General features: G+C 36.1%; 1 protein-coding gene and 1 pseudogene across 8 annotated transcripts; one reads left to right on the top strand and one right to left on the bottom strand.

The window, feature by feature from the left end:
- Nucleotides 1-60: 60 nt before the first annotated feature.
- On the bottom strand, nucleotides 61-1,450 carry LOC107513069 (annotated as a pseudogene).
- Nucleotides 1,451-24,104: 22,654 nt separating this feature from the next.
- SCEL (sciellin) lies at nucleotides 24,105-137,532 on the top strand. 8 transcript variants are annotated; one of them, XM_016149335.2, is made up of 33 exons: nucleotides 24,105-24,264; nucleotides 53,398-53,459; nucleotides 54,127-54,232; nucleotides 56,923-56,982; nucleotides 60,600-60,668; nucleotides 65,082-65,150; nucleotides 65,733-65,771; nucleotides 66,833-66,913; nucleotides 71,315-71,380; nucleotides 83,515-83,595; nucleotides 85,839-85,901; nucleotides 87,616-87,675; nucleotides 92,306-92,350; nucleotides 93,510-93,569; nucleotides 93,869-93,928; nucleotides 94,583-94,642; nucleotides 95,989-96,048; nucleotides 98,249-98,308; nucleotides 102,252-102,311; nucleotides 102,838-102,897; nucleotides 103,813-103,872; nucleotides 106,546-106,596; nucleotides 107,542-107,604; nucleotides 111,146-111,205; nucleotides 111,351-111,410; nucleotides 111,551-111,607; nucleotides 120,283-120,345; nucleotides 125,663-125,755; nucleotides 126,472-126,543; nucleotides 128,492-128,566; nucleotides 131,812-131,920; nucleotides 134,187-134,289; nucleotides 135,703-137,532. In XM_016149335.2, exons 2-33 carry the CDS (start codon nucleotides 53,417-53,419, stop codon nucleotides 135,717-135,719), a joined length of 2,085 nt encoding a protein of 694 aa, XP_016004821.2. In that variant the 5' UTR covers nucleotides 24,105-24,264; nucleotides 53,398-53,416; the 3' UTR covers nucleotides 135,720-137,532. The 8 variants fall into 8 exon arrangements, with proteins under 8 accessions (XP_016004821.2, XP_016004820.2, XP_036084784.1 ...); XM_016149334.2 differs by lacking the exon at nucleotides 24,105-24,264 and adding an exon at nucleotides 37,794-38,383; XM_036228891.1 differs by lacking the exon at nucleotides 24,105-24,264 and adding an exon at nucleotides 38,723-38,971 and having other exon boundaries at nucleotides 111,354-111,410.
- The last annotated feature ends 6,647 nt before the right edge of the window (nucleotides 137,533-144,179 follow it).

Below are 144,179 nucleotides of genomic sequence, written 5' to 3'. Positions count from 1 at the left end.
ATTTATCTTTTTTTTTTTTTTTTTCCATGTTTCTCAATGCCTCCAGGTTTTTATTCAAAATTAGCTATCCAAAGTGATTTGACCTTTATGGAATAAACTAATCTCGGTTTGTGCCGCAGGCTTCTTTTCTTCGGTGCCGGATTTCTTTTCTGCAGGTTTCTTAGCTGCTGGTTTCTTGGTAGCTACAGCCTTTTTCTCCCACCAAAGTCTTCTGCTTTGTAACTCCAACAGACTTCTTTCCTTTCTTTCCTCCCACAGGCTTCTTGCCTGGAACCCCCTTCTCATCTGATTTGGCTTCTAGTGCTGCTGCTCTATCCCCCTGGAGCGTCTAGTTCTTGGCCTGGCAAAAGATGGTGGTCTGGAGCCTGGTCTTTGCATATCTGTTTATTGCAACATGATTTGCTGTTTTTCCAGTGGATTCTTCTTTAGGACTCTGCAATGAGTCTTCTTGTGTGATGCTCGGAGGACTCTTTGGATCTCTGGCCTTTTCGAGATTCTGCTAAGGTCTGTATAGGAAGGTGGCAGTCACTCTTGAGGGACGCAACTCTATGCCAAGTGCCGTACACATCAACTAACTTGGGAGAGCACTTTCAGCCCAAATGCAGAAGCAGCCACATGCCCACCAGGAGCAGGTTTCAAAATGTCATGTTTGCTTACATTAAGCAGTGATTCCCGGGGTGCTCCTGAAAGCTTTGATGTTGCCATTGTCCTCATCATAGATGAGGCAAGGTGTCCTGCACTGGGTACACGGAGAGGTATAAGCCTTATGTTTCTTAAGAAGTAAAACTGCCTCCTTGATCTTCTTGTAGCTTTGAACCTTTTCTTCAGCCACCAAGGGACGTTCGGGAACTTCCTCAATACGATGACCTTTAGACATGACCAGTGCTGGTAAGGCCGAGGCAGCCAGGGCAGAGCAGATGGCCCATCGCTTCTGTGCTGTGTTCACTCTGCTGTGCCAACGGTGCCAGGTTTTAGTTGGTGCAAACATGCGGCTCCCACGGGACACACTGCCAGAAGCACCCTGGCCACAGTGATGAGTCCCACTGCCTCAGACTCAGGATTTGAGCCACAGCTCTGCCTATACTCTATGACTCAGCACTGGTTTGATGACCTGCTAATTCGTGGACAGCACAGGGCTGTCTATTGTTTTTGCGAAAGTTGGCGTGAACGAAGTTCACAATATCTGGTCGGATGGGAGCCTTGAACACAGCTGGCAAAGTGACATTTTTGCCAGATGATTCCCTCTTTTCAGAGTACACTTGTATCAGTGGATGAGCACAGGCCCTGGCGGGGAGAGGAGTCCACGCTCCCCTCAACCCGGTGGCTCCCATGAGAAAAGGGAGGCTTATCAGTCTCTTTTGTCCAGCCAAGCATCAGAATCCACTTTCTATGTTTGGAAAATGTTCACCCTTAGGATGCCTTGCCAGATACTCCCCTTTCTAGGCTCCTTGAAGATAAGACATGAGTCTAGGCTCTGTCATTCAGATCCACCTGCTCTGCAGACTGTGAATAAGTAACTAGTGACACCCAAAAGCAGTGCCACCTACATATTTGGACAACATATGGGGCTGGGGGTCTGGTCACCAAGAGTGCCAGAATGTGCTGTCATATCTGTGCCCAGCAGGAGCATCAAGATGTCTTTACTTGATAAGTCCCTTGGTTTGCTTTTAAGAAATGTCTCTCGCTATAAAATTCCTAAATTTGCCTCTCAAGCCCTCCCAAGAGAATGTGTAAGCTATCCTACATCTTTTAAATAATTTCCATTTCTGGTTTAATTAACCAGAGACAATTTCTTTTATTAGTATCCAAAAGCCCTGATTGCTACTGAAAGCTGTACCAGATGTTACGAGCAATAGACCTTAAGGAGGAAAAAAGGAGAGAAACTGAAATTTATCCTACCTGTCCTGGAAGCAGATAAGGGGAATAGGAAATCAAGCTGGTGTTAAGAAACTGGACCTCAGCAGCTATCAAAATCAGTGGAAAAAAACCAGCCGATCAAATCATTACCTGTTGTCCCCTTGAATGACAGTTCCACTGAAGGCTGGGTTTGTGAGACAAAGTGACTGCTGCAAAGGCCAGTTGAAGGGTATAAGGAATTCAAGGACGGTCTGGTAGAGCAATGGACAATTTACCAGCAGAAAATGACAAAGTCAAAGTCCTTGACTCTTGGCTCAAGGTACCAGCTGAAAACCAGTCACTTTCTAAGATGGTTCTGAAAGAATGTATAACTTCTTTCAGACACAGTGCTGAGATGATTGGAACCTGCACTCAAAGATTTATCCACCAAGTTGATTATATCAGTTTATAACCTTCCTAAGTCTCTTATGTGGAAATTCCAACTTTGACTAACATAGGATGCTAAGTAGAGGCCCCGACATATGAAAAAATAAATCCAGAATGGTGTGGGGGGAGGAGGGATTGCTTCATTTCTCACAGAGAGAATTGGGGGTTAGAATCGAGGGGATGGCGGCTGATGTGGGCATCCTGGACCTCTTATGGTGACAATTGTAAACATAGATTGAGGGAATAATGAAATAGTAATGCTTAACACCAAATGCAAAATATAATAAATAAAAAAAAACAATTTCAAATGACAGAAGGAATCACAAAGTCATCAGTAAGGGCTTAAAAGATCCAGGGGTGATAATTTTTTATCCGATCTCCATTTAGCTTGTTTATATGGCAGACAGAGGAGGCAGATGGGTGTTGGAGGAAAGAGAGTTTTGTGTTTCTATATCAGGATTTAAGCTAAGCATGCTCATTGTGGGTGATCAGTAAATACCACATTATACCTTTGAGTCCTCATCCTAATTAATACTGTGATTGCATTGACTATTTTGATATTAATTTTAAAGTGTTTAGCAGCTCAGCCGGACTCCATGGAGTGGTGCTAGAGAGTCAAGTACTATACAGTATTTGAATATTACCAGCCATAAGGTTGACTGATTGTCATACTGTTTGTTTTATGATGACCTCCCTTTCCACTCAGTTTTATCGTCATTAATTAGTGGGGTACCCTGCTGGATTTTGGTGTCTAAACTCAAATTAAAATCTGTTTGTTCAGGATGGTTTCATGGAAGCTTAATACAGCAAGAGAAGAGTGATTTATGCAGAGGTTTACATTTCAGCACATTTGTTTTCAGAATCAACCCAGTTTGATTATATAGAATGTGTTAGCTTTTGTCCTCGAGCTGGGTAACTTCAAACTTGATCCCAAGAATTAAAATACAAAGAGAAGATTTCTTCCTATTTAATGCAGCTGTTAATGACGTTAAGAAAAATGATGTCAGTTTATTCTTCTGCAAAATATGACTTGGTTATCCTCAATTATCTACAGTGATTTGCTTTTATTTTATTTTTCTTCTGTTATAAAATAAACATACTTATTACAAAGAACCTGGAAAATCTAATGAGTGGAAAATAAATGTATTAATTTTCCATTAATGCATGACAAATTACCATAGGCTTAGTTACTTAAAAACCATTTGTTTATTATCCGATAGTTTCAATGGGTCAGGAGTGTGGGCACAGCTTAGCTGGGTCCTCTGCTCAGAAGCTGCCCTCACGATGTTGGTTGGGTCTCTGGTCTCATCTGAGGCTCCGGTCTGATTCCAACCTCAAGTGGTTGTTGGCAGAATTCATTTCCTGCAGTCAAAGAACTCATGGTAGCTTGCTTCTTCACAGGAAGGGAGGCTCTCCTTTCAGGCAAGGTCTAGGCCTTCTTTCAAAAGGCTAACTTGATTAAGCCAGACCGACCCAGGATCATCTCCCTTTTGATTAACTCAAAGTCATCTGTTAAGAATTTTGATTAACATTGTAAAATACCTTCACTTTTGCTACATAATGTAACTTAATTACAGGTATGGTGTGTCATCATATTCACAGGTCTGGTTAACACACGGGTCATTGTAGAAGTCTTCCAACCACAGGAAAAACGCTCCAATCATCTCTAATAATAATAACCTTGAAATTTTAATGTAATTCTTTCTTATGTTTTTTTTTCCTCCTGTGTAGAGGGTTCTTAACATAGTTGGTATTAAATTTTGAGTAATATTTTTTTCTTTTTATTATTGAAAATTTTAAACATACATGAAGGTAGAGAGAAGACTAACCTCGCATGAACTCCATCATCCAGCTTTGACAATAATCACTGTTCTGCAATGTATAGCATTTAAAGTTTACTCCTTTATTATTATCATTATATCAGAGCAATTTCTCCAACTTATTGAAAGTCTTCAAAACATCATACATTCATCTTTTCATGGAATTAGCATATTTACTGAGCATTTGAGTATATTAGAGTACAACAGTGAATGAGAGATAAGGCCCTGCCTTCAAAGAGCTTATTGTCAAAAAATGTCTTGTCAGTAAAAAGGCAATTTTGCCTCACGATATCGCTTATATGTGGGATATAAATCTAAAAGCAACAAATGATCAGGACAAATAAGCAGAGACTCATGGACATGGACAATAGACTAGAGTGGTTACTAGAGAGTAGGGGAGAAGGGGGAAGGGGGAGGAGGCAGGTACATGGGATAAAAAGGGTCAAATATGTGGTGACAGAAAGAAATCTAACTATGGGAGGCGAACACACACACACACCCACACACACACATATATATATGCATATATATACATATATATATATATATATATACACACACACACACTGTTAAAATGTGCACCTAAAACTTGCTGGATTTCATTAACCAATGTCACCATTAAATAAATAAATAAATAGATAGATCATTTAAAAAGGCGATTTCAGTGCAATGTTATGTGTGTTACTTGGGGTATGAACTGAGAGTGCTATGGAAGGAATAAATACCAAACCCAGTTTGGGGAGTCGTGGGAGGTTTCCCTCAGGAGGTGTTAGCTAAACTGAGATCTTGCTAGCCTTTCAGCTCACTCCCTCTAGTGTCAACTCTGGCACCTACAATTGATTATTATTCCAGTTCTTTTATGACAGTTTACACGCCTCTTTCCTTATATCTTCTTTCACTAGGTTTGGCTTCCATGGCCCATCATTATGTATTCATTATAGAACTGAGAAAAAAATTAGATAAAAATAATAGAATATAGAACAAAAATGATAAGGAAAATGTGGTACAATTAATAGAAATTGTTTTGACATTAAGAAGTAAGTTGTAGAAGTCATATTACATCAAAATTATATTCTTTCATTAAGAAGAAAAGATAAATCTCAAACAGAGGCCACGAATTAACTCTTACAATATTTAATAATCTAATTAATGAAGAACAAACTAGATGAACACATGGAGATGATATTTAAATTTCTTACTGACATAGAGTTGATAGTGCTGACTGCAATGAAGATATAAGGTGACTGAAGATTCATGTTACCCTGAACCTTACAGCTTTTATGCAAAAAAAAAAAAAAAAACCTTAACTGAGGTTTTCATGAACTTTAGGGAAACTAGGTTTTCCTAAAAATTGACATGACACTACCAACGATGAGATGTAAAAAGTAAAGTTTCCTAAACTATCAGAAAATTAAAAAAAAAAAATTTTTATTACCTACACTAGAAAAAAAGACTATTATTGTCTTTTTATATTCTCTCAAGGCAGGGATATTACAAATTTATTGTCATATATAAAAGGTGATCAGAATATGCAGCAAAAATGTAAAAAAATTATATAGGTTATAGATATATTAAAGAGGAGTCAGGCAATTGATTACTAAAAGTGTTGTGTTATTTTTCTGGATTTTTGTGATGTTTGCAGTATTCATCGGATGTTTGGGATTTTAAAATTATAGTTTTGTTTTGTTTTTCTGCAAGTATAGTCACTTCTGTATCTATATTGTGCTTTTGTATTTTTTTCTTAAAAAGGGCTCCTGGGTTCTAGTCTGCATTCTCTCCACATGGCAGCTATAAAGGAATCTGAAAAAATGACTTTCAACTTTTCTCGCTTTGGCAGTTTAGCGGGTTAGGAAGTTATTTTAGCCAAGAAGGAAGTAGGAGTGGCTGTTAAGTATCAATCCACCACACCCACTAAAATCTGGGCTGTCGAATTGCTTCTAAAAGAATGATATGGGAAAGTTCTAGTTTCATAGAACTGTACCCTGTAGTTGGAAATAGTTCCTTCAAAACCTCTGCAGAAGGAAAGTTTTTGTATAAATTGTAGTAGAATCAAACTCCTTTGGCATTGTTTTATTAATCACGAGGTTGATCACTCTCTTATCTCTAGGATTTTGTTCATTTTCTTACTTTTCAGAAAATACCATCCCAAATGTTTGATAACAAGTATTGTTTTACTTTTTGAAGTAACTAGTCATCTCTTTGCCGTGAGTCTACTAGGTTCTTAATATATTCTTCCTAGGGAATTTATATATGTATTTTTTATTGAGGTAAAATACATATAACATAAACTTACCATTTTAACCCTTTTTTAGGGTATAGTTCTGTGATATTAAGTATATTCACATTGTTGTGCATATGTTTTAAAGATATTAACTCTTTATCGAATTTGTTGCAAATATTTTCTCAAATTTGTCATTTAATTTTTCAATATAGTGATTTTCTATGAATATTTGCAGCACTTTTTTTTTAATGATTTCATTTTTAAATTCAAATCTTTTAACTACTGTGAATATTTTACCTGTGGTTTGTTCAAGGTTCTATTTGTTTATATATAAGTATAAAATAATATATATAAATATAAAATATATAAAAATATTTTTAAGCAAAGATGATTTTTATAGCTTTATAACATATTGAAATATCATATACCATTAATCTTTGTTTTCAAAATTTTCTTTGATCTGCTTAGTCATCCTGATATAATATCAAAACTTCTAAGAGTTATCTGTTGGTCCCCTTATGTGATATAAAAATTGTACATGCTAACACTCCCTTATAATTTTATAAATCTTCATTTATCCATACAACTATTTAGACTGTTTTCTTTTGCATTTAGAAATGATAAGCAAATAGTAAGAGGGTATATATGTTCTGACAAAAAGTAAAAGAGATATTTTATCTTGCAGTTTTTCAGCACAGGTCTTTGGGAGGCCCAAAGATGACTGGATAAACTGTCCACGTAAGGCCCTCACCAGGGATTTCATGGAAATCCGAGAAAAGGAGCTGAGGTACAGCTGAGAACTGAATGCCTTTTCTTGTTCTCTCTCTCTCTCTCTCCCTCTCTCTCTCTCTGTCTTTCTCATGCCTGTTTCTCTTTGCATGTGTACTGTCATTTATTATTTTCTCTATGTCTGTACACTAAGCTGCCTTTATGTGAAATCAAATTTGACAGCAAAGTTACATGGCCTGGGTTTTAATCTTGTTCCCTCACTTTCTCGCTGTGTGACAAAACTTTTAAATCCTTTGTGCCTCAGTGTTCTCATCAGTAAAATGGTGGGAGGAGGGGAGTTCTTAATAACAGTAATTACTTTGCAGGGTAAATACATTAAGAAAATGAAACACATAGTAAATACCATATAAATGGTGGCTCTTATTATTTATACATCTGATTTCCATTTCCTCATAATTTCAGTTGCCTGTGGGCTGTCATGGTTATCCCAATACTTTCTACAAGCTAGCTCTGACTCTGCTGCTAACTCGGTCCCATATTCTCAAGATAGGAATCTCTCTGGCTCAGTTCATCTTTTTAAGCTGAGCCATTGGTATCAGTTCCTGGCAGGCCAGTGAATTGGCTGCCTTTTATGCAAGTGCCATGCTCTGGTCCAATCACATGTACGGGGGTTTGAGGGGAATCTCACGTACGCAGTGTGGCTGCTGTCTCTCACCATGTATGGTCGGTTGGTTTCCCGGTTTCCAACAGAAGAGAAGATGGGCCACAGACACCATAAACCATATATTGGCCTTAGACATATGAAAAAATGCTCAAAGTCACTAATCATCAAAGAAATGCCACAATGAGATATCATCTCACACCTGTCGGAATGGCTACCATCGATAAATCAAAGAACAGCAAGTGTTAGTGAGGATGTGGAGAAAAGGGAACCCTCCCTCACATACTGTTGGTGGGATCGCAAATTGGTACAGCCATTATGGAACATAGTCTGAAGTTTCCTCAGAAAATTAAAAATGGATCTTACCTTTTGACCCAGCAGTTGCACCTCTGGGTATTTATCCAAGGAAAACCAAAACAATAGTTCATAAAGATCTATGTACTTCTATATTCACGGCAGCAGTATTTACAATAGCCAAGATAGGAAGCAGCCTAAATGCCCATCAACAGGTAACTGGATAAAGAAATTATGGTTCTTAAATACAATAGAATATTACTCAGCCAAAAAAAATGAAATTTTATCATTTGCAACAACATGGATGGACCTAGAGGTTATTATGCTGAGCAAAATAAGTCAGAGAAAGATAAATACCATATGATTTTGCTAATATGTGGAATCTAAGGAGCAAAAAAAATAAACTATTCAAAAAAAGACCCACAAATATAAAGGACTATCTGGTGACAGCCAGAGGGAAGGGGAATTGGGGGACTTGGAGAAAAGAGTAAAGCATTACAGAGGTACAAATTAGTAGTTGATAGATGATCACGGGGATGGGGAGCACAGCATTGGGAATGCAGTCAGCAGTAGTTAATGACTAGGCGTACAATCAGAGAGAAGATGGAGTAATCAGGGGGATCATTTCATAAACTATATAAATGTCTAACCAATGTATTGTGTACTTGAAACTAGTAAAAAACAAAACAAAACAAAATAAAAAACATATATATTGGCCAAAGATTTATGTTGATGGAAATATTGATTGGATTTTTAGTGAGTTTTATAAATTGAATCATGATTTTCACTGACTTTATAACTTCAAAGATATAATTCATGGACTTTTTACTATTACCTACATAGACCCTTTAAATCTGGTAAAGACATGATATCACAGTGTTATGAAAAACAACACAAATTTTGGATGTAGGGGTCTGGATGAATTCTGATTCCCACCCTCAACCATGGGTTGGTTAAGCCTGAACAAAGCATAATATCTCTCTGAGCATCAACTTTCTTCATCATGGACAAAAATCCTTCTTACAGAATGCAAGATATCAGTTATTATTACAGGTATACTACGTTATAAGGAGTAAGTAGCTTCTTTGGATAGTGACTTTACTGAAAAACTCAGCATCAGAACTCAGAAACATGAAGTATGGCGTGATCACAATAGATTTAAAAAATCTTGTTAATATCTGTGTTTGCCAGGATCAAGACTAGCAGCACAGAGGGGAAAAAAAAAAGTCAATGATAGAGTGAAGATCACAGTGAAGTGCAAGTGACACTGAAGAACAGCGACTCGGTCCTAAGCTGGAAATAATAAAATTCCAGCAGTTTCCTTAGATCAAGGGCTTGGGCTTCATAAAAGAAAAAAAGGGACCATTTTGAAATTTTGAATATTTTGGGCTCAGGTATAGTAGGGCTCATTCTTACTAATCTAATTTTTAAAATTATAAAATTAACTTAATTTCTACTGTTTGGATTGTATATTAATAGCTCAGGCTGAGTTACACATAGGATTCTGATGGAAGACCAGCTGTACTAACTGGTTGAGTGTCTGAAAAATGTGATTCAAAGGGTACAGACAGCTCCCTTTCCAAACCACTCTTCCTAAAAGACTGCTCAGTTCTGTGTTACCGAGTCTGCTTGAGAAGATACATTTTAGCTAGGCTAGGAGTTATGTTTTATGGAAGATGTGCTTCTCTGATAAATAATGCCAGTGACATTTATTTCACAGATATTCCTGAGCGAATGGGGTGTATTTGTAGAATAGACCCACTCGCTCTGAACCAGGCTGCCTGCTTTTGGATTCCAGCCTTATAATTTACCAGCTCTCTGACTTACTCTCATCTTTTAAATGGCGGTAGGGGTAACTTGTGGTCATGTACTTCATAGGGGTGAATGAACTAATACATTTATAAAGACTGTATAAATTATCAACTCTTATTTTGTTAATGAGAAGAAAAATGTGGAGAATGGAATCATTTCTTAGTGAACTGTGTGTGTGTGTGTGTGTGTGTGCATGTGTGTGTGTGTGTGTGTGTGTGTGTGCGTGTGTGTGTGCATGTGTGTGTGTGTGTGTGTGTGTGTGTGTGTGCGTGTGTGTGTGTGTGCATGTGTGTGTGTGTGTGTAGGGGCAGCCAAGAAACATCACAAGAAAATTAGGGCTGAAAACAATGGGAGTACTACAAAATAATATAAAGAGCACACCCAGGAGGGTAGTGGGTCTCTATTATTAGTTTTACGTTTTTTCGTAAATTTGTAGCACCATTATCACTGTAGCTGCCGGAGCAAGATTAGTGGAAGCCTTTGCTCAGTAACTCTTTTATTCGTCTGTGAGAGAGTTCTGGTTCTTTCTGTAGTTCGTAATTTTTTTTCTTTCAATTGCATTAATTGAACAGAACTTTTTTTTACTAAGCAATAGGACTGTAAAAGTTGTTCAATGCCTATTGTATGTCTATGTAAGAAAATTAGGTGACTGAAAATTTCTCAGTGATGAAAGTAAACATGGTTTATTCTGGGATTGTTAAGGTAGCTGTAGCTACAAATTAAATTGGAGCTGATACATGCATAGTGTGAAAGGATTCCTCAAAGAAAGAAACATGCAAACTGTGGGAATTCACTGTTATGTAAATTAAAGTCAGTTACACTTCAGATTACTGGTGGCAGTCAGGATGAGTGGCATTGCTTCCTGCAGCAAGCCAGAAATGCCTTCCCGGATTGAAAAATGGCTTTTAAAAAGAATCTTCAAACTTTCTCTTTACAAATATTCTAAAGAAAATGTCTTCTTTCTTTCAGAAAAGTTCTCAGGACACAGCAGAGCTGTGGATTTAGGCAGATCTCAGGGAACCCTGACTCTCTCTTACCAGCTACGTTACCTTGGGAAAGCTGTATCATCTTAAACCTCAGTTTTTTCCATTCTTAAAATGGGTATAATAGTAGTTATAGGGTTCTTGAGAAGAAAAAGGAAATAATTCATTTAAGTACTTAGTGTGCTATCTACACATTGTATGCCCTTAATAAATTCCGGCTTTAAAAAACAAGGAAGATACTAACGTAACTACAACTTTATTGCTGTCTTTGAAATGACCAAGTAGGGAGTCAGACATCAGATAAAAAAAAAAAAAAAAACATAGCATGATCTTCCATAGTATGGTAAGGTTATGGAAAAATCATGATCCCCCCCACCAACCCCAGTTTTATTAAGATGTAATGGACATACAGCACTGTATAAATTTAAGATGTTAGCATAATGATTTGATTTACATATATAATGAAATACACAATAAATTTAGTTAACAGCCATCATATCATATAGACATACACACAAACAAGGAAAAAATATCTTTTCCCTATAATGAGAACTCATAGGATCAACTTTCTTAACAACTTGTAAGTGTACTGTACTGCAGCGTTAACTGTGGCCACCACATACACTGCATCGCTAGCATTTATTTATCTTATAATTGGAAGTGTCTGCTTCTTGACCACCCCCATCCATAGCCCTCCCCCTACCATCTGCCCCTAGTGACCATAAATCTAATCTCTTGGAAAAATCATGATTCTTAGCATGTTCTACCATTATATTATACTAAATATAATTACCGTGGTGTTTATATTCTAGTTTTAAGAGTGGTGAGAAGTGGATGGAATAGGCCAGGTCCAATAAGGAAACCCAAAGGGAGATGTTCTTGAATATTTACATAATTGTTACTCCACCTAACCCTAGTTCTAATCTCCAAAATCTCTCTTTAAGCCTGTTGTGATTTGATTTCTGGTACAACTGGCTATTTCCATGCCTGTTTCAAGCTGGTATAACCTGAAAAGTCCTTACTTCATTTGACAAGGCAGAGATGCGGTACTTACCTGGTATTTCAAACAGGTATCAGGTAAAGCTTTGCCACCCATAGAGCAGTTTGTATGTCAGTTCATCAGCACTGTCCAGGAGCTTGTTAGAAATTTAGACTCTCAGGCCCCATCCAAACCAGCTGACTCAGAATCTGCTGCATGACAAGATCCCCAGAGAGGGATTGAGCTGAAGAATACTTGACATCATGTATTTCATTTACATTTTAAAAATAGTTATGTCAGGGTGATGGATCTCACTCTCTGTTTCAACTAATTTGTTAAAAATTTTGTGTTCCCTAATTCTGTCTTCTCTCCTATTCATTAGTCACAAGAGACATGAATGGTCTTGCCTTCAGTGAGAAAGTAACATTACTGTTTAAATTATCATACTCCATATTTTGTTCCTTATTTCGGCTTGAACTGGAGTAGTGGGAAAGCCCACAAACTTTGGATTAACAGAGATAAAGTTGCTGCCAGTTACCTCTGTGAAAACTAGCGTAAATTAGTGTTTTCATCTGTAAAATGGGCATACTATTAATGGCTCTTTTCCCATTTAGTCTTGCAATGACTCCCATAGTGTATAGGGTCAGATACAAGGCTCTGTGTGTGATCAGTCCATCCGCTAGGGAACCCTATGCGGCTAGGTCAGACTAGCCTATGAGTCAGAATATTTAGAATTTATGTAAGTTTAACTCTCTATTGATTTCTATTTTTAAGATGAGGCCAGATTTTCCATTGTTCATGCCCTGCTTACATTCATCTGACCAAGACTGAGTGCCGTTCGTGTGCTCAGTACTGTCCAAGTGATAGAGACACAATGCTAAGCAAGACAGAGACAGCCGCTAATCTCATGGAGCTTACATTCTAGTAATAGCTATACAAACTGTAAACGTGTTTGCAACGTTTTATTACAACATTCATTTTGCCTTTCTGTTTCAGAAAAATTTCTATAGGGCTTGGCTTGCTGCATTTCTATAACTTTTATTTGAGCAACCAAAGATGAAAAAAAGGTTGCTATTGTTATTATTATTATTTTAATTCTAACAACCCATTGGATTTATGAGAGATGTTAAGTTTGGAAGCTCAGGAATAAATGAAACGAAATTTTTGCTGTCATTCTATTACTATTTGAAAAGACTTAGAGGCATTAAACACCATTTAATTTATAAATCCCCAGATTTTAAAGACCCAGAAAAGACTAAGGCTTAAATTTATTCTCATTCACCTCTGAAAACAAATAACAAATATACACTAAAACTCAAAATACATGTACTTTGTTTTTATAAAAATAATTTGAATAAGTATAATTGGCATTTATCACTTTGTTTTCTATTTTAACAATACCTGGCTCTTAAAAAACTATAACATGGACACACATTACATGTATACATTACAAAATCAGATATCACTTCACCAAATACTTTGGGTAAATTTACTGGAACCCAGTAGCGTCTTATTGTTTTTTTCTCTCAGTAAGAATAATCCCTAGTTTGAAGTTTGGTTGAATGAAGGCACTTATAAGTTCAAGTTCAAACATTATCATTATATTTTAATATCAAACTAATTCTAAAGTTACTCTGTATATAAAATATGATTTAAAATAATCACTATGATAGACTTAGGAAATGATGTTTCTATCACCCGAAATTTTGTTCCATTTGAAGATGGAAATGGACAGCGGATGGGAGGGTTAAAGCCTGGGAACTCCCTAAAGGGCTTAATGACACTTGATATCATCAACAATGAAAATCCCAGACACGTTTTCTGTATGGGAAGATAGCGATGAAGTGTGTGCACTAAATTGTGATATGTATATATAACTTCCAAAAGCCATTTCCTTCCTATTGGTTCTTGAAAAGGAAGCTGAAGTCAGAAATGAATTGTTGCCTCTTCTTTATAATAACAGTGAAAAATGTGCTCCTACGTGTAATTGGGAAAGTAATTTTCTAAGAAGAATTTAAATAGGTCTTTAATAATAAGCTTGTGTAACCCAAACCCTTCTCAAACCTGACTTACAGCTTTGCTATTTTTTTTTTCTGTCTTCATTGGCGTTAATGGATCTTCTGAGGTTCCAGCTATAGATTCGTTCCTGAGAAGTAGGATTGAAATATTGTGAAATCAAATCCAAACCGGTATATCTTGAAACCAGGCTACGATGAAAGCTGTTTTCTCCCCTACAGTAACAGAAAAATACATTAATAATGTGAAAACAAAACCATTCTTTTAACAGCTTAATACACTAGACTTCATTTTTCTTACGTTGTTTCCCTCTAGTGCCCCAAAGTGAAAAGTGCAAGAGGATTTTATATGGAGATAAGTCCAACTCAAAGGTATTTGCTCATTAAAAAGGAATTAGGAATATTTGCTCTCATGGCGCTGCTGCCCCCAGGTGACACTCCAGGTGGTGCTCTTTTTGTTTGTTTTTGTTTTTGTTTTTGTTTTTCAAAAGCACAGTTTTTATTTATAGAGTTCTGTCCTCTTCAGTGGCAGGAGGAGTGGGAGAGGTTCCTTTTCAATCCAGGGACCTTTGTAATGTCAGTCTGTTGTTACCAAACACAGGCAGTGGTGTCAGGGATTTGGTGAACTCAGCACAATGTTTAGTCTCTCTGCTTGAGCAGCAAGGTGAGCATCAATCTCTGCTTCTGTGAGAATCCTGAATTTAGGATTTTCAACTTTAACTACTCCAACTTCTATTTCTGAAGGTTTGAAATCAATCGATAGAACAGTAGACAGGATGTGTGGGCCACAGCCTGGAAACCCTTCTACCTTCTCAATTTATCTGCTTTACCGAAAATGCCTTTTCCCTGATTTCAAAGGACCACGTCAGATTTCAAGGGACCAAGCACATGATCATGTGTGTTTCCATGTCTTCTGCCTTGTCCTGGTATTTTGTCTGAATTTAATAAAGCTATACATTATAACGATGTGCAGATATTAGGTTCCAGTTGGAACAATTTTTAGCTTACAGGTTAATACAATCAAATTAGCTTATAGGCTTAATGCAATCAAATATTCACTTTATTATGCTAAATAAGACATAATAGTTTTTTAAAGGGGGGGAATTGGACTAATATTTGGATTTCAGGTGTCAGGTACTTAGTTTTTAACTTAGAGACACCATCCTTGTTATGTTTGTGGTCATTTTTGAGCATTTGAGACAACAAGTGTCTGTCATTTCCCTGTTCTTAAAAAAAGAACAATGATTAGGGCTTGCTTCCATAGCAAGAGTTATTACTTTGGGGAAGACTGCTACCTTGTTGATATTCTAAATGAGGAAGGATATACTTTGCAGTCACTCTGGGCTGGTGCTTGAGCACTGTGATTCAGAGCCACTTAAAATTCTTTTTAGCAGGAGGCACGGTATATATGGCCAAACAATATTTTCATAGCGTTTTTAGCATTTGATGATCTCACAGTTCAGGCTGGACAACTCCCCACAATGACAAGTTTATTAATCAGAGAATCCGGGTATGACAATCAGTTAGAAATGTCTTTGTCTTCTTCTCAGAGAAGAAGATACTGCCATAGGCCAGTAGGGAAACACACTGATATACTATGAGCTTGTGATCTTAAACAGCCTAACTTTTGGCACCAGGTACCAGTGCTCCTATGAGAATCTAATGCCTGATGATCTAAGGTGGAGCTGAGGTGGTGATGCTAGTGCTGGGGAGCGGCTGCAAACACAGGTGAAGCTTCACTCGCTCACATGCTGCTCACATCTTGCAGTGTGGCCCAGGTCCTAACAGGCCACAAACCAGTACTAGTCCACGACTGGGTTGGGGACCCCTGGTCTTAAATATATGACCAGACACAACTTCACAGCTTTTGCCTTTTCTCCATCAGATAATAATTAGGAGACACAATGAAACATCATTGCTCGAATTTCAGTCAATCAGTTTCCTAATCTGCTTTTAAATTCCAAAATAGAACTTCTGTGTTCCAAGTGACATCCTGGGTATTTAGAATTAGAACAGACAAGTTTGAGATAGAGTGAACCTGGATAAGAAGCTTTCTTTGACATTATTTTAAAGACACTTGGCAGTAATCTTCAAAGGAGGGTATGTGTTTATCTTTTTTGGCATGGCTTTTGTTTAAATCATTCTGGGGCCCCACCTTTTATTTTGGGTAAGATTTCCTCCAATATCCCTGGCTGCTGTGCTGAGGCTACTCATAGTGCCATACTATCTGGTCAATTTAGAGGAAAAAATGAGTAATTTTTATTTTTAGCATCCATTAGAAAAATATTGCTTTGCAGTTTAGAATGTCGATTGTTTTGTTGAGATGACCATAAAGCAATCTGAACACTCCCAAATTTTGGTGACTTGTTTATATAGAACTCAGTGGAGTGAGTTCAAAAATAAAATAAAATATCAATATATATTTTATTTTACTTAAAAATTATTTCAGTTTTCTTACCTAGTCCCACCAGCTTTGCTTTTTAATGCAAATAACAAGTACTAAAGTGAACAATTTACAATCTTCAATTATAACCTAACTGTAGTCCAAAATTTAGGATGGAAGTATTCAAGAAGAGCTATTTCTTAATGTAAAAATATAGGGGTCAAGTGCATGGGTTTTGGAAGTACACAACCTTGAGGCTGAAAACATGCTCCACCATTTACTACCTGGGAGAACTCTGAGGTTAAAGACTCCCTGAAATTAGGAGTTTTTTTTTCTTTTATGCCATTCTGCCCTCTGTAGCAAGCAAATTGCCCAACACATAGTGAAAGTTCTAATCTATTTAGTGGCAACATAAAGTAGTAAGTTTTTTTTTCTGTGCATGAAAATTTTTTGCAAGTTAGTGGTTTCATATAAAAAGACCGACCCTTTGCTCTTTTCTGATGATTGGCTAGGTTCCGCAGTGTGTTGAATGTTTGAGAAGGATGAAACATCACTCAGAGATCTGACTTCCTTTGCTTCCTGTTTCATATTTTGTTGCTCATTGTTGAGCATGCCAATGAAATTCTTTTAGAATCTACTTCTTTATTGTTTTATGACATGTAATAAATGAAAGAACTCTCAGAATTCAGAGCTCATAAAAGGAAGTCATCAAAACTAAGGAAAATATTGTATTTTGCTGTTAAAACCTTCAGTTGTATACTATCTTCTGTATTCTATGATCTGTAATCATCAAGGAGTTTTGCCAGCACCAAAATTAAACATGGGTCTTATAACCAAAGAAAACTTTGAGAAGTTAGTTCTCAAGATCTTTTCATAATTATAGGATAATCCTGTGGAATATCAAATATATGTATCTAAAATATCTCGAATGGCTGCCTTTCAACTGATTAAATTTAATCAACCTTACATGAGCAATTACCGTGGGACTAGCCCTGAGCAAGCAAAAGCCAATACAAATATTTTATATCCAAAAGCTGTATTCTATAGTTTAGGATAGTGACATGAATACAAACAAAATAGAACATAAGTAATGGAATATGTACAAAATGGCAAATTTCACTATAGAGGTTTATTCAGAGATGATAATTGCCTACCAATATTAACCCTTCTCCTCTTTCTTATAAAATAACTCCAATTTTATACCCGGTGGAAAAATGTCCAGGTAAAAATTCCATTTTTTATCCATCTTTGCAGCTAGACGTGGCCATGGGATTAAGTTTTGGCTAATGAGAAGCAAATGGAAGTTTTGGGGTTGGACTTCTGGGAAGTCTCCTTAGCATGAAGACAAATGCCTGTGGCTTGCTGGCTGGAATATGGATGTGATGGCTGGCACTCCAGGGGCAATACTTGAAGATGGTGTGACCTTGAGGATGAAAGCCATGTATAAAGGATAACAAGGAAGGAAGATAGGAGTCTGGTCACTGATAGCACAGCAGGACCCTGACTGCCTCTCTTAATTTTAGGGTGGAAATGCATTTCTGTCTTGTTTAAGACACTGCTATTTTCACTGTTATTAGAATCTAAATGCAATTTTAGATGATATGGAGAGCATAGCTTTTTATTCTTTTTTTAAAATTTTTTTTTGAGAGAGAGAGAAAGTGTTGGGGAAGGTAACAGAGGTTAAGTAATGCCTCAGTAGATTATTTTGAAGGATGAATAGGAGTTCTCCTGGTAATGGGGAAATGAGGAATTCTGTGGAAGAATATTCGCGGTCATCGTATACTTTATTATATATGTTTGGAAATAATTTTCTTGTTTGGAAATAATTTCACACTTAAAAAATATTTGCATGAACAAGAACACCTTTTTACTCAGATTCATTTATTGTTAACATTTTACTCCATTTGTTTGTATTTGCTGTCTCACTTTTTATGATCTTTATATTATGTTATCAATAATAGTAAACTATATACATCATGACCTTTTACCCCAATACCATTTTACTCCTAAATATTTCTTCAGAATAAGGATATTCTCTTTTATAATCATAGCTCACTCATCAACTTTAGTAAATTTAACCTTGATACAATGGTTTAATTCAAGTGATTGTCCTTGTTGTATTTCCCTAGTAATGTTCTTTATAGCATTTCTGTCTTTAATTTAGGATCCAGTCTCGGGGCAGATATTGCATATAGTTGTCTTGTAACTTTAATCTGGAACATTTGCACAGCCTTCCTTGCCTTTTTGTGCTATTTATGTTTTTGAAGATTATAATCTTCCTCTCTTTTTAATAGAATATTCCTCATTGTTATGATGCTTCCTCATGATTAGAGTGAGGTGATAAATTCTCTATCAAATACTTCATAGGAGACAAGTCCTTCACCAGGTACCCCATCTGGAGGCGCATATGGCCACCTACTCCCCACCAGTGACATTAATATTAATCATCCAGTAAAGGCATTACCTAGCTTCTTCCCTGTATAATTACTTTTTATTCACTTGGAACTAATTAGCAGTTAGCAATAAGGTACCTTAAGTCCATTCCAAGTTTCTGGTTTTCAGCAAAATTTCTCTCTAGATTGACATCCATTGATGATTCTTATATGATCTAGTCTTTACTATGATGCTGCAAAATGATGCTCCAACTCCAACACCCCTTCCACATTAAGCAGTCAGCACTTAGCACTCAGCATTCTGGCTTGAAAGCCTGAGACCTCCTTTCTCTCTCATTTATCTATTTTTTATCAGTTATACTCATTAGCTCATATTTTCCAATGGTTTATAATTAATTATTGTACTTAATATTTTGGTGCTCAAATTATCTCCAATTTGATTTGGCAACTGAAGACCTATTCAATTTAGTTCCTTGTCCTCATTTCAAGTCTCCACACTTTATTTTAGGGCACTTTTTCACTTTCAGACATAACAATATGCTTCTGATTCATCCTGTATTATAGAGAATCTAACTCCTTGTGGGTGCTTAGTGAATACCATGTTATATCTTCGAATCCGCAGTCTAACTGATACTGCAAAACTTTAGGTAGATAAGTTTGGTATTAAGTTTAAACTATTTAGCTAAGAATATCTTCACGAAGTAGAGCCCTGATTCCTTTAGTTGGAATGATATTAGAGACCAAATTTTGGAATTAGGTATATTTATGGTAACTGAGTTGTGTTAGATTCTTGGCTTCCTCAGAACACAAAGCCAGGATGTGTGTACATATCAAGTATGTATGCACATATATGTATATTGATATATACATGCAAACATATAGATGTATGTATATAGATACATGCAAACATATAGATGTATGTATATACATCTATATGTTTGCATGGTACAAACACATGCATACACAGTTACAACATATTTTAGCAATTGAGTCCATATTGGTACATCCAATTCCAATCCATTCCCATGAGGTTCTTTGCCTTTCACCGTGTTTGTTTGTATGTCCCTTCTTCTTTAGCGAGAACTCTGGCTTTCAACAATATAAACATGTTTACTTATTGTACAATCTATAACTATGTCAGTTTTTTGGGAATCACTTCACTTATACCTTTATAATAAGTAAACCTACTAAAAAAGATGTTAGAACCTGTTTGTAAATTTTCTGCCCCCATTTCCACCCATAAATATTGTTTTAATAGGAGAACAAATTTCAAAGTCACCAAAGTGGGACTTCTGTCTATCATTGACCTAAGACTATAAATTTAATGTGTTGAATAGTCTTTACCACAAACTTCAGTGTTTCCTGTATTTGGTACATTCATGTTGTTGTGTGTAAATTCTAAATGACTGGTTTGTGTATGTATATGTGTGTGTGTAATAATTATTGGCAAGGCACTAAGGCTATGCATGAATTTGTCAAAATTTGTAGAATGGTACAACACAGAGTGAACCTTAATGTAAACTATGGACTTTGGTTAATAATAATCTATCAATATTAGCTCATCAATTATAACAAATATACCACACCGATGCAAGAGGTTAATAACAGAGGAAATTAAGAGAGTGGGGTGGGCAAGGTTATATGGAACTCTGTACTTTTTCTAAGTTTTCTATGAATCTAAAAATACTCTAAAAAACAAAGTCTATTAATTAAAAAAATAACAAGTTTCAAATCTAGAAAAACTCAAATCCAGAGAAATGAAGAGCCTATATACTACTGTGAGTTTTTAAAACTCACCCGGCACAGTCATTAATTAATTAATCATCTGAGAAGCTGACCTAAATATTGTCAAAGGTTTTTAGTTGTTTTTGATCATTTGTTGTTGTTGTTGTTGTTGTTGTTGTTATTTTTGTTTTTTAGGAGTTGTAATAAATTTGGAGGATTTTAAAGGTAGAAAACAATTATATTTTATTTGGCTTTTAATGAATGATCTTCGAGCCAATTTTAAAATAAACTCTCATAGATCTGCTAAGGCAAATTCTGGAATTATCTAGTTTCCTTCTGCATTGTATACCCCTCTGACAGCTACAATGCTGAGAGGATTTTCTGGACTGTTCTCAGTGGCCAACCTACTGAATCTAACTTCAGGTTAGCAAACTCCTAAACTGAGCTTTCATGGTGATGCCTGTAAAAACAGCAGCCACGGTCCTGGGCCTGACTCCAGGGAAGACACACAGTGTTATTAGCTTACTGAAGCCTCAGAAAACATGGTTCAGAGAACAAATTTGTGTCACTTGGACATGTGGGTCACATTTTATATTAGGACCCCTATTAGTCAGGACAAAAGATTCTCTTTCTCTGCATCTTCAGGACGGTGCTCTTGATCACCTACATCAAATCAAAGTTCATTCGCTCTAAGATCCTCAGAAAAAGGTTATGTATTACTTGGAGAATGGCTTTTCTTATTCTGAGAGCAGCCATGCAGCCGTGCCCTGCTCCTGTGTGTCCTTGCTGCTTAGCTGCCTCCATATTTGCTGTTAGTGTCTCTTGGCTTTGAATGGTAGAGAGTAGCAGCCGGGGGCGGGCTGGCTTTGGTGGGAAGTGTGGTTTTCAGGTTGGTTCCGATGTCTCTCACAGTCTGTCTCTCACAGTCGTGTGATTCATGTCACTTCCTTAGTAACCATTTTTGGTAACAGCAGCATAACCTTTTCATGCCAACCATTTTATAGATTTCATGAACATAAAGGAATATTATTTGGCTGTTAATAATGACAGATGTGTGGGCCGTTGTTAATATAATAAATGCTAATATGCAATGATCACCAAAGAGGAGCAAAATGAAGGATTGATACACACATTTGTGACAATCAGGCGAAATTTAATTTTATAATCATAAGTTCAGAAGAGAACTTTGCAAGAGAGTTTAGAATCTAATAATATTTATCAGTTTCTTTTTTCTGTAATGATGCCAAAGTAGCTACACAGAAGACATTCTGCAGAAAGTGCTAGTGTGTTTTAGGCTTCTCCTTACTCTCATGTAAACCTGGAAATATGGAGAAATGACTTTTAGAAATTCTTGCTTGGAGACTATATTCATTAGCTAGGCCTGCCATAACTGAGTACACTAATCGAGTGGCTCAATACATACAACTCTGTTATATAACAAGGTTAAATGTTCGCATGGGTTTTCTTCTGTGGTATTTAGCCAATAATTAATTTGCCCATCCCCGTTCATCACTGTATTAATTACTACAGCCTTATAACAAGTTCCTACATCTGGCAAGACAAGTCCTACATCCCAACACTGTCTTCTTATTCAGAAAGTTCTTGGGTATTCGCTCTCATCTGTTTCAGACTCAACTTTCTGACTTCCATGAAGAGCTCTGTTGATGTTTCAATTAGAACTGTAATAAGTCAACTGTAAGATTATTTAGCAGGAAATTACTGTCTTTCTAATATTAAATCTTTCTCTCTAAGAACACAAGATCTGTTTCCACTTTATTTACATATTACTTAATGTCCTGGAAAGGTTCATAATTTTCTCCATATTATAAATTTCTTGCATATCACAATTTAGTAAGCATAGCTAATAACGTCTATTTTCCATTTTAATATATATTTTTCTGAGATGTCTTTTTTTTTGGTTCTTATAGCTACTAAAAGTATTGAAATAAAACAATTTAGAACCAAAGTACATGCTAATTAATTGAAAAGTATTAATTACAAACTAATATTTTTATTGAGAAAAAGTTTTTATGCTATTTATAAAATAGAATAATTAAAATAGTATTTATGTTATTCTTTTTTGTTTCTTTTTTATTTCCATTATGCATAGTATGCTTTGTAAGGACTATGTGGCAGTCAAATTTCTGCTAAGAAAACAGAAAGGCTGGAAGAATGTAGAACAAATCTGCTGGCAGCATTCAGGGAATCAGGACTCGCAGGAATTGCAGGAAATGGCTGACCGTGATTCAGCTCTGTTCACCACCGAAATGAAATAATAATTCACAGGAAGATGCCCCGAAACTTCTAGAAACATCTTACATCTACAATCTGCCAAAGCCCATGACGTGCCCGCCAACGACAGAGGAACAATGTCATGATTTCTCCTTCTCTCCCACCCTCTTAAGCTCGTGTAAGTATCTTACAGGTGGAATATAACGTAGACCCCTGCTGCAGAGATTCTGAGAAATGTGGTCCCTAGTCTTTTAGCCCTTGTAACAGATCTTGGCAGGTGAATAGTGCTGGCTTAATCACAGATAATTCACACAACAGAAAATAAACAAAAGTACAAAAATGAACCCAATATACTATATAGGTGGTATGAGCTTGAAATATTTTTATGCTGGTAGACATAGGCAATCAGAATTTTTCAGGTAGTACTTCTCTAGAGCCCAGTAACAGCAACTCTAGGGAGTCTCTCACTCTCTTATCCCCCAATTGCTCTCTGATTCACCACCCTTCTCCCTGCCATCTCGCTTTTTGATCACAGCCTTCAAAAAAGGTAAATCTAATAGGCCTTTAGGTCACAAGAGACTTTAAGATGCATCAATTTCCTTCTCCTTCACCTTGCACAGTTCTTATGGCATGTAGTTGGTCTTCGACTATGAGTACTTTCCTCTTGAAAATTGACCTGGGATTTTCAGACAGTAGATAGTACCCCTGAGGAGACAATGTCCAAATGCTCTAATAGGACTGGGGAGAGGAAAAGCCTGTAAACCACCCTTCCTTAATCATTTATGCTCCAGCACACACAAAGAAATGATTACAGACAGTATAGTATAACTCTCTGTCCATGAGGTAACTGTAACCTAGTCCCAAAGGGTTGATACCATTCTACAGACATTTTTTATGACTTCTTTCTCCCAGAATCCTTATTGTCTTTTAGTTTGTTTGTTTGGTCTCCAGAAACCGGCTTATTTCATCTACCCCTACTCATGGATAAGTCAGAAGTCTTCCTCATTGAAGAAAACAAAATAACAACAAAAAACCCTTCAGTGCTCCACCCACTCAATGCTGGCATTCAAGAGGGTCATTCCTAGTTCACAAATGATTCACAGGACCATGACAATTGCATCCCATTGAGAATCAACAGGAGACTCAGCCCTTAGTCCAGACTGACAACTCACCTCACTTCTTCCTTTAGTCTCCCTGATTCTCTCACTCCGCATAAGATTCCTCCCTTCCAATACAGAAAAACAAGCCAACAGAGTAATAGTCCCTTTATCACTTAATATTGTATTGTGTCCAAAGTAAGCAGAACCACACAACAAAAACAGAAGACTAGTGACTTCAGGCTAGTTCTAATAAGAATCCTTGAGATAAAAAGATGGGGGCTGGAACCAAATTCCTCTCAAGCCTTTGATTTTTCCCACAACTGCTGTGGCCTGTAGGAACAAGGTTAGAGTCAAAGGGACGTTGTGATCTCTCCATACACATGGTGTCCTTTGGGACTGAGAAAGGAACCTATGGAAGGCCTGTTCTGGGTCTGAGTCCTGTCACTCCTCCTCAGATGTTAGAGGTACTTGCATCAGCCTTACTGTGTTTCCACAGGGCATCACGAATGTCAGGAGCCGTCTCTTTGGTGATCCATGAAGGGTTGGAGGGAAGGGAAGAGAAAAGTAGATATGATACTTCTGCAAAAGATCTGGCGTTAGTTTACTTGGTTCAGAATAAGTAACATTTGCCAAGGTAAGTTTTGTTTTTCTTTGATTTTTAAAAAATATTTTAAAGTTATCAGTACCAGAGGGAAGTAAGGCTATAGGCATTTTAATGTAAAGGTAGTGGGTTTCTAGATAAAGACAATTTAGAAGCGATTTCTTCTAAAGAGGCTGTAGATAATCCTTTGCCCCTGGCTGAGGAACTTGTTCTTTGTGCCACACCTTGTGAGGAAGACAGCACTGCCAAATTCCTCTGTACAATCCCTAAAGAATGTCTTTGCTTCTGCCAGTGTTATTTGCTCAGGCCTTGTGGGATTTGGCTGTGAAGGGTGGGTCAACCCACGGGGCGGGCGGGCTGCATTCTTTCCCTAGGAGACCTGAGGAGCTACCCAGCTACTTCTGTGGCAGTACTTCAGGTACAACGTTGGGATTTGTTTTCTGTGGTTAAGCATTTGCCTGGAGGTATCTGAAGTGCTTCTTCTTTGAGATCCTCTTGATGGTAACTTTTTGTTATTCTTTTAACACGATTCCATTTACCTTCAATAAATAACTTCGACGACACAATTTTAACATTTCTTGATTTGCTTTTGCTATCTTGGCAAATCACACAGTTATGTGAAATATGTTAGCTTTCTTCTTCTAACCTTTGCAGTCAGCACAGGAAGCCCCTGAAAGAGACATTGTGATCTCTCGCTGTTTCTTTCTGCCGTGATTTCTGCTGAGTGAGAGGTTAAAGGAAAGGAAGGTGTTTCATACGGTTGTTTTGATGATAGGACCCATTGCTTCACTATTCCAATCTTGTCTTACTTTACTGGAGACTCCTCTGGGCTGCCTCAGCCAATTCGACTGCAGATTTTTTTTTTTTTTCTTACTGCTGGAGAAATAAAGATATGGATGAAAGAGTGAAAGGACAATAGACCTTATCAAGCAGCATTTTTAGACCCAGTGTGATTACCCTTGATGCAAGACAGAAGTCTACTCCCATTTAATTTTTTCATTCAAACCTATATTTTAACAAGCAAAATGGGGCTTCGTTGGGAAAGGAAAGGCAGAAAAGAAATATTAGTTTATAGGTTCCAGTAATGTGAGGCTCATGGATCATACATTGTATACGTGTCCTTTTCTAGAGTCTGAGATGAAAATAAAAGTTCATAGACCACATAACTTCTCCTTGAGTAAATGGACAAGTAATGGTGACTTACATTCATGCATAGGGTACATGAAGAAAAATATGTGATTTTATAATGTGAATATATCAACTTATAAAACTTTTTTCAGTTCATAACTTGCCATTTAGCTGGCAATGGCTTTTAATAATGGAGGCTTAAGTGGGGTAGACACTTGCCAAACCTGCATAAGGAAATACATTTATTCGGAAAAGAAGCACGCACCGAAGGTCTCTTTATTTCTTTCAACATTTTCTACACCTGTTTGTCCCATGAGGCTTATGGAAAAAAGTGTGTGAAGGGGGCAGATGCTAACGTAGTGCATGTTAAAGGTACTGGAAAGGCTAAAATTACTAAAAGAATCACACATTTTAGCTGTGAAACGAAAGTGAGTTACAGCCCAGTTTGTCTGAGGTCCTTCTCTGAACTCTTGGTGGCTGCAGACACCGGAAGGAGCCACATTGCTGCTGCAGGCTCGGACAGAGTGGGAGGGACACTTGCGTGGATCTTCCTGGATGGGTGTTGAGCAATCAAAGATCAAACACTTATATTTCTCAGCCTTTCCACATGGGGTTGGCCGTGGGTGTGTAAAAGCAAGGTCCACTCCCTGTTTCTGTGTTGCAGAATTATAGTTAGACTGGATAGACAAGTCAGGTTTTGTGAGTGCCTCTGAGGGAGAAATATTCCTAACCATGACAGCGTAGGTCAGGTACGACTGTGAGAAGTCTAACTTGGCTTCCAAGGACAGAAAATACACATGCTAACATGAAAAAGCTTCTCGAGAGGATTATGAATAGTATGCAGCGGAAAGCGAATGGTGGGCATGTTGCAGAAATAGCAGCAGCAAGTAGCGGAGGGTTAAAAACCCTGGCTCTTCCCCCTCCCATGTGCCTGCTGTGAAACTCTAAGCATGTTACTTAACCCCTCTGAATCTCAATTTCTTCATCCGTGAAATAAAGATGGTAATATTTACCTTAGAAAGTTGTCGAGAAGATGAAATCAGATAAGATATAATTGCTTTCAATCTTACCTAACGTAGTAAGTGGTCAAGAAATGTTTTATAATTTCAAATGGGCTCTGGTCTCACAACGACTTCCACACAAATGAAGTTGTTGGGTCATTGGCGAGTCACCCAACCATTCAGAACCTCAGTATTTTTTGCCTTAAAAATGAGGTTTCAACTTTTTTTTTTTTCCTTTCTCATTTAGCATCCCCCCTCTACAGGGAGAGGAGAAAAAATGAGGTGTGTTTTCCCCATAGGGTTGGTTAGCATAAACCAGAGGCTGGTCCAATATTGGCAGCTCCACTACAGACCATTCTGCCCCGGCCCAGTCTTTTACCGTATTGTCTACGGCTGCTCTCTGCTATAATGGCAGAGTTGAGTTTTTGAATAAGAATTACAAAGCCTAAAATGAAGTACTTACTATCTGGCCCTTTAAGAAAAAGATTGCTGACCTATGACCATAGAAAAAGAATAAAAAGGAGGGCTGATTCTGCAGTTGCTTCAGTTAATAATAAAAGCTTTTCATTTGTATAACATTTTAATTCTCTTTGATATTATCATATCAGTCTTTGTCTCTATCTGTGCTCAGTGCAAAGGGGAGTCACATCTTATTTGCTAATGTAGGATTTGTGAACAAGGATCTCGATAGTTTCTGGAAAATTTCCTCTCGGAAGAAATGTTCTATAAAATGTACCTTTTCTTTTTGATACTGTCATATTTTAAACAGACAGTGACTTGAGAATTTGTAGGTAAGTATTGTGACTTTTAGGTGTAAAAATGAATTTAATCAAGTCTTTAGATTATTTCTTATCCTACCTTAGGAATTGACTGGTTTGTTAGTTGAAAAATTTCTCACTTTTTTTACTCTTTTTTTTTTGGTATTAGTGGTAGAACTGGTAAAAGTCAAGATTTGTTTTTATGAGAAACCCCTGAATGCATAATCATATATAATTTTTTTTTAGAAGAGAAATGGAATGTTAGCAGAGAGAATTTGGAAATCAAAGCAATAATAAGGTATACCAATTCCAAAATATTTGAAAATCACTCTTTTCTAGGGACATTATTAATATCATTTTGTTTCAGGAAAAGATAATCCATTAGTTTAAGTAATGTTTGGGCATTGAATATTTCTAGAATTCTCTGCCTTCTTCTGCAGTATTTATCCTTTGACTATACAAAGTAAAGGAAATGGGAGACAATTTGAAGATGAATTGTGAAGAGTAACATGAGAGGTATAGGAAAATGGATGAAGAAATGCGTTAGTGGGAGTGGGAAACGAGCAGGAGAGCCTACAGGTATGGTAAGTGGGGACTTTTCAGGTATTGTGTGGGGAAGGAGCAGGACATAATTTGGGATAACCAAGTGGTTTATGAGATTCGGTCAATCAGAACGTGTAAGAAGTAAAGGAAAACGGCAACAGAGACATAAGTATGAGGAGGACTGTTTGAACCACATTTCTCACATTTCTCCAGTCTAATCTATTGAAGGCTGAGGTACTAAGAAGGTAGATGCAGAAGAAAAGGTCTAGTAGTTTCGTTTTTGGTCAGGTGTCTTCTATTCTGTTTTCTAGTGTGTCACATAATAATGCAGCAACTATGTTCAATTAAGAAGCAAACCACTGAGAATTGGCTAGATTAGGCCTAGTGTAGACACTAAGGATCGACAAGGTTGGGGTCTGGCCCTTAAGATGCTTACATTCTAATAGGGAAGACAAGCACAGGTAGAGCTATTGACATATGTGTGTATGTGTGTTTGTTGATGTATAAATCTAACATATATGTGATCTATATGCATAAATCTAATAAATATGAAACATATACACAAATTTATCTATTATATGTGAAAAAATTTATGGAGGTATATATATGTGGAGGTATATATATGTTATCATAGGTAACATACACAGTTTAGGTTTGTTTTCTCCAAGATTCAGCTGGGAACAGATTTCATATAATCGTTGCAAACAGTACTCAAGTATCCAGTGATCATTTGAAAATGTAAATGTTAAGTTGATATTGGTTTTAGTACTCATAAGTGAACTGTAAAGAATGACCGTTTTAAAAATTGCATGTGTTTCTAGCATTTGTGTACAAGATTTTAAAATATACTTTTAGATGCAATCCTAAAGATGTCACCTATTTTTAAGAGCATAGACTTTTTTTTTTGCATTTATTTACTAAATCAAATAATTGCATGCACCTCAAACTTTTGTTTAATTAATACAATGTTTAGTTTTTCAAATTGTAAAAATAGATAAAATTATAGAGAATGCCGAGGACTGAAAAATATGATTGGCGTGGTAGACCAAATAATGTTCCCTATAGATGTCCACATCCTAATCCCTGAACCTGCAAATATGTTACGTCGCATGGCAAAAAAGACTTTGCAGGTATGATTAAATTAAGGACCTTGCAATGGGGAGGTAATCTTGGATTATTTGGGTGTACCCAATGCAATCACAAGTGTCCTTGTGAGACAGGGACAGAAGGATCAGAGTCAGAAGTAGGAGATGTAATGACAGAACAAGAGTCTGGAATGATGCAAAGAAGGAGTCATGAACCAAGGGATGCAAGTGGCCTGCAGAATCTGAAAAAGGCAGAAATGGATTCTCCCCTCTGAACTTCCAAAAGGAACCAACTCTGCCAACACACTAACTTTAGCCCAATGAAACTTTCAGATCACTAGAACAGTAAGATAATAGTGTTGTTTTAAGCCACTAAATTTATGATAATTTATTACAGCAGCACTAGGAAACTAATACAATCATGAATTATTAAAGGAGAGATAAAATAGAAACAGGACTCTGCCATGATGGATATGGGAACACTAAGGAAAGGGAAGACAGATTGAGTCTAAGAAGAGAAAAATGCCAAGCCAAAGGGAATGTGAAGAACAAGTCGTCATCTAAGAAAAAGGAATTACTGAATACTAGAGTGAACGCTGCAATGCACGTGGCGCCTCTCAGTCTATTGTTTGTAAATAATCCTTTGTCAAAAGGTGAAAGTTTTCTTCATGATAAGCCTTTTATTGATCCATCAATAATTCATCCGTAAGTTCCAGGACTAACTCTTGAAAAGATTGTAGGGGAGGAAAAATAAGTTTTCTTCTACCCTTCTAATTTCCACTGGCTAGTCTAATAATCAAATTGTCATGAGACAAATTAGCTGGCGAAAATTATCACATTTACTACATATGTATGTATGCGGCCTCCTAAGAATACAGGACAAATCAGGCAGTTGAGGCTTATATGCCATTTTGAGCTAAGGAGAAAGGGGGATAGTGGTTTGAACTTCAAAGGAAGCGTAGGTCATTCAAAACAATGAGACACAGAGCAGAGTCTAACAAACAGACTGTTAGATTTCTCCCTGTCTGCCTTAGTTCAGATTGTGCTAAGGTGATAGCTCCCTTCATTTAAGTGGGGTTTTCTATCTGAATTCCTTCAGGCAGGTAAGAGGGAGGTAAAATGCTCTTCTTGAGACTTTTTTTTTCCCTTAAAAATAACCAATTGAAAATAATCAATATAAAAAAAGGCATATTTTGGGGTAGCAAACTGTTCCTCAGGATCCTCAGCCTACACCTTCTAAAACCTATATTTAGTCATAGATAACTAATTATACATTGTACATTAAAGTGTATGACCACTGGATACAGTAAAAATATCTAGAAGAGTCTTAATTGTGCTTACATTCTTGTTCTTTCAGATATATTTCATGTGTGAAAAAACAAAATGCATTAATATTTTACTAATAACTAATTTTTAAGTAGCACCTTACTAAGTTCCAGGGCATATTCTATGTGCTTTTTCTACATTGACATGGTTAATTGTCGCCATGACCCTACGTGGGAAGTATTGTTTTATTATCACCGTTTCATAGACATGGAAACTGAGACTAGAGAAGCTAAATGACTAGCACAAGTTTACGCAAACAGTCATAGGTAGATGCCATGTGGCACCTGAGTCTTTGCACTTAAGCACCAGCCATATTGTCTCTGCTATTAAGGTCTTCTAGAAATGTGTGTGGTATGCTGGGTACAACTAGTTTATTGTAGAATGTATTTAAGTGCTGCAGTAGAGGCGTGTACAGTTCCCCTAGAGCAGAAAGGAAGGGGTTACCTGCCAGTGACTGGGGAGTGAGACGGTAGGAAAATCTTCGCAGAGCAGCTTGTATGTTTGTTGGGCTTTTGAAGATGAATCAGACATTTCCAGGTGTACAAGGGATAAGAATATTCCAGGTCACAGGAATGGCATAAGGACAAATATTAAAGGCCTAAGTATATGGCGTGTTTGGGCAACAGCAAGCATTTTTATGTGGTCAGATCTTAGACTATATGGGGGGAAGCGGTGGGAGATTCAGCCTGGAATTGTTTAAAGTAGCTTAAAAAGTGCATCTAAACCAACTTTCTGCTTATCCTATCTGCTCTATCTAATGTGGCATTTGCAATGTGGCTTGTGCAACAACTTAGGAACGAATTTTAAAATTTATTTAATTTCGATTAAGTTTAAATAGCCATACACGGCTAGTAGCTGCTGCATTAGACAACATAGTCCTACGTGAACGTAACGTGTTTGAATTTTATGAGACATGTGGAAGTTATGATGAGTTTGAAGGTATGGAGTGACATGATTGCATCTGTTTTGGAAAAATATTAAGGGGTGATGTGTCTTTACTGAGGAGAAAGAAATAACTTGATGTGCGCTATGCCCATAGCCCGCTTCTGAGCAGTTGCAAGGCTTAGGGGAACCATGCTTTGAACCATGCAATGCTGTTGCTTCAGGCACAGCTGATTGAGATGAGGTGAGGATGTTAGCAAAACCGTCCTCTTATGGATCCCCAGAAGCCCAGGAGATGGGCTGGTGCAAGAGCTCTATCTATAGGAACGCAGTATGGGATGGTGGCTGACCAACTGAAGCAGATCTGTCTCAGACGATTTAAACCGATGCATGCAGAGACTATAATAAATTGGTAACACAATGGAAAGAAGAAGCAGGAAGAGAACGAGAGGTATGGGGACTGAGTCATGATAGGGAGACTCATAGAGATGGTATTGGGTGCCCAGAGTTGCCCCCAACCAACTAGTGTTGCTTCTGCAAAGTAACCAGCAGGAGATATAAGTTCTAAGAAAGGCTGCTGACACTGTATCCTGTCTTCCTTTCAGCCCCCTGAACCTCCTGTGCTGTGAGGGTTGAGTTCAGCAGTCCTGGAATTAGCCTGAGTTATTCTATGAAAATAAAAAATGGGTATTCATAGCACTGATCTGAAACATACTGATTAACGGCATTGCTTTATAAACATGTACCCTGAGAATTTCAGGATAGTTTGCATCAGATGGTCAGCATTATTTACAGATGGCAGTGAAACTGATAATTTGTATCTGGCGAGATCCCAGAATTCCTGGTCATATAGCAGGAATGCGCTTATGTAACCAGTAGGGTGTAAGGAGTTCCAGCTGAGACTCCATTTGGGCATTCCATTCACAAGTCAATGGTTCTTGATCTGAGAAAGTAGATCCTGCAAAGACGCTTCCAGAGGAAAGACAACTGGAACTTGCAAGTGGCTTCTCTGAGCCTTTACTGTGAAGCAGCCTTTAGCTGTGATGCTTATCTTTAATGTGGTTGCTACATTGCATCCTTTTTTTGTAATAAACTGTGGTTTTCTAATTATCATTTTGGGTACTGGGTCTTCCCTGTTAAACTGCCACTGTAGGTGTGGTATGCTTCTGTTGACAGTGGTTTCTGGAGCTTCTATTTAATCTTTACAACCCGAAAGAGCCTGGCTGACATAGCAGGGAAGAAATTTGAACAGGGAAGAGGCCACTTGCAAGAGATTAAAGTAGCGTTCCTTCAAGGTGATAAGGTTGGAACAGAAGCAGGGGTGGTGGGAATCAGCGGGAATGGGAGGGTTAGACTCGACAATGATGGATCAGTGATCATTTCATTGGTTGCAGATGTGAAGAGAGTGAGGGAGGAGGTTTCAACCTGAGGCAATAAATTCAGCTGTGGTAATTATTATTTGAGCAATCTCTATATAATGCAGAGAAATCTTCCCTTGTTTTAAGAGAACAGTGAGTGTTACAGGTGAGTTGAAGAGCTCATTTTATAGTCATTAATTTAGCCTATTATAATCTATACTTTAGCCAGGGAAAGAGAAGTCTAATAAGAAAGTCAGATTTATAAAACAGATAAACCAGATTTTTGGCAAACGGTGAATACCTCTTGTGTGTGCACGCTTATTGTTTATGATCATTATCCTTCAATCAACAATTACTGAGTGCTTTTACAAGTCAAGAGCTGTGCAATGTATTTAGAATAAAGATAAATTTGAAGGCCTGGTCTCTGATCTCAAGGGGCTTATGATATAATAACATGAAATATCCAGTGATGAAAAGTGTAAAGTGAAAGAATAGACTGCAAATTGAAGTCAGAAATGATGATCATGAAAGTATGAAATAACAATCCAGATCTAAAAGTAAAACTTTAATTATAAAATTCAATTTGCAATTCTATGTTTTTCAGTGGAGGAAAGAGTAATTCTTCTCATCTTTGTGGAATTGTTTGTTTCAGCCTGTGGCCAGGAGGATTACACTATATTTGCAGTGTATTTCATGTTTCTGTACCATGTGACTAGGAAAATGTGGACACATAATAGCCCGAGGAACTGGTGTTGCTGGGCTGCAAAAATACTAGTTTTGGTGGGCACAGGAATGAGCAGAAAAACTTCCAAGAGGGGTTTCTCATCTTGGGCACTGCTGAGGAGACCTTGGCTGCGAGTCGTGATTACCCAATTATATTGCTGATCTTCCTTCTCTCACTAATTGGAGAGATTAGTGATTGCCTCGGGTTGCCAAACCCTTCACCATATTCATAAGCAGAAATCTGGAAGATGTTAAGAAGATCCAGGAAGGCAGAGTGGATGGATGGCTCTTTTTTTCTCTTGATCATCTAATTAATGTCTACTGAAACTTCAAAATTCAGTCAGCATCACCTTCCAGGTCCAGGTAGAATTCTTCAGTCTCTCTACTTCGTGATACCCGGCCTTGAAAATTGCTCTATGTTACTTCATCCTGGTGAATTATAGGTATTTAATTAAATGTCTGACTCTCTAAACACGGTGAGTTCTTAGAGAGCGAGCAGTAAGTCTCACTAATTTTTCTGGCCTTTGGACTGAAACAGTACTAGAAGCATATCAGGAGCTTAATATTTGTTAAATGAACAAATAATTGAAGAAACAAATGAGGATAACAGAGGTAAACTGGTAAACCTATCACAGATGGTAATTTGGTAATATTTATCTACTAAAGTTGAAATGTGCAAATCCTTGGATCCAGGAGTTACATATCTAAGAATTAATTTTATAGGTATGTACACATGTGCCATATATTTTATGTAGAGTGTTATTCGCTGCAGCACTGTTTATTAGTAAAGGCTTAGAAATGATGGAAATGCCCATTAATAATGAACCGATGCAATCGATTATGGAACATCCATACTATGGAATGCTGAGTAGCTGGAAAAACACAATATAGAAAGATCATCCAGATATAATGTTAAAGGAAAAAAGCAAGATTCAGGACAGTGTAATATGTAAACAGTAATATAAAAAATGGAAGAAATATCTATATCTTATATTTGCTTATTTATAAATGTCTCTGGAAGGACCTAGAAGAAATTAATTGCTTTTTTTCTTTGGAGACTAAGGTTTGGAGAGAAAGCTTTCATTGTATTTTTTATACTTTTGGTTTCCGAAAAATAAAAATACACGATTGAAAATGTTGTATAAATAATTCTTTTAAAGATGCATATGGATGGTTATAGCAACTTTATTTATTAACGTTGCCAAAACTAGGCCGCCATAAAGATATCCTTTATTAGGTGAATGAACAAGTAAACTGTGGTATACCCAGCCAATGGAATATTATTCGGTGCTAAAATAAAATGAGCTATCAAGACATGAAAGACATGGAATAAGCTTAAGTGCTAATCTGAAAAGGCGACATTCTGTATGATTCCAACTATGACATTTTGGAAAAAAACAAGACTATGGAGATGGTAAAAATGTCGGTGGTTGCCTGGAGTTAGCAGGGAGGGTAGGATGGCTAGGCAGGGCACAGAGGATTTTTAGGATGGTGAATCAATCTGTGTGATGCTATAATGGTGGATACATGTCATTATACATTCATCAAAGCCCATAGCATGTACAACACCAAGAATGATATCATAATGTAAATTATGGACTTTGAGTGATAATGATGTGTCAGTGTAGGTTCATTAGTTGTAAGAAATATACCATTTCAATGGGAGATATTGTTAATAGAGAAAGCTATGCATTTGTGGGAAGAAGGGGGTATACAGAAAATCTCTGTACCTCTCTCTCGATTTTCCTGTGAACCTAAAACTACTCTAAATATAATCTACTTAAAAGAAAAAAAAAAGAAAACTGATGAGTTAGACTGACACTACTATTATAGGCAGGGGTCCCCAACCCCCAGGTACAGACCGGTACCAGTCTGTGGCCTGTTAGGAACCAGGCTGCACAACAGGAGGTGAGTGGCGGGCCAGTAAGCAAATCTTCATCTGTATTTGCAGGCGTTCCACAGTGCTAGGTAGCATCACCGCCTCAGCTCCACCTCAGATTATCAGGCATTAGAATCTCATAGGAGAACCAGTCCCTGGTGCCAAAAAGGTTGGCGACCACTGAAAATGGTCCTAGATTCTAAAGAGGTTCCTGGCCATTCTCTTTTCTGACATTAATGTATGGGGGCTGTGATATATTATTGTTGCTGTTGTGAGTGATACAGGTGCATCGTACATGCATATATACATACATTTCCTGCTAAAAGCCATCAACATTTTCTGTCACCTATTAGGGCTCAGGCATTGCTCAGCCACAGTGTCCTGGCTCAAGTGCCTGTGCTCCTTTCTGGAACTTTGGAGAGGCAGTGAACTCCATACCCAAGAATGTGGGCCTGCCTGTCTGGATTGGAACTTTGCACACATCCAGTTCTGCTCTCTGTCATCTGAGGCTTTGATTTTCTTACCTCCATCATGGATATAACAGCAGTTCCTGTAGTGTAGGGTGTTTGTGAAGATCAAATGAAATATGTGCAAGCATTTAGCGGTGATTGGCCCATACTTAAACTATTGTTGTATGTTATTTTATTATTATTATTGTTATTAAAATTATATTTTTATCATCAATATTATAATTATTATTTTTATCATCATCATTGCACTCATCATCAGCCATGCCTAATCTCTGCTGGTTTCTTTGGGCAAGGGTAGTTGCCCTTTTGGAGCATGAAGAAAATTCCGAAACCCTCAGGAACTCTGGGCTAGGTCCTCCTGGTTTCTCCTTATGGTATCTATGGTATCATCATTATGACCTGTTCAGCTGCTAAAGAGATCGGTCTCACCAGCCTTACTGCAACAAGGAAGACATGGGCATACGGGATAAGAGCTTTGCCCACGGTGAATTGTGGGTGTGTACGGAAAATGGAATCTAGACTCCTGTGGACTCTCTGCTGTGCTCTCCACCTGCACCATGGTGGCGCCATTGAAGTGTTAAGCAATACACCTGCTCCTGCCGCATGGCAGTAATTCATTAATTCCGGCATCTGTCTACTCCCAGCCAGAGAGAAATTGGTAGTTATCATCCTAATGATCTCTCTCTCTCTTGTTTTAACATGCACATAACATTTATTTTCTCCATCTGGGAGGAAAATTAGGAGCCCTCTGTCTTTCAACCCCTCAAAGTCCTGGCGCAGTAGATTAGGGAGCTCTGAGATGCTGCCTTGTCCTATTTGCTTTTTCTGCATTTTCATCATCCATTTTGGAATCTTTCTGGGGTAAGGGGATATCTCAGTCTGTTTAAGGTGGTATAACAAAATGCCGGAGACTGGGCAGCTTAAAAAACAACAGAAATTTAATTCTCACAATTCTGGAGGCTGGAATTTTGAGATCAGGGTGCCAGCATGGTCAGGTGAGGTCCCTCTTTATGACATCCCTCCAGGGAGCCAGTACCAAGCAGTGGGCATTGACACTCCAGATAAACATTTGTCATCTTAGCTTGGAAGCTTATGCTTTAAAGAGAGCGCAAGAACTTTGATGCTCATGGTGAAATAGGCGTGGTGGAATGAAGCTATTCTAAGCATGCTCAAGGCTTCCCAGGTCAAGGCCTGAGTGAAACCAAGGCCAAAACTATTTGTCTGCCCCCACACCCTGCGCATTCTTGACTGACCTCTTCAAACTGTGAGACTCTTAATTTTCAGAAGTCTTTTTTCTGAATGTATATTGAGCAATAAAGTGGTCCGAGTTTTGCCCAAATGTCTAGAATTAGCCTATTTTGAATCAAAGATTTGGTTCTAAATGAAACTGGTATGTCTTAGTGATATGGGTACTTGGTACATAAAATAAGAGAAACCCTCAATTACCTGCAGAAATAATTGCTTAAAAGCTCAAAGCCTTAAATACCCAAAGGGCAGTGCATTTTACTACATTATAAGGTAAAAATGTAAGTTACTACTTGTCTCTACAAGCCGACTCTGAAACTGTTTTAGCCCTTCATTTGGCTAAATGAATGCTGAAGATAGCTTTTTTTTTTCTTTTTTCTTTTTTTTTTTCTTTCTTTTTTTTTTAAGTTCAGCCATGTCACACCTTGGTTTTTCAACTTTCTTGCCTGTAGTATTAAAATCCAACCTCAATCCGACCAACATTTATGGGCATCAAAGAAATTTTAAACGTATTTCTAAAATATTGTTGCACATATAAAATTCCATAAAAGGGCCGAATAGACATACACACACGTATGTGTATATACATATGTTATTTTAAAGAACATTTTCCATTTTAGATTTTCAAATTCCTCAACCCAGGATAACGACACACTGAGGAACTGACCTCCTCGTTCATGGTGGCTGTTACTGCAATTGTTTGTGCCTCACAATCTGAATGTTTCTACTTCTTGTTACAGTCACTTCTGTGACTACAGCTCAGCTAGACTGTAATTTTCAGGAGCCATGTTGAAACTGGGCGGATTTGGTTAATTGTTAGTGGGACAGTTGAATAAAGATGACCCCGGAAATTCTAATGACTGGCTCCTCTTAGCGATGCTTCAGACTTGCCTGTCTTCTTTAGAGCCTCCCTGGCTATCACGGAAGGTGCATTTCAGAATCCGTAACAGAATCCCCCACCTAGCACGGCCCTTCTGCATTGTCCTTCCTCCCTAGCAGCAGGTGTTGACAGTGGAACCTGCTGCTGCCCTCAGATGGGAAAAAAGTTTCGAACATCCTTTCGACATTTTTTTTGTATGTGGTGAAATAATAAAAGGATCAGAATTCTTATATTTCAGAATGTATTTTTTCCTCTGATAATTTTATAAAGTATTCCATGTGTAGGAGTCAGGTAACAGGTGCTTTTCATATTTTCTGATCTCAGGATTCCAAAGGACTTTTCTATCCTAAAGGTGCTTGGTTCCTATGAGCAGTGTACTTCCTGTGTGTGTATCTGCACCCAGCCTTCCAGGTACTAGGGCAGATAGAGATTCCTCCAACCTCGAGTTTTTTTGTTTTGTTTTTAAAAAAGAATCCAAAATAGGTTGGGTGCTATGCCAACTTGTGAGTGATGCAATCATGTGTGTTGTTATCAGATAAAAGACTGAATATAGGAACTTTTTTTTTTTTTGCCGAACAAGCCCATAAATTATATGAAGACTTCATCAAACAAAGACAGTAAGTCCAGGAGTGAGCCTGTTTTAATTGAATTGGTATTTATACAAGGTGACACCCTCTTTCATACCACCTACCTCCTCCCTGGGTGACTCAGCCACTGAGGGAGAAACTTCTGAACTGTTCATTAAAACAGTCAGAGGTGGAAACTACACTCAGTAAATTCCAGGTACACAAAAGTTTCAGCTGGATCTACCTGGAGAATCACTGCAGACTGTTTTGACAAAAAAACAAATTCTGATTTTTTTTGCTCAAAAGAGGTAAGTAAATTATATTTGCAAACATAAATATGTCTACTTTTCTTGTATAATTTTCTCGGTTTTGTGTGTGCGTGTGTGTGCCAATGATTAAAATTATAGCTTATTGTATTAACTATGTCTTTTTTTCCCAGTTAAATTTTGACGGTTTCCAATGGGCTGTTCTGCTTGTCGACAGCTCTGTTGTTTCTTGTCATGATTTTAGGCTGCATTGCCTTTAACTTCCTGGCAATTTTATATATCTGCAGGCATCACAGAAATGAGAACCTTTTTGAGTTTGTGTGGGAGCTGGTGAATCCTGTCATATACATAAGAACAGTAAATTCTCTATGTCAAGGGACCAGCATAAGCTGGTCTATTTTTTCAAGTGACTATAAAAACATTTTTTAAACAGGATCTCCCTGTTTTTACAGGTGATGCTTTTAGTGAAATGATGAACCCTGTTATGTTTTATAGAGAATAAGTCATATTTGTTTTTCTTGACTGCTGAAAACATCGCAAGTCATTGAGCTGTGAGAGAGATGCCAAACCCATTTCCCCTCCCCTCTCTCTTCCTTAAGAAAATCACATTTCTTGCATGAATATAACAAGGTATGAAGTGGGGTGGGCTTAAATAGGGGTGTTTGGTTTCCTGTGCATATGGCCAGCGTCTCTGTCTTATAACCTGAGTTTTAACTTAAGAATCGATGAATATGTGTGGGGGCAATTTTTAACTTCTATTTATATTCTAATCCTGAAAAACCAGTTTTGGAAGCCCTTCGATAAAAATAGAAAAATTATTTTAGCCAGGCTTTCCTCTGCAATTAATAACTAAGCTAAATTGTCTGACTCCTGTCCTTTCTCCATCATTTCCATGTGCGATACAGAACTGCAGAAATCAAATGCAAGGGTCGTTCTCAGTTTGCAACTAGTAGCTCTATGTCTTTTAGAGGGGTGTTTCACACAGCATCCCGGGTTCTCCCTTAAGTGCCAGAGTTTTCATTGCTTCCCATTGGCCGAGATGGTCACATGCCATCTCAGAGGGGTTTAGAGCCCAATTCCTTAAGGTTTACTGAATAATTTGCCTTTCTAACATTTATAGTAATAAAGCCAAAGTTGAACATTTATGGATTATAATTTTACTTTTTATGAAATGTGACCAAATTTAAAACTAGCTTTCACTTTCACAGTTCATAATGCAGATATAGTCATTCTGATATTTGCTGATACGACATCATTAAAATTTGAGATAAGACATCAGTAAAATTTTAGTAATATCTTTGGTTGATTTTAAATGTCAGGATAGAGAATATAGATAAACAGAACAAGAATTTTATTAAAATTTTAGTTCATATAAGTCTTAGATTCAGTTGACATAATTTTTTTAATTGGAATGGGCAGAGGCTCATCTAGTCTCACTCATGGCTTTTCTAGATGAAGACCAAAAAGCATACACACGTTAAGCAACTGTCAAGGGTCAAAGGAACAGAATCAGAATGAAAAGCCAGATCACCTGAATTTTGTGTTACTGAACTTCCTCAATGATTTTTCAAATTTCTTTTACATAGAATATGCTTTTGTTGTTTTTCTTTTGGTATCAGTTTGAAACACTCATCACCAAAACCTAAGTGAAGAAGATTACCACTTGTGTCTTCCCCTAGGAGTTTGATGGTTTCAGGCCTTGTGCTAAATTCTTTGATAAATTTTGAGTTAATCGTTATGTATTATGTAAGAGAGTGATCCAGTTTCGTTCTTTTGAATGTAGCTGTCCAGTTTTCCCAATACCGTTTATTGAAGAGATTACATTTCCCCATTGTATGTCTTGGCATTTTGTCATAAATTAATTGACCATATCTGCATGGGTTTATTTCTGGGCTCTCCATTATGTTCTATTGATCTGCATATCTGTATTTATGCCAGTACCATACCGTTTTATTGCTAAGCTTTGTAATATAGTTTGAAATCAGGGCACATGATGCCTCCAGCTTTGTTCTTTCTCAAGATTATTTTGGCTATTTGGTCTGTGTGTGTGTGTGTGTGTGCATGCGTGTGTATGTGTGTGCATGTGTATGTGTGTGAGTATGGCACCACACAAATTTTAGAATATTTTTTTCCTTTTTGATGCATTTGTAAATGGGATTATTTTCTTTATTTCTCTGACAGTTTATTGTTAGTATATAGAAACACAACTAATTTTTGTGTATTGATTTTGTATTCCACAAATTTATCGGATATGTTTACCAGATCTGCCATTTTTTAACTGAGTTTTCAGAGTTTTCTGTGTATAACATGTCCTCTACAAATTGTGAGTTTTACTTCTTCCTTTCCAATTTGGTTGCCTTTTATTTCTTTTTCTCACTTAATTGCCGCGGCTAAGACTTCCAAGAGTATGTTGAATAAAAGTGGTGAGAATGAACATCCTTGCCTTGTTCTTGATATTAGAGGAAAGGATTTCAGCTTTTCACCTTTCAGTACAATATTAGCTGTCGGCTTGTCATATATATTCTTTACTATGTTAAGATATGCTACCTCTGTACCAGCCTTGTTGAGTGGTTTTACCACGTATGGGTATTAAGTTTTGTCAAATGCTTTTCCTGCACCTATTGAGAGAATCATATGATTTTTGTCCTTCATATTGCTAATGTGGCATATCACACTGACTGATTTGCAAATGTTGAACCATGCTTGCTTCCCCAGAATAAATCCCACTTGATATAGGTGTATGACTTGTTTAGTGTATTGTTGAAATGGTTTGCTAATATTTTGTTGAGAATTTTTGCATCTGTGTGCTTCAGGGACAGGGTTATTGGCCTGTAATTTTCTTTTTCTCAGGCATCCTCGTCTAGTTTTGGTATCAGAGTAATATTGGCCTCAAAGTGAATTTGGAAGAGTTCCCTCCTCTTCTATTTTTGAAAGAGTTTGAGAAGAATGGGCATTAATTTCCTTTTGAATGTTTGGTAGAATTCACCATAAAGCTATCCGCTCTTGGACTTGTTTGTTGGCAAGTTTTTGATTAACCACTGGAATTTTGACTGAAATACCTAAGAGATTTACTTTTCTGGAGACTTTGTAAACAAAACAAAGAGGATATGTTTTAAACGACTGAACTCATACTGTGGAATGAACTCCATGTAATCGTATAATTCACTAAGCACTTAACTTAAGCAAACATGATTTAACGATAATATCCCTTATGATTAGGCATTAATTTGAAGCATTCTATAAAAAAGAAGTGATAAATTCTTGGTCAGCAATCTAAGAGAAATCTTTGTTTATTTCACACAGCTTATCTTCTGACATTATCCTGCATCTAGGCCATTTGTTGATCTCCTTTTTCTTGCTAAGAACTTTGAAATAAGGGTTTTATGTATTGATTGCTGTGTATCTGTCTGCAGTTGCTCAAACTTAACTTTTTACTTAAAAGCCTTTATCAAATATATTTGTGTTTCTAGTTTACTGTTTTAAAATCTATGTGATTTTAGAATTTAGAAAATGCCTTTTCTCAAATGGATGCTTTGTCAAATGACAACTATAGTTATCAGGTTTGCATTTTATGTTAGTTGCTAAACTTTTTAGAGATATAAATTATACTTTTATTGCAATCATTAATTGGAAGAGTGACTTTTATAACTACCTATTAAAGACAACTGACTTAATTCTAGACATGAGAACCAGTAGTCCTGAATACTCATCGTAATTGTATACCTGAGAGCTCTAAACATCTAAATAATTTATTTTGAGCTTCAAGACCTAATTTCCCTGGACTAAAATATGATTAAGTTTTCTTTACATGGAACCTTCTGAGAGAAAGTAGTGGACTATAGACCACATTATTTAAACTGAGATCCACATATCCTGAGACACTGTGACAGTATTTCAGAAAATGCACAGAAGCCACAAGATAAACGTGGTACATCATCACTGAGAGCTAAATTTAATTAAAAGGTTTTGGAGAAAACTGCCCCCCTAAAGTCCTGCCCTCTTCCCCTCTCCTTCCCGGTTTTCTCTCATTTGTCATTAGGTAAAGGAATGAAAGGAATGCATATAGAAAAAAGTGAAGGAGGCTGGAATTCAGTTAGATGTGGATTTAATCATGACCCCACTTTGGCCAACGGTAGCTGGTTTAACTGTGCCTATCTTGCAGCACCAGCAGATAAAAAGAAAATTCAGGATTCTTAATGTACATACATAACATATATATAATATATTGTATAATGTACATGCCATATGACGTAATATGGCATATTATTTTTTCACAATAGCACAAAGGAATGTAAAACATGAAGAAAAAGATCTCTGCAAAAAAAACGTGGGACTCAGATGAATAAAATTTTAGAACTTTATTGTAAGACATGAAGTCTTTGATGAGTAAAAGCATCTTTGAGTACTGCTCCTGGATGAACAGATTGAATTTCATAAATGTCAGCTCTCCCAAACTATTATACAGGATTCATGCAATTCCATTCAAAAGTTCCGATAGAGTATTTCTTTTGGAATCAGAGAAAATAATTTAAAACTTTATCTGAAAAAAATGAATGAGCGAAAATAGCTAATAGAATTCCTACAAAGGAAATTAAATGAGGGGTACTTGCACTAGATATTAAAATATATTATTAAAAGTAATTAAAATAGTTTATTTCTATTGCAAGAAACTAAAGACAGATTTCTAGAAAAGAACAGATAACCATGAAGCACATTCTAGAATATATTAAAATTTAATACGTTAACAAATGAAAGATCATATATCAATGGGAAAGGGATTGCTTCCACCATTGCCAAAATAAACTCATATGGATTAGAGTTTCCATGTAATAATAAAATATTTTTTTTAATTGAAAGAAAATATATAAATATTTCAATAATCTTCTTTGTCTAACAAATACTACTCTAGAACTGATTATATGTCAGATACTGTAATAAGTTTTAGAACTATAGCTGTGGAGAAAAGGGTCTTGGTTACTACCCTCAAGATTTACTGTGTGTGTGTGTGTGTGTATGTATGCTTCTTGGGCGTGAGGGAAGAATATTACAGGCAGTCTGCATGGTGATGTTTTTATAGTGAGATACTTTTTACTATACTTAGTAGGGCCTTTAATTCAGCCTAGGATGGTGAGTGTGTGGCATGTCGGGAAGCCACTGAATGCTTCTAGGAGAATATATAATGTATGATCTCAAATAGAAGTCTTTCCTGAAAAGAAATTAAGGAATGAAAGATTTTCAGAAATAAGAATGTTTTAGGCACAGGACATAGAGTGAGCACATAAACCTAAAGGTGATAAAAAAGATGGAGCCTTGAGGAACTGGAATGATTCACTATAGCTGAATGAAGCTAGAGTTTGTGTGAGGAATGGGAGTGGGAAGAAATGTGCTAGAGAGTATGGACTTGCAAGCTGTTTTAACAATTTGGTTTTTATCCTGACAGAAATAGAGCTTCATTGAAGAGTTTTTAGCAAGGCGGTGATTACTTTAGCACCAGTGTGAATGGATTAGGAGAAAGTAAATATAGAGATTGGAAGTATAGCTGGGACGCTGTTAAAATAGTAAGATTATGATAACTTGAACTGGTATCTTGGAAATAAAAAGAAATGTAATCAAGAGGTATGTAGAAGTAGAGTTGTAGGACTTGGTGATTGCTTGGATTTTGAGGTCGGAAGTTCCATGAATGGGCTACAGGAATTTTTAATGAGTGGAAGAGTTCATAAAGGGAAAGAATACAAAATTCAAAGCTGCTGATCAAAAAAAAAAAAAAAAAAGAGAGAGAGAGAATCACAATTAGAAGCTAAATGAAAAACTTGGAAAATATAGATAAATATTTCTGATAAATAAAGAAAGCAATCAGAAGTCCACAATAATCATCAGTGGGTAATTTACAAAATAAAAAGTAACCATTAAAATTAGAAAATATGCAATCGAAGCAAAACGATAATGCTTTTATCTACTAAATTATTAAATTAATAAATGATAATTCTAAATGCTGGCAAATATATGGACACTTGTATGCTGCTAGGGATTATAAACTGGTATAAAGTTTATGAAAAGAAATTTGACAATAGGGATCAAGAACATTTTAGAAGTTATACTCCTTGGCAAGTAATTTCACTTTTAAGGATCCACTCAAAGAAAATAACCAGAGATGTGTTCAACAATTTTTGTATAGTTTTCTTACAAAACCCAGGAGAATCATGTTATACTGATAGAGAGACCCATAAGATGAAATATTCTATAGTCGCAGAAGAAATAATTATCCTTAACTGGCATTGGGAAATGTGTGTCAATAGGCAAAGAAAAACCCTGAATGAAAATAACAACGATTGATGAAAGGTATCTGCTTTTTTCCTTAGTGCTTTCACGTATTTTCCACATTCTCTATTGAGCGTGTATTATCACTAATATAATAAAGATTGCATATAAAATTGGGATAAAGAATGAGCACATGACAGAGTTATGAATATGAAATATGGTAAAGTATTTATGGTAATAGGGTTTTGGCTTATAGTTCATGGTCAAAATTTGGATTTTCACTCATTTAACAAATATTTTCAGCTAGAATTGGATATAGTCTATGAGGGAGCTCAAGTGATAGATTATTTTTATTAGATAGCAGTTTCACTAAACCAGCGTCTTTTGTAAAATGAAATATATGTGTCCCAGAGAGGAGAATGCTTCATGCTAAAACTCATTACCATTCTGCAGAAAAGAGCTGGTAGCAACGAGGATGGGTGAAGGTCTTGGGTCAACAACAAGAACCAGCAGTAAGAAAATGTTATGTTTGGTGGTTATCGGACTCAGAAAATTGATAGCATTTAGACCTCTGGCTAGCTGAAATTGTTAATTTGTGCTGTATTCTGCAGTTTTACCATCAGTAAGCAAGTTTCCCAATGCTGAACGCAGACTGTGAGGCCATGTGACTAAAGAAATAGCCAACTTACAACCAGTACAGCAGGATAAATGAGTCTTCGCCAGCCTGATGATTTTTGGATTTCCTTCCACAGTGCATATTCACACTAAACGCAGTCCATTAATTTAAATGGACTTGTTGATATTTACACTTCATGAAGCCCTGTTAGTTTTCTCCTTACATATTTCAAGTTCTTTTAGGTGATAATTAGTTGTTTGTTTTATTGTCTTCCAGAACATAATGTGTCTGTTTGTTAGTTTATAATTATCTGGCCCCACTTATTCTTCTATTGGAAATGGTTTAATAGAATTTGTCCCTTTCAAATTTCTAGGGAGTTTTCCCTATTACCAGTGATTTCTGAGAATCAAATACTAGTGGGTATGGCACTATTATTGAAAACTCTTTCACACACAAATGTGAATAATACCAGGGTGTGTACATATGCCATTATCTGTACATTTTTACTGTATTTCTTTCCTTATACTATGCTAGCTTTTTAATACTTTTCATCACTATAAAGATCTCCCCTAGGTGACTAACCACATTTGATCTTTTCCATAAAGGTATTAACTTTCATAAGTCTATTGGAAGCCTGATCAATTGATTGGGAAATTTTGGAGCAGTTAAAATATCCAATTATTGCTCTGTGCTGATCTCATGATACTTTGGTAAAATGACCAAAGAAAGTCTGCTCCAATTCTCACTCCTGGTTGAGGTTCATCACGGATCTCTAGTGAAGAGGTTGCCATTCTCCTCACCCTTCCTTTTAGCCTGGTAACTTTCTAACTGTAGGCCCTTTTTTATTTCCTGGGCTTCCGGAATAGGAACTTTGGTGTCAGGCTGATTTGGATGGGAATCCCAACTGTGCATTAGCTATGTAACCTCAGGAAAACTACTGATCCTAAAACCTTTTTCTGGAAAAAACTAATTTCACCCGCTGACCAAATTTCTAACTCCTGCTCTAGTCTTTTTCAAAAAAGACTCTGGCTTCATTGAAATCATTTGTCATAAAGTTTCTTTTAGGTATACAATGAGAATAATGAGAACGTCAACTTTAAACATTGTGTGAGTCTGAAATGAGATAATACATATAAAATTTAGGTCAATATAACTATAACTATCACAAGATCCAAAATACCAGCCATCAGAATTGAATTTTTCTTATTTTTTTCTCTTCTCTCATCCTCTATTTTGTTCATTTATTTTCCATTCCACATTTTTTTTTCCTTTTCTGTCTTACTTTTTCTACTCTCTCCCCTTTTTACACCACTCCATGCTAATTTCTTTGCTCATAGAATATTTCTTAAAAGAAAGTTAGCAGGGAGTGGTGAAGATATAAAGTAAATCAAGACTTTTGCCCTTGGGTGGAAAGGGAAGAGTGAGAGCTACAAAGTCTTTATATCAAAAGGACCCAAAAGAAGAAGAAGATTGTAACTTAGTTGTGGGGTGGCCCACAGAATTTTTGGAGTTGGGACAAAATGAGATGGGGCTGAGACTGGGCTATGGGAGTAGCAGATTACCTAATGGACCAAGTGCTTCCAGGGAAGAGCTATTATTAAAAATAGAAAATACTGAAGGAAATCGAGAATGATCAAAAGGAGATAAAGAAAGATGAATAGAAGAAAAATGTAAGAAATTGGAGGTGTTTAACAGTTTTAAATGCATCCCAAGAGAACTAAGAAAGTTGATTAGTTTTGTGATTCAGAACCTTAGATGAATCATTTCATCTAAAACCTAAAGACAGATTTCTTTGGGTAGAAGCTGTAGATAGTGGGCTGGAAGTTGAAAAGTTTCTTTTTTCATCAATCCTTATCAAATGCTTTGACATCATGATTTCACACCAGAGTTTTTAACTTGTATATTCAGTGCTTTAAAGGGAAAGGTTTTTGTGGTTCCCAGCATAATAGATGCAAGTTTCACACATCTTTCCCCATAATATCTACATTTAAAATACAATTGCTGGTGTATGTCACTGTTAGTCCTATGTATGGGTAATAGCTTTTTGAGGAGCCGAGATTAGTTTCATCTTTCTCATGAGAAGTTAAAAACTTGATTGGAATGAAACTGAATGATGGCAATTAGAATTGAGGCTACTAAGGTGTCATTATTTACATGTCGAGTAGATTTGAAACTAGAGGTAAACTCAGTTCCTAAAATAAGTAATTCCTTTAAAGAACTATATAAAAATAAAATTTTGCTGCATGTATATTTTGATACTACAAATTTGAGAGGTTGGTAACCCCTAATGCACTCTATAAAAGGCTACTTTTAACAAGGGCATTATTCACAAAGACATATGCTGTTGATCCTTTTTTTTTTTTTTAATAACAAGAATATCCACATATAAAATATTATTTTATATTCTGGGCAAGATGAAAAGAATTCCATTGCAGTAAAATCTCTGTGGAATTAAAGGTTGATGAAATAGGAGCTTGTACTTGACAGTTTTAAGTTGGAGTTCCTAGAACTAGTTTGGGGCTACCCAGTGGTTCTGGGGCCACCCATGTCAATGAGGAGATGGTTGGGGCGACATGGCCAATGGGTTTTAAAGAAACAAAAATGGAGCAGTTGTAGTTGAGGGAGGTTGTGCAGGAGATGTAGGAGAGACACACATCGATTTGACGAGAAACATTTTATTTTTCCACAATATCGGTTATTTTTATTAAAGAAACTCCTGGATACTTATTAAACTATTATTACTTGAAAATAGAATACATTATAGTTCTTTTCATTTACCTTGCATCAATGGATAGCATGGGGCTGAGAAAGAGTATCAAATATTATCAATCTACCTAGTAGTGAGACAGACCACAGACAAGAGCTCAGTCAGAACAGTGCCAGGCTACTCACGGTTTCAGTGTGACTACAGGAGCAGTGAGGCACAAGGCTGAGCTGTTCAGGGTGTTGGAGAAGTCATTCATTATTGCTGCCCCTCCCAGCTACTCTCCCATTATCTTCTATCTTTTGAAACTCCATAGCACTTTCTTGAGTGTCTGATGTTGGCCAAATCACACGGTACTTTGAGTGACATATAGTATCATGTACTGAAAAGGGCCCACAGTGCTGCAGTCATATTTCCAGTTCCTGGTTCCGCCATTTATTGTGTGACCATGAGCAAGTTATTTAACCTCTCTGAGTCTGGGTTCTTATAATTAAGGATAATAATCCTCAACTGGAAGAATTAAATAACATGCATAAAGCATGTGATGTGGCACAATCTGAAGCACATAGTAGAGACTCAACAAGTAATCTTTCTTGCTAGGAACATTGAACAAATAAACATATTGCAAGAAATAGTGTTTTGTTTTGTTTTGTTTTTAAATAAAAGAGTCATTACTGTCATCTATTTTGTAGACCATCATGGACTTTTAGGCCTTCTATTTGCTCCACAATGGCCTCATGATAGGCAGAAAGAATATTAGGCTTGAGTCACTAAAATATGGAAAAACAATCTCCTGAATGAACTGGGAGGTTTATTTTTCTCCTTCAGGAAGCAGTCTGGGTATAGGTAATCCAGGCTAGGGTGGCGGCTCTATGATGTTGTGAAGGAACTATGCTTCTCCGCACATTCTGCTCTGCCATTCTTAGTGTGTGACTTTAGTCCTTGTGGTTAGTGCACAGTCCCAAGATGACTGCTCCTACCTGGTACAGGGCATCCTAGTGCATGACATCCTAGTTTCAGAGGATGGGAAAGATGAAGTATAAAAGGCCAAAAGACTGACATGGAAGAAGAATCAAGATAAAACTGGGATGTCCCAGAGAAGGCAGTGGGGGCTATTCTTAGAAAATATCAGAGACTCTTGGAGAAGAGCTAGTGAGGTGTTTACAGGATACCCAAGAATAGTAATTGGCAGAAAGATAAAAGAGGTTAAGAGCCATGAGCATGTTTGGATGTCTTATATCATTTGATTCCATTTAACTAGGCCTTCTGGAGAATGCCTAGCTATCCAAGGGGTGAAAATATCAGACCCTCTAGCAGAATATTGGGTCTGATTAGAGCCAGCCAGCCCTAAATATAAGGTAAAGAGGAGATGCCTGCTTTCCTCTATACAGCTCTCTGCAAGAAGTGCTGACAATCCGGAGTCTCTGGCATAGAGAAGAAAATGATGAGATGAGCTAAAAAGCTTTGGTTGAGTCCCAGCTTTGTCACTGATCAGCTGCTCAAGCCAATTCTCTGCTTCTGTATCTGCAAAGTAGGAATTATATTAATCTTAAAATGATGTAGAAACTGTGAGATAAATTATAAATTACTATGAAATCACCTAAAATATGACTGTTGTCTAAACTCCCCTCATTACCCAGCAGAGTCTAAAGATAGGAGAATCAAGGTAGAATATGGGTAGGTCACCAAGGAAAATCTAGAAAACAATATCCACATGGAATCATACATATGTCATCTTTTTTGTCTGGCTTCTTTTATTTATCATGTTTCAAGCTTCATTCATATTGTAATATGTATCTGTACTTCATTCTTTTTCATTGCTTAGTAATATTCCATTATATGGATATATCTCATGTTATAAATCCATCATTCATTGATAGGCATTTGAGTTGTTTTTATTTTTGTTGCTTTCTTGAGTAATGCTGCTATGATCATTTGTGTACAAGTTCTGTGTGGGCATACACCAAGGGAACGCCAGGGAGTACACAGAGAAGGCTGCTTCGTGAGGGTTTGTCAGCTGCAATGATTTCCAGAAAGATTGCCCCGGTTCTCCTGCTGCCAGGCACTGAGGGCAGAGACCATGGGACCCCCAAACAGTGTAATGTCGAGCGTCAGGGTGGACCCGCCATCTGCCTGCCCTATCCCATTCTAATGACAGGGCGCCTGTCTAGTCTTGCAATGACTCCTGATAAGAATTATTTCTTGATGCTGAGGAAGGAGTTGACTTTGGTTTAAAGGCCAGATTCTACTTCTTATCACCTTCAGCATGTTACACACGTTCCCTGAGCTTCAGTTGTCTCATCTGGAAGGTAAATGTTATATAACGGCTACCTCGTTGAGTTTATTTGAGGATGAGAGACAAGGCCTGTGAGGTAACCTGCACAGAAGAGGTGCTCAGCTAATGGATATTTATACTGGCAATTGACCTGTTCAGTAGGACAGTTGAAGATGCAAGGGCACAGGTCAGAGACAGTATGACACAAAAGCTTTTGGAATGACTTAGCTATTTTAGAAATGTTTAAATCACTTTTCTCGTAAGTACTCTGATAGTTTCCTACAGCTGTCATAACAAAATACCATACATTGGGTGACTTAACAGAAATTTGTAATCTCACAGTTTTGGTGACTAGAAGTCCAAGGTCAAGTATTACCAGGTTTGGTTTCTCCTGAGGCCTTTCTCTTTGGCTTGCAGATGGCCACCTTCCCTCTATGGCCTTTCCTTCTCTTATGAGGACGCCAGGCACATTAGATTAGAGTCCACCCTAATGGCCTCATTTAACTTAATCACCTCTTAAGAGATCCTAGCTCCAAATACAGTCACATCCTGAGATACTGGGGGTTAAGGCTTCAACATATGAAACTGGGGAGGGTGGAGACAAACAATTCAGCCCATAACAAGCCCCTAGAGAGCACCTACTGTGCCCCAGACCCTGGAAATGCAGAAAAGAAAGACTTAGGCCTTGCCCACAGGAAACTCAATTTTTAAGGAAGAGACAAACAATAAGCATATAATTATAAAATGCCTTTTCTCTGTTTACCCTGCCCCATATCTCACAATTGAATTTGCAATCCCTGCAAATGCATTCAGCATTCAGAGTCCCAGTTCAATCAGCTATGAACTCTCCAAGTCTTCACCAGCTCAGAGGAAAAGAATTTATCAGAGCTCATTTTAGAAACAGGAAATAGATTAGTCAAAAACTCAGAGAAGCAAGGCCAGACTGGGGCAAAATGAACAAGTATTTGAGAATGAAGTTTGCCTTTAGATCCTTTTTCAACTCCCTTTCTGCCAAAGTTTTAGCAACCTCTAAACACAGCCAGCCACAGATCCCCTGCCTGTCCAGCAGCCCACATTCAAGGCTGCTGCATTGCCTCCCCACACCCAGCCACGTCTCCCCTGTGCCTTTGTTCTTTGCTTTCCAAGGTGATAGAAACACGAAGCTAAGAATTGCTGAGCACCTACTGAGTGTTTGGCAATAATTAGACACTTTACAAATTGATCCCCAAAATAGCTCTATTTCATCTCATTTTACAGATGAGGGAGCTGAGCTATAACATACCCAGTCAGTAAATAGCATCCTTTAAATGCAGACTTCCTAACTTCATGAAGACCTTTGGATTCTCAGCTCTAGGTGTAGTGAGTGAATAGCTAGCTGCTGGTCTCTGTGAAGATAAAATCATGATTGATTACACTAGTTGTTAGTCTTAGGTTGGGTGCCTTGGTCTCAGGAGAAAGGAGAAAGGGAAGCAGGAAGGGGAGGCAGGGAAAGGAGTTGAGCAAGATGTACTCTCTGCTGGTCTAGTTTCAGCCTGACCCCATGGTGAGCTCTGAGGCAGAAATTACCTGCAGAACTGGCTCTACCTTGAGGCAAGAGGCTGACCTTTTTATCCTGAGTCGGTCAGCCTAGTCACTGTCTACAGGTTGTAGTGGCTAAAGGCAGTTCGTCAGAGGAGGTGAAGCCTGAGCCCATAGCCCCCAAGCACCAGACTGGTGAAGGGAACCTGTTCTGGGCACTGACAACTTCTTTTTCTCAGTAACTCTAGGGAGATTTACATTCTTAAAGACTCCAGGGAAAACAACCTTGATCCAAAGGAATGTGTCTTTTACCACTTCAGGTCCTATGATAGATTATTGTAGGAAACAGTTTGGCATCACAGGGCCAGAGAGGGGGCTTTTTAGAAATTCCAAGTAATACCTATAAACTGTCGTTTGATAATAATACTACTTTAAGTCAAAATGGCATTTATAGTTTAATGAAGTGATTTTTCTGTACATTTTGCATTGGTTCCTCACCATAACCTCATGGAGTAGACAGCAGGTTTCATTAACCCCATCTTACGGGGGTATCAAGTGGTTCCATTCTAGAACTTAAATGTGATAAAGCTGGGCCTAGAACCTACTTCCGATGTGAGATCCGATGCCCTTCAAACATTCCATACACTGTCTGGTAGGATAAACTCTGCAGGAAACATAATACTCCACTGAGGCTGACCAGACACAACTGCTTGCCCAAGAATCTTCCAGTTTTAAAACCAAAAGTCCCACATTCGGGGAAACCCAGAACCTACTTAACCAGTAGGCAGAAAAGGCTGTGCCTAGGGCCCACGACACCTTGAGAGGCCCACGAAAAGGTTCTAATTTTAATTCCCTTTACCAGCATGAAAAAAAGTGAACACCATAATAATAAATATGTAATAATGAAGCCAGACTGAATTATTAATCATCTTTATATGAACACAGACATAAATATGTTTAATTTCGTGTGTGCGTGAGTGCGTGTGCGTGTGAAGGAAAGGGCCCACAAAAGCAAAAGTGTCCACAAAAGCAAAAGTGCCTAGGATTCACACAGTCACAATGCAGCCCTGGAAATTCAGTCCGTTCCAGGCAAAGGAACTGTGGGTTGCCTTAACTCCTTAGCCTCTTAAAAGTAGTGGTTGGTCATGGCCAAGAATACTTGGGCTTTAATCATCGGTGTTTCCCAGCTCTATAATTTCTCTGCCTCTGGCTGCTTCCCTCCTCATCACGCACCAGGAGCCTGGGTTCACTTCGGCTTCCCCAGAGAAGGAGCCGACGAGCCCCGCTCAGGGCATTCTGCACATCGTGCTGTCGGTTCCATGTCTCTGTCTCTTTATGGACCTGACTAGACACTTATCTTACTCATCTTTTGGTCCCCAACTTCTGGATCAGTCCCAGGCATAACAGAGGCACTCGATGCATATTTAGTGATTGAATAAATGGATTAACTGCTGGCCAGTTGCTTGTTCTGTGACTCAGGGTATTGGCTCTTTATCTGTAAAATGAACATGTTGGGAATAGATGAACTCTCAGGTTCTTAGCAGGCACTTTACGTCATGTGTTCATTATATTACATCATAGGACTGTCAATGTCATTGAAAAATGTGTCTCATTAGCAGTGGGAGGGTCACCTGTATATTCTTAGAGTCATTGTTGTGTTTCCCCCAACCCCATCTCTCTTTTAGATTTGTCTTGGAAGGCAGCATGTCCAATTTTACCTCAAGAAAAACATCTTCTACAGGAAATGGTAATGTAGATGATATTTCCCTCACTCAGAAAACTTAAAAATCTGGGGAAAACCACTCACAGTTCTTAATTACTTTATATAGATATGGAATGCTTAGAAGCAGCAGTCTAATTTAATTAGCGCTTTTAAACTTAGGCTTAAGGTTAAAAGTAAAAGTGTAACAACTTTTATTCCTGTAATTGCAGTTCAAAGATTATTTATATAAGATCAGTGTGACCTTCTGTGTTTCCAACTCCTGTGAGATCAAATATTTGTTATTTATAGTCAAAGGCACCATAACTTATTGACTAGTATTTACTACATGCTTTTAAAACAGTCCTGTGGGTACTTCTGAGGCATATTTCTTTTTGTAGAGGCCGCCCACTACACCTGGCTTGGTTTATCCCAGGCCCACGAGTCTCCATTCCCGGGTGCCAGACGGGGCCTCACGAGCTGCGTGGGCAGTTTCAGTTGGCACCCGAGCAGTTTAACATGTTATCTTTGATGATGAGGTGTGGGAGTTGTTCTTTCTCGCTGGTGCATCCTACTTTGAAACAGTCCTGGATTTTCCAGCCTAGACGGTTGATGCTGGGCAATCAGTTGTGCCTCTTGAGATTTCTAGGTTGACAAACCCACACTCAACTCCATGCAATTACATCTCCCAATTTTTCATTTTTTCTGTTGATAGATATGAAGAGTACCCCTCAGAGGCAATTAGGTTTTCTTGAGGCGAACAAAAGAAGGACTTTCTTACAGGATAACAGCTGGATAAAGAACCGTCCTGAAGAAGAAAGGTAAGAGGGCAGGGAGTGGAAGGATAAGTAGAGAGAGAGCCACTCTCTGTTTGGAAAGCTAATGGCCATCTGAAAAGCAAATGCTTATCACTTTGTTGCATGGCTGATTTATTAAGCATAGATCAGTAGCATCAGATTATCAAGAACATTACTACCATTTTTAATTTCTGCATACTTAAGAGAATGTGAGTCATCAGTGAGAGAAGCAGGATTTCTTTGTTACAACTAAATAGATATTTGTGATAGGGAGATTCCTGGTGCATGTCGATCATGTCAGTTGAAATTAAACAGTATGATTCCAGATTTACAAATGTAATAATTTATCTAAAACTTCTTTATGTGCAAGTGAAATTAATCAATTCTTCATTCATTTTGGTCCCAACTAGCCACATACCTCTAAGTGGAGGTAAATTTGGTATTACGTTGTAAGGGAAAAGACTTAGCCCCAGGAAAGTTTTGTCCACTTTGAGCTTTGCTTCGACTATGATCTGAACACTGCTACCAAAGGCATATCACCTCCTTACCGACATAGATTTACAACAGACACTTTTTTCCAGCCCAGATATGTATATTTATTATAAATTATTTATATACATATGCACACATTTTTTGATTCCTTCTTATGTGTCAAGCTTGATACTAGATACTTTACATATCAAGCATTAATAAATCTCACAACAATCACTTAAGGTAGGTATTATATCTCCATGTCACAGATGAGAAATCTGAGGCTCAGGGAAATTAAGCAACTTGTGCAATAGCACACTGATGATAAGTGATGGAGTTGAGATTTTACCACAACCCATTGTTTTTCCTGTACAACAATGGTTTTCAATCAGGGGTAACTTTATTCCCAGGCGATGTTTGGCAAGGCCAGGAGAGACATTTATGATCAAAAAGAGGAAGTAGTTCTGAAATCTAGTGGGTAGAGGCCAGTAACACTGCTAAACATCCTACAATGCACAGGATACTTTACAGAAAAAAAATATATATATATCAAATCCATAGTGTCAATAGCACTGAAGTTGAGAAACTCTGCATTACAGGATACTTCCTCTAAACTTACTAATCTGTGTATGCATGATTATTTGAAATATATTTATAACTGTAAAATAAAAATGTCTATGGATTCATATTATTAAACTTTATTATGTTAAGGGACTTTAGAGGTATTTGGAGATCCACGCTAACTTTTAGAGTTAACATTCTTGGACAATAACCATTTCCTTCTTTGAAGCAACATTTATTGCTTCCGTGAGACCCTGACATGGCATTCTTTTTTTTTTTTTTTTTTTCGTAGTGATAGAGCGATGTCAAATGTAGATCATAAATTTGGGGTTGCAAATATTTATACAGATGGGTGAAAATAGAGATGTCTAAGGCAAATTACAGTTGCAGGAATGATGGTTTTATGCCAGGCATGCCTTTTTGAGAAGACCCGAGGAAACCAGCTTGGATGGCAAGGTAGCTGGCTGAATAGAGGGGAAATGGGCTCTGATGCTTCCCCACCCCCAGTGGCCCAGCTCTGGGCCATATGTTATGGTTCTTCTTCAGGTAAAAACATGTCTGGTGTCCGCGACTCTCTTGTAAATGTAGGGAAGGGATACGAGGAAGATGGTAAAGTTCTCTAGGGATTTTTGAGGGCGTAGATTTGCTGAAATTGTTTCGGTTTCACTGTTCTTCTTTGTTTTTAATTGTCTACTACAGTTCTTTCATAGCTTTATCATAAATGGTTTCAGAGTGTTGGTGAGTTAGTGGAGCAGAACCAGGAGAAATGTGGTGTTTCAGGTTTGGTTGGGTTGACATGAAGGAAGTTCAGGCACTTACTCTCGGCCTTGGCTCAAGGCCAAAGTTTCTACTACATGTTTTGACATTTCCTAAAATTGCCTGTAATTTCAGGCCTACTGTACAAAGTAAGAAGGACATGGCTTTGGGATTTTATGTATGAAGGTCTTTTACAGATTTGACCAATAAGAAAAGCGAAAATTTGGAATCAAAAGGTCTGGGTCCTAGACTCACCTCTGTCAGTTGGTAACCTTTTGGCTCTAGGAAAGCCACAAAACTCCTGATTTAATTTCCTCATCTGTGACTTGGATATGACAGTGTCTTTCCTGACTAATTCATAGGGTTATTTTAAAGACCAAACAAAACAAACTATGTACTCTCATGTTTCAAAAATGAGCTAAATCTCTTGTGAATGATCAACCTCCTTAACCACAAATATTGGTAATGATTTTCCTACTTTTTGTCAAAGAAAACTGTCAAGTTCTTAAAATGAAAATGTCCAAACATAATGGGCTTAATTAAATTTAGAACATTTTTGTAGATAACTTTTGTCTTCCTACAGAGAAAGATTCTTTTAATGTATACAAAGTACATGACTTTGTGTTCCCGTACTCTGATGAGAAAACAAAACAAAACAAAACAACAAACACTTGTATTCCATTATTGAATCAAGTGGCAATCTCATGAGATAAATTAGAATAATGATAATTTATACTGACAAACTTGTTTCTTTTCACTGTGGTCTTTCAAGTGATTACTGGTTAAAATAAATACATAGTTGTACTTTTGTGTCTGAAGCGCAATGAATTAACCTTGCCAAAATTGTGTTCCCCTCTACCTTACTTTGTGTTTACTAAATACTGTGGTAACTTTTTACATGACTCAATTTTGTTCTTTCTCTGCAGAGATGACAATTACGGTAGGGTGGTGCTCAACCGACATAACTCCCATGATGCCTTGGACAGGTGGGTGTTTCAGACACATTACATCATTAGCAGAAACACAAACATGGTAGTTTTTGAGAAGACTTGTTCAAGACAAGCTGAATATTTGTGGCTACCCTCAGGCTTTCCCAGACATTCTGGGAACATGAAGGAGACTCTGTGATATCATCAGGGCTTTCCACAGGGCGAACTCTATGTTTCTCTAGCTCCATGACTTCCAAAGCTATAGACAGCTTGTAGGCACAGAATAACAATCCCCTGCCTGCCCCTCCTGGCAAGAAAGGGAAAAGGTTCCCATAGAAACTCGACCACATAAGATATCTCTGAACCTGAGGGAAAGGAATCCTGAAATACAGACAGACATATCAGCTCCAGAGTTCACTCGCTTTCTGGGATAGTATACTTTTTATAAACTTCTAGGCTTGTAGAGAACCGGTATGTGATACTCGGTGACAAATAGACTGACAAAGACAAATTAGAAGGAAAATTCAGACAAAACCAGTCATCACAATGATGTAACTAATCTAAGATTGATCAAATACATAGATAATATTCTTATTAGAATGCATTTGCACTCACACACATACAAACAACCACACCCATCTGAAGATCCCAATTATTTAACAGATGCGAGTTTTATCTGGACCAGTAGCTTGAATGTGACCAAGAGGTACTTAGTAAAGGAGTGGGATTGCCTTTCATGACCTGGTCTTTAAAAATTAAGTAGACACCTTGAATATGTCTATTTTGGAAACTTTTATTTGTGAATTTTTCTAAATCCTTTTAAACCTGTTCATAATTTAAAGCTATTCTAAGGGTACTGAGCTTAAAGCCCTTTACATATATTATCTGCTTGGTTTTCTGGTTCCTAGCCTTAGTTCACTTGATTCACTGACTACTTTATGATTTAGCAGATTCTACCTCTACCTTCTCCTTTGCCTTCATGATTTTGAAGAGTACAGCCTTGTTCTTAGTTGGCCCTTTCATCGCTAAACCAAGGGAGCCTGATCATTTGAGTCCAGCCACCAAGGGAAATTGTCCCCTCCATTTTATTTGCCTTTCTGCGGAACTATTAAAGAACAAACATGCTTGTTTTAAAGTGTGACTGGGAAAAAAATAAGCTTTATATTTCAGTGTGTTTTAGGATAACAGCAGATTAATGCCTTCTGTGCTTATTTTATTTAAACTATATTGGTTTCCTAAACCCTTCCTGTTGGTGGACAGTGTTTTGGCTAAAGCTACACACTGAACTTTTATCTTCAATATCAGAATCTTTGAGCCTGAGACATTCTCCCTTTGACCTACAACTAGAGTCTCAAACTACATTTTCCTAAAAGAGTAGCGTAGATTATATTTTTCCTTGCACTTGCTCAAGTGGATGTCCATTTGACACTATCTTCCCATTAGCAGAGGCCATGTCCGCCTTGGTGTTTATTCAACCCCACATTGCAGCACCTACTATGTGCTGACATTGTGTCAGGTACTAGGAATACAAAGATACCTAAGACACCCCCCTTGACCTTAAGGAACTCTCACATTCATGGAAAAAGATGGATCCATAAACGAAAACACTAGATAACATTTAACATGGAAGGTTCTCTTGTAGAAGAGTGTGAGAGTGCTGTGGGAATAGAGGGGATGGAGAGACTAACTCTGCTGAATAAATCAGTAGTAGTCCTCCATGTTGGTGCTCCCGCTTGAAGGATGAGGAGGAAAGTTTTCCAAGCTGGTGGCTCTGGGGCACGGAAAGAAGCGCTTTCAGCAGAAGCGACAGTGTGTGCAAAGAACTCCTCATGAGCAGAGACTAAAAAGGAAAAAATAAATGATATCTTCTCATCACCCTAGATAACAAGTTTAACATTATCGCAAACTAGGAAATTTTACTGTGTACTTCCGTGCTGGATCATTAAAACGTGTCAAATCAGCCAGAGAGCACAGATCGTACCTGCAGAGATGCCTACCCTGTTGAGCTCCAGACACTATTGTAAGGTCTGGGAACAAAGCACAATCCCTGCTTTCATAGAACTTGCATCTCAGTTGAAGGCGAGAGAGAGAGAGAGACTGGAAAAAAATCAATAAATAAACACAATATAATATGCTGTGTTGTGATAGATGCCGGGAAGAACACAGGCAGCCGATGAGACGTGAGATGACAGTGATGGAAAAGGGGCTGTTTTAGGGAAGGGGGTCGGATGGCCCCGCGGCACCTGTCTGCATTCATGCATTACACGTGATGGTGAACCCCATATCATGGTTTCATTCTCAGCGTCCTTCAACTTGGGGAATTGCATTAGGCACTTCTCTTCACTTTTTTCCCTTGCCTTAACCGGTACTATTTCCTCTACCACTGTTTGAAAATGTTTACATCTGTCGATCCTTCCAGGCCCAGCAATAACTGTACCTCAACCATAAAGCCTTCTCTGATTTCTTTCTCTGGAAATAAGCTTCCTCTACTTAGAACTTCCTTGGGCTTTATTTCAACTTCTTTTCTGACGCTAACCACTTTGGATGTACATATCTAATTTGTCCCTCTAGCATTGTACGTATTGGGTCCATAGTTATTTCATTCTTGATTTTTTCATAGTCATCAGCACAGAACATTGTGTATTTTTTGCCTCTGAATATTTGCTTAATAAAAATATATGACATCAAGTTAAAAAATTAAATCTTAAATATACCATTTTAGTACTTGTTTTCTGATTTAATACCCTTGATCTGTCAGCTTCAAATCATGCTTTGATATGCAAACCCAGTAAATCATGGTATAATTCCCCAATGACCTTGCTGTCCCTGTATCACAAGGTTATATAAGGCATTTTTTTTCTTTTGTCAGTTGATCATTCTGATCAAGATACTTTCACTGCCTCTATGACCGCAGTTCTGACTATTAAGCCTTCTCTCCTTTCCTCCCTTATTTTCTTTTCTCCCTTTTCCAGTTTTTTTATTTATATGTCTTCCTCAACTCTCTTTACCTTCGTTTCTCGTCTCCCTACTTCTCCCTATCTCTCTCTCTTTCTCCTCTCCTTCCAACATCTATGTTTTTTTCTTCTCTCACTTTCTTCTTTTCATTCCCCCCCCCCAGCTTTTCCTGTTTCTCTCTTTTTCTTTTATTTCTTCCCTCTCTCTCCCTTCCTTTCTCCAGCATGTTCTCCTCTTTCAACCCTGTCCACAGTGCTGAACTTTAAATGAAGCTGTTTGTATTTAGCCTGTTGTGCCGGCATATGGTGCTTCTAAAACTTTGCAGATAACACGTAGCCAATTATAAGAGAACGAGTGCCTATTATGTAAAAATCAACAATATTGACAACAGTTCATATTAGTTATTAACTATCTTGCATGTCGTGTCATTTTTTTTTTACACATCCTTGTGCCCAATTTGAGTGTGTTATAGTCTAGTTAGAAATAATCAGACTTAGGGAAGAATTTCTTTATTAGCACAAGGAATTGGATTTACCATAATTTATTCTATTCAAGTCAAAGCCTTGGAAAATTTGGATACTCTAAATCTGTCTTTTCTTGGTAACATATACATCTCTTACTGAATAGGCTAAAATTTCACCAAACGCATGATAGGTCTTATAAATTATTTTTTATTTATTTGATATTTGTGTAATTATTATTATTACTTTTTACTATAGGAAAACAGATGAGAGAAATGAGCTAAAGGCCACAATTAGTCGGTACAGATCCGATGACACTTTGGACAGGTAAGGTGTTTTTGAACTATGTAAGTGGAATGCATAACATATAGTAAATCCCATTGCTTGTAAAGACTGAGATATTAAAATATTTACCAAAGTAAGCTTTGAACCATAATATTTTATCCTCAGGGACAGAAGGGCTATAAGAATTGAATTACTTTCTTCTTCAAAACTCACATAATCTTGACTCGATAACACTATTTTTCTAAAATCCTGTTAATAGTAGATGGAAGAAAAAATTCTGAAGAAACTGGTTTAAGTAAAGGTGGGGTGGGCACTGAGTAGAATCTGATCAACTTACAATGGAGAATATAGTTATTCTTGTGAATATGAATAGTTCTTATTCTAACTTTTGGTCTTTCCATCTCAATGTAACAAAAACAAAACAAAACAAAATAAAACCAGTTTCTATACAGCGACTTTATGGAGAGACCGTAAATTTTAATAACACAGTTGTTTTGATCGACCCTAGGATAATGATATTAGCTCTTGACTTTAGAAAGGGAAACTATTCTTTCAACACTGGAGTCACCATTTGGATTACAGAATGAATCCATTATGTTTTGCCTGTTTTTAGTTCACCCTTATACAGAGAGAAAAGGCTCATTTCTATAGAGAAAACTGAGAAATGCTGCAAATCAGATTTAAGTTTTATGTTTAGTGAGATACTTAGGGAGCACAAGTTAGGAGCAAAGTTAACATTTTTAATTAGAATCTAGGCACAATAGACACCTGAGGCCATTGACAGTTGAGGTCCCTCTCTGTAGCTGACGGTGTGCTGCTATTCTAGACAGCAGTGCCACCTGCTGCATTTGAGGCACACATGCTGCAACTCATGGTATCTGATAGATTCTATATTCAGACTATGCCAATGTTAATTAATATAGCAAATGTATACACTTTACTCATTGGTTGTCTAAGTCAGTCTCTCTAATGGAGGACAATCATCACTGGTGTCCCTAAGGAGTTGACTTCTCTCTTGTAATTACTAGCTTTGACAAAGATGAGTTTGTAAAAGTATGTGTGCAAGAACTCATTTCCACAGGACTGAGTGGCGAGAGGAGTCAAAATACATCTGTCCATTTACCCCAGCCTTGCAGGCTATCTCATTGCACCATTAACTGAAGAAAGAAACCCTATTTCTAGGGATAAATTTGAAAGTGAGATAAATTATACCTCAAAAAAGGTAAATATGTGGGCAACCTAGGCCTTTGTAAACTCTGTATCTGAAAGTTTATATCAGGCCAGTCAAGATAGAGCCTTGGAAAAATGGACTAGACCAGACCTCACAGACCAAGTTGTGTTATCCTCAGCTTCAGCTGCAAATTAGAATCATGAGAGAGCTTTTAAACTTTACTGATAATTTGTTCCCACTGCCTCTCGCCCCCCAAATTCTGATTTAATTAGTCTAAGATGAGACCCAGGCATTTTTTTAAAGCTTATAAAGTGATTCCAATGTGCAGCCAAAATTCAGAGCCACCAATCTAGACCGAAACCTTCATTTTATACACTAGAAGATGAAGCCAGAGGATTAGTTGCTTTACTAACAAAGAGGTTTAGTGACGTGTTTGGAAAAATATCCTGGTCAGCTCATTCCCCAGGCAGTTCTGTCTCCCAACAGTAAGCTATACCTCTCAAACTGTGGAAATAGATATAAGGGAGAGGACGCAGCCGTCAGTAAAGAGAGGAAATTCCTGTTAGCAGGAGTTGGACTCCATAATGCAGGCCACTCCAAATGCAAGATGTGAAATAATTTTAGGAGGAAGATCATCAAATGTATTTGATATATACATGATGTACATTTCAATAATAATGCATTTATTTTAAATGAGTGTGAGAAAAGTACTGAGTTTACATTTGAAGAGGTCCCTTTAAAAATATACATATGTATGTAAAAATATGACTTGTTCTAAAGAAACAATTAAATAGTGTACGTAGCGTGTTATATGACCCCAATCTTGAAGGTGGTTTAGATTGTTTTTGGAAAACCTGGTTTAGGGAGACCTCTAGCGTTCTATTGTGGAAGCGTAACTCTCCCGCCGATTCTTTCGATAATACTGCCAATTGCATTGGGTATTTCCTGTCTCCAAGTCTGATTCCTATTAAAACAACCTATTTCATATCACAAGTTGGCAGAAACTTAATTTCCAAAAGAAGCACAAAGCTAATCTCTGTAAGTAATAAGAAATTGACATATCTATTAAAATAGTGGTTTAGGATTCTCTCCATTATTATTCATACACTGATACCTCTAGTGGAAGAGATAGTGGAAGTGAAAAATAATAACTGAAGGAAGACGACATGTTGACATAATATATGAGTGTTAAAACAATCACATTACAGAATCAGGGGCCCTTCTAGAAAGACTGAGAATAAATTACTTCCTTATTGCGTGGCCAAATCTCACTTTCTTTGAGTTCATTTCTTCATGTATAAAGTGAAAATAATTATGCCTACCTTGTAGAGATGTTCTGAAGGGTAGAGGAAAATATACAAGACAAGCAGCAAAGAGTAGTGGGTAGCTATTTTTTTATTATTATATGCGGTATTTCCCACATAGACTTCACTGTAGAATTTTGATAAATTCATTTAATTTTAACAATAGAACTCACTTGAGAATGTTTGATAGTAAGGTTCTGTTTGCTTTAGACTAATTGTTACTTTTGGTGTACCAGAGTGGCATTTTCCCAAGATTATTTTTATTTCTTATAGCTGTTCTCATAGACAGCTATTAAGTCTGCGTAGAGTTTCCAAGGAATATTTAAGATTTAAGATTAACTGGCATCTTACTTACAGTTTTCACAATGGTTTACTGCAGAGTTCTTTAAATATAAACATCTTGGAGGCTCAGTAGCAGTGTAGGGGATAGATTTGTAGTCTTTGTCTTGATGATCGATCGCCTTATATATGAGTTTTTCGTACATGGATTCTAGGATTCTGTACAAGCTGATCTCTGTATAGTGAGCAGTCTGTTGACAATATGAAACTCTGAGGGATGCCAGCCTTCTGTTTTCGCATTTAAGATTTGTCAATTAATGACATTATTTACCATAAACAGAAACTGTGTTTGGGGTTGACTCATAAATTTTAATGTTTTAGAGTTATTCACTAAATTGAAATTATTTTAAACGTATGACAATTAAGTCATATTTTTTTTCAACATGAATTTTTGTTTAGAGTGAGGCAAAGTTAGTGCCCATTTCCCCAGGAATGGTTTATATAAAGACTTGTACTAAAGTTGATGGTAAAGGTTTAAAAAAAATTATAGTAGACCTGTAGTGTGGGATCAAAAGAAGAGTCTTGCTGAACTTTTGTTTTCCTGAGCCTAATTTTGCTACATCCTAGTTTTTTACAAGCCTGTAGAATACTCCTAACGACAGCCCCATTTCTCAGGAAGAACCATCCTATCTGTATGAGGAAGGGAAGAGAAGGAACAGGGGCTGCAATCGAGATCCTGCCATGGGCATGGAGATGACAGGATTTCTGATTTGTCTTTCCTGACCCAAGGGACAGACAAACAACTTTTTGCAGACCTTCCCTCCTTGAGGAGACCTGAGATTAGAGAATTCAACCCTTTGATGGCTAGTAAACCCTATTAATGAAATGTATTAGTCAAACTAAATTTATTTGCCAGGGTAGAGTAACTCTTTAAACAAGTTCCTTTTCTTGTCCCCAAATTACTATGGTTTAGTATAATAGATTACTGCTTGCTCCCATCAGATTCCAGTATGATTAGCTGGAAGAGTAGAGGGATAACTCTGATTGATGAAGTGACTCAGGGACTTAAGTTCTTTCCATGTTTTAATGCTGCCATCTTTAAATCGTGGGCACCAAACCATAGTGGAAGGAGAAGAAAGAGCATTGAGGATCACACAAGGTGTATTAAGATGGGTCTGGAAGTGGCAAACAATGTTTCTGTTGCGTTCTTTAGTCTAGAGTTCAACCATATGGTCCAAAATTAACTGTAATAAAGATTGGGAAACGTGGGCTCCCTGTATGCTCAGAAGGAAAATAAAATGAATTTGGCAAACATATAGCATTATTTATGCCACAAAACATTAAAAAAAACACATATCTTCCAATGATATATTTTTGCCAACATAGAAACTACTGTCATTGGCTATATATGTTATTAATAATGAATATAAAATAGTTAATAAGTTAAATGCTCAATGAGTCAGAAAGTCTAGGTGAAAAATATAAACTTTAAAAATTCCAAATTCTATCAAAAGAGTCTCATAAATAGATTTTGTCACAAGTAGATTTGTTTTTGTAAAATTTTCTAAAATGTTACACTTGAAAAAATTTGCTTTTACTAGAGAAAGATTATATTTTGAAGTTATTCTAACATAAAAGAGATTTAAAAAGAGCTTAATAACATATTGTTTATCCAGACTTTTGTCTTGTTTCTTTATAAAGGATCTCAGACAAACACGATGCTGCTAAAACACATAAGGCCAATACCTTGGATAACCAAATAACCAATAGGTACCAATATTTACTAACTTTGGGAAAGGCTCAAGTATAATATTTTTCTAAGCATTATTTATTTACTTATAACTTTTAAATCCTACTTAATCTCTTTCTGTAAATTCTTACCCTCTATTTTTTTAATACAAAAATCTGGAATGAAAATTTTTACTCCTGTTCATGGTTAGAGAAAAATAAAATCTTGCTGCCTGGCTTAAAAATAAACAGCTTATTGCTTCAAAAGCCGTTGTTCTGACCACATTTATGTTTCTGTTTAAGTTATCCTGATGGAAAGATTATGGAATACGTATAAATGTTAATTTTTTAAATTTTTATTGCTAAAGAAAATTACTATACTCAACAAATAAAATCATTAGGCTTGAAAGATCGGAATTTTCTGAAAACAAAATTCCTTTGCAATCTAGTAAAAGACGTAAAAAGATTTTGAAATCACCTTACCAAATTTATTCAAATACTGATACTTTCTCTTTCTTTCTCTCAAATAATGTCTAACCCTTAATAATAATCATTCTAAATTCATGAGCAATAGCAAATAGATGCAAGTATTAATTCTTCGTTGACTTTTCTTTTTCACACCAGATACATGTCACCAGTGAGATTACCAGAAGCAACAAAGACGTATGTACTTTTCTAATTAAAGTTACATTTTAAGAAAAAAGTGTATTTCTTTGTATATGTTCAAGAAAAACCAGGGTTTACTGCCCTCAGGCCAAAGTTTCATTGTAATATAGCCACACTCCTATCACTTAGGCAGAATTAAGTAGAAGAAAGGCTGAAATGGTCCACAAAGCTTCAAATATTTACTGTGTGGACATTAACAGAAAAGTTTGCCAATCTGTGTTCTAACCAAACACCAAAGTTCAACTCATTTTTTTTTAAATCTATGTTTGTAATGTTTTCCCCACAGAACCTTTCCATTTTTTCTTACTCCTATGCAAGTAACTCTTCCCGCCCCCTACATTTCATAAGCCTCCCAAAACACCCATCGCATTTGCAACTCAACTGAGTCATGAAATCATGAATTTGCTAACAATCTTTTTACGTGGAATATATTTTCCCTGGAATGTACTATCGCCAGTTATGAACTAACCAAACTAGGTAGATTTTAAAAAATGTAACAGGTTTTTAAATTTGTATTGACTAATAAAGTAATTTTCACACTGGACTACACCTCTCAGTAGCTGAAACAGGCCTGGATTACTTGCATTCTTTTGAGTGTCTGTGGATACTGATAACTACTAAATAGGGATTAAAAATTGTGTGGTTTTTAAAATATTCTCTTAAACTCGCTAATGCTTTTAATGTAGAAAATATTGCTATATAATTCTGTTAGTCGCAATATGGTTACAAGGTTAAAATACATATATATAAATTTACATATAAATTATATGTATATCCATAGCACACCTGAATTGATTGGTCTAGATTTCAGACACACAATGTCATATGATAAATGATTTCTTAATTCGGTCCCCTCAGTTTCAGTTACTTATATGAGAGTCTGTCAATTTATTAAATGGGTAAACTCAGGAGGAATTTTTTTATTGTTCTAACTTCACGTAAAATATTTTGTGGTAGATGGAGAGTAGGTGGGAATGTGAGTAGATTATCAGACCTTCAAAGGTGGGAGTAAAAACGTTTCAGGAATGTGATGACTTGTTGTTCTTGTGATTAAACAGGCAACCCGGAGGGTTTTCCAGTGCAAACGCCGCCAGAACACCAGTTTCCACCCCTGCTACGACTGCTGTAAAGAAAAAGAGGTACGATCTGTAAAGAAAAAGATAGGTTGGTTGTATCTGCCTCTTGCCCATATTCTGTCAAGGAAACTATCTTCATTAATTCCAGAAACAAATCATTTCTGAACCCACAGTCAGCATTTTGGGGTTGCTCTGCCTTTCCTCTTTATTCCCCGCTCCCCTTCTCAGGGGTTCAGAACCTAGTGGATTCTGTTGTCCTCAAACTTCTGTCTTTCCACACCAATCTCCTTTTCAAATATGCAGTCTTTTCATCAATTTCCTTAAGGTCTTAAATATTTGGGTAATGTTTTTGATGACAGAGCCAAGATATTAACAGATGAGCTACTTCAGGTCACACATTTTGATAGAGTTCAACTATAGGAATACCTTACCCTGAAATAAAGACTGTGGTATGGTCGTATGTCACCATGTTCCTGAAACCAGCCTCCAATGTGGCTACCTCCTCTGCTCCATGGAGTGGGCTGACCTAACTTCCAAGTCTGGAGTCAAATGCTCTATCCCAAGACATTGATCTGTGTTTGTGTGATTATGGCCTTTTCCTCTGACTTCCCCTATGTGGCCTCCCACATTCTGCCTGTTCTGAGAACTGTTTATCTAGTAGGCAGGAGACATAGCTGGACCTGTGGTGGCAGAATATTCTTCACGAGACAGATAGTGTCAGTGAAAGGAATTTTTGCATGTTGAAGAGAACACAGTGCTAGCGAATCACGATGCTAATGGAAAACAAGCATTTGTGAACCCCTGTGCTTTTAGCATTTTCTTATTTCTTTGCCTGCACCTAGGACTGTGCCTGCTATAGGGCAGGTGTTCAGTGTTTGTCAATGGGTTGGCTGACTGCCATAGTGTTCCTAGAAAGAAAAGGCTGACTCTATTTTTCCTGTAGTTAGAGTTCTATTTGTATCCGTAGAGTCTCAGGAAATATAATCACCTTTCTCTTAGACCTGATTTTACATCCCCCTGACACTTCTTTTATTAGAAACAGATTCCTAATATAGGAAGGGAAATTTAAGTTTAGTTAGTTCAATCTCATACTCAGTGCAAGAATCTTTCCCTGACAGTCGAGTCATAGTTCAGGACCATGGAAGCCAGCAATGCGACTCTCGCTTCTGTGACACACCTTTGACTAGCTCTCATTGGTAGCACCTACTGCTTACACTGAAGTGGAATCTGCTTTGATTTACTTCCATCTCATCTTAGTTCAGTTCTGTGGTGCCTCAGAGGATATATTTTCTTTAAGAATTGTGTTTTGTTTTGGGTTTAGCACTTCCTTTTTAATGACACCAGAAATACTCAGAGAACAGGTTTTCTCTTAGGAGTAGGACTCGTCTGCTTCTGGACCCAGGGACTTTGTAAAGGAACCAAAGAAAGAGGGACAAAATCCACTAGTCCTGAAATTTCTGAAGGTTCATATTTCAGTGCTGGCTGCTGACCTAGGGTCAGTTCACTGCTCCTTTTCATGATGCGCTACGCACTTTTCAAATCCCACTTGCTTCTTAGGACCAAATGTGGCCTCTGAGTTCAGGTTGCTAAAGATAAGCTGAATTGATATAACCATGCATTTCTTTTCTAAAACATTCGTCTGTTTTTGTTTTTTCAACTGTAAATACCAGAAAGGCTTCAATCTTCCCGCCCTAAACAATACTTTTTGCTACAACTTTGAAGCCATCTTTCTTCTACAATGGAAGATCAATTATTTTATTCAGTCGCTTTTGCTGCCTAGGTCCGAAGTCTTGATGACATGGAATATTATTCTACTGTTTAGCATATCTTCTTATCAGTCACTTGGCTTCATTTTTCTGCTAATAATGATGGGTATTTAAAATGCTCCTGACTTTTGGATAGTAAAAGAAAACTCTCATTGTTCTAAGTCTAAGTCTTTTACTTTCTGTTTTTTTTCCTTTTTCTTTCTTTTTTAATTTTTTATTTTTACTGTGACCTCACGATATCCACTAAAGAGTGTTTTGAAGAGGGTAAAGGAAACAGATGGACTTTGACAGGAAGCACAGATGTCTGTCTCTTACAGACTCTTCAGTGACTCTGCACTGAATACCTTTAACATACATGTGTGATTTTTGAGCGCTTACTGTGATTTTTTTATACTTTCAACTTGTTTTTGCAGCAAAATTAGTTAGTTAATTAATTAATTAATTATTACAGTTGACAGGCAATGCATATAAGTTTAAGGTATACAATATAGTGATTAGGCATTTATATAACTTACAAAGTGAACAACATGGTTAAGTCTAGTACCCATCTGACACTATACATAGTTATTACCATATTATTGATTATATTCCCTGTGCTGTACTTTTCAACCCTGTGATTAATTTTATAACTGGAAGTTTGTACTTCTTAATCTCCTCCTTTTTCACCCATCTTCCCAAACTCTCCCATCTGGCAACCCACAGTTTGTTCTCTATAAGTTTGTTTCTATGTCATTTTGTTTTTGTCCATTTATTTTATTTTTTAGATTCCACACATAAGTTAAATCATTTCACTAAGCATAATGCCCTCTAGGTCCACCTATGTTGTTGCAGATGGCAAGATTTCATTATTTTTTATGGCTGAGTAATATTTCATTGTATATATGTGCCGCATCTTCTTTATCCATTTGTCTATTAATGGGCATCTAGGTTGCTTTCATATCTTGGCTATTATAAATAATACTGCAATGGACATAGGGGTGCATATATCTTTTCAAATTAGTATTTTCAGTTTCTTCAGATAAATACCCAGAATTGGTATGCTGGGTCATATGGTAGTCTATTTTTAATTTTTTGAAGAATCTCTATGGTTGCATCATTTTACATTTTCACCAACAGTGCACAGGGGAGCCTCTTGGTAGGGCTATGGTGCTGGCAGAGGCCAGCCACCCTCTGTGCCAGTCCGGGGGCTGCTCAGTAGGAGCTACAGTGCTAGCCAAGGATAGCCGTCACTTATGTGGAGCTTGACGGTGTTTGGGGGAGACTGCGATGTGAGCAGAAGCTGGCTGTTGCTTGCATAGAGGGAGGGCAGCACACAACCTCAAGGAAACATTGGGATGGGGCAAACTGTTAGCCAGGTTAATAGAGAGTGACAGATTTTGCACCGTCCTGCGCAGGGCCAGGTGGGAGGAGGGCTCAGTAAAGGAACAATGGCACCCACCAGCATTCCGTTCCTTGAGAGTTTCTAACAATCCCTGCCCTTGCCCCACAGTCAGTTTAATACTTCTCCTGTCATACCCAGGTACTTCTTAAACTGCTGCCTCTGTGCTGGAGCTTGGAGCAAGAGAGTTTATGTGTGACCCTCTAAGGCAAATGTCTCAGTCTCCCACAGCCCTTTTTTCTCTCAGACATAGTCCCTGTCAAATGTTGTGGGGACTTCTTTCCCAGCACAGTTACCCCAGGCTGAGGGGCCTGGTATGAGGCTCAGATCCCTCACTCCTCATGGGGTCACTCCAAAACCGAACTATCCCTTTCATTTGTTGATCACCCCACTGTGGGTGTGAGACCTGCCCGGACCTTGTCTCTGCCCCTCCTACCTGTCCTGACATGGCTTCTTCTTTATATCCTTAGTTATAGGAGTTCTGCTTAGTGAGTCTTCAGGTGGTTCTCACTGATGGTTGTCTTATAATTTAGTTATAATTTTATGTGTTTGTGGGAGGAGCTGAACTCAGAGTTAACCTCACCTTCCATCTCGATTGGGCCTCCTGCTTCAAGAATTTAAAGCCAGCTCTCCTGTCCTCCCTTATCCTGTTTCTTGTCTAGGTGATGTCACTCTTCTCTGAACATCTTGAGTTTTGGTACATATTTTAGTCTTTTTGATAGAGCCCTTAGTTATCTCTACCAATTATAGTTATGCCCTGGTAGTATGAAGACATCTTTCTAATTAAATATACATGTATTTGTATATAAGCATATACATTATACATAAAATTGAAGTTAGCATGTAAATGTTTTAATTATTCTTACTTCTCAGAGTGTTCTATCATACAGTTTTTTAAAGCCATATTTGAGTAGAACATAAGGTAATTGTTATTTCTATGATGAAATATTTCAGATATGCAGAAAAATAGACAGAAAAGAAGGTACTTTTATGGTAAACACCCATACACCTATTACCTGTATTTAACAAATGTTATTATTTTCTAGATTTTCTTCAGATTTATTTTTAAAAAGAAATGTCCACAATGTTTAATGTTAAAGAAATGGGGGAAAGGAGCTTCCTGGGAGAACAGATAGCCTGGAATATAGGACAGTTACTTTCTACTGCATTTATGAAATTGCTTTCATTTCATTTCCAAGGCCTTTTAGAAAAGTCATCTCGTTGCTTTTTTACTGTCAATTTTCAGCTTTTCCTGTAGACATGTGGGTGGGATCAGGCCTTTCAAACATTGTGTTTGTAACTGATGTCATTTTTTGGCAGACAGTCTTGGTTTCCACCACCACCTCCAGGTTATAATGCCACTCCGAGCACAGGAGCAAGCAGAAGGTAAGGGAAAGATGTCAGATGTAATTGCTACATTCTTTGATGGACAAATATGTTAGATATCGACAACATGTAATTGTGGATGCTTTGGAATAGATTGGAGGCATTTTTCATGAACTCTGAGCACCGACTAGACTAACACAGTGCCCAGTGGAAGTGAGGTCAGGGTACAGGTGCCTGACAGGAAATCTGACAAGCTGCGAGAAGGAAGAAAGTAGCTGTATTAGTTTGCTAAGGGCTGCTGTAACAAAGTACCACACCCTGGGTGACTCAACAAAAATTTATTGTCTCATAGTTCCAGAGGCTAGAAATCCAATATCAAAGTATCAGCATGGTTGGTTCCTTCTAAGGGCTGTGAGAGAGAATTGGTTGCATGCTCTCTCTCAGCTGCTGGTAGTTTCCTGGCAATCTTTGGCGTTACCTAGATTGTATGAGCATCATTCTGATTTCTGCCTTCCTCTTCAGTTTGTGTTCTCCCTGTGTGCATGTCTGTGTCCAAGTTTCCCTTTCTTATAAGGACACCAGTCATATCAGGTGCAGGGGCCCATCCTACTCCAGTATGACACCATCCAAACTTAACTAATTATATTTGCAATGACCCTATTTCCAAAAGAAGGGCACATTCTGAAGCACTGTGGATTAGGGTTTCAACATATGAATATTGGGGTTCAGAATTTAACCCATAAGAGTGGCAGAGCAGAGAATGGGGTTGGGCTCCAGGCAGGGCTCCAGTGTGGCTCCTGGTGCACAGCAGCTTCCAGGCTGCGATGAATCCAGAGGACCGAACGGGGCTGTACGTGGCATGTTCTTTGTAAACTTTCAGTGATGGGTATTTTTTATTTTTATTTTTTGTTTGTTGAGAGCACTAATTAAACTAAAACCATAAACCATTCAGAGGACACCTTGTTCTACAATTTCCATGCTAGGAATGTCAACAACAATTTTATTTAATAAATATTTAATAAGTGATTACTGTGCCAGATATGGTTCTAGGATCCTGGGACATTACAGTGAACAAAACATGGAGTCTGCCCTCTGGCTTTTAAAACAGCAGACACAGTGTGGAACTCCCATAATCTATGCCATAACCAACACATAGAGCAAAATAGATCTCTGATTCGGTTTTGTTCTAGGGCATCCAAAACTGTTTTCATGTCTTCAACGTCTAGAATATCTTCACCAAATATTTCCATGTTTCAAAGGGACTTACTTTCCCAATTCAACAATTGGAAAAGAGAGTTATTAAATGATGTACTTATTTAATATTAGATTGTTTTATTTCCTCAAATTTTTATCTAATGTGCAAATTCTTAATGCCTTTTTTATTTTCAAGTACTAGTAACATTTGGAAATGCCTTTTAATATAATTTAGATTGGATCTATAAGGACAAAAATAAACTTTAGTCAACCAATAAACACAAGGGCTTAATTTGCTTTTTCATACTTGTTGTTGCATCTATATGTGTGTGTTATATTATTATATGTATTATATATTATATGTGTGTGTATGTATGTATATATGTATATATATATATATATAAATTATGGAACATACTGAACAATTGCAACTTGGAATTATATCCACCTTCTGTTGAAAAGTTTTCTTCTCAAACTTGCTTATCCAGTATGGATTAAATTTCTAGTTTAAAACCTTCTTTCCTCTCAAGCTGTGTTTAGCTATTTCTCTATGAATAATACCTTTCATAGAGCTACCTAAGTGATGAAAATTTTAACTAGGAGTTTTACCAGTTACTATCGTTTCTGGAGTATTGTACAATCCAACCAATTTTGTCTTGCTAGACAATAACTAGTACTTAGAAATATGTATTACTTTTTTCCAAAATAACTTTTTATTTTTGTCTTCTATTCAGTATTCCAATATTAATGCAAATTGTCATTATAATGAGCAACTGATTATATAACTGTGTAAAAATATGGAAGGATTATTCATAAGTTAACATCTCATGCTTTTAATGCCCATTGAGCTTGTGGATCTCTGCATGGAGCTGACAGTGCTTGGCTATGTGCCCTTACAATTAATGCATTGCTGGGTGTGATTTCCATGGAAGATAAAATGAGTTACAATGCTCCTATTTCTGATTCCTGGCTCAGATCCACTGCACCAGAACCAAGGAAGAGAGAAGATGATCTGACTAGGTTGATCAATTTAGATATCCATTCCCTTTTTAGAGTCACAGATGATTAATATAATGGCTAAACTGAAAGACTTCTCTCTGAGGATCAGGGCTAATGTCATGCCAAGCCTACAGGGGAAAAAGAGAATAATAACAATATAGCGATGCCTTTGATTTTTCAAGTGCTTTTCTTTGAGAGAGCTCAAAGTACAGCTTCTGTTTCTCACCTTTAATGCCAGTGCATTCCCAGGGCTGAGAAATAGCCTTTTTAGTAAAAGCTGAAAAATAGAAGCAATTATTAAATGATGAAAGGAAGCAAAGCCTTTAAAAAGAGATCTTTGTCCCCAGAAGAGCACAAAGAAAATGAAAATAGGTCAAAAACAGATAAAAATATTATTTTTAATGCTGGCTAATAACTCAGCGCTAACCGTATTCCCCTTCGGCCTTCATTTGTACACTGGTCTCCCTCTCCGGTCCCCTTCGACCTTCTGCAAAGAATTTTCTCTTAATACTGATTCTCTCTCTTTTTCTGTTCTTCATTTGGTAATCCTCCATTTTCTCGATCACATAAACCTTCCTGGAGACTTTATTTCTCCCACATCTCCCTGTCTGTGCAGCACATTTGAAAAGACCACCGGACTTCTCAGTCATTATAGGAACGAGTGTTTTTCCTGAACTTTTTAACTCTTGACCTCTCTGCGGCCTTCGAAACCACAGATCGCCCCATCTCTCTACTGTTCCTTTCTTGCCTTACATAGTGCAGAACAACCAAATTTAGTTGTGTTTGGATTTAAATCTTCTGTTGGGGTTTGGATTAAAATGTATTATAGGCACAATGTAAGCCACACCCATTTTCTGGTTCCTACCACCATTGGTTTGTGAAAACGGCACTCCCCACATTACTAATGAACTGGCTGATAAACTTTGCTGACATATCAGTTCCTATGGCTACTTGACCTTCTATAAGGTGCCACTGACTATTCATGCCCTTTTGAAATCTCTCTTACTGTCTTCTGAGAAATGCAGCCCCCTTACATACTCTCCTGGAGCCTCTTTAGTTCTCTATTCTTTATCAGTCTCTTTTACTACTTCATCACATTCTACCAAGCCATGGAATGCTGATGTTCCTAAAGGCCCACAGTCTTTATCCTCCTCTGAGTCTGCGCCCCAGCCCTCAATAGCATCGTCCGGGCCCAGGGCTTTAATGGTCATTTGTTTACCCTTGACTCCTCTGTTTATGTCCACATCACACCTCTTTCTCTCCTTTCAATAACCAACTGCCTACTTGGCAACCTTCACTTAAATGTCTCAAATGCACTGCAAGCTCAACATGTTCGAAACGAAATCCATAATTCTCCACACTAACCTGGTTCTCTGTCCAAGCCAGTCAACACCCCTGAAAACTTGAAATTATTTTTTGTACCTTTTTTTTTTATACCACTAAGAGCAAATCCAGTAGTAAATTCTATTGATTTACCTCCTTGATGCCTCTTAAATCCATATGCTTCTTTCTGTTTCTATCATCTTATCTCTCCTGGACCACAATTATAGCTACCTAGGTATTTTCCCTTCCTTCATCCTGGTACCCACTAGTTGCTAGAGTGATATTTATAAAAGGATAATTGGAACATAGTACTCTCTTAAATAAAAATTATGACTTTCCATTAGTCTTAGAATAAAGACTCAAATCCTTACTGTTGACTGCCAGCATTTACCTGTCTTCCATCCCTCAAACTCCCCTTTGCTCTCTGCTCCATTTACTTTAATTGTTTTAAATGTACTATGCTCCTAACTTCTACAGACCCTTAGCACATAAGATAAGGTTATCTCTGCCTGGAATGCTATCTTCTCTCCTATCTGGGGCCCGTAGATTCCTGTGGCCAAGTTTTGATCTGATTTCTCCTTTAAATGTCACTCTTGACTTATCTCTGTTCTGTTCTCTCTGCTCTATATTAACTCAGGAATAGAAGATGTTGACTTCTTTTTCTTGATTTGTGCAAATACCACTTGCATAAATTTTTAATAAAGATGTGGGATGGTGAGAGTGGTTAGTAATACATTGTAGAAACCCAGACCAAACTATGTGAAATGTCGCATTAGAAATTCCTATTTTTGAATTCTTCAGCCACCCCTGCCATTTGGTCATCTCTCATTGGCTGACATTTCTCTACAAGCTTGACCCTTTTGCTATTTTGCTTAGCATTTTCCTTTTTTTCTTTCATCTCTCTTTTATTCTTTTTCCTCCTCTTCTTCCCCCAAACTCCAATTCCTATGAATTACTTATGCTGGGTAGTTTAGTTCTGTCTATGCTGTGCAAGAGAATCTCATCCTCATAACTAAACATCCTGATATATTCATTCTTTGGGAGACACTTCATGCTACCTTTTAAAATAAAATTATTTTCTCATGTCACAATAATATACACATCCAGTCAGCCACACTTAAAACATCAAACTGTCGTTGACCTCTCTATCTCCCTTACTGTCCTTATTCAGTCATTGTAGTGAGTTCGAGAATTGGCTAATCAAAGGAAAACATGTGACCACTTGATGGCAGAGGCACACTAAAAGCTTTATTTAGATGGTACTTTGCTGGGTTTGCAGGAGGCAGGAGTCACTAACAGCCGGAGAAAGTCCATGGTCAACTTCACAGGGGCCACCACACAGAAGGAGAGGAGGGCAGGGGAACTCCTGAGGGAGAGAGGGGTTGGAGGAGAAGCTTACATGCCAGGTAGGTGATGCCATTCTGCAGCATAGTGGGTAGTTCTGGGTCAGAGAATTCCTAAGGGTGGCAGAGGCTTGGGGTCCTTTATAGTGTCAGAAGTTGGATAATGTAGATACACAAATAACCATAACACAAGATCAACTATGGTGAAAGCATCAAGCTGTTCCGGGAGCTCTGATGTGGTAAGGAGAACTTCTCACAGGGGGTTTAGGGAAAAGGTCCTGAAAGAGGTGTGATGGGGTAGGAAGGAGAGAAACGAGGCAGGGCTAGCTTCTCAAGCCTGGAGTGAATTTAAGCATGGCGATGTCACCAATCAGTGTAGGAAGACATAGGAGCAGAATGGGCAAGACAGAGTTGGTCTTTTGAAGTTGAATGTTCTTTGATTTCAGCAAGTAGAGCCTGGGATACTGGAAGGATGCATTTGTGGAGGTAATTTCCAAGCAGTGAGAAATGAAGGAGATGCTCAAGTAAAAGCACTTTACTAGAACCCAGGAATTCAGAGATGTGTAAGGCCCAGTCCCAGTTTCAAGAAACTCAGTCTATCAGGGAGTCACTTTGAGCCAGGAGTGCTGAACAAGGAACGGACTGAGTGGTTCCTTGGGGGCATGATGTCATGTGGAAAAATGTTATTTAGGATAAGACGTTCTAGGTAGATATTCATTTATAATTTGTGATAAGCTAAGATACCTTTTCAGAATATCATATTTCTGCTTTAAGAGTTAATGCTTTGCAGCTATGTAATTTGAAGTCTGACTATGTGCTAGAGATTATGAAATATATACAAAAGAAAGTACAAATGCTATCATTATGGAAAATTATTAGAAGGTCAGAGCCAGTGAAAGTTTATTCCTCCCCACTTCTTTCATTTGAAAACGTCAGAAATCTAGACACAAAACAATTTGTCACCAATGATTAGTATATGTCTTAAGTTTTCAAGTTCCTAAACTTTTTCTCATCTTCAAATCCTTCAAAGGAGTGATAACATTTGCCAGGCTTGAACCAATAGAATGGATAATAGGTGCTATTCATAAGAAATGTTCAGTTGTATCACGATAAAATATGGAAACATTTTTGGGATGTTGATACTGAAGTTGCTTCCGATTTCAGAATCCACCAGTAAATATTGGTATTCTGTTTACGGGAAGTTCACATGCTTCTGACTATGAATTTAGGTTAAATGTCATATGAAGCTCACTTAAGAAACTCACTGAAGCCAATTTAAGGTAGTTGCTTAACAGACAATATGAATGTTTATGATTGTTACTCACTTTCGTGATTCAGAATTAACAAGCCACCAATGCCAGTAACAACAAAAACACAATGTGTGTTTTTTTCTGGAATCATTTTCGAAGACAGAGAAGAAAATATATAATATCCAATAAAATTAAAATTGTGGAAACACACCTAGGAAAATTACCATATAGTTAATTGCTTGCTGTGTACTTTCATAATTTCTCACCCATATTTGTTTCAACCTCTTCTCCTTCAGTGGTTTTTCACTTGCAGTTAGCTGATTGGGAGATTTTGAAAAAAAAAAATTCTAATTGAGAAGCGAGTTGCCATGGCAACCTTGCACTGTAGTTATATTTTTCTGTCTGTAACTATAAATGGTAAAATGTAACCTTTCTAATTATGCTACGACATTTTTTAACCCTATTGGTACCAAACCCTCTACAAAGTTTGCTTTCATGTTAAAAAAAAATTTCATTTTTATCTTAACAAAAATTTTTTAATATTAACTAGACTCTGTTTTATAAAAATTAAGATTCTAAGACACTCAGTAAACTAAGTGCAGTTATTTTTAAATTTTATCTAAATGCCTAGAATGCCCATTCTAAACATTCAAAATAAATAAAACATTATCCTGAGTTAAGGTTTATTGTTTTTGAAAGTGTTATTCAAACAGAACCAGGAAAAAGCTAATTCGCAATGTAGGAACTGAAGTCTGAGCATTTCTCAACAAGCTAGCTGTTTTTTCCTCAGTCCTATGGGCTCAACGAAGACAGTCCCTGACCTCCTAACACTAGTTTGAAGTAGCACATTCAAACAACAACAAATGAAAAACATCCCTGCTTCCCCTCAATTCAGATGTTCCCTGTCCCTCCCTCCCTCGGAGCTTCTCCCAGTATGATGAAGGAGGGAACCTTCAGGTTCAGAAGTAGAGGCAAGGGAGGAGTTGTGACAATCAGGATAACTTGGGGTAAGCTCTCTGCAGAAAACATCACCCTCCGAGCCATGCCTTCCTCTGTCCCAGCCACAAAAACAAAGCTCTTTGATTTAAAAAAAAAATTATTTCACCATTTAGTGGTATTGCCTAGAGAGTATAAGTCTTGCCTCCATTAAAAGCATGAAAATTATGACAGACTTAAGGAGCTGTCTTTGCTTATTCAAATCTTAGTGTCAATTATATAAATCAGGTTATCTCTCCTGTTAAAACATAAAGATATATCCAAACATGTTATCTAAAATAAGTCGTAATGAAAGGAAGTAATCTTTCAGCAGTATATGAAAATGAAGTACTATAAACAGATTTACAGTATAATTTCTATTATCTCTGGCCTTTGGACTATTATCTGCAAGTTTTCACATGTTTCTTGTGAGCACTGTCATTTTATTCCTGAAAGTTATTCTTTACAATTATAGGCACAAATATGGTGCACTTGGTCCTGCGAAAGTCTTGTGGGATTGAGGGAAAGACAGAAGGGAGAGCTACGGTCAATTTATTGAAGCTTAAACATTGTGTCTCAAAGTAGTATTCAAACAGGATCATTCCACATGAATGTCTCTTGTTCCCTTCTCTTCAAAACATTCTGGGCCACAGCTTCCTGCTTCACTCTCGCATTTTAATCCCCCCGCTTGGCATCACATCAGCTCCTGGCATGGCATGAATGATTTCTCTCATTGCCCCCTGAGGGCTTGGGTTCTGTCATCTGTGGCTGTCATTGCAAAGATGCAAATGAAAGCTCCTTTGAGGTGAATCGAAGTCAATGTAGCATGCCTGGCCCCCACCCAGTGGGGGTGTAAATGAATCACCCTTGGAAATAAAATATGCTCCTCTGCTTTTCTTGGCCTTCACAACTGTACACCCACCTTTTCCTTCCTGGGTGCTCTCCAAATCGTCTCTGCACTGTGTGTCCAAATCTACTTCTCTACTCATCTCTGCCTCCCAGATACACCCAATCAGTATTTTCTTGCCTCTTGGAGGCCTTAGCCATTCCAAACTGGAAAAACTTAGCTTTTCATCAATGTGATTCTGGCATAAGCATAGTTTGGCATCATTCTGTTTCTCGGTTTTGTAATCCTTTTCATCTTGTTATCTCTCTCCTGCCTGTTCTCAGATACCAGTGACCTGTGCAGATCCCTTATTACCCAGGACCGAGCACCTTCTTACCCCTTTCCTCTACACCTGGGAGAAAAGCTAACCTACACAGATACACTAAATATTCAAATTATCCCCAAAACAGGGCTTTTTTTTTTTTTTTTTTTTTTTTTTTTTGAGAAGAGAAGATGATGGCAACATAAATAAAATACTATCTAATGGTAAAATCTAACTCTAAGCCTGAATGGGAATAACATTTTCAGGTAAATGGTTTTTCCAGGCATATTACGTAACACAATAAATGACCTGGGTACCTGGAGCCTGCTCGGTACTCAGTAGTGGAATCAACAATGAGCCTTTCCTATGGTACAGCTAAACTTGAACAGATTTCGAAAGTTTCAGGCCCCTCTTCAGTACCCGTTTTCTTCTTACCAAATAGAAATTCATTCAATCGCTCCTTCTTTCATTCATTTTACACATATTTATTGGGCACCGGTGTCACATATAGTTCTAGTACTTGAGATATAAGTCTCCTTTTAGGAGCTGTCCCTCCAGCGTGGAGACAGAAAATTACATGTAATCCAGAATAGCGTGATACGTTCCATGAGGAGGGTGTGCTGTGGAGAAACGTAAGGCTGGAACAGCTTGGGGCACCGCTAGAGACGGTAACATCCAAGCCATAGTCTGAAGGGCAAGGAGAGAGTATCCAGGTGAAAGGGAGTGGTACACCGGAGAGGAGTGGGAATATAGGGGTGTCGTTGGTAGGGTGTTCAGGAAATGCAAGTAGTTTGGCACAGCTACAGTATTGGGTTCATGGGATGAAAACAACCACCACCGCGCCTGACATTTCTTGAGCACTTGCAGAAGCTGGGAAGTGTTCTAATGCCTCGCATGCCCTTCTACTGGCTTCAGTGCCGTCATCAACAGAGGAGTTGGGAGACCCGCCATGCTCTTTTCTCTGCTGCCACTACTTATCACCTAGAGCCTCACTACCACACTCTGGCAAGAAAGCTTCAGGACCAATTCGACTATGTTCTTCATCTGTGGCCATGGATCCCCATGGGAACCACAGTCAAATTATTTCTTATCACCTAGATCATCCCCATAAAACTCTATACATTACTGATCCTGACCCAACTTAAACATCATCCTTATTTCTTAAACCCTTCCACAGTGCCTCCCAGGATGTGTCATCCATTATCATCAAAGCTCACTACTTTTAACCCTATCTGAATGATCTCTCACTTCTTCGTGAGTTCTCCCAGAGAAGCCTGCTCCCTCAGCCTCCCTCTCAGTGAGGGCTGTTTTTCTCCTAACTCCATGTATCACAGGGTCTGAATGAAGAGAAAGGGTTCTCTTTGCTCACTGCCACTTTCTATCAATTTTAACTCCTTCCTCCTTCTTCAAAGCCATGCTGTAACGAACTCTCATCTTCTTCAAAGCCATGCCATAATGAAGTCCTCTTTTTCATTGGAATTGTCTGAAGGTCTTGGAGTCACTCGCCTTTACTCTTTGAAGATTTGGGCACCAAGCGCATAGTCTTTCACAAGCATCTCTCCTATCATAATGCTTGATGATTTCCAAATCTGTGTAGAGGATCCTGTCCCACCCTGGCCTCCCACTTTTTTGACCTCTTCTTCAATGATCTTGTCCTTCACCCCACCTGAGCCACCCATAGATCTTGCCCCTGCTGGTAACCACACACAACTAAATTTTAATGTCAAAGCTTTCTTTCTCTGGCTTCTACTTTCTATCTTTCCAGTTCATTCCCTCCAGTCCTCTGATTCCAGAAATTCCTCTGCCCTCCCCCACCAATCCATTGATTTTTCCATCTTTTCATAGTTCCTCGCCCCTCATATCATCATCGCCCTCCATGATGACATGAGGAGTGAGGGACGCCCTCTCAGATCTCACAGTCCCTCATAGTAATCACTTTCCTGGTGTAACCCTTCCCTCCCTCGACACTATCTTCCTGTTGCACTCGGCCGAATCATAAACTTAGTTAAATCCAACTCTCTGTATATTCTCTTCCTTCCCCAAAGCAGCTGAATATGGCAAGATAAAACAATGTAAACTAGCCTCGTTTTAATTCCATGATTATTAACCTCGACTGAACCATTGGTCTGCCCAAGGATCCCTCAAGAGGCAGTATAGCATGGGGAGGGCTTAGGGAGCAAGATTTCCTGGTTTTGATCCTTATTTTCTGCACCATCAAATCTGACCTCTTTGCTGGATCATTTTCATCACGTCTACCTACTCCAGCAACCTTCTTTGTCTTTTCAACCTTCAGGTAGCAATGCATCTCTCTCTCCCCTTTTTACTGCAAAATACCTCAATGCCTCTACCTCCCATTTTCTCTTAAATCTGCTCCTATAATGTGTTTTCACCACTGCTCCTTCAAAATTGCTGTTATCAAGGTTACCAATGACCACTATATTGCCAAAACGGTGGTATCTTCCCAATCTCTCTCTTATTTGATCTATCAGTGCCATTTGGTGTGGCCAATTACTCATTGAGACACTTTCCTCACTGGCTTCTAGCATAACACACCCTCATACTTTTCTTCTTGATCACTTCTCTTCAGGCTCTTTTGCTGTTTAATTCTCATATTCTCAACATCCGAAAATATTACAGCACCCAGCATATGACACTTGGCCCACTTTTTGTCTCTAATTATACTGACACCCTTGGTGATCTCCAGTTTCAAGAATTAAATACCATCTCTAAGTTGATGATGCCCATATTTCTATATTTTCCTTGGATGTTTTCCTGGTTTATTTTGTCACTTCCTTAAGGTCTTAGCTTAAATTTTACTTTACAGAGAGTCCTTCTCAGTCCATTCTATATAAAATAATGTCCTTACCCCATCATTCTATATTCCCTTATTCTTTTTTACTCTTTTTTATTTTCCTTCATAGCACTTTTCTCAATCTGTCAAATATTTATTTGTGTATTGAAAGCCTTTTGAGAACAGGGAAATTATCCACTTTGTGGAGTGCCCTGTACATAGAAAGCTACCAACAAATGTTTGTTAAATAAAAGGCAAATTTTCTTTCAGTTCTGACAATATCCTAGCAATCCTATTAGAAGAGTTATTACAGACAAAGAAACAATCAGGTTAACTCATTGCCACACAGCTGACAATTAGGGTAGCGTGGGTCCAGAGCCCACGCGCTCACCTAACATGGGGTCTGGATCACAAGAGTACTTTTACAAAATATGAAAATTTATTTTAATGATAACAGGAATCAACTGGGGTAGTCATGGTTGTATGAGAGAGTGACCTGTCCTGAGTAAAGTGCTCACTCCATTTAAAATATGCACATAATTGCCTGTTCCTAAGTCATCCAACCATGCCAGCTCAGAGGCTGCCTTGGCACTTTGTTGCCAAATTGAGGCTGACAGTGTGTGTGTGTGTGTGTGTGTGTGTGTGTGTGTGTGTGTGTGTAGCATCAAACTGGCCTGTACTGACAATATTTAAGTCAGATTTAGTTAAGAGCTTCAAATCAACTTTACCTTGAAGTATACGGAATTGAGAACCTTTCTTGCTATGTCTGTAGCAGCCTGATAGTTGACATAATTCCTAAAGAAGCTTATATATTAATGCCCAAGAACCATTTACTATCTTCATGTGCTGTTGACCCAAAATACCATGAATTGAGCTAGATAGTCTAGCAAAATATTAAGCTGTTTAAAGAACACATTATATTTCAAACTGTAGTTAAAGAGGATACGGTTTACCAAAATCTGATTAAATTAACTTTTAAAATATTTGTAATTTAAATACTTGACTTCTTTTAAGTTTAGCACTTCTTAGATTTTGATCTTTCAAGTATCTCATGTACTGGGGTTCTCAGATGCATGAGATTTCCATGTAGGTAATAAATGCATTCAGCTAATAGATGCTAAAATCGACCACGTTTCCATGGTGAAATGAAGTGCTATTTTCTGTTTTAAAGGGAACCAGCTGTTCACCCTCCAATACCCCCAAAACCCAGTTCTCCTGCTTTATCTCCTAACCAGCTGAGACGGAATAATAGGTAAGACCTAGCACTCCAGAATTTCTTGCCAAAATGAAGAAATCCAAGAGAAATGAAAGCAAATGAATGGTGGCCTATGTTGTGCTAAGCATAGGTTTGCTTTGCATGCACGTTCATTGAAGGAGCACTTGTAAAGCTTTTCTACTTCTGTTTGTCCATACAAATGTTTATTTATGTTTACCTTTGAATACTTATGGCCATTACTTGTTTTTGAAAATACACGGTCGAGAAACTGAACAATGTCTATGTCTAGGATGTTCAGGCTTCCTCTAATTTACATATTTGGAACCAATATGTAAGAAACTTCTCCCTTTCTCTTTCTTTTACTTTGCCTATAAACATATATGTTCACATGTACATATTCATATGTGTGTATATATAAATATATATAAATATGTATATACATAAAAATACATATTTGGTTTATATTTACTCATTGTTAAGTTTCCCATTAAGAGCTGTAATTTCGGATGAAAAATATTTGTAAAACTTTGTGTTATTGCTCAAATCCTCCCTTATGTTAGAAATACCTTTGAGTAGTTCTTTAGTCTTGTTTTAGCTAAAGAATCTGTAATTTTTTTGAAACTTGGGAATTTGAAAAATGTTTTACTTAACTCATCTTCAAATCAAGAAACAAAAAAGACTACTTTTCTACTTTGAATTTCTGTCACTCTATCATTAACACTCAGAAACAAAGTCAGAGATCTGAAAATCTTCTCATGGGTTCCTATTACACTACTGAACACTCTCAAACCATTTTTCAAGATGTACATTGCACATTTCCATTATTATTGTGAAATTAAAAAATAGTAAGCCAATGAAGACAATACATTAGATCCACTTGATCACCTGCCTTTGATTCTTCTGTATTTTTGCTTTTTGATGGTAATTTCTTTAACAACATGTAAGAAAATTTTACAACTATTCTTTAGTCAGAGAGTAACTTCAGCTAGAAAATGCTGACTAGGCAGCAGTGCCATGTGACATTATGTGTTCACCCTAGTGAGTTAAAAACCCACATCTGAATTTCTATTAAATGAAACTTCACAGGACCTTTGAAATTTTGTTCTTAGGATAAGAGAATACATTTTTTTAATGAGTCAAGAGACTACTTCTTCATTGAGTTAATAAAAAATATAGGTCATATTTATAACTTTTTATTTGTACAATGGTCATAATTATATTCTTAAAAACAACTTCTCAAGCTTTTTATCTTACATTATTTTTACTTTTACAGTATTGAGCAATTAAATTGAATTTGAGTAGGATTTTTTTAGGGAGCTAAGATAAATTAGCTTTGGTTCCTCCCAAATTCTAATCTAAAATCAGTGACTAAAGCATTAAACATATGTAGATTCAAAAGAAGCTAAATTTCATGGGAATTGGTCTAATCCATTTTTACCACTCTAGTTTCTTTCTTCCACCAATGATCTTAAAAATAAAATTAGGACAACTTACATGTTTTAAATCCTGATTACTTTAATCACAGCAAGATGATTTTAATGAAAGAATATGAAAGGGAAGTGTTTCCTATGTAATTAACACATGTCCTCAGGAGTACAAAGAAGTAGTTGAATATAGTTTCTTGAGAACAAGCAAGAATGCATAAGTAGGTCAATAAGATACTTTAAAAAAAAACAGCAGAGAAAAGCTTTATATCATAAATTGAGGCAGAACCTAATATCATAAAATTTAATTCTGTCAACTCTTTGTGGTTGTTCTTGATGTAGTGGGTGTACTGGAAATTTAAAAATATTTCCCATCATATCTGAGCAAATATATTTCTTGATAGTATTCAAATGAAATATGCTTAAGAAAAAAAAAGTATCCCTCTGATGCCTCAGAACAAAAAATGCTTCTTAATATTTTAAAATATTGTATCATCTAATAGAGATAAGTATAAAAGTGCTTTATTGATGATTGGAAACTAAAATAAAATGAACATATTTAGAACAGATATATATATATATATATATATATATATATATATATATAGTTAAAAGGATATTAAAAGAGATAGGCTAAATTGCAAAGTTAGCATCTTGGACTCTAGCGTTTCATCTAGGGTATGGCTGAGTTCTGGTGAACCAAAAGAGCTAAGGCGAAGTTTGTTATCTCAAGTAGTGCTATTGTTCCAGTACACTTCAGTCTTTTTGAACATATATGTTTTCTTATGAATTTTAAATTTAACAGAGAAGTGTTTTCTTACCTAACAAACATTATCTTTATCTTTTAAAATATAGGCAAATTTGTCCACCTAAAGCAGGTGGATATACGGAAACCAGATCTGCTGAAAGAAATATAAGGTATAAGGAACTGTATCTGTAACCATACATAACTAAAGAAATGATTAAGTATGTTTTATTAGAACACTTAAAAATACAAAACAATAGTAAAATAGATAAAATCAGCTTTCCAGTTGACTTTAATATAATGGGTAACAAATATTTTTTATATGCACCTAAGAATTTTATTCTTTTTATCTCTATTTTAGGCTTTACATTAAGAAAACCAAAATTGTCTGAATGTGTTAACAAAATAAGATGAAGCCCCTTAAGATAGGAAAACACTTCTTTATTCCCAGCATTTGTCCCAAGACCAATGACATAGTTGATGTTAATGTATAAATGAATAGGTAGAAATATAGTCATTTGTTCTATAAAAGCTTTTCCTAGAATTGGCTGTATACTGAGGTCGTATCCAGCTCTACCTGAGTCTTGCACATTGAACTAATGACTTTGAGTGAGGTTTCCCCATGACACCCTGGTTTATTCCTGGTGTCTTGCATACCCTGTCTAGTTTAGTATTTGTTTTAGATATATCTTATTTTTATTTATATTTTTTTAAGGAATAATACACTATATCTGAAATTAGCTATTGGACAATGCCATGTTATATGGTAAGCCAAATGTTTTATTATGGTTAAAAACACATAATAAGTTTACCATTTTAATCATTATGATAAACCGATTCTTCAGTAAAAACTTTTTTTGACTGAAAGCATTTTTCAAAGTTCAGAACTTACATACTTTTAATTTTTAAAAAATCATCTCCTTTGACCCTCAAAACAGTACCAGTTTGAAACACATCACACAGATACCTTACCTTTCAGGAAAATAATATTTGCCTAGTACCTAGTAACTTAAAGTGCAACTCTACCTCAGCACTTCCCAAACTATGTTCCACGTGCCACAAGATGTTGATGTATGTTCTGTGAAAGCAGGTTTAATGGCCCCACGCATCGAGGAAACACAATTAGAGTTCTCTGCCACAGACTCCCCAGAGCCTTCACTGTGCTTACGTAGCTTCTGAATCTCCACAAGTTGGCTACACCTCCCAAATTTACTAGACTACAAAATTTTTTATGGAATTCTATTAATCTCCTATGAGACATTTTTTTGTGAAACATAGGGAAACCTATAAGGGTTTTCTCAATTATTCCTTTTCATGATCTAGAGAGATCAGCATGGATTTATATGTTACGTATTAAGCGCTTCCACATAGCCTATAGTTTACAATGTACTTTCTTTCTCTTTGGAAGCCTAGGAAGACAATTATTTTCACCCCATATGAGGGGTGAATTAATCATCTGAGTATGTAACATAATGCTCCTTGGTTTTGGTAGAAAAGGTTCTAAACACACCTCTGTTTTTACTTGTGCTGTTAACTGTATTTTCTTTTTCACATCCTTTTTTAAGTATAGAACTTTGTGGCATCCAGTGACAAGTCTTTAGGAGAAGCTGTAGTTATTTTAGTGAGCACTAGATGGCAGAGGCAACATCAGGTGGAATGAGATGGTGTGTGTGTGTGTGTGTGTGTGAGTGTGTGTGTGTGTGTGTGTGTGTGTGTGTTTATGCATGTCATAAGCTAATATGATGGAATTATTTTGTTATTCAGTTAGACTGAATGATTCCTAAATGAGACATGAACTATTGCTTTCGTCACTGAATACAGAGAGAAATTTTAGCTGCTTTACAGATTGCTCTACTGTCACTGACTTGTATTTTTCATTGTTTGAAGGAGTCAGGATCTTGAGAACATCGTCAAAGTGGCTACTTCACTTCAGAAAATTGACAAAGGGTGAGGTCTCAGAGCTTTGAGCTTGGTTTTTTCTTCTCTGTACATTTCAAAAAAAAAAATGCTTAACCAGTACCTTAAAGTTCCCAATATAAACAAAATCCCAATGTTGTTTATTATATAGAATTTAAAAGAAGAAAGAATTGGTATCCCTAGATGTGTCATTGAAAATTAGGTGTTATTGATATTTATGGATAGTTTCCTTCCTCTGCTTTCTCTTCTGGTGACTGTACACATCCCAGTGACCTCAGCTGTCCATGATTTTGACCTAATTCCAAACCACTCATCTTGTATTTGTGTTGCTTGTCCAGACCTCCATGAATCTATCTCCCCAGAACTCCCACTTAGAATATCCTAAGCCATATTCAACTCCCTTCTCAAATAGACTATTTCCTGACTTCTTCCCTGTTCTTCTATTCAGGCAAGCTCACCTTTCTGGAACCATTCTTTTCTCCTCTATGTAGTACCATGCATGTGTGCACCAAATGTCTGAAATGTCCCTTGTGAGCATGTGGCCTCACCCCAGTTCAAACTCTCATTGACGCCAGCATAGATTATTAGAATAGCTGTCCAAATTTACTTACATTCCTCCGGTCTCTCTTCCCACGACACCTTTACAACCCATCATTGCCAGAGTTCCTTTCTAGATTTTGCTCAAACAGTTATTCCGCTGGTTCCCCATTGCCCATTCGATTACTCGAAACTTCATTTAAGTCATTTAAGGCCCTTACTAACCTGGCTCCACCCTAACATTCCAGAGTTCTTTTTTTTTTTTTTTGTCATTTTGTTTTAGGTGAGCTGACCCCTTTCAGTATTTCCTGTAATCCAGGCCTTGTAGTGGAGAATTCCCTCAATTTTTGTATGTCTGGAAAGGTCTTTATTTCTCCTTCATATCTAAAGGAGAGCTTATCTGGATATATTATTCTTGGCTGGTAGTTCTTTTCACTTAATAGTTTAAATATTTGGTTCTACTCCTTTTTGACTTGTAAGGTTTGTGCTGAGAAGTTTGACAATAATCTATTAGGTTTTTTTTTTTTTTTTTTTTTTTTTTTTTTAAATAGGTTACCATCTTCTTTTCCCTGGCTGCCCTGAGAATTCTGTCTTTGTTGTTGATTTTTGATAATTTTAATATAATGTGTCTTGATGAAGGCCTTTTTGGGTTGAGATAATTGGGTGCTCTGTTCACTTCTTGAATTCCAAGCTCCGACCCATTCCTATGGTAGTAGCTCTTATGTGCAGACCCCAGATGTGCTCAGATGTGCCAGTGTGTAGTTCGGGGGTTATTTGCTCATCTTTAGATGTTGAGCTTATCGTTGTTTCAGGGAGAGATATCTGGGGACATCTCTTACTCCACCATGTTTCTGACGTCCCTCCAGAGTTATTTCTGACTTCATCTTTACAGTTACCCTACATTCAATATCAAATCAAACCACTTTCTTTCCACAGTTTTCAGATACTGCTTTTTTTTTTTTTATGCCATTCTACGCGATGGCAGTCTTTTCCATCCTCAAGGCCACCATATTAATCTATCTAAATCCTACCCATTTTCAAAGATCCAGATCAAATAGCACCTCCTTTGTGAAGTCTTCCCTGAGTGATCTAGTGAGATGTGACTTCTGCTTCTCCAAGCTATTAGAACCCCACGATTCATGTTTTATAACAGCTAATCATATTTGGTGTTTTTTTTTCATGTTTATGTAAATGTCTCATTGTCTCTATCATCTCCTAAATCTCTTAAAGCAGATATTTTGTCTTATTCACCATACATCATTTACTTCATTTACTGAGTTTGATATGATGCTTTGTACAAAGTAGGTGTTTGTGTAATAGAGTATGGCTAAATAATGATGAGCAGTGAGAAAACTTTGAGTATAAACATTTTGTAGTGTAAATCGCATGCCTACAATTTTTTTCCTCGCTTAATTGAATTTAGCAGTGCTCGGAGTCTTATTAGGAATTGCAGCCTCAGTCAAAAGAACTGAAGAGAAGAAACAGAAGCGACACCTGGCTTGTCTATGCAAATTAACAAACAAAAGAGAAGCTCAGAATCCAGAGGAGGACTCTAGAAACTATCCTGAATGTTTCACTTTCATTTCTTCTCTGATCAAAGTGCCCAGATCTCTAATTTTATTTACTTATTTTTGTTTGTGGTAATATTTTGTCTTTAATAGGGTTTAAAAATAGTTTTTGGTGGGAGATAGGGATGTTTAAAGGAGAGATATGTGAGTGATGCTGAAGAGAAATGATTAGTTTGTTATAAATCAAACAAAAACAATGAGAGCTACAATTAGTTTAACTTTCCTGCCCATTCTCTCTAGCCGTGATGTATGAATTCCACAGCCAGATACATTCTTCACAGGGAGAAGCTGCTGCTTTGACAGGGCCAAGGGGATATATCTGTTGCACAGATAGCCAAGTAGTTACTGTAGGATGTCTGTACGAATAGCTTTATTTTATTTTGAGCTGCTCTTTGTGGTATTTCTTCGTGAAATGGACTATTACTCTTATCCAATTAAATGCATTTAATTTATTGCAAATGCAATAGTGAAACTTAATATCCAAAGCTTTCATCCATGTAAGATCATTTTAAAAGCTGAACTTCTTCATTCAGATGCAATGTCCATTTGTTTAATTTATCACAGAGTATCCTCTCATGATTTATGCTAATTTTTTTGTGGTAAACATGAGCAACCCTAAATAAATCCTGATAATCTCATCATTGTGACTCACACCAGTCAGAAAGGTCTGTGGCTAAAATTTACAGGATTCTTAAGTCTCCTCTTTCCCTTGGGTCATGGACAGATTCACAGCCTCAGAGCTGGAAGGTAGAATTTCAAGCAAGAAAAGATAAAGTGGCATTGTGTCAGGGAACTGGGTAAAGTTTGCATAAGGACAGAACATTAGTCATTTTTTTTTTTCTCATTCAGCAACTTTTGTATTTCAGTGTTTATTCTCAGGCTTCAACCTTACCATTGAATACAAGATATTACTAGAGGGATTCTTCTGTAACTGTTAATGTGAGGTGTTCTTCGTGTCTCTAAGAGGACTACCCCAGCAGCTGTTCTGCCACTACCTAATGCCAGGCGCCTTCAAAGCGCATACGTGACTTAGTGACTATACCTCTCTAAGGCTGACCCAAAGCCTTGGTGTCTCTAAATGCAGTTTAAAAAATAAATATAGGTGGCATTTTTTATTATTTATTTATTTACTATTATTATTATTTTAGGCGAGGAAACCGTTGGTTGACCTCACTTATTGCAAGGACCTTGTCAGCTTACAATCCTTTATTTTTTTATTTTTTGTGCCTACAGCACCTGGTCTTCCTAGGTGGTCTCCCATCCAAGTACTAACCAGGCTGACCCTGCTTAGCTTCTGAGATCAGATGGGATCAGGCTTGTTTAGGGTGGCATTTTTAAAGAAAAAATTTAGTATTGACTGGGAACTGTTTAATATAATGGCCAAAATTAATTGAGAGTTTATGACTTGCCAGACATTATGCTAAGCACTTTATACTCATTAGTTTATTAATTCTTTTCTGAGGTGGGTACTATTAGTATTCTTATTTTACAGATGGAAAAATCGAGGCAGTTAGAGGTTAGGTAACTCACCCAGAATCACCAACTAATACGTGGTGAATCTTGGACTGGAATCCAGGTATAGCTGACTTGGGAGCCTGAATGTGTAACTGCTGAGTTACTGAGACTCACTTCTTTCTAACACCAGTGATGACTCAAGAAGAAACAAGGACATTGAGAAAGTGTGGAAAACATGATTCTAGAGCAGGAAGAAAGGAGAACCAAGATCTGTGAACTGAAAGGCTGGATGAGGAAGGCAAGAGAAATGGGGATGAAGTTGGACAGGAAAGGAGGAGAGAAAAGGTGAGGAGTGGACAAGAGCAGGAGACCCACCGAGGCGGCCTTCTGGGGAGAGAGAGCTGAGCTCATTTCATTCTGAGGGCTGTTCTGGAACCCAGGGGTTGAACTTAAATAGTTTGATCCTGAGGAAGCAGCCAGAAAGTTACAGTTATCTTATATGGAAAAAGCAGAAAATTTAGCTATCTTGGAAAAAGGTAGAGTAGAATCCAAGAAAGAAACCAGACTTACTGATGAACAAGTGTTTTCCAAAGCTGTTTTATGCAGTATATTACGTAACGATAGAATCTGTAATTAGTCAATACACCTGTGTTTGTTGATTCAGTTAAGAACCTGTATTAAGCATCTATTGTGTGAAAGACACTGTATTAAAGACTGAAGAGGAACTGAAGAAAAATACAGTTCTAAATTTTAAGTGGGGTGCGTGTGCACACTTGTATGTGTAAGAGCAGGGACATTAACATAAGGTAAGTGTGCAATGGCTGTATTGAATGTCTAGTGGGGTAAGTGCCATAAAGAAGATGCAAAATGCTGCGAGGGTTCCAGAAACGGAGCCCTCCATCTACTCAGATGGAGAACTTGGAAAGATTTCTTGGAGAGAGGTGTTTGAGGACAGCTTTGAAGGCTAGACAGGGTTTTCATAGATGACAAACATGGTTTTATTTCAGAGAACTCAGAAATAATTGTTTTAAGGTGAATCTGCCCTTTGGCTCTGGGCAAGCTTTTACTAATGCGAGGTATTTTTTTTTTTCTTCCCAAAGTGAAGAATTGGATAACATCATCGAAATGAACAAAAGCTTGAATAGGTAAGATTTAAAAACATATACATTTTGCTTTGTTATTGAGCTGCACAGAGCAAGTTCTTATGCCTTCTTAGTATTTGAGTAAGAGGAACCACACACTGGGCTGGTCAAAAGTGTTCTACAAATCTTGAAAAGAAAGCTTGCAGAAATCATCATCATTTCATTACAGTATGAATGGTTATTACATCTAAAGATTCTAATATTAAAGTGTCTTTGATTTCAATACTCCATTTGTGTAGTAAGGCAGTTAAATAACCACATTTCTCTTCCTAAAATATTAATACATTAGTACGTAAACAGTTTGATTTGGTCACTAAATGTTTTTAATTTAACCATTACAAAACAACTTATTCTCTTAGTTAATGTTATCTCCTTATTTTGAATCATTTATAATTGCATGCTTTAAAAATTATAAAAATATAGGTTTGTCTTAGAGGTGTGTGAAATTTTAGTTATCTTTCTGTTACTTTGCATACTAACATATTAAACAGACAGGGACCAAAGAGAGGAGACACAAAGCAAATGTCGAATGAATTAATTAATCAAGAGATGCGGTTTTCATAACCTGTTTTGACAATAATGATACATTTTACTATCAACAACGTCTTTAAATTTGCTCCTTTTCAGTTTTCTCATTTATTAAGATAGGAGACATTACATCAAGAATCACAGACTCCAGGAGGCCCATTGAGACCAGGCAGGCGGCAATGAGTGAAGGGAACTGGCTATGCGAAATAGGGGAAATGCCCTGTCCAAAGTGCCTGGTTATTTCTTGGCGCAGGCTGATATTGCTGTGTGAGAATTTGAGCCCAGCACTGTAGCACATTTTCAGGAGATTCTGAAAATCCAGGTTTCTATGTGCTATGGACATCTTGTAAATGTTGGTTCACATTAGAAACAAAAACATTCTATGAAGTCGAATAACACATATGTGTACCTATTATGGCTTATGTATCCCCAATTTGTGTCTTTTATTTTCCCTAAGGTCCACTGCAATTTAAATTTTGAGCTTATGAAGACACCTGTTTGGAATATAGCAGTTTCAAGAATTATATCTCATCTTTCCCAATCAGCTTCTATTTCCTTAGATATAAACCAGTCTGTTTCGAGTTAAGTGTCTATTATTACTACTGACAAAGTGTTTTATTTAATCTATTTAAAGAAATCAAGGTCTCGATGGTATCTTCAGAGCAACTTTTAAGACAGAGCAAACAGAGAAAAGGTAAGTGCATCTGTCTCTAACCTGAAAATATGATCTCCCGGATTGCTTGTTCCATTCTTTCAGATGTTAGCTGGAAGGGAGTTGTAACCTCGCATGAAAATGTGCTAGCAGATGGGGTAGTGTCCTCACTATTACACATTTAGTTCGGACATAACTGCCCAGAAGAATTTCTGCTCTTACATTCACCAAATGTAAACGAGCAATTCATGAAGAATGTTTATTGGATCTGACCTTTCAAGATACCACACAATTTTATTTCAATGTGCAGTGTTTTGTTTCTATTTATTTGTGTTATACAGAGCCAAAAGCCTTGAGAATCTCATCTTTCTTCATGCCCGGACAGACAAAGATAGCAGAGGGTAAGGTTTGATTAAGACTCTCACAGGCCTCTTTGAATGAGTCCTAGACTGCATACTATTTCTTAGGGGAGACCCCCTGCTCAGAACAAGTGTCAAGAAGTCTGGTGAAACAGGCCCCGAATCAGGGTCAGGAGATGGGTATATATCTTGGTGCTGGCTCTGCCTCCAACATCAACCTGGGTGACCCTGGGCAAGTCATTTAACCTCTGGAGACCCCGGTTTCCTCATCCCATAAAATGAAGGGCATGACCTAGATGATCTCCAAATTCTCTTTTAAATCTTGTAGAATTTAAATGGAAGCAATCTGGCTATTATAGGTGGTAGACAATAGGCTGGCTTATGAGCTAAATATATTTATTGTAAGATACTTGGTGCTGGGAACATAGCCCTTCACCACTGACATCTTTGTAACACATACTAAGGTCACTTTCATTTGGAATCTGGTTGAATCACTTCATTTGTATATCTCAGATATATCTGTAAATATTTCAAAGTTCAGAAACATGATTTTATTTATTTTGTCTCATAAAAAGTGTTAATAAATGATCAGTAACCAAACCGTTAGCATTAAATAGGTTAATTTACAGTTCTAGACTGTTATTGATGTACTAGAAAATTGACTTATGTTACTGATATTATTTTTCATGTTGAAAGAAATCAAACTCTCGACAGTTTCATTAAAGAAAACCCCAGAACAGTCAAGAATGACAAAGGGTAAGGATTTAAGAGAACTATTTTTTCCTCAGATTGACTGTTTACTTTGTATTTAATTAATTAAGTTTGCCTTCCTAACATGATAATTATGTCTGTTGTGTTGGTCATCTTTAAAATGATTTGTCTGCACCAGTCTGTGCTCAGAATGGTATTCTAGCTTTCAAAGCCACTCTTGGCAGATGCAGTCTCAACTCTCTCTAATGTAGAACACTTCAAGTCTATACAATGAAAGTGTTGGCAACAATAATCCCACAGACACAGATGCCTCTTAACAATATGTTATTATAATGTAAGTATGCAAGTATTATTACAGGTGATTTTTTTTTTTCAAGTGGAGAACAGATAAAGTGGGAAAATAGTCAATTATCTGTAAGGGGTTATATAAGCTTTATAGGAAAAGAGATCTCAGATATTTAAAAAATGAAGTTTGTAAAGTTCCACAAAAGTGGTCAAAAAAAGGAAATGTAGTGTGAGCATCAAGAGTAATAATTTTGTGGGCCAGAAGAGAGAAGAAAAGAGAAGTGATTTACGATCTGGGATAACGCAATAGCAACTGGGCTTCGATGCAGGGATGACTGATCTCGTTAGCGTAGTAGGGAGAGTCTACTGTTCCTTTCCCTTCTTTCCTCCCTCCCTTCCTTTCTTCTTTCTCACATTAAAAGAAACTAAAATGTCAATAGTCTTTTCACAGTGAAATCAGAGACAGATGAAAATAGCAAAGGGAAATACTCGAGCAATTGAGGAATTTAAAGGGATTAGTTTTTATATTCCCTAATAGTTTCAAGCTATTGGCATGTGAAAGTTTTATTGGTTGTGGTCAATTTATATAAAGTACTGGAGCCATCACAGAGCTATTTCTACTTACCCAAGTTTACTTCAGAACATTGAATTTTTTATTAAAAATGACTTGACTAAATCTTCAATGTGTTTAATATATTGATCGTCTGATTTCTACCCATGATGTATATGATTGTCATGTTAAAAGAAGACAGCATCTCAATAAATACATTGAACTTAGCTGCCCACTAAACACCCTCAAAGGACACAGAAAGCAAAAGCTGAGATCTACAGGGAATGTATGCTTTTAATGTATGCTTTTAAATGGATTTAATTATAACTGAGTAATGTTTGGGACCTTACTATTAGGGTTATTATCACATCTTGACTGCATTTTGCATGAGTAGAGACACTTGAATTAAATATTTCTAAGAACTTCTCATGCTTTAGGTACTGATAACATATTACGCCTGTTGTGAGAAATCCGCTTTATTATAGAGATTGAATTGCTCTCTCTCCTTATCTCTCTCTTTCTGTTGCTCTGCTCCCCGCCCCAATGTTTCATAAAGAAACCAAGGCGTTGGAAGTCTTGTTAAAATTAATCAAAGGACTGACGAAAATGAGAAAGGGTAAGTAAAGCTTCTACTTTGATATGGTTCTCTTTTTTTCAGATTAGTTTTTTACACCTCATTAGAAATGGGAGTGTTATGTTTTCCCCTGTAACAGATGAACTGTTGCACTTTTAGACCTATCAGAGATAGTAAGCAAAAAAATAGGATGAATACTGTTTCCGTAGGATCACAGGTTCGAGTTACATTAAAGTAAGTGCAGGAAAACCTGCCACATAATCTCTTATTCTATATTTTCTTAAATAATTGAAAAATGAGCCAAATTTTAAATCGAAACTAAAAAATATAAAAGACAAAATTGCAAAGTGAAAAGTCTGCTGGCGAGTTTTGAAACAAATACTGATTTGAAACAAATACTACTGTGGAAATTAATAAAGATAAACTAAGGATAATCGCATCTGGCCCTGGAAACATCTGATCTCCTTTCAGGGACATTTTTGTTTATACAGATTTCAGAAAAAATTAAATGTAACCTAACTGGCATCAAGTTTTCACGTTTTTCTAAAGAAGCCAAGATCTTGAAATGATTATCACTGCAAATGTCAGGGCGGAAAGAGCCAACAAAGAATGAGAACTGCTTTGATGTTTCTGAATCTTGTTTATTTTCTCCTCAATTAATTGTGTGATCTTCTCAGTAATACTGAGGGGTCACATCTTTACTTTTGTCTTCTCTCATCTGTGTCTGATTCCTACTGTCCTGACCTTCACTTTGGAGGGTCTACAGCACATTTTATTTAAATTTACATTTATATGCAGCCCAATAAAATCCCAGAGATTATTTAACTATATTTTGATAGTCAACTTTTATAATAAAAATGAATTTAATATTGGTATAATAATTTTCTTTAAAATCTTAAATTCATGATTAATCACATAGAATGTGTGTGTGTGTGTGTGTGTATATATATATATATATAAAATTCAATGGGAGTACTTTGAAACTGATTTAAACTGGTTTTTTTTTTTTAAAGAGGTGAAGATCTTGATAATGTTATCAAAGCGAATCCCAAAGGAAGACTGGCTAAGGCTTACTAGTGTCTTTAAATCTGATTTCCGTGACAATCAATAAGATAAAATGATTTGGTATTTTAACTTCACAATCATATTTTATTAGCGTGCAATTGGACAATAATGAAGGGCCATATGGCTTCTTTTTAAAGAATTCTCCCAATGTTTAACAGTGAGTTGCCTTTTCTCCCAGATTTTGGGCTTTGATTTGCTTTTAAGGATGAATTACTGAATTGAATTTGTGTCTAACTAAAGCAGTCTTGACAATATTTTCAAAGCAGATCTCCAAAATGATAAAGATAGCCAAGAGTGAGGTTTAACTAAAACTCCTGTAAGTCAACACCTCTAAGGATGGTGGTCTCAGGGGGCAGCCCAGGGGAGGGGCTCGGCAGCTACATGCCCTCGGAGCACAGACCTTCCACCACTTCTTTCCTTTAGAGCTATGTCAACATGGTGGCTCTACTCAGTCACGACACTTCTGCCATCCTGTACTGCTCCTTTTGGGTTTAGGTTCTGACCCTTTTGGTATTTAGTCGATCTATTTTAATGGGGAGAATATGTGTCCCGCAATAAGTGAGGCATTAATTTTTCTATTATGTAGGTGTTTTTTCTTGTCCTTTATAAATCACCATAGTCTAGTTATTTTTAAAAAGGTTTTGGTTGGGTGAATGGCTGAGTTTATATGAAATCATACATTCTTCTTCTTATTTTATAATAGTTATTATAAATAATATTTATTAATTTTACTGTTACTAAATTCTTCTTATTAATAACATTATTCTCATTTTTAAAAAATAGAATAGGTAATTGTATCTGATTTGTTGAGTAGAAATTTATATTCCATCTGGTTCCAGTATACAACTTTATCTAACTTACATTATTTTAATGCTGCCCATTTGGGATATTATAACAAGATGTATCTGAGGGCAAAGTTTATTTTGTTAACTATCAAGTTTCACATAGACTATACATTTTGTGAACAAAAATTTCCAAGTGTTTCTTGTTAACAAATAAAGAAACTTAAATGGTCTTCAGCTCAAGACGTAAGAGTTTTCATTTGCACCTGGAGCTTTAAAAATTGCATTGCTAGAGAACTTGTATATTTACCACTTCTTAATCTTTCTAATTATTGTTCACTTGATTAGTGTTTTATTTTAACAACATTCACTAAAATTCATTTCCTTCCTCAAAGAAAACAAGACCTCAATGGGCCTGTTAAAGTGAATCCTGAAACAAATAAAAACATGAAGAGGTAAGACATTTAAAGCTTTTTCTTCCCCTTTTGTCTGGCATTTAAAGTACATCAAAATTCTGAATACTTGTATTCAGGAGAGTAAATTAAAATTCAAGCCCAAACTGAGCTTTCCTTGCCAAAACACATCATATTAAACAATTCTATGCAACTGATACACAGAAATGATCTCTTGCATTTTATTCTTGGGTTAGGTTTGAGATCAGGTAGATTTTGAGAAATTAAATGAGAATTTTGACTGACCTCTTTTGAGCTAAGTGATTTATTTCTTTGTATGTATGTGTTTGTGTATAAGTGGATGTGTGTATACATACATAAGTTGCGTGTGTTTACATGTGTGTATATGTATATGTGTAAGTTGTATGTGTATACATGTGTATATACATGTATATAAGTAGTGTGTGTGTATAAATATAGGTATGTGTATTTTTTAGTGTTCTTCAGAGAAACAGAACCAATAGGATATATAGATATATATAGGGGGAGAGAGAGAGGAAAAAAGAGAGAGAAAGAGAGAGAGAAACTGATTCATTGATTATAAGGAATTGCTCATGCTGAAAAGTCCCAAGATCTGTATTTGGTAAATAGGAGACCTAGGTCAGTCAGTGGTATAGTTCCAAGTCCAAGTCCGAAGGCCTGAGAACCAGGAAAGCTGATGGTATAAATTCTAGGCCAAGGGCAGGAGAAGACCAGAGTTGAAGATTAAGTAGTCAGGCAGACAATGTTCCCTCTTACTCAGTCTTTTTGTTCTGTTTAGGACTTCAACTGGTTGGATGGGGCCTACTCATGTTAGGGAGGGCAATTTGCTTCACTCAATCTACAGATTCAAAAGTTAATCTCATCCAAAAACACCTTCACAGACATGCCCAGAACAATGTCTGACCAAATATCTGGGCCCCCTCTTGCCCAGTCAAGTTGACACATGAAATTAGCCATCACAATATGTATATGTATAAGTGTGTATGTAATAAGTATATGTGTGTACGTATAAGTAGTGTATATATATAAATGTATGTATGTGAGTATGTAAGTAGTGTGTATATGCATAGAGATGAACTATGTCTTCACATGTGTAGTGTATTTGTGTTTACTGTGTGTATGTGTATGAACTGTGGTATGTATTTAAGATGAAGATCTTAACAAAGTATACTTCATTAAAAGACTTCTACCTATGAATTGTCAAGTAAATCTGGAAAGCTTATGTCCTCTTGCTTTTATTTTTTAAAAAGCAGATGGAATGTATTTGAAACTGTGCTTGTTGGCATGTTGCTGAAAACAGTGTATCAAATAATTCCATGTGGTTTTATTCAAGCTCCTTTTCATTAAGTTAACTCAGTACATGATATTATTAGATTCTAAAATATGTCACTGATGCCTGTAGGCCCAGTCAGAAGAGTGGGGGCTCAGCTAGCTGAAAAGCTGGGGTGTGCGCTGTCAGGCTGCCCTGTTCTCAGTAGCCTGGCATGTAGCATGGTCAGAGGTCAGAAACTTGTACATTTTGCAACCAATGGACTGAAAAGAAAGCATTGACTTCCTTGGCTACCCCTGGGTGGTTTAGGGGGGTGACTCGAGATAGTGATTGTGAGCAGGAGATCTGAAAGACCTGGATTCAAATTCTGGCTCTGTGCTGGCTAGCTTTGTCCCTGTGCCTCAATTTGCTCATCCTCAAAATACAGATCATAATACTCTCAAGCCTAGGGCATAGTAGATATAAGAAACTGTTAGCGATAATAAAGATCAGTTGTGTTATATTTTCTTAATGATTTAGATACTGTTCATGTATTTAATTTACTTTGACTCACTAAGAAAAATTCATGTTTTCTTTTCTAATTTTTATTAAAGTATTTCAAATCACGACCTATTGTTTTTCATATGTTGGTGTATGTGTACACAAATGCCTATGTGTAAACATGTGTACACATGTATACAAATGTTCGTGTGGATTTATGTGTGTATAATTATGAGTGTAAGATTTTGTAAGTTTTTCAAAGATAAAATATTATTATGTCCCTACTTATTAAAAACTCTCAATGTTATCCCATTTTAGATAGAATGAAATTCTAACCCTTAGTAATGACCTTTTAATTGTTCAATAAAGTCCCCCCGAATTGATTCTTTTTCTATTCTGGGCTCATTCCTGCCTCATAGCTTCTGCATATGCTATTTCCACTTTGGGAATAGTCTACCCCCCATAGTGTCACATTCTTAAAAAGGCCATTTCCGACCCTCGAGTGTAATTAAGTCACCACCCCCTTTCCTCCATCCCCAGCTCCGCAGGTACGAGGCTTTCTTTTTCATTTTCTTCATAGGATGTACTGTTATCTGGAATTGTTGCAATCATTTATATGTTAGATTATATATTGTTTGCCTCTATCCATGTTAAAATGGAAACTTCATGAGGGTTAAGCCCATATCTCTATTGTTCACAGCTATCCCAGCACTCGGGTCCTATTGTAGGCTTTGCATAACTATTTATGGATTGAAAGAATGCATAAATAATGAAGATATATACATCATGAGGCATTGCTTCACACAATTTAACTCAAAATATCATTTCATGTTACTACATTAATTAGCATACTCTTCTATACTGACTTTATGAACTTGAGATTTAAATAGTCTCACTTTGATATATGCTTTATTTAATATGTTTAAGAAGATCAAGATCTTGATGATATAATCAAAGCAAACTCCACAACCAATATAAATATTACAAGGGAAGAGTTATAAAGTTTATTGTTGTAGTTTTTTGTTTGTTTGTTTATTTTGGTTTTTTTTTTTTTTTGAGTACTCAAATCTGGACATAGAATCCCATGAATTTTTATTTTCCAGTCACTGGCATTCAAATCTCACATAATTTGTTTAAACAAAACCCAACAAAGGGTTAAAAAAAAATCAGCAAAGAATTTTCTGGAGTAGAATGATTGCTTCTGTCGGGTTAATTGTTTCATTATTTTTATTATGAAAAAGGTCTACATTTTTTTATTGCTCCTTTTAGCCCGAGTATATACATTCTCAGACTCTTGGATACAAGTTTAAATTTGTGTCAACATCTGATCACTTCCAAATATCTGTATCTTTGATATATAGGCACAACCACAGAGTTTGTGATACCATCTTAGTAGGGCCACAGGGCATGAAGAAACAGTACGTTCTGAGGATGTTCTTTACCCATATGGCAATTTCCGCAGATCAGAGGAGCTTTGGCTGGAAAACACATGTAAATGCAATAACAAAAGCAAAATTCCATTAAGATCAGAAGCAGATTTACTAAAGGGTAACAATAAAATACTGATGTATTTTCAGCAATTTTGTGGAGATTTGCATTACAGTAAATATACGTTAAATTTCAGAACTCCATAGACTTTAATCTTCTTATTGTTTGTTGCCATCACAGAACTAGTCAAAATTTGTAGTTTTAACATGAAGTTATAAGCACATAAGCACATAGACTTTAACAAACTGGTGTGTTAATCTTAATCCATTGTTATGAATGGAAAACTTGCTAATGGATGTCATTTGCAAAATACATATTCTCCGAAGCTGATTTGAAAGTCCCGCAGCATGTTAAATGTTGATATTAAGAGAATGCCTTCTGGAATGTTCTATGAGATGTACACATAGGCTATTACAAAATGTCCAGTGCACCTGGTAGAGGTTAAGAGTATACCATTAAATAATTCATAATAGAGACAGAGTCCTAATACAGCATTTAGTACTGACATAATGACTCCAAGATTAAAATATTGTCTCGCTGAGTCTCAATGAGTTTCAGAGATGTATAAATCCCTACATACTTCTTCGGTCACCTTTACTAATTAATCTTCATCTTTTTGACATGATCTCAGTCAGTGTTTATACTATGTCTGAATTTTAATAAATAATTTTGCTAACTTAGCATTAATCTATCATTAACCTCATCATTTTTTTTAATGTTTTACAGGGGCCAGAGTCTTGACAATCTCATCAACGTGACTCCTGAAGTAAATAGAAATAATCCAGGGTGAGGATTATGTCTTTATCTTTCTTCCTTCTCTGTCTCCACCAATTTGTGGCACTCATTGGAGAAACTGTTGAAAAATCTTTGGATTGGAATCAGAAAGTCTGAACTCCATTACTTCCAGATGGGTGCCTTTGATCAAGTCCCTTAAATCGCTGAGCTGAGGCTTCTTTGGTTATAAAATGAGGATCATAATATCCCTTCCACCTTTGTCACTTGATTATTGTAAGGATTAAGTGAAATAATGGATATAAAATCCCTTTAAAGCAAAAATGAATAACAGTGTAAATTATTTACAAAATACAGTTTAGTTATACCTGCAGCAAATGAGAAATGAAGCCAGTGTGTCAATGACTTGTAGGGAGGTCAAAATTTGTACTCTTTTGAATGAAGGTCATAGACTAGTATTAATCCAAATACCAAAACTTGATAGTAAAATTTATCTTGAATACATATATCCTTTAAATGAAACTATTTAGTTGATTTAATTCCATTTTTATTTATTGTGTATTTGCTTTTTTGTTTGAAGTTCTATAGACTTTGATAATCTCATCAAAATGAATCCAAGAACAGGAAAAAGTGTGCAAGGGTAAGATTTAATAAGCTCTTCTTTTTTGTTTCATGCTAAGCAATGCTTAAAATATAATTAAATCATAATTTCAGCCGGCTGACACTAACCTCAGTGATAGCTCATGAAAAGCCATGTAATCTCCACAATCTAAAATGTTAAAGATTTTGGTCAACTAATTTCTAGTACAATGGCGTACCTTTTGATTAATTAGATGCATAGTTGTTTTTCCGGGATGGACAGGACTTTTATTCATCGATTTGTTTATTTTTCTTAAGCAGAGGGATGGCACAGGAGAGAGGAAGAGAACCAGACTGGAACCCATAGACGTGGGACTAGGCCTGGCTCTGTCCTTACTGTGTGAATAGGATGGGTCGCTTGCTCTGTTTCAGTTCAGTTTTCTCATTCTAAAAGCGAGGAAATGGACCAAGTGCCCTCTAGTCACTTCTAGTGCTAATTCTGTTACTAAGTTCAAACAAGATGGTTAAAGTGATAGAAAGTGTATGAACTCTGGAGTCAGTTTACTTGACTTTAAATTCAGCCCTGCCACTACTAGCCATGGAAGAAAAATATCTTTCTTCATCTTAGTTTTTCCCTTTGCAAAAGTGAGATAATCATACTTCCTATGTCATAGAATTAATGTGAGTATTAAGTCATATAATCATGTAAATCACTTAGAACACTGCCTAGCACATCACACATTTTCTAAAACCATTAGTTATTGTTTATTATTTCTATGTAGTTATAGGTAGATTCAAAAATATGTATTCATAGTCAGGACTGAAAAACTCCAACCCTTTGAGATAATCCTTGTTTAAATAAGTATTTCAAATAAAACGTTTTTATAATAAAAAATATTTCTCAGTTTTAATAAATATTTACAACCACATGATGTAAGTTGACCATTGATCTGATCATTTCTTCCCTGTTTTAAAGGGGCCAAAGTCTTGACAGTGTCATCAAAGTGGCTCCTGAAACAAACAGAGCTAACCAAAGGTGAGGTTCATAGAAAATTTCTATCTCTCCTTTTTTTTTTTTCTGTTTAACTTTAAAAAAGTGATAAAATTCATTGTCCCATCATAGAGATGGCCAGTGATGGAACCCCCCCCAGAAAGCAAGTCCTTGCTCAGGGCTCCCTGGCCATGAGCTTGAGTGGAGGAGGAAATTCTTTAAAATATCTCTTATCAGTGTGTGATTTGTGCTCCATGCTCAGGATTCCCCATGAGATGCAACACCATCCCAAAACAATTTCCTAGAGCTAGGCAGTCTAAAGAAGGTCTTCATGTGAAGAAAATATCTACGGTCTTTCTCCCTCATTTATTTATTCCCTCTCCTCTTACTGTCTACCACCCAAACACTTCCTAAAGTTGGAGGGTTATTTAAAAAAATTATTCTTGGTTCATTGAAATAATAAGGAATACAGAGAATGACATTTGTCTTTTATAAAAGAATTTTCTCTAAGGCATGTCATATTAGGTAAGTAGAGAGACATGACAGAATTATGAAGCTATAAAATATATTGCTGTTAGTTTGAATATGAGTTAAATACAAAAGATACTAAGGTATACATCTTTTTTCTGATAGATTTTCTATCTTCCTTTTCATATGGGAATGTTCTCTAATTTTTTATACTATATAGCTCTATCATATACAGTTTCTCAGGCTAGAGCAGGGGTAAGCAACTTTCGCTTAAAGGTCTAGATAGTAAATATTTCAGATTTGGGAGGGCCAAAACAGTTTCTGTTTTAACTAGTCAACTGGCAGCCATAGAGCAGTGCATTGTAAATGAATGAGTATGACTTTGTTCCAATAAAACTTTTTTTTACAAAACTAGATTGCCCCCTAGATTTGGCTTGAAGACCATAGGTTGCTGACCCCTGGCAAGATAATATTATATGTGGATGGAAGAGAAAGATTAATTCTGAATGTAGTTGGGATAGCTTTTAATAAAATATAGCCTGCTTCCCCTGCCTCCAGTTTGCATACATTTTCCTTCACTTTATGGTTACTCTAAAATTTTATCACTTTTTTATCTGAATACTTAATGCTAAATTGTCTTTAGTTTTTTTTTTTTTTATCACTGAAAGAGAGCATAACATTATTGTCATTGTTTGAGGGTCAGATACTGAATCCAGAGACCATATAATACTTTATATTACAGATTAGGATTCATTGAAAGATAGATCTTCATTGGTCCTCTTTCAAGAACACTTAGTTTGTAAATCTAAAGATGTCCTCAATCATATGAACTTTCCCCTTGCAGTGTTTGAGCCTCTCTCTGTTTTAGCACCCACATCCTACCTTATATTGCATTAAGTCATGTGTCCATCTCTTTCATGTCATAATGAATTTTTTGAGTACAGAGAACGCTTACTATCCATGTGATTTTGGATAAATAGTGCAATCCTCTTTAAGCCTCAGCTTCTTTTTTTGTAAGATGGGGATCCTAAGAGTTATTTTCTTCATAAGTTACTAGAGAAATTAGATAAGATCAAGCTTGTAAAGCACACAGCGTTCAAGTACTTGTTAGACAGTATCTATTGGTATTATTGTTGCTGGTACTATTTTTTTCTTCATTGTTGCATCCCCATAGCACCATTCAATGTTTAATTCAAAGAAGATATCAAAGAAATTATTCCATTATATTGAACCTTATGAAATTATGACAGTCAACTGCATGTGACTCACCAACTGACAATTCCATATAGTTTAACATGATGTACATGGGGAGATATGCACATGATAAAATGAGTTTGTGGGTTAATCCTAGAAATTAGTTAAGTGACATAAGACTTTCTGGTCTGTTTTTTTTCTTTAATATATATAACTTATTGTCTCATAATGAAGTATATCTAATTAGGCTTCTTGGTCAGGCCTTTTCATATTACGGTTTGTATGAGAGCCCAGTGTAATAACAGAAATGTCTCTTTAGAGCTATGATTGACTATTTGAGTGTTTAGAATAAAAACAAGTTATATAATTTGAAGTCTTACTAGTTCTGATTTAGTATTACATGAAGTGTGATTCTAAAGTGATTTGATTTACATCTTGGAGCAGCTTCAATGCTACATATTCGTGTCATGTATATCACCTACATACTTTAGAATCAGAAAATACCTTTTTTGGGAGGAGGGAAATAAGGAACACATGGAAATGATGAGCTATTTTATATTTTTCTCTTGTCTATTCCAACTTTCAAAAATATTGGACAGTAGAGGGAGGGAACAATTGAGAAGATCATTTTATGAACTATATATATAGATGTCTAATCAATGTACTGTATACTTGAAACTAATTTAAATAAATAAATTTATTTTTAAAAAATGTTTATCTGCATGCTCCCAGGCAATAATAATAACACTAAAAATTCTAATTCTACTACAAAATGTAATATGGAAAATAAAAAGTTTATGAGTAATTTAAATTTGAAGTTATCTTGAAAGAAATAAAAATAAAATGAAAATAAATTTTCATATATACATAGTTATGTAAGAAATGAATTGATAGTAGCAATCTATATTTCCATGGGCTAAAAAGAGAATTCAAGTAGTGATGAAGTTTTAAATTAGCAACAATCATTTAATTAAATAGCAAGGTTGAAAAAATATACAAGTTATTACTGATTTTAATTGATTTGACCAGCTACTGAAACTTACAACATTGTTGTAGGAACCAAGACCTGAACAATCTTATCAAAGTTACCCCTTCAGCAAACAAAAGGTAAGCTTATTAAGATATTTCAAGACTCCTGAGCAAGTCTCCAATTTATGCCAAAAAATAAGATTAATTATGTGGCTAAAGATACTTTGAAAAAGGATATTAAAGAAAGAGAGAGAGAGCAAATTGATTTGTTGTGTAGTAATCCTGTATTGGTAATTTTTATTATTGCTTCCATTTATTTCATTACAATATTGTTTCAAATGATCATATTGAGGCTACATCTGTATAATTACTACTTGAGGAATTCGACACAATAGTATAATAACTAGTTATTACTATAATTTTATAGTTAATGACTTATGCTTATAACACTAAATAAACCAAAGAATATTGGCATTTTACTCCTTCATAAAAATTAAAGGATTAATTTTAAAATAAGTGCTAAGAAAATTGGTGACATAACATTCTTATTCTTGATTAGAATATTTTTGCATGACATAGAATTTGCTTCTGTCTACTTGAAAAGTTAAGACCCATTTTACCCTGGAACAAAGGTTAAGAAAAGCATGCAAAGTAACTCCAAACTACCTCTCAATTCTTGTGAAGATAATATTGGTGAAAAGCACTGTGCACATGTAAGAAACCGTTATGAACATAGAGAGACGAAGATGTTAGCAGGAAACATGGGGTATGAGATCTAGTTGCCATGGTTTCAATTCTGATTCATCCTCAGTCACTTCTTAGGTACCTAGCCCCAAGGAATGTCTTACCTTCTCTGACATTCAGTTTCTTTTTCTATAAAGGGGGGATGGTAACATATACCTATTAGTTTGTTTTGAGGATTTAAAAAAGATAACTAATGTATATAAAGCAGAAACTCAATAAATTTATCACTTTTTGTCTAGGATTCCATTGAATGATTCAGAATTGTCAAAAGAGAAAATGCCAGTCAGAAAATTTGCTGACTTCCAACTAAATTTGACCTTTTTTGTTTGTTTGTTTTAGCAATGAACAAGGTCTTGATGATCTTATTAATGTAAGCCCCAAAGCTGTCAAAAACATGGCTGGGTAAGAGAAAGATGTTTTTGATTCATTTGATTTACAATAATCCTATTTACAAACTGAATATAAGACTTAAAAAATCATCACAATATTTTATGTCCCTGGAAGCTTAGATATCTAACCATTTGTTAAAAGCAAGAACGAAAGACAGTTGGGAAAAAATATGGTTGTGGCTTCACTTCTTTCAGTATCAAGGAAAGCAAGAAGGAAGTGATTGGGGAGGGAACATAGCTGGTCTGTGTGCTATTTACATAGCTATGTCTCTGGAATTGATTGAAAGTTATTGATAATAATTTTTAAAAGACCTAGATACTTCATTAGATTCATCACCAGCAAATATCATTCACCTTGTTTGTGAATTGTATTTGCTGATTCTTAGTGAAAATTTTATGAGGTTCACTGTTTTTTAAATGGTTTTCTGCTCTCTGAAAAGTTATGGACCTAAAATTGGTAATTTTTAAAGTAGTATCTGTAAGACGATGAAATTCACTTTTTGTTTCCGGTTATATGAAGATTTTTATGTTATTATGCACTGCATATATAGATAATATATGTATGATATCTATCTTATGAATGTTTTCATGGTTTTTCTTCTTAAATTTAGTTGGTACATATAAAAATTGCAACATTCTAGAGGTGGGACCTTGGAGAACTCATAGCCCAGTTAAGTCTGAACAATTTTAAAACCTCTGCTTCAGTCGAACCTATTCAATTGACAGAAGAGGAAATCACGACTCAAAGTTTAGGTGATTTGATCAGAGGCACAGAGAAAACTAGTGGAAGAATGATAGTAGTTCTGTGATCTGTAAGTCAGTGAATAATTATTGAGCACCTACTGGGTTTGAAGCTTAAAACTAGGTATCATTAGTTGCACACTATATAATTATATAGGCCATAGGCACCAAAAAGAGAATTCAGTAGACATGCTCAATCTTATTAACAGCAGGCAATTATCATAGATTAAAGCTAATTATGTACCAGGGACACAGAGATATTACTCCAAGACAATAATAGGTTGTCAATTTAATATTACATTTTGGAACACTCATGTACTGCTTGCTGAATATAGAATACATTGTCAGTGCATTGCATTTAAAAAGAAAAAGAGGCACTGAATAGCTAATTTAATAAACAGATAGACAGAAAATTTCCTATTCATAGATTCCTAGGAGTAGAAGACGGTGGAAATAGCAGAGTCTTAGAAATGATTTAGTCCAGTCTCCTCATTTTTCAGATGAGAATACTGAGGCCAGAGTCAAAAATCTCATAGTCTTCTGTTAGTAATTCTAACTTTAAGCCAACAACTGTTCTTTAAACTATAGCACACAGATTTTGATCTTAAAATAAATGCGAGTTAATTGAGCATCTCAAGAAATAGTGGAGGCCTTAAAGCTAGGATCGTTGCTCTTTCTGTGTATGGGACAGCCCAGAGGTGTCCTTTACTGCTTTTCAGTGTCACTTGAATGATTACTGCATAGTTGACAACTGCACAAATGTGCAAATGACTGCAAAGCAGTTACTGCTTTTAAACTATAAATAATACTAAAATATTCCAATGTGTCTCTTTACTATATCCTTAAAGCAAAATAAATGAAAGCAGTAACAAGCAGAAAAAATATTTCATTTTTCCTGGATAAATTTTAGATATAAAATTCCTGTGTTTGCAGAGATTCGGGGCCTAAAAAAAAGTATAAATCTGTTGTTTCCAATTCATTGAGATAAATTGCATGATGCTCATAATCAAAGCAATTTAGAACTGGTACTAAGAATTCAAAAGTGAATTTCATCGCCTTACAGTTCCTACTTAAAGCATCATTAACACACAGTACTGTCTTTACAGGAGTAGTTAGAGAACACAGCATACGTTTTTATGTTTTCTAGGTTAGTGTTTTTCAGACTGTGAGTTGCAACCCATTAGAGTCTTGTAATTAATATAGTGAGGGACGATCAGTATTTTTCCCCAATTAAATGAAATGAATTAAATAGAGTAGAAAATATGAGTTCTTATGCAGCAAGGGTATTATTTGATGAAATTTATGTTTTATTATGCATGTGGGTATCTATCTGAAAAGAGAGTATTGGCTGTGATGGAAAATATATTTCCTAATGGGCTTTATGACACAATTTAAATGTGACTGTTTTAGGTTTTTGGATAAATCAAATTTTGTATGTGAAAATGGAAGGACAATGAAAATGGAAGTTCTCATGTTTGTGATCAATTTTATTTATTGAAAGGTCGTGGCCTATGAATATATTATCTCCTCTACACAATTTTAATCTTTGTATTCTTTCTTCTAATATAATACATAAACCTAATTTTAAAGATCATTGTCACAGTTTAGCTCATGACAAATTTTGCAATCAATATATAAAAGGAAATTATATTTTGGATAGTTTTTATGTGTAAACCATTCCTTAAATAGCTTTCATAGGTATCCATTGATTGTCTTTATTTGAGAATATAATTATTGAAGATAATTCAAAACAGTGAAAATTTGGTTAGGGGCTTTCTGTCTGCCACAGAGATCTGAGAATGATTATGAAGAGATCAAAGCGAGTGAAGCCATGAGCTGGGAAGCGCATCCTCTGGAATTGTTTAGGACTAGGGGAGAGAAACGCAGACCTTTCTCACACTCTTTTGATAATTAACCTCTAAGCAGTTCCCCTTCAGTTCCTAACCTTGCATCATTATTTTTGATGAGTAAAATGTATTTTATTTTTATGTGAAGCAAAAGGGTCATTGGGTGGAAAGAGATATAGGCGGGTTGCTATCTAAGATGGTAGAAAGCAGATGTTTTCAGTCCTGTGATTTCTTGCCATGGCAAGCTATTGTATTTCTTTGAATACATATTAAGAAGGGGTTTGGAAGGACACTTGGAAAAAATTCCAACTTTCTAACCCTTGAAACAAGGTATATACTCAGGCAGTAAATGACAGCAAACCCTGTGGGAGGAAATATTGTTCTGTGACTGGGAAAAGAAACTGGTAGGACCTCAATTAGGAATTATATAGTTTTCAGAGGATGTAACTAATTTGACCATGAACAGCTGATTTAATTTGGCTTTTTAATCATCATAAAGGAAAGAAAACTCAGTTTTGATGGGTTGCTGGAACTCTCTCTGAAACTTTATGTTAAGTGTAATCCCAATTTTAGAGCTTATTATTTTAAAAATATATACATTTAGTTGGTGAATATGATTTTTAAATCATATTAGATGTTAGAATCTGTGTGTCTCTCCGCAATGTTAAAACATTCCAGACTGAAAAGATGTTAATCACCAGATGGATGCAGTGAGCACTTAGCCAGTATGCCCTGGTAGATACTCTGGCAAGAAAGTGAGTGAAATCAGAGTAATTTTCCTTCTGATCCAGCATAATTCATTCTCCCCTGGATTGGTTAGGAAATGTATTTCAAGGCTGTTCAAAGCCAAACCCATACATCTCAAACTAAATAAGATAACAAATTCTTTTTTCCTATTTCTAACCAACTTAAACTTTTACTATCTCTAAGCTGGCTGCTTTTTTTTTTTTTTTTTTCCACTTAAAGGAATCAAGATATTGATAAGCTCGTCAGAGTGAATCCTGAAGCTCTCACCAACAACCAAAGGTAATAGAACTATATTAATTTTTGTGCTTTAGTCAGGAAGAATATTTTGTTTTATTATTATTTTAAGCAGATTTATAACCTTAATGATCTTATCAAAAGAACTCTATAATTAATCAGCAATCTTTTCTCATTTTTCTATTTCAAGAAGCCAGGATCTCGATAACTTCATCAAAGTGAATCCCGCAGCAATCAGAAGCAATCAGAGGTAATCATATAAAATCTGTCATTTTATGTTTTCATCTGTCTGTTGTCTCTGTGTAGAGTAGGTTTATAATGTAGCTTTATTGAACTAGCACAACAAAAATACCTATCACTAATCCGAATTTATTTTTCTCTTTTAAATAGCCAAAACTTGGACAATCTTATTAAAGTGAAACACTCAGCTCTCAGAAATACAGAGAGGTAAGTGACTTTGCCTATTTTAACATGTTCTCAAAATTCTTGGTTAGCTATTTTCTTTTTGTTTTTTCTTTCTTTCTTTTTTTCTTTCTTTCTTTCTTTCTTTCTTTCTTTCTTTCTTTCTTTCTTTCTTTCTTTCTTTCTTCCTTCCTTCCTTCCTTCCTTCCTTCCTTCCTTCCTTCCTTCCTTCCTTCCTTCCTTCCTTCCTTCCTTCCTTCCTTCTCTCTCTCTCTCTCTCTCTCTCTCTCTCCCTCCCTCCCTCCTTCCCTCTCTCCCTCCCTCAATGCAATCTCTCTCTCTCTCTCTCAGTCTTTTCAAGGAAACGTGTTGCACTCTTCTGGAATCAACTGCAAAATTTTAGATTCAGTTCTGTATTTCTTATTTGCACAAAGACATCTTAGTGTTGTTGTCTATTGGAAATAGAAAAAAATATATATTATGGAGTAGCTGAACCAAACTGATGGTTTACAGAGATACTTACAGAGAATCGGAAAGGATATTTAGGGCCTTCAAAATTACAGACCCACAGCTAGTGTGGATTCACAAAATATTAAGGCAGATTTTAACCTTGAATTTCCATTTTGAGTTTTGCAAATGCCTTATAATCTGCTATCTCTATGTCATATCATTCACCTAAAGGGTTTTATTAATAGAGAATAGATGATGCACCAGAGCACATGGCATTAGAAGTCAAAATTGTTCTGCCGACCTGAAATTGTATCACAATAAATGTAGCTGGGAATCATAGTCTCAGTACTCTGGGATGAAAAACTGACAGAGGAAAAAGTGGTCTGAACCCATAGGGAGAAGGAGGACGGCGTGTTACATTTATTGACCTAGCTCTTATATCTCCTAGTTTCTGTTCTACATTAGTGCTTTTTCTGTTTGCTTTTCCTAATTGTATGTTTTTATCATGACGTTCGGGTCTCTGAAGCAGGAAGATACAAAGGTGGTCAAAAAGCCATTATTACTTAGAGAGTAGCATTTGTTGAGCACCTATGGTGTGACTGGCAATTTATATACATTTAGTCCTCACTACAACCCTATGAGAAATACATTCATACGCCCTACATTATAAAGGAGGGAACTATAGCTCAAAGATATTAAATAACCTTATCAAGAAAGAAAACACATCCTGGATGTAAGCATTAAGTCTTTCTGATATCACTACCTAGAAGAAAAACAAAAAATCTGACTGAAACAGCCCTGATTCTCTTCTTTCCGTTCTTCATCTCCTTGCAGTCCCGTCCCTTCTAATTCCTCTCCCAGTCCTGCAGTCAAAAGACTACAAAGAGATACATTTATTCTAGAGAATTATTGTTAAAATGAGAGGGAAGAGAGAAAGTACGTATCTCATAGAGGTTTTTTAACAGCTGAAATAGTAGCAGACTTTCGGTGTCGACCCTGCCACTGATAACCGTACCGATATATCCTTGTTAAGTAGAACCATTTCTTCATAGTGGTATTGGTTGGTGCAGATTTTCTTCTTATTAACAGTTTTAGGAGGTTTCTGACCATGTTGGAAGTGATTAGGTTTAATAACCACATGCAGAATAACTAACAGAGGCTACTGTAGCCAATTCATCCCTCTGGACAATTCTGTATAACGAACTCACTCTCTCTCTCTCTCTTTCTCTCTCCTCCCCTCTCCTCCTCCCTCCCTCCCTCTTTCCTTCTTCTAACTTCCTTTTCTTTCCCATCCTCTAGCAAATGTGCTAATATTGACAATGGTAACTTTCTCATAATAGTTTGGCCTTTTGTTTATTAGAAGAGGTTAATTTTATAAAGAGAGAGTTTTTATTTCAACAACTCCTAATAACATATCTACAAAAAGAAGATGTTCTCTTTATACAGATAGCATTACTATTAAAAATTTTTAAAATATTGGCCATCATGTTGTTTTCAGTTGGCAGCTTGATCCCCAAATGTAACCTAAGTGTTGTCTGGTGATTCTTTAGTAGCTACATAGATTCAATGGTAATCAGTTTGGATGTTGAAGAAAACAAAAGACAAAAAACTCACAACAACTAACCTGCCTATTTGAAAAAATAGTGACTTTATTCAATTGGTTCCACTACCTATATCTATAAAATAGCTATGCTTCCATTTGATTTTAGTGGGTAAAGAGTGGGGGCATTTTAAAGTACCTCCCAGTGGGAATAACAGCCATCAGACACTTTTACATCCAATTCAGTGTGACATGAACACTGATTATTTAATAGTGTAACAGCAGTGAATCAGAGTTCTTTTTACATGACTTTGCTGACATTTCCAGCAGCTATATATTCAATTCACAGTTAGGGGCGGAATACACTTCAGTCATCAATCAGAATGTAACTAGGTGTCCCTGAGCTCCTTTCAGGAACACAACAACCTGAACAAATGCAGATGTGCATGGAATTTTCATTTATTCAGAGAGAAACTGCATGGCTTTCAGTTTTAGAATTGAGAAATGTTAAAGAGAGATTCAATTATTTGCGGCCTATAAACTGCTGCTCCCAAATGAATATTGAGAAGTATCTCGTGATACTTACTTAGGCCTTTAGAGTTAGAAAAAGCACCCTTTATTTGAAATAGTAAAAAACAATACTCTGAACTATTTGTGGTATTATACGTCCATCTTTTTAAGGGTTTCCCATTTGCTAAGACATACCGCATTTTTTTGCATTCCAACGAGAGAAGAGTTCCTTCTTACCTTCCTATTGCATAGTTCTCATATTTCTGCTCAAAACATAAAGTGGGGGGTGGGGAGTGGGCAATGTTGACTCTTTCCACTGCTTCATTCCCATAATCCATAGATCACCTTGGATGCTTCTCCTAATTATTTCAGGAACATAGGCACTTCATCACCCCCTGAACGACTGTAGTCTAGATCATGGTTCAGTCTCCTGCGTGATCCCTCTGCTGCTTGTTGTACCTTCTGCCCTTCAACCTATCTGCCAAACTACAGAGTGATATTTCTAAAACAAATATGATCATGTCATTTTTCTGAGTAATTCCTGCAGTGGCTTCCCGTTTCCACTGGGTAATGGCCGTACTCCTTTACCCAGTTGCCGAAGCCCACCCCAGCCCACCTCCCGCAGGCCTCCTCACTGCATCCTCTCTTAGGTTCCTTCCACGAGCGAAGCTCGCCGAAACACCCTGACTTGCACACACGCCTCATTCCTTCTTCATTCCTATTAAGTGATTAGCTTCTACTTATCCTTCATGTCTCAGCTTAGGCATCGTTCTCTCAGGCTCTGGAAAACTCCATACTCCCCTGACCCTCACTACATCTACAACCAGTCCTTCCACATGTTCTCAAGATCTCTATCCTTTCTGTCCCATAGCATTGGTTTCTTCTTATTATTATTTAATCATATTTCTTAAACTATAGGATTTTTAATGGTAAGATTGAATCTGTCTTGTTCATTTCTTTATCCACAGTGCATATCACAATGTGTGGCACATATTCGGTTCTTAATAAGTATTCGGTGAATTAAAGGCTAAATCTCAAACTAATCAAGGCTCTATAATCATCCACTTAGATAAAGTCTGTTGCCTTCCAGCTCCAACATTCTGAGCCCTCATAAGTGAAACCAGACTGAAGAAATCTGCTGTCTTCTAAATGGTCTCCTTTAGTCAATGACTATCTCTTGCTTATGACATAATCTCAATGAATCATGGTGAATTAGAACCACTAAAATCTTGGTCACATCTTATATTTAAAATACCTAAATGGCCCAGTTTCTTTATGGACCTATTCATTTATTTAAGATATAATCTTTAAGATACCCTCACTGAAAATGATTATAAAAATATGTAAAGCTGGGCCTATTTTGCAACGTCAATAGAGCTGAAGAACCAGTTATCTCACTATATTTTATATTCCTTTCAGAGAGACAAATATTCCTTTTGAATTAAAACTCTATGCCTAAGATTTAGTTCTTGGCAGAAAAGAAGTACCATAGTAAAATTTTTATATGAAGGCTCTTAATTTTGCAAATGTCTTTGACACTTTACAAAAGTAATTTAAGTAAGCTGTAGAGAGAGAAACATATTGTGGCTTTTAATAAATACCTCCCACACCCTCATAAGAGAAGAGCAGTTGAGAGTGAGCCGTTAACTTTCTCTCATAAAGAGCTTATCCTAGGAAAACTTGTATAATAGACAATAATAACTAAAGGAGGTCAAATAGATGGTAACAAAAGTAGATTAGACCTTGAGTGGTGAGCATACAATGCAATATACAGATGACAAATTATAGAATTGTACACTTGAAACATATAATGTTATTAACTAATGTCACTTCAATAAATTTAATAAAAAAGGAGACACTAATACCTTGATCCCTAGAATCTCTATTTTTTCCCCTTAATCTGCTCTGTAAGGGAGTGTTACATTCCTTAATTGGGACAGTGGGGAACAAATTACATTACAATGTGAATAAATGCTTTATTCAAAATTTCTGCTGTGACTCTACATAAACAATAACTCATATTTTCTCCAAAACATTTTGAAATCCACATAAAGAAAGCATTTTATTTGCTATGGCTAACAACTTTTTTAAAGCTTTTATCCACAGAGAACTGAGTTAATTCCAGCTGTTCATAAAACCATTGAATTGTAAGGTCTTCCTTCCACTGCAACTGTCACAGAAAGGGTTTGAAATGAGGCCTTTGCATGACCCTGAAGTGTTTGGCTGGGCTTCTATAAAAATCTTTTTCTCACACTTCAGCTCACAGCTCTTCATCTTCTACCGCAGTGTAAAAGACACGATGTAATAAATGTGGTCTTAATTAAAGAATGCAATTTATTTTTATATCGTTCAGCTTACGAAGTTTATGAGCAATCTGCACTTTTCTTTTATTAGATCTTCAGATCTAGCTGATGACATCAGTTAGGGCGAATAACCAAAGCAAATACACCTTTTTTACTTTTTATAACTTGGAACTTCTTATTTTGCTTTTTAAAAATCCATTTGTTTACTCAAGAGATATTTTAATCCTTGACCCTCAGCTAAACGCTGAGCTAAATGCTGAGAAGGAGTTCCATGCATTGTGTGTAGATTGGAGTGGGGTTCTTTCTAAAATATTTCATGTTAAAAATAGAAATAATAGGATTTTAAAAAGTAGACCATCATATTCTAAAGTTCATATAAAAACAATAAATGAGAACATTTCTGAAAAAGAAAAGTAATAGAGCCCTAACAAATAGCTCTTCAATAATATAGTATAGTTACTAGGATATAAATGAAGAGAACAAAACAGAATGTTTACAAACAGACTCAAGTCTAAGAATTTAATATGGCATAAAGATGGTATTTCAAGTCAGTGGAGAAAAGATGAACCACTCAATAAGTGATACTGGGACAATTGGGTAACCATCTGAGGAAATCAAGGTTGTTATACCTGTTAAAAAAACAAAATCCGACCAGTAAACTTGAAGATCTAATTGGTTTTAATTAAGTAATTCATGAATTGGGCAGCATCCCATCTAGCAACTAGAAGACACTCTCTTATTTTGCTTTAAAGATTAGTATAGATTATTCAGAATAAAATCTTATAATCTACTCTATCAAACTTGATATGTGACACTGTTTAAAACAAACAACAAAAATTCTATAAAATCATTGATAATGTAGTTTATTTACTGATTTGGTTATATCACTTTGGGAGTGTGCTTCTTTGAAAGCATGAATGCATGGGTTCCAGTTTTGAGTTATCTACTTGTAGTTGTTACATTTGTTAAGATTGTAGTTTCTCCTCTTTCCTCAGATTTAAACCCATTTCTGCTCTCCCTCACATCAGCTAGGGTCCAAAAAGACTTGGGTCCTGGAGAGGGGAGGGTGGCAGGGTAGAGGTAGAGTTGGGGAAAAGGTGTAGGCAGAGCAATTCACTGTCTGCAGCAGCCAGGAGTGAAAGCGCCAGAGGAAGTAAGGATGTCCAGCATTAGGCTGAGAAACTAATCATTTCGTGAGGGCAGAAGCAGATCTGTATTAGTTTGCTAGGGCTGCCATAACAAGAACCACAGACTAGGTGGCTTAAAAGCTTAAAACAGAAATATATTTTCTCACCGTTTTGGAGGCTAGACGTCCAAGATGAAGATGTCAGTAGGGTTGGTTCCTCCTGAAAGCCAAGAGGAAAGAATCTATTTTAGGCCTCTCTCCTTGGCTTGTAGAAGACTGTCTTCACTCTGTGTCTTTACACTGTCTTCCAGCTGTGTGTGTCTGACTCTAAATCTCTCTTCTTATAAGGCTACCAGCCATATTTGATTAGGTCCCATCCTAAAACCTCATTTCTGTAGAGATCGTATCTCCAAATAATGTCACATTCTGACATACTGACATTAGGACTTCAACATATGAATGTAGTGGTAGGTGGGGGCACAATTCAACTTATGACAGCATCCCGAAATAAGGAAAGAAATCCAGCATTGAGAGCTATATAAAAAAGGAAAGAAATGTGTGCAATTATGGGTGAAGTAGGCAGGTTCTGGGTGATTGGCACAAATGGAGGTGAAATGTCCATCACTGGCTTTACTGATCTTTTTCTACATGGGCATGGCACACACCATGTACCTGAATGTGGAGAGAGCTGACTGCCTTAAAGATTCAGAGTCTAATAACTTTCCCTTGGGGGACCCTTTAATGTCTTTTCTCACATCTAGGAAAGGTAGTAATAGATTTCCCCAGAGAAAGAGAAAAAGGATAAATTAATATAATTTAATTTCTACAAGTACTGTTAGGCCATGGTAATATGACCCTGCTCTCAAGTTGTAATGAAAACTATCAACTTCCTTTAAAAAAAAAATGGCACTCAGTTTATCCAAGATTAGCAATGGGGGAAGAATCATTTCCTAGGACAAAATTCTAATTATCAAGAGTCACATTTTCTGGTGATCTCACTATTTACCATGTCAACTCTTTCAGTTTGGCATGAAATACCATGACACTCCACTCACTTTTACTCCATTACCCTCAAGTATTTAGTAAAGTATTATATTAAAATATTAAGGGAAGATCACTTAATCTATGCTATTAAAATATTATGGTAGCCCTTGAGGCCAAGAATATGGCGCTAGCAAATAGTGAAGGACCATCAGGGGTTAGGCAAATGCAAAGCTTTCTGTCTCCATTTCCGAGTTTGAAGAATGTAGTCTAAGAGGATTCTTCACACAGTGCTAGCAGTTAGGCTTAGGAAGTCAGTTTTGAATTTTATATCATTAAGACTACAGAATCAAATGATTTGATACTTCTGAGTGACTTTCAAAATCCCGTACTTTTTACATATATTAATTGGCATATTTGCTATTATAACTCTCACTACAAGGTAATTTAACTAAGATTTACATTTTCAAAAATGTGCAGCTAGTATTTTAAATATGAGGTGTAAGTGTAGTTATGGAATGCTACCTAATTTGCAGATTTGTCAACTATTGATGGTTTGTATGTTATATAGAAAAAGCGCTAAATATTTTCCACATATAAGTTTTTATATTATTTTTCATCCTTATCAATATTAACATTGGGAGTGAGAGTCCATACACTGATCTCCTATGGAATAACCTTATTTAAATCTACTACTCAGGATCAGGAGAAAAGAGAGCTTTAAAAAGTGAAATTAATTCTAACAATGTGAAAGTTATGGCAGAAAGAAAAATAAAAGGTAGTTCCTCAAAATTTCAGAATTAATAGTAAAGTATTACACTACTGTGTCATTACACATCTATTAACTATCATTTATTTATGCTTACCCAGTTCACCTACAACTATAATAATTATGTCCATAAATTCTATTTTCATTAACTCGTTTATTCTCATTGTAACCTTATCAGAATAGATATTATTATCGTAGTTTGCAAAAGTAATCTTGGAAAGGTTAACTAACTTGCCCAAGAAACAAGGTTTATGACAAAGTCTTTACAAACTCATTTTAAAAAAAAACAAAACAACCAAGAACTACCAGTGTTATAGCAAATATGTACTGTAAATAACTAATATATAAATAAAGATGACATTGTATCTCTTGAAAATGTGTTAAAATTTAAGAATTTAATTGTCTTATTTATTTATACACATTATGAATTATTGATTCAAATTTTGTGTTGATTTCTCATATTTCTGTGATCCAAAAAGCTGGAAAGAAGCCTCTAATTAAATAAATATCCAAGAATTGATTTTAGATGGACAGGTGGCTGGGCCCCAATTTTTGACTGTTTTACAAATTAGTTAATTGACTTTAGAAAATTTGCTTAGTCTTTCTGAGCCCCAGATGCTAGATCTGAGGGAGATAATCCATGTGGAAATATTCAGTACTTTGTGGCACAAAGTTAGTACTCATGAATATTAGCTGAAGGTGAATATCAATCAGTTGTTTCTTTTCAGACCAGATTTCTAAAACCTTCCAAAAAATTAGTTCTTTATCACTTTCTCATAACATAACCCATGCTCTCATACTTGAGTTGCACAGATCTATAGCTCGATGTCAGACTTTCAGTGTCCCATATCTGTATACAACAATGTCTTTGTCTAAGATTTGAACTGACTTTTAAAGTTTTTATTCTAATATTTGTTTATTTCCTAAAATAATATTGTAACTAAATTATATGTGTATATATATTATATATGTATATATGTGTGTGTGTGTGTGTGTGTGTGTGTGTGTATATATATATATATATTTTTTTTTTTTCTGTAGAGACCAGGACCAGGAAAACTTAACTGAAGTAAATTCTAATGTTTCTAAAAATAAGAATGGAAGGTATGTCGTATAATAATTTATTTTTGTCTTATGAATTTCATATGAGCATGTGTAAATTATATAAACCTGAAAGAATTTTGAGGAATTTATATATGGTGTTTAAATATAAATATTATCTAAATACAAAAAGCAATGTATAGCGTACTTAATAGCTGATATAGAAAAAATTAACAAAATTCAAATTCTGTTAAAATTTCTGACTAAGGGCCTGCTGTTCTATTGCTTAGTATAAAAGGCATCATGAAAATTTCTGCACTTGAGCTGTGAAGATTTATATTTACTTACTGTTGCTTGGTAGGTTTTTAGTGGTGCAGAAAGCACTCAGAATATCTTCCTTGGATACCTAGTGCTAAAAGAATATACAAATTCATCACAGCCACAAAATAGGATGCAATTTTGAAATTTCTTTATACCACAGAGCATAATGGCTTTAAAACTATCATACCTTGGTTATATTTACAGGAAGATTAGGATAGAAGCCATATTTTATTGTTTTTACAGACTGTTTAAATTAGGAAAGAATTAAAAATTCTTCCTTGTTTAACAATCCTTCCCCCCACATGTGGGGGCAACTCTAAAAAACAATAGAGCCTTATTCTGTACCTTCCTAAAGTACTAAGGTACAGCTGTCTTTTCTGTTTTTTTTTTTTTTAAATTAATGTATAGAAATGATATTGTTGATATTTTGTGCAGAGAATGGAAAATCAGGAGAAGGGCTGGGTCACTTTTTTCTTTTTCATAATGTGTATAAAAGTCTCTTGCATCTAACAGGTGGATAGTTTCTTTCTGTTCCCTTAATTCCCCAAATTATCTTCTGTCTTCTTTTATTGTGATCTCAAGTAAGCCTTTGATAAAACAAGAGGGGACAAATTTTCAACAGGATCTCTTTATCTTGGAAAAACATCCACTACTTTGCGAGTAGGACTGAGCTTACAATTAACCAATCGAATATTATTCGGAAGTAATCAAGGTAAAAAAAAGTGATTAAGTTATAGTTAAGAAATTCCCCATTTAATATAATGAGAGGTGCTCCACTTTCAGTTGAGCTTGCTTATGAAATGGATTTTTATTGGAAGGATTAATGAGGAAAGAGAATTTCATCAAAATTCAGGAGCAGGAGTGGTAGCATGGCCAGGCTTCTCAGAGGCCTGAAATGGAAGGCTGTTCATTCTTGACCAGATGTTCCATCAGGAAAACCTTGATAATAACCCCAATTCTTTGTCATTACTTTAACTCTGCTAAATTATGAATGTTGGCTTCAGCCTGCTCCTTCCAACTATTGGCTTCTTTATTTTCTGTTCTTTATCCGTTTGATAGCCAAAAACTTTTGCTGCCTCCCAGTTTCCACTTCTTCATTAACTTCGGTTTACTCTAGAGTTTCATGATCTGTCTGGTCTCCTTTAGCAAGGCAATGTGGGCGTGGCCATCTGCATAGAAAGTGTAGAAATGGAAAACACCATGTTTGACTTCAAGCTGCACATACTCTCCTTTCCCTTTCTGCAATTTCATCTGTGCTTCCTGCCAGGCATAATCGCACTATTACATATACATTCACAAATGAACCCACTCTCTTCCGAGTGGGATGGTGATCATTCAGTTATTACATCCAGAGATTATAACTCCCACCACTGTCTGTGGATCCCTGAGTTCTATTTCCAGGTGGTATTCATTCTCCTTCAGTTCTATTGCAATCTCACACACAGGTATGATTTCTCATGATTCTGCTATTTACAAATTAAATGGTAAATGGACCCACTACCCAATCACTGACAAAACAACTGTAATAAAATTTTCACTTGAAAAAAAAAATGCGAAAAGAAGAAATCTGGCTCCAATTTTTATATCTATGTATTCAGGCTACAGAAAAAAAAAAGTTTACTTAATTCTCGAAATGGTTAAATATTTAACAGAAATAAAACCGAGGATCAGAGAATAAGAGAATTGATCAGGTTAGTAAATTAGAAGGTAAATAAATTTGAGAGGTAGAATGAACCCAATGTTCTGGCATCAGGTCGTCTCTATTTTTTTACAGTAGAGTGCTTCACTTCACATATTTAGAATTTGTAAATTTTACAAGGGCTCAAGACCTTGACAGTTTTATAGAAGTAAGCCCTAACACGTATAATACAAAGTGGTAAGTTCTTAACAAGTTTTTGTTCTTTATGAAAAATTGATTTATAAATCAATTTTTGCAGTAATATGACTGTTTATCAGTTGAAATTGTTTTCTGCTCTTTAATCTGAGGATGCTAAAGTTAAATTAATAAGACAATGAAAATCTAAATCCTGGCTAATCTGCTCAATTGAGACTTGATTCACATTATGAATGTATTTACTTTGTATAGTAATTGGATGCCCAAGCAAATACATATTTTCTAAGTATATCAGAGTTATGCAACAGCCACCACAGTCAATTTTAGAACATTTTCATCACCTCAAAAAGAAACCCCATACTCATTGCAGTCATACCTCAGGTGGGGCAGCTATTAATCTACTTTCTATCTCTATGGATTGCCTATTCTGGACATTTCATGCTATATGTGGTCCTTTGTGACTGGACTCTTTTACTTAGCATAGTATTTTAAAGATTCATCTATATCGTAGCTTGTATCAGTATTGCACTTCTTTTTATTGCCAAGTAATATTCCATTGTATGGATATACAGCATTTTGTTCATATAGTCATCAACCGATGGGCATTTGGGTTGCTTTCGCTATTGGGTTGTAATTCATTATTGTGAATGATGCTGCTGTGAACATTTGTATATAAGTTTTCCTATGGAGTATGCTTTCATTTTCATTCAATTTATATTTTATAGAGTTGTTACTTAATTAAGAAACAAAACTATGACCATTAATTAGAACTTATAATTCAGCAATTCATTTTGATGAAGGATAACTTCTTAACAATAAAGCTGTCAAGTGAAAACATTACCTTTTGTGAACATTATTCAAGGCATTTGAGAGGAATATTTTGGCATAGTCCTCTATTGTACTGGTACCCAAATTTCAGTGTACATCAGAATCACCTTGTGGTCCAGGGACCACCTTTTAAAACCAGTGTTATTTGGGTAAGCTGTTGGACTTCCCATGCTCTATGGTAGTGCTTCTCAACTTTGACTTGCATGTCAGAGTCACTGGAGAGGTTTAAAAGAATCCTAGTTCCTAAGCTGTACCTCAAACCAATTAAATCAGAATATCTGGATGGGGGACTCAGCAGCATTTTAAAAAGCACTACATGTTGTTTCATTTGTTGCTGAAATATTGTCTAACTATTTCTATGATTCTACATAACAAAAATTTATCGTTATCATATATTAGCATCAGGATAGAATTACCTTTGTAAACTCTATCATCCTCTCATGAAAAACAAAGAAAGGCTTGGCAACTATCACAGACCTTAAGAGACTAAAGATGGTTGTGTGGAAGTGTTATCTTCATTTGAATTCTGGAAATGAGAAAGGACAAAATGGAAAAACTGATGAAATACAAATAAAGTCTGTAGTTTAGTTTATCATATAATACCAGTGTTAATTTCTCAGTTTTACCAAAAGTATCATGGTTATGAAAGATACTAGCATTAGGAGAAGCTGAGAGAAGAGTATTATGGGGATTCTCTGTACAGTCTGTGTAATTTTTCTATATGTTTAAAATGATTGCAAAATAAAGTTTCTATTTTTTAAAAAATCTATCATCCTCCAAACCCAAGTGAGGAGCAAAATCCATTAGAGAGTTTGTCATTCTTCATTCCAAATATGTTTACTAACATTTGGTTTTTATTCACAATTATAAAAGTTAAATCTTTTATGAAGGCATTTCATTAATCTTATTATAAACCCAACTAAGAAATGCTACTTTTATTAGTCCATGTAGGCTGTCATAAAAAAATACCACAGACTGGGTAGCTTACACAACAGAAATTTATTTTCTCATAGTTATGGAGGCTGAAGTCCAAGATCAAGGTATTGCCAGGGTTGGTTTCTGGTGAAGCCTCTCTCCTTGGCTTGAGGATGGCCACCTTCTCACTGTCTTCGCATGGCCTTTCCTCTGTGTATGTACAGAGAGAGAGAGAGAGAGAGATCTCTGGTGTCTCTTCCTCATCTTATAAAGATACTAGTCCTACGGGATTAAGGCTCCACCTTTATGACCTCATTTAACCTTTATTACCTTTTTATAGGCCCTGTCTCCAAATCACATTGGGAGCTGGGGCTTCATCATTTGACTTTTGAGGGAGGACATAATTCAGTCCATAATAGTATTCACTATCTGTGAATGATTTCCCTCATTTTCTGATTTTACAAACTAGTGATATTCGATTTTACATTGCTGAGGACAATACAAAACATTTCAAACTCACTGGCAACCTTTGTCCTTTGAAACTGTCTCTTTGTTAAAATTGAATTTCGTATTGTAAAATTTTTTGATTTGAATAATTTCTAAAAGTTCCTAGCTATGTTTATTTTTCCTGGAATGATATATCTTAATAATTACATTTAAAAATCTTCTAATCATATTAATTCCATTGACTGTTTACCTAGTATCATTTTATCTCTGCTGTATGTTTTGTGAAGCATCTATTTTAAAACTAGAAGATGATTTTCCATATGCCAGAGATGATAATACATGAACAAATGTTTTTCTCTTCCTGAAGAGCTATCTGCAAATGGAAGGAACAGCCTGTTTAATAATGATAAGGCATGATTAGGATCTAAACACTCCTCCTGATTTCCATATCTCTCCTATATTAGTTTACTAATATGGAGGAGAAAAAGGAGCTAAAGCTTTCACTATTCCTGCATTAGAATTTTTCTCTGTTTCATAGGAAAAAGCAAACATCCCTATACTTTGTTAATCATAGTGACATGTTTAGATTAGCAGAAATCTAGGTCAAAGTTCTGCAATCTTCAAAGTATTGCTTTCCATTAAAAATAAAATAGAAACTGGAATTTCTCCAAGCAACCCATGGATAATTTTCATTAAATCGATAAACTCTCAGATATACTACGTATGAAAAGCTTTCTAAAATGGCACTGCTCCTGTGAAAATGTTACTGGAACCAATTTCAGATGATTCCTGCCTTTGATAAAAAGTATTCTATTATGGCATTCGATAATATGTCACATGCCTACAGATTATTCTTAAAGGTATGACAGTGGTCCTTGTGAAGGAATAAAATAGTACATGTATTCTATTTGTGTATCTGTGCTGAAACCAGGCAAACATAAAGAGGTTCATGTTAACTGAACGGAATTTTAATTAAACAAAAGAATTCTAAGCGGCCTTGATTTTAAGTGCCAAATATTTCCTTTGTTTTCTCAGGCTAGATGGCCAGGTCAGTGGATCTACTAATACTGTAAACAACAGGTCTGCTAGAACCACTGCGTATTCCTATGAAGCCAGGAGGAATTTCAGGTACTACTGTGGGTCAATTATAAAACAAATTACATGTCTGTTCTTCTGTTTTTGTTTTTGTTTTCTAAATCTCATATACAACTTGACCCTTCTTTTGAAATGCAGATATTTCTAATTGTATCAGTGGCTAAACAGGCTTACACAATGGTGTTGAGTTAGCAACTTGGTCATTTGTAAATTATGGCAGGAAAGTGGAAAATGTGATTGTTTTTCCCCTAAAAAGTCTACAATTCTTTTTTTCTTTCAAAAAGCATGATTATAAAGTTGGTGTTGACTTTATTCTTTATGTAGATTTTAAAGTTTCATTAAACCAGATGTTATCATGTTAGTTAACTAAAGTCCGTTTTTGTTTGAGATTTGTGGGGAAAGTATGTTTGGAAATATGAATGGGACATCAGAGAAACAGACACTAAAATATATTACACAAATATTCAAAATAATCTTCACATTCTGCATCAGATTTACTGAGTAATCAGTTATCATAATAGTGTCCTAAAAGTAGGCTAGGCCCGTGGTGAGTAAGAACAAAATGGGAGACACCAAGAAATTTTGCAGAAATGGATTAATACCACTTTAACATTTATATTTCAAAGGTTATAGTTTAGAATGAATATATGAACATTATTTTTTTTGCATTGGATCAGATAATAGCCTTGTTATTTTTATTATTCTTATAAATAAACTTTAAACATAAAGTAAAATGGTTTGTATTGCAGTTCTGATGCAGGAACCAAGTCTGCAGGACCAAATGATACTGTTGTATACACGAGGACATATGTGGAGAATAGGTACTGGAAATCTATCATTCATCTATCTATCTATCTATCTATCTATCTATCTATCTATCTATCTATCTATCTATCTATCTTAATTAGTTTCAAGAATACAGTACATTGGTTAGACATCTATATAGTTCATAAAACGATCCCCCCTATTGTTCCCTCCCTCCCCTGGCCTTCCACTTAGCCAACATATTAATGCTAACTGCATTTCCTAAATGTTCTGCTATACTTATCTTACAATTTTGAAATGATCTATGTTTAAGAAACGCTCTTATTTTAGAGTATGCTTCCTTTTTTCAAATAAAAGACCATTTAAGAGTAAGTACATTGAATTCTAAGTATATAATTCTTTATAATGTTTCCAATATTAAGTAGTTGTCAAATAATCATAAAAAGTCATTGGATAGACTAAATAGCATTTTAATATAGCACATGTATATGTAACAGGATAGACATTTGAAAGTTTTCACATATGTTTCTGTGAGAATATGACTACATGTTTATAAGCTTTATAAAATCACACAAATATTTCTATGCTAACTTGAAGTCACCCTTTAATTCACTGGTTCTATCAACAATTATTTACCTCTAATCTGAAGTAAGGAATATAACTTTTGGTAAATATACTCTGGCCCAAATTACAGGGAACCGATGGCCTACAAAATCTGCTGGTTATGCAGTGGGTATTGAGAGAAATGTTAACCAAGCTCAGGGATTAGCAGCCCACTCCATTTCCAAGGAGTATAAAGACAAGGATTAGCCTAACCATGGGGTAACATGATGATGAGGCTCCAGGAAATTCAGTAAATTCAGTGTCAGGTGAGCAACCATCCAAAAAAAAAAAGTTTCTCAAATCCATACATAATGTACCTTGTAAAATACAACCCTTGAATTTGATTTTTCCACTTAATCCAATTTTCTCTAAAATCTACACTGACTGCAGTATGGTATACAGACCCTAGAATCAAATTTAGGATTGAATCTTTATAATTTACTGACTGACCATGTGGTTTTGGCAAAACTACTTAACCTCTTCGAGTCTCAGTTTACTCATCAATAAAATGAGAGTAATGACATATGTATCATATATAAATATGTGCAAATTCTTATTTAGCATTGTGGTTTATGTGCTCCATAAAGGAGATTCTATTTCTGACAGCAGTCTGCCTACGGGCAGTAAGAGAGTTCTCATTAAAAAATCCCAAGTGAGGGCTGTGGAGTTATCACTCACAGTATGGATCAATGGGAACATATTGCTTCCAGTCCTAATACACTCACAGGTAGCATATGCACTTGGGAAGCAATTATGAGGAGCCAGTTGGTTAGTGCATTACAGATTTCAGTTTCCTCCAGAAAGAGTGACGTTTACAAACTGGAGCAATCTATGAAATGGAACAAAGAGGATGTTTTTAAATTTTAAATTATACTTTTTCTTTTTGCTTTCATGCTAAACTAATCTTTCTTAGATAATTTCTAGTAAAAATAAAAATTTCTATAGCTTTGTGTAAAAATTCAAGAGTCTCTATTTTTCGTGTGCAAAATGGTATGTATGTATGTGTACTTTATGTGTTTCATTTATGTGAGACTACCTGTAGCTTTCCTTCAGTAAATAAATGATGTGGTGCAAGCATAGATTTCATTAAAAAATGACATCTTTTCCTGATCGTTCTTGTCCCTGCTCTGCTTGCCCCATTCTCTAAATTTACTTCAGTAGATACGTCAGCTTATGTCAACTTAGGGTAGCTTGTGTATCAATATTTTTCCAGATTAAAAAAAAATAGTTGTTCATGCATTGTCCTGTCTTGTAAAATCACTAATAATAATAATAATAATAATAATAATAATAATAAGGCTGAATAAGGAGGTGTGTTTCCTTTTTCACCTGCATACAAGTATATACATCAATACTAGGGAAATAGCCCAGTTCTCACATGTCCATATATGTTGTTTCTAGTAAATCACCAAAGGATGGATATCAGGATAATGCTTCTCGAAAATACATACAAACTGTTTATTCAACTTCAGATAGGTGAGTATGTCTATATTTCTATACATAAATGTCTATATATGCACATTTATATAGACATGATATATGTATTCTTGTATGTTGCACTTGGAAATGGTGCTCCCGATGGTGATTTTTATGTATGTGTATGAAGTACAGCAACCTCTGCATCCAGGAATTTGTTCCTTGGCTTCCTAGCTGTTGCCAATGCACTTTATCCAATAGAGTCTCCCGTGCCTTATGGCTGCCTCCTAGGCCGTCCCCTCCACTGTCGCTGTTTCTTAGGGGTCCCCAGCACAGCCGCATTATTAGAGTCTCGGTTTCATTACATCACTAGCCTGTGCCCTCAGTTCTCCCTCCTGGAGATTTTCCCAAGCAAGCTCACCTTACAAACAGCTGCGTGGATATGCTGCTATGACCCAGTCTGGGCCCACGCTCAGCTCCCAGGAGGGCGTTACAATGAGTATCAATTTTGTGCTGGTAAAATGACCGCAGGCTTTTGCTGTCGGTGATGATCTTTTACCATTTAATGTTCAGTGAGGCACATAGATGACTCTCATGGGAGTGTGGGCAGCAGATTTCCAGTGGAGGAAATGAAAATAAATAATTAGTATTTAAATCCAACCACTGGAAACCAGTCATAATGCAAATGTCTGATACTCTACTGATGATGTTTCGCAATAGTAGGGGCTGGGAATAAGGCTCATTGAGGGCAAAGACATATTTTATTTTTATGTACAACCTCAGCTTGTAATGCAGTGCTTGTCACTTAACAGGAGATACTCAATAAATATTTTCTGAAAAAAACAAAACAAAACTAATTTCCTATTTGCTAAGGGAAACCTCGATAGACTGGACGTCGAAATTATATCCCGTTTCTGTCACCATTACCAATGTTCTTCTGAGTTTCTGGCCTTTAAGTCATTGTCCTTTGAGGAGCGAAGTCAACTACACAAGCTTTAGAAACAAAAATAGTCTATGCAACCAAAAGAACAGTTAGGTTCTTTATAATGCTTTGAAAAGATCCTTGACTAACAGTATGATTTTAACAAGGACACCACTTATATTGGAGCTTTCCTGGGCTCATATTTTTATTGTTAACGTAAGGAAGGAAAACATTCTTTATAAAAATATTGCTCTTAATATGAAGAATTTCAGTCTTGTTTCTCAAGTGGTCCTTGAAATTTTGCTTAGTCATCAGTGCAAAAGTCAATTCTTTCTTGAGACCAGTCGGTCAAGCAACTTCTGCTGATTATTGTATGAAATGAGCCATGTCCTCACAGCTCTTATCTAAACACATTAATTCCGTTTAAGAAGCTTCCCACTTTACAGGATAAAGATGGATTCCTTTGCACATTATCTATGGATCTTCAGAACCTGCTCCTGTTGAACACTGACTGATGTTCGATCAGTCCAGACACCCTCATTTGTGCAGCACTTTGGCACATCCTGCTCCCTCTGCTTGGAATCCCCCATCATGCCCCTCCCCAGCTCACTGCTGTCACCCAGCTCACCCACCGTGAGAGCTCCTTTATCTTCAAGCTGTAACTCACAGGACAGTTTCTCTGACAAGCCTTTCCTGCCTTCACCCCAGGGATTAGTTGCTCCCTTGGCTGTGTGGTCTCCTAACTTTTTCCACGTTATCTGTAATATGTTGTCATCGTCGACTCACACACCTGGCTACCCTAGTAGAAAGAAAGCTTCTCATTGGAGGGAACTGTCTCACTCTTCTTTATATTCCCAGCTCCTAACTAAGTGCCTCTGGAATGGAAGAATGATAGGGAATGCCTGTTTTCTACTCTCAAAGTGTTTACACGGGACATTTAAGAGTGTGTGTGTGTGTGTGTGTGTGTGTGTGAGAGAGAGAGAGAGAGAGAGAGAGAGAGAGAGAGAGAGAGAATAATCCACAGGAAAATATTTGCCAGGAATATTTAAGCAAGCAGCTATAGAATTAGATGAAAAGAATAAATATATATATGGGTTAAGGAAACGTTAGTGAAATGACTGCATGTATAAAAAGCATACGAGGTTATCTACTCCAATCCCTTTCCTCTCCCGCCTCCTCTTCCCTCCCATTTTCCCTCCTCTCTGCTTCTAGTCCTGAGCTTGATAACAGGATCCTGGCTCCTGGGGCATGACTACTTCATTTCGACGAAGTGAGCCCAGTACTTGTGGGCAGGCCCAAAGGTAGCACGGGAACTTTTATTTAAATCTTGTCTCTGCTGTTCACTGGCTGCATGACAAGTACCCCTTCTGTACCTCAGTTTCCTTTTCTGCAAAAAGATGGTAAAAACAATAGTATATGCTTCTCAGACTTGTGAAGAATAAATGACTTTATATAAACAAAGTGCATGGAAAATGCACTGCATATATTAAGCATGCTAACACTGTGTATTGGTTATTTTTATTTCACTACCCCACTTTTGTACCAACTCTGGAAATTTCAGGCTTGCGTGCCAACACCTTGAAACTAGTAAACTCCTCAGGGTGCTATTTAAGGCAGTCCTAGACCTTATAAAAGGAAAAGAATCACATCATTATTGGCCTTTCTTAAAGCTCTGGTGTGACCCAAGTTCTTTTGGACTCACCAATCATGTCTATAGCTCATTTATTATTGAACATTATTTTTCCAAGGTAAATAACAAAACTTGTTTCCACCAAATTTATGTGAATGGGGGTGAGTTACATCATGTTAGAGAATATAAGTTTTTTCAGAAAAGGTAGCCCAGTATTCTGACATTTATAAGGACACCAAAAGTAGAATCATAGGAGAGTATTAGGTGACTTCTGACCCTAGAGTCTAGGGTACTACAGATCCATCATTTTTGAATTTACCAACACACTCTGAATAGTTTTCTATTTTTGTCCTATTAAATGTTTCAAGAGCTAAAATTTTATATTAATCTACAGTATAATTTTTCTATGATATATGTAAATTAATAATTCAAAACCCTCTTCGAGCTTTAAAAGGTACTTATGACCTAGTTCAATCAGGAAACTGTGATTATCTTTGCTTTGCCAGATGCACTTTTGATTGCTAATGAATTAATAATTTGAGACTTTCCTTTATGTCAATTCTTTGCTATCATTTTGAGGTAATAGAAAAAATCAATTCCAACACTAAAATAAGTCCTAAACTTTCCTTGATTTTTACACAATTTCCTAGAGTATCAACAAAATTAATGTACCATTTTCACATGACTTTATGGGGAACACCTCTGTCTTTTGCTTTACGACAAATTTATTTTTAATTGCTTACCTCTCTATAGGTCTGTCATTGAAAGAGATATGTGCACTTATTGTCGAAAACCCTTGGGCACAGAAACTAAAATGATTTTAAATGAATTACAGATTTGCTGCCATTCCACTTGTTTCAAGGTAAGGATGTGTTTATTGTATTTAACTAAATATAAAATTAAATAATGACTGGAATAAGAAATATTTAATGAAATACATGAGATGAAAAGCTTTCAGAAACACTCTCATCCACATTAATAATGCACTACTTAAATATTTCTCAGAGTTCTGCAGCCGAACCTCAAAGGATTGTAATTACTCTCTTGGCTTTAGGCTTAGAGTTGATTACTAACATATTTATTACTCTTACCCTAGAGATTTAAGTCTGTAAAACAGATAAACACTTACTCTCTTTGTAAAAGTTTTTGCAAATAAATCATACTTTACATCAAATATATAATGAAGTCCAAAAAGGACTTCATTATTATGAAAAGAAACGAAAAGAAATCGTTGAGAAGAAAAGTAGTGGCTCCTTATATTATGAAGTTGGGACTGATAGGCTTGACCATAGTTGAAATTCAGTCTGCTTTTGAAAGCACAATTAATTATAATTAATTATGGCTTAGTATAATAACAATAAAGCTTAAATAATAGAATGGTTCACAGTTTGCATTTTCATATTTCATTGCTTTTACTTCTCACAATAATATTGGATAGGCCAACATTACAGTTTTTGGTGTAACTGGATGAGCACTGAACTAGAAATCTAAGACCTGAGTTCAGTTCTAACCTGTTACTAACTATGGCTGTGTGACTTTTGGACAGTCACCTAAATTAGTTTGGCTTCAGTGTCCTCATCTGTAAAATTGGGATAGCTGGCTAGAATAGTGATTCTCAACCATGGCTGTACATTATAATCACCTAGAGAAATAAGGAAAAAAATAGAATGTCTGGGACCCAATTAAATCAATAATCTCAGAGATGATTCCCGGGCATTGGTATTTAAAAAGCTCTTTCGATAGATCTAATGGGCAACCAGTTTGAGAATGACTTGCCTAAATTTATGTGTTCTTTCTATGCTGACATTCTATGGTTGATACAAATTATCTAGTTCAGTCAAGTAGATATAATAATTTGACAACTAATTGCTTCTCTTGCAATTAGCTTCAGACATTGATACATAGCAATCAAAAATATGATACCTCATTTTGAGCAAAAATATCTAAATTTAGGCCATAATATATAGAATTCTATGTAAAAAACATATTCTTAAAATTTCACAATTATTTAATTATGAGAAAATAAAATTTTCATTTAGTTATTAAAAGTTAGGCTATAGATCTTTGTTTAAATTACTATGCAGAAAATTTTATGAAACAAGAAAATTCTGGTTATTGGTTTTGATAAATGCAAATAATTTCCATTTATTGTATTTTGGATAATTATTTCCATTTTCAATTTAATTATAAAATACTACTAAGAATAAAAATGTCTCCACACTCCTAGAAAAAGATGGATTATTCTATAGCCATGATAATAGAGAACCACGTGGACTGGTTTAAACATGTTGAATTGGTCAGTGACAATTTACTTCGATGAACTTCCCTTGAAAGCCAGCCAGCTGGTGACAGCCTCATACTTGAAAGTCGGCCACTCAGTGCTGAACTTGTTCCAGTAAACACAGGACTAAAGTAGACGTCAACCCTTGCTTGCCACCAAACCAACACAACTCAAAACAAGCTTTCCTCTAAACTCCATGTAAGATCAGAAGTTTGTTTGGTTAATGTTTGCTTAATGTCCAGTTTGTGTGTCTGGACAGCATAGATCTCCTTTAGTAAGCAAACAATGTTTTTTTGTTTGAGATATCGAATGGCGATCTTGTCCTTGGCATAACCGAATTTTTTTAAATTTATGTATTTAAATTAGTTTCACTGGTCAGCACACTGGTTAGACATCGATATAGTTCATAAAACAATCCCCCCCAAATGCTCCCTCCCTCCACTGGCCCTCCACCTAGCCATCATATTAATGCTAACTGCATTCTCTCTGCCATGTTCCCCATCCCTGTAACCAACTGTCAACTACTAATTTGTACTTCTTTAACCCTTCATAACCAATTTTTGAAAATTTCTATCCACTCTTTAGTGAGTTAACTAGAAGCTTTGTTGGTAGATATTCCCCAACAAGCACACCTACATAGTAGAGAGATGTTGGGAGATGTATGTGAAAAGTTCATCATGTGCTTATGGACAAGTACACTGTCACACTCCCTGTGGGTTCTCATGAGGCCTCACCTGAGTGTTGCTATGGAGAATAGTCCCGAATGAACCGAAAGGAATTCCTATCCTGATATACGGAGAATCTAGACTTTATATGTTATGTAAACTTTATATAATTTTTTCTTTAGTGTGAAATATGCAAACGGCCTTTGGAGAACCTACAAGCAGGAGACAGTATTTGGATTTATAGACAGACGATACACTGTGAACCTTGCTACTCTAAAGTTGTGGGTAAGTGTCAAGCTCTGTTAGCATTTAATATTGTTGAAAATGAAGGATTCCAATTTAGTAAAAAATCTTTTATTAACTATGTTTAGTTAAGAATTCAGCTGCAGATAGTATGGTAGTATTTTTTGTTTTATGGTATGAAAACAGCCAATGTTTATGTCGTCTTCTGATGTCAGACCAGACACAGATACAACTAAGCAAAAAGATTGTTTATTTTAGAAAATTTTGTAATTTTTTCCAAAATAAAATAGATCTCCGCTCAAATAATTGTTGGAATTGAAGCTCATCTGTGAATGACCTTTTACATTTGCACCAAAATGTACTTTCTTTACCTAATTTGATTATTATGCTAAATGCCCTTTAATGTTATTTTAAATGGGAATTTAAAGTTAATTCTATATAATTCTATAGTAAATGTAGCATCTAAGTATTTTTATCAGTTTAAGACCAACATGACTATAATTTGGGCTCTTCATTGGCATAAATGATTTGAGAAGAAAACCTTAATGACCTGCATTTTAAACTCACATTTTCTATAAACTTAGCATGAAAGCTTTAAAAGTTGATTTAAAAGACATTGACAGTGCCTAATAAGTTACTAAAATAAAATTCTAAGGAACTTGGTTAGTTTTTAAAAGCCAATAATAGCATTTTAGCTTTCATTCAATAATAAGTAAATAGAATAACCAAGATGATATTGGGGAGGTGGTCAACAGCACTACGAGCCAGTTTCCTGATGTCGTAGTGTGGTGAATGAAAGAGGAACATTCTTACATGGAATTCGAAGCAGGAATTTAGAAACAAATGCGTAATGTAAATGAAGTACCGGGAGGCTACATCTGGGAAATGCTCTGAAAAATATTCAGAAACCCACATTCCATCAGGCTGCAGAATCAATTACAAGAACAAATCTAATTATATTTATACTTCGCCTTCTATTTTCTGCTTTTCCCAGCCAGTTCTCATATTCCTTTTTCTTCCTAATTTAGCAGCCTTGTTATGATCCAATATTATATCAAAAGCCTGATATGCATAGTGACAGTTCTAAAACTTTCACTCTCCCAAAAGTCCATGATATGGCTTAGGAGATGTGGCCACCGAAAGACTCAGAAGTCATCGTGCCTTCTTCCCTGTTTATGTGCACTCCATAGGCATTGCATTTGATAGTACTTTTAGGTACATTTAAATGGTCAAGACACGACTCTTATGCATCTCATAAATATGACTACGAGGCATCAGTCCTTTGTATTTATGATGTGACCAAAAGCCATAGTAATGACTCCGGTAGAAGGAAAAAGTAAAATTCTGAATATATCATGACCCCCTCGATGAGTGATTATTTTAAAAATCTTAGTTATAGGCTAATTTTTGTACTGAATTTGCATATCTAACTGTTATTTTCTTTAAAATTTTCAGCAAAGTGGAATCAATAATGCTGGCACATGGAAATCAAGATGAAAGTGTTCATAAAGGAATTAAAATTTTAAAGAATGTATAATCTAGAAAAGCTTTTACATGGAAAATTGACTTTCATATACAATGAACAATTCTGCTATTGCATAAATAATCTAAGTGCCTTCAATAAGGTCATATACATAAAGGGAACCATCTGTTATCTGGCTAGATTCAGCCATCCAAAATTTGACCAGTTTCAGTTACCAGTGTCAAAGGAATGATGCTCCTGATGGCAGTGAGTGTTGTCATCCCTAACCAGGTCCATCTCTGCTCTATATTTAGGCTATGCATCATGATTTCCGCTATAGATAAGTTTCTCATTTTCTTACCTTTTTTCCCCTAAGAATTTGGATTTGTAGACATTATTGAAATCCTGATAAACTGTTAAGAAAACAAGATAAGTTTCCTTTATGTGCAAAAGAAATATTGATAGAAAATTTTCTATAAAGTTTGGCTGAAAGATATTAACATATAAAGTTGTATGGACCTTAGAAAATCACTTGACCTTTCTGGGTGTCTGTGCCTTTATCTGTAACATGAGAGGCATTGCACAAAATTATTCCTCAGGTCCCTTTCTGCTCCTAAAATTATTTGATTCTAAAGCAAGTTTCTGTTTGCTCTTTAGGAATATATCTGGATATGTGTCTGTTAATCATATTGAATTAGAGAGGACATCTAAACAATTGAAACTTAGTATCATCCATCATTTTATTGCAGATATAATTTTAAAAGAATATATTTTGAAAACAGAAAGACATTGATTTATGGGTAATGGGTAAAATCATATGACGTCTATTTTACATATTATAATTTGTTAAATTTTTTTGCATGCATTTCAAAATCTGGGTACATAAGTAACCTATGAGAAAACAATGGTTATGGACTATAAAGATATGTTACATCTATGTGCATGTTGTAATCTATTCATATTACCTAGCACTTTATATTTACAGATGGCTTGTAAAAATAAAATGAACTATCAGTGACACAATCTTTTTGTGGAGTGTCTATAAATACTATTAACTGACATTGATTTTTGTCAATTATAGTGATCACAATTTATTATATTCCATGCCATACCAGTTAACTTAATTATTTATTTAACTTCTTGAGCTACAGCTTTTATTCTTTAAGAGCTTTTTCTTAAGGAGTTGAAAATTTGATAATCATACATGAGGAACTAGTATTATTAAGATTGAGAAATTGAATTTATAAACTATTTTATATGTACATAGCAACCGTTTCTCAAAGGAAAGCATATAGAACATTGAAGAGAGGGTAGAATTTTGGGGAAGTTTAAGGCAGCTCTGAAAAACTGACATAAACTAGGGAGATTAAAAAGATAGTCATGTATTTTCCAAATGTTGATAAATTTAAAGAATTATTCTTCTGTATATTGATTTCAAGCATCTGTTCCTCTTAGAGACTGGTTTACAAAGTGTTAAACACAAAATGCTTATTAAAATACAGCAATGTATAATTGTCCTATGGAAAGGGAGCCAGAAAAAACAATTAATAATAATTTGATATTCATTAATTCAGGCTAGATGAGAAGCGGTGGTAATTGAGCCATGTGTTTTATTGTTCTTTTATTACATGCTATCAGAGTGGATCAAAAGAAATAATTTTCTTAGAGTTGGAATTCATGGCAGAAAAGGGTGGATGGAATAATATCCCTCCTTTTTATATAAAACGTATTAACATCTCAATGCCTTTGTAGTAATTAAAAATCATTTGAATATCATTTTTAAAGTATTCTACTTTAAAATGCTTCATTAAAAAAAACTGAAAGGAACATATTTCTCACTTTTCTAAAGCTGTTTAATGGACTCTTTCTTCTACAATAATATATTAAATTAAACCAAAAGCTGTTGTAAAAATAGGATAAATAAGGAGTAGAGAGAGAAGGGCTTCTGATTCACCAAGTCCACTTCATTATGTCTGGGTTTATTCATACCATAGGAATGACAGATTGCTAAAACAATTTGGAAGACCTCTTTTTACTGCAGCCAATTAAGTATATTATGATTGGCATACTTTTCCTGGACACAATTGTCTAAATTTCAGAATACCAAATCTTGAATTCTATTACTAATTAAGAGATGTCTCTAAAGGAGAATGAATTGCTTCAACAGGACAATATCCTTCCAAAAAAGCAAAATGGAGGAATATAATAATCTTAGAAATAGAATTTGTTAAAATAGTGCTCTTTTGTTTAATAAGACCAAAAAGTAAAAATTTATTCAAGAACTAATCTGTGCATCCTTAGTTGTTTGACTGCAATCACTTTTATAATTAGATCTGAGCGAGGAAATGGTCCAGCTCTCACTGTCATTTACTCTTTGACTTGTTTACTACAATAGAAAATCATGAGCATTTGGAACATTTTCCTGCTCAGTTTGATTTAGAACTCTACCAAAACAAGTGATTGTTTGGTCTACAACATGGCAAACTAACAATGACCTTTTTTTTTTTTTTTTTGGTACTACTGAATTTACTGGTTATTTTGGTACAATGTATATAAATAGCTTTTAGAATTCCACCTTTTCCAGAGGCACCCATAAGTAGCTGTTTTAACTTGGGTAGGTCTTTCCCCACATGGGCCTATTCCCTGCTCTTTAAAATGTGAGAGTAGGTTATTGGCTTTCGAAGGTATCCATCAGCTCAAACACTGCACGGATCTATTAATTTATCCCTGCCGCTCACCCCATTCTTAGGTGTCTCTTTTGTTAGGTGCCTGAGAGTTCCGTGTTTTGTATGTGCTTTAAAATTGCACATTGACTTCATCACAAGAGTTGGGCACCATTCTGAATCTTATTTACTAGATCTTTGTCCTTCTATTTGAGAAGTATAGTCTCTAAGATATTACTGAAAATTTCAAATAAATGAGTTAGATAATGGTTTCAGTTTTATCGCTATAAGAGAGAAAATGGAGCATCATCATTGCCTGATAAATGCCATCTAGGAGAGATCTTTTACTTCATTGCCTCTGTATTCTTTGATACATTCTTCCCATTAATAGATTGAAATGCCCAATTATTCTAGACTTTGTGTAAAAGTAAATCATAGTTTATAATCTACCATCATTCATTCATTCATTCATTCATTTGTTCTATTATTCAATAACTTGAACATCTTTATTTAGAATCTGTGTTCCAGATCTTACTGATGACCAAAATAGCCAAGGTTCCTGTCCTCATGGAACTTACATTCTTAAGTGAGAGCTGAGGAGCATTTTGAAAGACAGAAAACAATTTCTGAAAGTAAGATACAGTGAGTAGGTGAAGGAGTTTTAAAAATAATGTAGTCAGATGATTTCAAATAAGATCATAATGATGAGATGGAACCAGTCTGGGACAAAGCATTCCAAGGGGAGATGTCTTAGTGTCGGCCAAAATCAGACCATTTTCTAGGCTCACTCTGTCTTCGCTTCTTTTAAACATAATGAAATGGAAGTTCAAAGATGCCAGGAGACAGAGACCAGTCAAAGACTTTTTAAGCTTTCTTTATTCATAATGCAAGGCAATATTCAGATATTACTCAGATAAGCTTTCAACCTTCTGCCAACGGGTGAGTTACACCAAATGCCCGCTTCTATTCCAACCTCAGACCAAAGTCACTCATTTGGATAAAGGAGCCCCAGGCATACTCTGGCAATTGTGTCAAAGATGACTCACTTGGAATGGAAACAAAGGGCTGGGTAAGGTTTCCTCACCTCACCTGAGGCACTAAGGATCAGGTGCCTTTCTGCTTTCCAAACAGAAACATTAAAAGATTAAGCAGCATCATTTCAGATCTATGAGAAACTTTCAGAGGAATTTTATAAACATCACATGTTCTCTTCCCTTGTTACAATATGAATAATGTATCTGATAGAAAAGAACATTCAGATCTTGGTATAACTTTCTTGATAGTCACAATTTGTTAATTTTACCTCATTTCCCAAGAGAAGAGGAAAGATCATGAGCTTCAAGGGTCCTTCTTGCCCATAAAGGCAAACTGGAATGAAAGTCTCCCATAGGAAAGTGCTTAGGCCCCGAGGCAAGTGCGACTTTGGTGTGATTTAGGAATAAAAAGACTGGAGGCTGGAATTAGTGAACATGTAGCGATGAGGTTGAAGAAGCAGGCAAGGGACAGGCCGTGGTAGTTTAATAATGGATCATTAAAAATTTACATCATCGAATGAATGTTGACATTTAGTAGAATTCATTTATAACTTTCAGATTTGCGTCAGTAAAATATTATTGAATAGTATTGATTTCATGAACAGGTTAAAATTACATTGAGACAAATATAGTCTACTGATTTTTGACAAAAATACTAAGGCAAGTCAAAAGAGAAATAATTGTCTTTTCAACAAATGCAACGAGTGGTGCTGGAATAATTCAATAATCGTATGCAAATAAAAATAAAAATAAAAAAATACATATACAAATAAAAAAGAACCTAGACACAAACTTTACATATTTTACAAAAATTAACTCAAGATGAACCATAAATTTAAATGTTAAATGTAAAACTATAATATTTCTAGAAGAAAACGTGAGAAAATCAACATGACCTTGGACTTGGAGAAGAGTTTTGAGATAAAACGCCAAAAATATGATTTATAAAAACAATTGATAACTTCAACTTTATTAAAATTAAAATGTGCTCTGTGAAAGACACTGTTAAGAGAATGACAAGATAAGCCACAGACTTGGAGAAAGTATTTGTAAAACGTATATCTGATAAAGAACTAATCCTGACTATTGTGATGGCTTATCAATGAATTGGTAGCTCAGGGTCTCCTATAAAACACCTCCTTGTATATACAAAGATATTTTGTTAGATCTCCCCAGTCATTGTTAATAATGTCTCTTCCTGTTGAACAAAAGATTTGAGGTCTGTGTGGTCATTTGAGAATAATTCTGGCCTGACATCTTCAATTTACAGGATCTGCAGATGAAGAGAATCAGGGACCTGGGTCCCTGAACAGGTCCATATATACATAACTGGTTTGTCAGTGGCAAAGCTAGGATTAGAAACCAGCACACTAAAAGTGTCTTTCACTAAATATGGGGTTTTTAAATAAATGCAATAATTGAAAATGATCTCACCAGACTAGAACACAGCAACAAAATAAGCCTCACATGTCATTCTCTTATCTAGATAATTCAGTATTTTATTAACTTTAAATTTACTGTGACACACTGCTAACTCCTACTTAACTTGTGGTTTTTATGATTCTGTATCAATTCTCATAATACATTTGGAAAATAAATTATGTCCTAGCTTGCTTTGTATAGATTTCTTTTTTTACTAGTTATATTTTTGTGCTCTGCATGTGTCAACATAGAATTAGTTGAATGTATATAGTCCTTTTGAATTCCATTTGATATAATATACTTCAAAAAGTTAAACCTTGAGACCGAATAAATATTTTTACTAAAGTTAATATGTATTCTATCTATTATATACCCCCTCAATTTATCATATTTATCAATCATTATTATTTAAAAAGTTAGAACAGTATTTATTCCTTCAAATCCCAATGGGGAAATGTGGAAAATCGAACCATATGCCAATACTAATAATTTCTTTCTGGCACAACAATAATTTCCACTCACCAGAAATCAACTGTGTTTCGGGTACTTCAAACACATGTATTTCTGGGTCTTACCTTTTCAAAGATGTTATAACGTGGGAAAATTTTCAGCAATTGTTAAGTGCAGGCCAAATCATTCAAGAACACTAAGTAATATACTGCTGAAATGCTTAATTTCATGATATTTTGGTATGCTAAAGAAAATATATACCACAGGAAAATAATTAAAATATCTCAGCACCAAAATATTCAATCCCGAAGATTCCTTTTCATTATTTTTTATTCTGATGGTTTGTGGGTCCCCAAGAGCATCATCACTTCTGATGCCAATTGCAAATTCAAGAGGTCCCTAGACCCCTGTTAGATTCATTACATTTTCATTAGTAGAGAAAAATAAATTAGAGAAAACCTTTTTTTCATATATGTATGAATAACGGCATCATCAATTCATTTGGTCATATACATGCTTCAGGGTGAGTTAAAACCAAATTTGAAATACGATTTGTAGTGTAGTCTCCTGGCGAAAGCAAGCGACAAAGCTTCCTTTTCTATCCTCACAACCTGTTCGCTCTTCTATCTCCACACTATTCCCACTTTCCTCCAGCTTCAGGAGACCAGTTCAATGGCAGTTCATATAGTATGCCCGCTATGTTACCCTGACTATGCTTACATTTTTAAAGCATGATCATTGATGTAGCTTCCTAATCAGCAATTCTTTAATTTCAAAAATCAAGGCAGTGCTCATATTTCCCAAATTATACTATAAAAGTTCTCTCTCTATTTAAATATGTTTGAACCATGATTCAGAAATCTCTGTACATTGCATTTGGTTAATATACTCTTATCTCTAATAATCTATACACTCTTCTTTCCTGTTTTTTCCCCTGCAATTTTGTCATTGTTGTAGAGGAAGGAGAAGGAAGATGAAAAGAACAGGAAGGAGGGGGGAAAAGAGAAGCTGAGTCACTTGTCTCAGTTTCCTGCAGTTTGTATTTTTGCTTTGTTTCGTATATGTTTCTTCGCACTTGTATTTCTGTCATGAGATGTTGTCAAGTTCAGGTTTGGTAGTGGTAGAGGCAGTGGTTGTAGTGAGGTATGTGTGTGTGTGTGTGTGTGTAAAAAAGTCTACTTCAGTGATATTTCATCAGAAGCACATAATGCCTTTCATTTTGTGGTGTTAGCAATTCGTTAGGGATTACAAAAAGTGATGTGTTCATTCTATTTTTCTTTTTTCATTTATCAACCAGAACATATCTATAAAAATATACTTTCATCAAGAATTTGGTTACTCTGAATTTGTATGGAAAATAGAGAATAAAGGCTTTATCCTTCACTAGTTGTCAAAATAACTTGAAGCCCTACTATTTTCAAAAGTTGATGCATGTATTAAAGTATTGTTGAACTCATGGATTTAAACACATTTGAAGTGTTTCAATCCATGGCAGTTAATATCCTTATCGACACTTAAGTAGTTTAATCTTCGGACAGTGGGAGCTTATTCAAGTTGGCTTCTAAATCCTTTAGACACAATCCTATGAGCCTTTGATTAAAAATTTAAGGCTCATCTAGTACATTTCCTACCTTAGACCTGCAATCAGCACCCTTTTTCAAGGACCCTGGTCTCTTTTTATGAAAAATATTTAAAACCCAAAATCTAGGCACTAGGATAACTCATTGCTATTGTGTTGTCAGTATCTTTAGGCCATTTCAGTGCATAGTGCTGAAAAGAAATGTATGTATTTTTTACTAAAAAGTATAAATGAGTTAGCACTGATATTCTAGTTTGATTCAATTCAGAATTATAAGGTTATACTGACAGATTTCAGTGGATATCTCTTTTCTCCCGGGCCATTAATATCAGTCCTCAGTGACACAAACATAACTCTTATTTGCTTTATACCACAGGTCACACATCACAGTCTCAACTATATCAGCATCACTATCAACAATATATTCCTAATAATGTCTTCCATTCAAATAAAAGTGTCTCTAGAAAAAGGGGATGAAATCTGAAAACTGACAGTATGGATCATTCTTTCTTAAGCGAAGACTAATTGCACGACTTAAACATGTTTACTTGGTGTTAAGATTGGTATAAAAGTGTTAAAATACTATATGTGTGGAAGTGTAGCTGAGGAGGATGGGAACATTTTCTTCTCAGAATCACCACCTGGTCATCCACATGACTCACAAGAACGTCTATAACTACTTATCTCTGCTGTGCATTAACCAGAAGGCTAACATATTTGCAGGGAGGCTCTTGTAATGTGACAAGACTCACAATGAGTTGGTCTCCCTCCATGAGAAAGACACGGTAGGGGTCAAGCCATACCCAATTACACCACGGTTCTCTCTGCTATCCCTGAATAGTTACCATAGCCACTTCGAAGCCCTGAAGTAACAGATGGTAAATTTAAAAGAACAGCTTTTTAAAGTTTTAAACAAATCCAAATGTATACTTCCCTCATCGTCTCCATTCTACTCTTTGCCAAAAAAGGGGAGAAAAACATCACAAGTTTGATTCTGAGTTATTTATTTTACAAGTATCATTTATCCTAGGTTTCAAAATCCATTACGACTCATATTAAACAGTGCTTTTTTTTTGTAAGCCAGTGCCTCATTTTTGTCAGCTTCCCCCAACTGATGACCAGCACGTGGAAACAAGAGTTAAGAGGCTGAAATTTCTAGGAGGCAGTAGCAGGAGGGTGGGCTGCCACCCTGGTGACTCTTCCAGATTGATACAAGACATCATGTCACTATACCCGAATGAATGTGAAAGCTTCTAATCTTTCTTCTTATGCAAAAATATTTTATGCCACTTATCTTTTAGCTTTTATCTGAGAGAGAGAAG

Source organism: Rousettus aegyptiacus, unplaced genomic scaffold, assembly GCF_014176215.1.
Source record: "Rousettus aegyptiacus isolate mRouAeg1 unplaced genomic scaffold, mRouAeg1.p scaffold_m13_p_11, whole genome shotgun sequence".
Taxonomy (NCBI): domain Eukaryota; kingdom Metazoa; phylum Chordata; class Mammalia; order Chiroptera; family Pteropodidae; genus Rousettus; species Rousettus aegyptiacus.
Note: the sequence above shows the minus strand (reverse complement) of the source record. Positions and strands in the feature narration are given on the sequence as shown.

Excerpts from the sequence above, each read along its gene's own strand:
- SCEL (XM_036228890.1), top strand. Across the intron at positions 65,772-66,832 it reads TTACCAGAAGCAACAAAGAC|GCAACCCGGAGGGTTTTCCA; the intron begins GTATGTACTTTT and ends GTGATTAAACAG. Across the intron at positions 126,544-128,491 it reads AGGACATATGTGGAGAATAG|TAAATCACCAAAGGATGGAT; the intron begins GTACTGGAAATC and ends TGTTGTTTCTAG.